This window comes from Solanum dulcamara, chromosome 6, assembly GCF_947179165.1.
Source record: "Solanum dulcamara chromosome 6, daSolDulc1.2, whole genome shotgun sequence".
Classification (NCBI taxonomy): Eukaryota; Viridiplantae; Streptophyta; class Magnoliopsida; order Solanales; family Solanaceae; genus Solanum; species Solanum dulcamara.
Window position 1 is genome coordinate 13,153,412 of NC_077242.1, and position 144,179 is coordinate 13,297,590.

Here is a 144,179-nt window from a genome sequence, read left to right on the forward strand (position 1 = left end):
TGTCAGAAAAGCTTTCAAGAGCTGAAAATGATGTTGACTACTGCTCTAGTTTTTTCCCAATCTGATGGAACATGTGTTTTTTTATTATTGTGATGCATCTAGAGTTGGATTGGTTTATGTATTGATGCATAAGGGGAAAGTTATTACATATTCTTCCAGACAGCTTAAGATTCATGAGAGAAACTACCAGACTCACGATCTTGAGTTGGCAGCCATAGTATTTGCTCTCAAGATTTGGCACCACTATTTCTATAGGGTGCATGTTGATGTGTTTAATGATCACAAGAGCTTTCAGTATGTGTTTAGTCAGAAGGAGTTGAAACTGATAGAAGAGGTGGTGGAATTGCTCAAGGACTATGATATGAGCATTCTCTACCACCCAGGTAAGGCTAATGTTGTTGATGATTTTGTTAGCAGTTTATCTATAATGAGCGTTGCCTATATGAAGAAAGGAAAGAAAGAGTTGGCTAAAGAGGTGCATAGACTTGCACGTTTAGGAGTTCAACTTATTGACTCTAGTGAGGGTGGTGCTATTGTTCAAAATAAGACTGAATCATCTCCAGTTATTGAGGTGAAGAAAAAGCAAGACCAAGATCCCATCCTACTTCAGTTGAAAGATGATGTTCATAAGCATAAGGTCATGGCTTTTGCTAAAGGGGAAGATGGAGTGTTGAGCATCAAAGGTCTTGTGGTGTAGCTCAGAACATTGAGATTCCAGAATAAAAGTGGGAGATTATAAATATGGACTTTATTACAGGCTTACCACGATCTCGTAGGTAGCATGATTCAATTTGGGTGATTATGGATAGAATGATCAAATCAGCTCACTTCTTATCCGTTAAGACTAGAGACTCAGTAGAGGATTATGCAAGGTTGTATATTCGAGAGATAGTCAGATTGCACAGAGTTTCCTTGTCCATCATCTCGGATAGAAGCACCCAATTCCTGTAAAGTTTTGGAGGTCATTTTGGAAAGGTTTCGATTCGAAGGTGAAGCTTAGTACCACTTTTTATCCACAGACAAATAGTCAGGCATAGTGCATTATCCAGAATCTTGAGGACATGTTGAGATTCTATGATTTCAAGGGTAATTGGGATGACCATTTGCCACTCATTGAGTTTGCCGACAATAAGTATTTCCATTCGAGTATTCAGATGGCTCCATGTGAATCTCTTTATGGGATGAGATGTAGATCTCTAATTGGTTGGTTTGAGGTTGGTGAAGTCGAGTTGATTGGGCCATACTTGATTCATCAAGCTAAGGAGAAAGTAAAGATTATTCAACAAAGGTTAAAGACGTCTCAAAGTCGACAAAAATCTTATATAAATATTAGGAGAAGAGACATGGAGTTCGAGGTGAATGATTAGGTGTATCTAAAAGTTTTACCCATGAATGGAGCTATGAGTTTTGTCAAGAAAGGAAAGTTGAGTCCGCGTTACATTGGTCCTTAACAGATTGCGAAGAGAATGAGTAATGTAGCCTATGAGTTGGAGCTACCGCCAGAATTAGATGTTGTCCATCCAGTGTTTCATATATATATGCTTAAGAAGTGCTAGGGAGATCCTTCACTCATTGTGTCAACTGAAATCATTGGGGTGAAAGAGAGTTTGACTTATGAGGAGATTTCTTGTTATACCCCAAAATTTACCAAAATACCGCTAGAGGATAGCGCGCTCGCATAACATATCATTCCTAACTTTTTTTTGTCAATTCGAGGCCATAATATTGATTAGGGGGAAGAATCATGTGGGAAAGTGGTCTCGATTGAATTTTAGGCCAACCGGGTCAAAAGATAATTTTTTAAGGAAAAATTATATTTTCAGAAGGGTGAGTGACCAGTCCGCGTGGCGGACTTGCTCCCCCATAATGCAATTTTTCCCAAAATTTGACCAAAAACCAAATTGGCCATAAATTGCACTTCATGAATGCGTTTTATGTGAATTTTGTTAGCATATTTTTCAATCTCAGTGAGAAACATTCCAGTCTTTTTTCTACCTTTTGCAAACTTAACCCAGGCTATTTTGGGACTAAATTTAACCCTTTATCAGTACCCAAAGGGTTTTTCTTCTCATTCACCCTTAGAAAATTTTGAGAGCGAGGAGAAAAGCTAGTTCTTGCATTTCAAGCGAGATCTTCAATTTTTGAGTAGATAATTGTTGTTCCAGGTTTGTAAGGCTAAGCTAAAGCATGGACCTTGTTCTTTCATGTGCCCCATTATTGTGATATGTTGATTTGTGAATGAATTGATTCCCCATGATTGTGTTTCTTGAGAATTTTCTTAAATTTAACATAATTTACATAATATTGATGATTTCTATAAACTTGTTTCTTGAACAAATAATTTATAATACTTATTTTGTAAACCCTAATAGTATTATAACTAATATTGGATGTATATGCCTAAGAATTGTGTCTAGAGCCTTGAAACTTATGAATGCATGATTGTAATTGGGATGTGAACATGATGATAATCTTATTTATGGTTGTGAAGACCCCACTTCTATAAATGAGGGACTATTGATATTTAAGAAAAGTTTCCTTTTTTTCAAATTCTACATCGTGCAATAGAGTTGTCCCCTAAGAAACTTATCCAGATTCGTGCATTCTCAGATCTAGTCAACTACCCCTCATACTCAATGTGGTTAGAACAGTAACGCTCAGATCCTTATTGATGAGTTACTTTCAGATGAAGTACTCAGAGGTTAAAGAAACTACACCAGGCTTGAGAGGAGTCGATTAGTGTGCACAAGTCTATTTCTTTAAAAGAATGCACCCTCATTCATATGAATCATGCGTTGAGGCAGAGCAAGATGTATTTCTATGCTCTCTTCTCTAAAACCTTACTTCAGATGTTATCCTCGAGAGAAAAGTTATATCTCTAAATGATTAGTGTCATCATCCGATGGAATATGATTTAAGGCTGGGTAAGCTATGATTCGTAGAATAATCCTAGAGCAAAAAAGATGGAATTAGAGGAGTAGAAACCAAAAAGTGGGAATAGTGGTTGATTTAGGCATGTAGGTATATGTTATGTATCTAAAAGCTAAGTAATTGGGTGGTAGATCAAGTCCCTTTTTGGTTTTTGTCAAAGAGTAGTAAGTATTGTCTAGCTTTCATCATAAAAGGTAGAGAAAGAGTTACTAGTTAGGATGAGTTAGAATACACTCGAACCAAGAGATGAGTTTTATGTTGAGGTGTCTTTGTGTTAGTAAAGGCATAGTACATGTATTAAACAAAAAGGCAGAGTAGCCATGAGTTGATAGATATAAATTAGTCTTATGATTTTGAAGGGAGAGCCCTAGGATATTCATAGAGTTATAAGTTTATCTAAGCAATGAGGTGTAATAAATGGGTAAATAGTACTTAGGATTGTGAAAGGAGATATGGTGATAGATTGTTATTAAACAGATAGTGAGATGAGGATTGATTACTTTTCATGAGGTTTTAAGTGGTTTAATGTTTCATAATCTTATCTAGTAGTCATAAGTGAGTATAGTATACAAGAAGTGGGTTGATGTGCATGTTGTCACTAGACTCTAAGATTGAATTTCAGACGAGCATTGTGGACACGGGATAGTATTATGAGATTGACAGTGTTGGTTTTGAAATTTACTCTAGTAGGATTGACATAGCGTATGCAAGACGTTAAGATATTAACATGCAAGAAGTGTGATGCTACAAGTATGGTATATGTGACCTTTAGAGGGAAATAATGAATTGAGGCTAAGTCATTAGGTAAGAAAAGGCCTAAGATGTGTATCCAAGATAGTATATAGTGGTATGAGGCTTTAAATTTATGATTTTCTATGGGTACTTAAATAGTATAACTGAGTTTTCAATATAGAGTAGGTTGATGTAAGCATTTCTTACCATCTTTAAGAGTTGGGTTGAAGGGGATTATGTATAGATGATGATGAGTCACTTGTTATAATTTAAGTTTTCCTTAGTCAGATGTATGAGAGCCTAGAAGTTGAGTGTTGAAGACTACAAGAAGAGTTTAGATCATAAGAGTTATAGAAAGCGGCTGTGTATGACAATAAGAGCAACAAGTATAGAAAGATGCCTATAAAGGTAGAAGGAAGCTAAGAGTGTTATCTCAGAAGATAGTCCTAGTAGCGGTTTCATATCTTTGAGTATAGTGTAATAGGAGAGTTTAAGTTTTCTTATGATAGTGATGCCCCAACCTTTTGGAGAGTAGTGTACTTATAGCTAAGTGTAGAAAATTAGTCCACAGGCTCAGAGTAGTGACCTTCGAGCTAAGGGGGAGATGATAAGGTAATGAACCAAAGTGGGTTTTGAGTTTTAAAAAGTGATGAGTTGAGTTGACCAGAATGAGACATCAATTTATTTCCATCTCTTACATTCTTAATACTTCAGTCGAGGTGATACTCTATTCTAGCAGTGTGTATGAGCACCATAACCATGGCCTAGACTCATGCACCCCTATATAGATGCATATCCATGCTGAGTTCGATGATGAGAATTGATAATTTCATTCAGCAATCGTGATCTTGTCTCATAAGTCTAAGAGTTTTCAGCCCTATGATACATGAGACATGACTTGAGTTTCACAATATGTAAAGTTCCATGAACTCATGATAGGCCCTGAAAGACTAGATAGATCATATTAGTTATGGATGTTCCTAGATCAGACTTTCTTGAATAAATCATTCTTATGACATTTTGCTCTAAACTCTTTCGGTGATTCTTTCTTTTCAGTCTTAATAGTGATGTTGATGATAGTAGATGAGTGGTGAAAGATGGAAGAGAGTGGGATTTCCTTATTGTGATAGTTGTGGTGTGCTTATTCCATTTAATGTTAAATACATAGAAGAAGAGCAAGATGGGATCGTGTTGTGTGAAATAGATAAGTAAGAGTATTTTGGTGTACCTCTTGGTAAATGTTAATGCAATTATCAGTGTAGAGATTCTAAGATTGGCATGAGAATTCTTAAGAGATGTTGACTTCAAAGAATCCATAAAGTGGTTAGAATGATAGGCTTGCATGTGTGGTGGTTGTTATGTGAGTGATTGCAGTAGGCTATTGATGAAATCTTGTTGAGGGTTTCAAGTAAGGGTATTGGGATGGTTATAGAACTAGGCTTGAAGGTGGTATTTATGGCATGTGGATGAATGCACAATGCATTAGATGTTTTTTGATTTGGACTCGAGGTTGGTTGAATATAATGGAAAGAAGTAGTACTCTTGAGATGAGGTTCTCTATATAGGTATAGAACATGAAGCTTATGGTCTAGATTAGCATAATTATATTATATGTAGTACCATGTGACTTAGCATTAGGCTTGAACATAATAAGAGCATGCAATTAGACTTGGAGTCCTAGGCCTTGGTAAAGGTAGTCATATGTATCCTTGTGGGAGTTACGAGTTGCAGCTGAGAAAGAGTTGTATGTAGACAGAGAGTGTTTAAGCTCGAAAGCTATCGGTCATGTCGCTTAATTCATAGTGTCATACTCTTATATCAGGCTCATAAGCCTCTTTCTCGAAGTTATGAGAAGTTTTGATGGAAACGTTGGAGATTATAGCCCTTCTCTCATTTTTGCTTTAGTATCGATGTTGAAGGTAATGTTCCTATTCCTATCTCTGAGATAATACCTTCTTGAGTTTGAGTAATTGAGTGAGTTATTCACGAGCTTGAGTCTCTGAGTTCTTGTATTACATTCGTGCCTTTCAATGATGATAATGATGGTAATATTCATTTTTCCTCTCTTAGAGTTGATGTTCATTTCGAGTTTAAGTATATGATGAGTATTCTTGAGTCCAAGTAATGATGGGTTGATTTTTTGAGTGTTTGAGTATCTGAGTTCTTGAATTGCGCTCATGCCTTGTGCAATTTCCTAGATTAGTCATCATTCGATTGAATAATCCCAAGGGGGAGATATTGTTTTACCCCAAAAATTACCAAAATACTCCTGAGCATAGCAAACTCTCATAACGTATCATCCCTAACTTTTTAGCCCAATCTGAGGCCAAAATATTGTTCAGGAGGAAGAATCATGTGGGAAAGTGATCTCGATTGAATTTTAGGCCAACCAGGTCAAAAGTTAATTTTTTGGGGCAAAGTTGCATTTCCAGAAAGGTGCGTGACCAGTTCGCGTCGCAAACTTGCTTTCCCACGGTGCAATTTTCCCGAAATCAGACCAAAAACCAAATTGTCCATAAATCACACTTATGAACGGGCTTTATGTATATTTTGTTCGCATATTTTTTAGTTTCAGTGTGAGGCATTCCAGTCTTTTCCCCACCTTTTTCAAACTTAACCCATGCCATTTTGGGACTAAATTTAACTTTTTATCAGTACCCAAGGGGTTTTCTTCTCATTCACCCTTTGAAATTTTTGAGAGCAAGGAGTAGAGTAGAAGAAAAGAGCTAGGGTTCTTGAATTTCATGCGAGGTCTTCAATTTTTGAGTAGATAATCATTATTTCAGGTTTATAAGTCTAAAATAAAGCATTGACCTTGTTCTTCCATGTGCCCCATGATTGTGATAGTTTGATTTGTGAATGAATTGAGTCCCCATAATTGTGTTTCTTGAGAATTTCCTTAAATTAAACATAATTTATATAATATTGCGTAATTGATATTTTTTACGAACTTGTTTCTTGAACAAATGATTTAAACTACTTATTTCATAAATCCTAATAGTATTTTGACTAATATTAAATATATATGCCTAAGGATTGAGTCTAGAGACTTGAAACTTCTGAATGTATGATTGTAATTGGGATGTGAGCATGATGATAGTCATGATGAAACTTGATAGTCCCTTATATCTTCATAATTGAACCCAAGTGAATGGTCTCAACTGAATGTTGTTATAAATTATTTCAATCTACTCTTAAACAAATGATTGGGAATGATTGGATAATTGATTGATCGAAAAGATTGATTAGATAGAACTGATGAACTAATAAGAGTCCATATGATACTTATTGATTGGTTTGATTGGGATTGATTGTCTTATGAGAATTGAGTCTTGGGAGAAGTATCGACCACCGAATTGGTTAAAAGGAAGTAGCAACTCGAACTCAATAACTACATAGCCAAACGTAGGAGAAGATTGAATCGTTAAGTCAAATATTTCCTTATTTTACGGTCCTGACATGATAGGACTTGATTGATTGTTTGATCCATGATTAGTTGACTTGTTATTTACCCTGACAAAGTATTAAAAGGATGTGGCAACAACGTCACCTTTTTGTACTATCACTAGCTCATAAGTAATGGTTGTCGGATAAGAGAAACTCTCATATATGTCTTGATAGTACTCAAATTGGATTGTATTAGATTGGATTGAATTGTATATTATTGGTCTCTGTCTTAACCTTAATCTTGATTTAGACTTATGACATCCTGATTGAGTTCCTTCTTTAGACTTATGACATCCTGATTAAGTTCCTTACTCTTGATTGAGTACTTGAGTTGATATTATTCTACCATATACATGTTTCATTCTGCCATATTACATACTTGTACATTCCACATACTAACGTCCATTTAGGCTTGCATCTTTTAATGATGCAGAGACATGTATTAATGATCTTCAACAAGTGCACTGTTGAAGATCTTTTCCAGATTCCAGCTGATTGGTGAGTCCTCCCCACTTTTGGAGGATACCACTCTTTTATCATCTAGCTTTAGAGTTTAAACTTTTACTTTTATTTTGATTAAGGTAGTCATGAACCTGTAATTGGCACCACTTAGACAGTTGATAGAGGCTTCATATACTAGATTGTTGATGTGTTGATTGGATATTATATTTTGGCTAGTCTCATTCATACTAGTCTTGTTGATTAGATTAGATAGATTATTGGCCTTTAGTCTTATTCTACAAGTTATCAATTTGATTATCATGTTGAGTTATTTTCTTGACGAGTTAAGTCTTTCGTTGATAGAATATTGATTAAATGAATGTGTGAACAGGACAAGTGGTTCGCTTGGGGACTACCAATAGTCTCTGAGTGTTGGCCACGCCTAGGATACCCTCCCGGAGTGTGACATTCCAGTTCAGATTCTTGATGGTCAGGTTCGCAAGTTGAGAACCAAAGAAGTCATTTCAATCAAGGTTTTATGGTAAAACCAGTTTGTTGAGGAAGCTACATGGGAGGCTAAAAAAGATGTGAAGTCTAAATACCCTCATCTATTCGTTCCTTTTAATGATAACGCTAATGGTAATGTTCTTTTTTCCTATCTTTTAGTTGATGTTCATTTTGAATTTGAGTATATGATATGTATTCTTGAGTCCGAGTAGTGATTGTGTGATTGTTTGAGTGTTTGATTATTTGAGTTCTTGTTTTGTATTCGTACCTTGAGTGGGTTCTTATCTTGGTCATCATTCGGGAACGAATGATCTCAAAGGGGGAGATATTGTAACACTCCTGAAGTCCCTAGTCGATACTAACTCTAAATGATCTAGAAAGTTGCATCTGAGGCTGACCACAAGGCCTTTCATGGGCCGTATTGAGCTTCACGGCTCGTGAAGAGGCCTGGCCTTAGGGAAAAAATAAGGAAAGGGACCACGGAGAGCTCTACAGCCCGTGGTGCTTATCAGGAACCCTGAAGCCATCCGTGATCCTTACCCCCAGGACCCTGAAGCATGCAAGGACCACAAGAGAGGACCATGACCCATGGTGGTCTCCGTGGTGGCCACCTCTCCCAACCCAGCCCAAGTACCGGTCTACGCCCCTCACCACGACACATAGTGAGCTTCACGGGCCATGGTGGCTTTCTGTGAAGGGTGCCTAACACGGTTTATTAAAGGGCATTTCAACCTTTTCCCACCTTTTATCCACTAAACTCTACATGTTTCGGGACCAAAATCAGTCCTTTAACATACCCAATAGGGTTTTTCTCTCATTCACACTTGTATTTTCTTGAGAGAAATGATTGAAGAGAATAAAGAAAGCTAGGGTTCAAGGTTTTCAAGTCATTTCTTCGAGTTTTGATTGTCCTTTTGATTTTCAGGTATGTAAGGCTAATCATAATGCTAGAATGAGTTTGTTCTCGTGTCGTATATATTTATTTCATCAGGATTGAGATTGAGTTTGAGTTCGAATCCTATTTGATTGAGTTCTTTGGTTATCTATGTATCTCCTTATTGAGTTCTTTATATATATATATATATCATGTCAATTCTTATGAATTGAGTTCTTAATTGGTTATTCATGAATTACTTCCCATAAACCCCAGTTGAGTTGATGATTGTTGCATTATGTGCATTTATTTTGAGATGAGAAGAATTATTTTCTTGCATTTAATGAATTATGATTTTAAACTGAGTTTATGCATGCTTGATTGAGTTTTAAAAGAGCATGATTATTGAGTATAAATAAATTGAGTATTACGTTAAATAATTGGTTTGAGATAGAGTCTTGCGAAGTTATGAATGAGTCGAAAGCTTGTTTTAAATGAAAGAGTTTGATGATTGAGATGAGTTGAGTTTGATGAGATTCCAATGAGACTAAATGAGTTGGTTTAATTATAATAATTGATTGAGTATATGAGCATATTGAGTCTTTTGGGAGTAGTATTGAGCACCGATTTGGGTAAGAGTAAATGACAACTCAAACTCCATAAACTACGTAGCCAGTGTAGGACAGAGTTCATGCCTCTTAAGTCCCAAAACGATGGACTTTAATTGATTATGGAACCATTAAGGTTGATCGTCCCTTACCCTGGCAAGGTATTGGACAGCTGCGGCAACGGCAGTGCAAAGTGTTGTATCATCACTAGCTCATAAGTGATGGTTGTTGGTTAGAGAAACTCCCTTAAAATGATTGGTTTTCTTTGGTCGAGTTGCATATTTTTTAGTTTCCTATCAAGTATTACTTAACTATAAACTTGCATATTATTTAAGTTGGTCTGGGTTACCGTTGAGTTGACTCTTTTGAGTTGACTTTCAATGATGTTAAGTTATTGAACTGTGTTTCCTTTAACTATTTTACATGCTCGTACATTTCATGTACTAATAATGTTCGGTCTGCATCATTTTATGATGCAGATACAGGTGCTAGAGATCATCATCATCCACTCCATTGAAGATCTATTCCCTTCCTAATAATGGTGAGACCTCCTTGCTTTAGGAGGAATCATCTTTATTTTATTCATTGCTTTGAGTAGTTTCTTTTGAGATAGTTATGGGCTTGTCTCAGCACCTTTTTGACAGATGATAGAGGCTTCATAGACATAAATTGAGTAGATTGGAGTTAATGTCCCTTTTAAGTCTGTTTTGCAAAAACTATTGCTTATGGGGTTTGAGTTGACTTTTAACATTGTTTATTTAAAACTATTCCTGCATTGACTATCGATTGTTAGCCCACTTGAGTATTTTCTTTGAATTATTTTAAGTCTTCTGTTGATATGATCGAATAAGTGATTGGTCTATGTGGTTCGCTTGGGGCCAGCAGTGGTCTCCGAGTGTCGGTCACGCCTAGGGTACCCTCTCGGATGTGATAATAATTACCCTCTAGATAACTACTTTGCTAGTTTTAACATTACTAGTATCAACACAAACGTTATATAGTAACTGATGATTTATCACCAAAGGGGAATACAAACAAATATTTTATAGCCTGTACAAAGATTCTAAAGAGATGAAGATGAAATTACCTTTTCGAAAGCAGAAATTAGGACAACGAACTTAAGACGGTGATTCTACACTCCGACTAGTGAGCTCCGACAAAAACCTTCGGGGAACGATGGATAAAACAAGAGAGAAAACCAAGTTTAGACTTAAGACTTCATTTTTTAGACTCAATCTGTAAAAGCTCTTTTTCTCGCTTAGAATCCTACTCTCTCAAAAACAAAACCGAAAACCAGAACCCTTTTCAACAGTGAATAAGGGGGTTTCAATAGAAAAGAATTAGGAAAAATTGGGGGTAAACGATAGAAATTAGAGGTTTTTGGATGAAATTCTCAAATTTAAAATTCAAATTCCTCTCTTTGGATATGGAATATGCCATATTCCTCCCAAAATTCCAATTCTTCAACAGATTTTGACGAATATGAAGTGAGGTGGACGGCGAGGATTCAATAGAACCCCCTCGAAGCCCTACGTGACTCAATTTCATGAGCCAAGGATGAATTTTTGGGGTGTAGAATGACTAGGTTGTACTGTTGTCGGGGTTGTTTGCAGAAGAAGAAGTATGGGAATTGAAGGGTGGGCTGGTGGGCTGGGTCAGTGTGTTGTATAGGGAATTTTTTTCAGAAAATGGATCAGTTGGGTATGATGTATTATTGGTATATATGGGTCGGTTTGGTTATTGGTGTTGTATATTGTTGTGTATATGTATTATTGTTGGGTTGGGTCACTGGTAAAGGGATTGGGTTGGGAAACAGGAAATTACACAGGGTATCCCCAAATGTAGTGGTCTTGATTTTTTGTCCCCCCGTAAGAGAAGTTTTACAAAAATACCCTTTCTTCCATTTTAAGTTAGAGTGAAAATACATTTTTACCATCTACACTTTAAATATTTTTTAAACCTCTCCATACTCAATTGTCTCTCAACCTTTTTTTTTTCATTTTTCTCTTTTTTTATTTTCCTTTTATTTATTATTTTTTCCTCTTGTCTTTTATTTCTTTTTCTTTTTTTTGTTGTTTTTTTGGTTATTTTTTTGTTTTCTTAACTTCTAATTTTTTTTCTTTTATTTATTGTTTTTTCTTTTCTCTTTTTTTTTAATTTTTTTTAATTCTATTTTTGTCTTTTTCTAATTGCTTCTAAAACAAAAGTAATTGTGTTCCTCATAAGTTTGACTTAGTGAAAATGATAGAAATTATTGTCCATGAGGCGAAACTTGTTATTTGAAAGTCATTTGGCTAGAGCTGTCAAAATGGACTGGCCCAACCCAACCAAACCCAACTCTAAAGGGCTAGTGAGTTAATAGGTTAGGATGGCTGACCCTTTTAACTAAAAGGCCTAAATAAATAGCAGCCAACTCAGCCCTAAGTGGGCTACGGGTTGAGACAAGTTGGCCCTTCAATCAAAAAATGGACAACATTGCCCTCTTAGAAAGACTATTGAATATTGATTAACATAATACCAATACGTCAAAAATTCACATATCCATGAGTTCCACACATTTTAGTGGAATACTTACAAAATAATAGAACGTGCAAGATACAACAGTCAACAATTATAAGATTCATCATAACAACAAACATTACATGATCATTTTTTCATAAACTAGAAAGAAAGGAGAAAAGAGAAATTAAGCATAAACACAAAAGTAAAAGAGGTCAAAGATTCATAGTTATAATAACTTAAATTGCCTAGTTGTTGAAGATTTGGCAAAATAATACACTACTTACAATATATATAATAAATATTTTTAAAATTCATGACCCACAGGCTGACCTTTGAGGCTCGTGGGTTGAGCCAATGAGGTTGTCGGGCCAAATGAAGCTGGGCTAAAAAGGCCCATTCCCAAATGGGCTGAAAAAATTTAGCCTAACCCCACTTAATTCAAGGGTTGGGTTGGGCCAAACCCATTTTGACAGCTCTACATTTGGCTAAGTCTTGTCTCTAAGGCGAGAGTTGTAGAGCATCTCATAAATCAAGACACGATATGGTATTATCAAGTTTTGTCCATAAGGAGTAACTTGTTATTTTAAAGTTCTTGGTCTAAGTTTTTTCACTAAGACAAGAGTTATAGAGTATCTCATAAGTTAGACATAGTGAAATAGTATAAATTACTGCTCATAAGGCATATGTTATTTTTTTTAACACTTGAGTTATGTTCTACCTCTATGCAAAAATTATTGTGTTCCCCATAAGTTAGACTTAGTAAAAATAGGGTAAAATATTGCTCATTAAGCGCAACTTGTTCTTTAAAATCCTTGGGCTAAGTCTTGCCTCTAAGGCAGGAGTTGTAGAGCATCTAACAAATCAATACATAATGTAGTAGTGTCAAATCTTGCCCATGGGGCTTAATTACTTGTTTGAAAGTCCTTTGACTAACAAGTCTTGTCTTTAGGACAATAGTTATAAAGTATCTCATAAATTAAAATACAATGTGATATTAGCAAGTCTTGCCCATGGGATTTAACTTGTTGTTTGGAAGTCCTTGGCCTAAGAGACAAGTGTTATAGAGCATATGATAAATCAAGAGACAATGCAGCAGTATCAAGTCTTGCCCATGGGGCGTAACTTGTGAAGTTCTTTGTCTAAGTCTTGTCTTATAGGCAAGAGTTATAGAGCATCGCATCAATCAATAGATAATGTAGTAGTGTCAAGTCTTGCCCATGAAGCTTAACTTTTGTTTGGAAATCCTCAGACAAACAAGTCTTACCTCCAAGACAATAGTTATAGAGTATTTCATAAATATTCAAAACATAATGTGATATTGTCAAGTCTTACACATGGGGGTTTAATTAACTTGTTGTTTGAAAGTCATTGGGATAAGATGCAAGATTTATAGAGCATATGATAAATCAAGACACAATGTAGTAATGTCAAGTCTTTCCCATGGGGCATAACTTGTAAAGTTCTTGATCTAAGTCTTGCCTCTGAGTTATAGAGCATCTAATAAATCAATACATAATGTGGTGGTGTCAAGTCTTTCCCATGGAACTTAACTTCTTGTTTGGTAGTCCTTGGACTAACAAGTCTTACCTCTATAGCAATAGTTATAGAGTATCTCATCAATTAAAACACAATGTGATATTGTTAAGTTTTGTCCATATGGCTTAACTTATTGTTTGGAAGTACTTGGGCTAAGAGACAGAAGTTATAAAACATATAATAAATCAAGATACAATGTAGTAGTGTCCAGTTTTGCCCATGGGGCGTAACTTGTGAGGTTCTTGGTCTAAGTCTTGCCTCTAAATCAAGGGTTATAGAGCATTTCATAAATCAAGACACAAAAAGATTGTATATTAGTGTATACAGCATTGTTTTCTTGCATATCAAACTATGTTCTTATTGTATATCAGTGTATATGAACCTGTTTTCCACCTGTATTCCATGTATACAGTCCAATATCAAAATTCAAATCATGAATATTTCCTTCCTTTCCATGTATCAACTTTCCAGAAATTTGAGAAAGATGATGAGAGACTCAGAACTCAACAATATGCAAAGATGGACTCGAATTGATATCACATGCACCAAAATAGAATTACATAAGCATTTACTTATTTTAAGCTAAACCAAGGAACATATTATGATATTTTAAGTTATCAAATTGATGAGCATCCTAGAAGTGACTAACAATATGCATATGTGTGGACAAAGGAAAGGAAAGAAGAAATATATTCAAGTAACTAAAGAATACGGATTTAATATATACGTTATACTAGCTCAAATTTTAAAGAAATAATTAAATCAATTAGGTCATGAAAGTTCTAATTGAATAATAACTTTAAGCATATTTTTGTTAGCTAAATCATGTTAAAAGAAAAAATTAAAAACATAAAAATCTATATTATCAAAGGAAACTATTTGGAAAAAAAATGAACAAAACTAAGATCTTTCATAAAATAATCCTAACACATGATAGCTAATTAATTCTAACAAATGCTAACTATTAAAAAAATTATCATTAATCTAATTATTCTTAATACATGCTAACTAAAAAAAATAAGACTACGAATTAACTAAATATAAAACATGAAATAATTAAATAAAATAAAGCTAAAAAAAAGATTTTACCTCTTTCTGGGCAACAAGATTGAAGACGATGAGCGGAAGACAAGTTCACCACCACCCAAGAGCTTGATGGAACTCCAATCTACAAAAAAATAGATTAAAAATTTAGACTCAAAGGTTCGATATTATAAGAACACTGTTCTTAGCCTAAATTTGGACTTCAATCTCCTATTTTCCTTGAAGAAAAATATAGATTGAAAGCTAAACAATTTCACAACTTTTAGGTTCGGGACAAGAGTCCAAAATCCTAGACAAGTTAAGAAAAATTCTAACTTTGTGGTGGCTAAAAAACCTCCCCTTCTTCCCTCTTCTTAATAAGAATATGAGCCTTTATATAGGCTCCAAAAATTTTAAATTTTCATACAATTTTCGATGTGGGAGATTGGAGATTTTTTTTTATAGACAAAACTAAATTTTTTTTAATACAAACTATAATTAAACTAACCTAACTAAAATTGTATTTAGTTAAATATAAAATCTTTTTGAGATAATTTTTGAATAACTATATAAATAGTAATCAAAGATATAGTTATATAAAAATATGTATATTATACTAAAATTTATAAAAAAAATAGTTAAGAATAACATGAAAATATCTTTATTTTTTATAAAAGCTAATTATTTCAAAAATGTTCGAAATTCAAAGAAACTCGATAGTTAATTTGCGTTGTGGAGGGTTAAAATTGGGTGTCAACAATTGTCCCTTTCTTTGGATATGATCGATAAAAGAGATCCTAGACAAAGAAAATTGACAAATCTCATTTTGATCGACTCCATCTTCATCTTTCTGAAAAGGGGTTGGTATGGATTTTTGAATTATGGTTGGACCCCAAAATAACCACATGCTTTCCGATAAGAATGTGGTTTACTGTGGTGGAAGTCGTTCCTCAGCTCGTGTCCTATGAGTTCTATATTTCTTTTTGGACTGTGTCCCAGTTCGCTGCTAAGAAAAGATTCCACGTTGTGCTGCATCTTCTTTGATGTCATTCACAATTTCTTTCTTCTTTACATATTGAAAATATCCATTGGTAGGATAATGTTGCTCTATTGGTAGGATGGTGATCCATTGATAGGATACGTGGCAAAATAATTGTCTGTCCATCAGTAAAACAAATGGAGACCCATTGGTAGGATATAAATGTGTGTCCATCGATAGGATGAATGAAAATCCATTGGTAGGATATGTTGGTCCATCAATAGGACGAATGATGATCCATTGTAGGACGAGTAAATGTGATCCATTGGTAGGATATTTTGGCAAAATAATTGTCTGTCCATCGATAGGACGAATGAAGATCCATTGATAGGATATAAATGTGTGTCCATCGATAGGACGAATGAAGATGATCCATCAGCAGGATATGTTGCATGTCCATTGGTAGGACGAATAAAGGTGATCCACCGATAGGATATTTTGGCAAAATAATTGTATGTCCATTGGTAGGACGAATGAAGATCCATTGATAGGATATAAATGCGTGTCCATCGGTAGGACGAATGAAAATCCATTGGTAGGATAATGTTGCATGTCCATCGATAGGACGAATGAAGGTGATCCATCGGCAGGATATGATGCATGTCCATTGATAGGATAATGATCCATTGGCAAGTTGCACTTCAAATCTTCTCTGATATTTGATGCGCCTTACGTAGCCCTTTAGGTGTTTATAACGCTGGAAAATGCTGATGTTTCTCTTTGATGAGATCGATATACTATAGCCCTCTCGGTAATAAAATTACCACTTCTGGTAATATAATATGAATGATCCTCTTGTCAATAATATGCAATGTTATCCTCTTGGATGATTTGAATGATGCATGACCGTCTTGGTAATGTAATAAAAATGAAATGGCCCTCTTGGCAATAATATGCAATGTCATCCTCTTAGATGATTTGAATGATGCATAACCCTCTTGGTGATGCAATGAAAATTAAATGACCCTCTTGGCAAATGAATATGCAAATGTCATCCTCTTGGATGATTTGAATGATACACGACCCTCTTGGCAATGTAATGTAATGAAATGGCCCTCTTGACAAATGAATATGCAATGTCATCCTCTTGGATGATTTGAATGATGCATGACCTTCTTGGTAATGTAATGAAAATGAAATGGCCCTCTTGGCAAATGAATATGCAATGGTCCTCTTGGCAAATGAAAATGCAAATGTCATCTTCTTGGATAATTTAAATGATGCATTACCCTCTTGGTAATGCAATGAAAATGAAATGGTCCTCTTGGCAAATGAATATGCAATAGCCCTCTATGCAAAGAAAATGCAATGACCCTCTTGGCAAATGAAAATGCAATGGCCCTCTTGGCAAATGAAAATGCAATGGCCCTCTTGGCAAATAAATATGCAATGGCCCTCTTGGCAAATAAATATGCAATGATCCTCTTGGAAAATGAAAATGTAATGACCCTCTTGGCAAATAAATATGCAATGGCCCTCTTGGTAAATAAATATGCAATGGCCCTCTTGGCAATGAATATGCAATGTCTCTCTTGGCAATTGAAAATACAATGACCCTCTTGGTAAATAAATATGCAATGGCCCTCTTGACAAATAAATATGCAATGACCCTCTTGGCAAATGAAAATGCAATGGTCCTCTTTGCAAATGAAAATGCAATGGCCCTCTTGGCAAATAAATATGCAATGAACCTCTTGGCAATGAATATGCAATGACCCTCTTGGCAAATGAAAATGCAATGGCCCTCTTTGCAAATGAAAATGCAAATATCATCCTCTTGGATGATTTGACATGTTATCATTTTTTATTATTATTTATTTATTTATTTTGAACAATTTGTGTTCGTTGGGACTCATGTCTTTGATAGAAGTTTATACGAGGCCTTAGTGGCTCGCATCTTGAATTTATGTTCGCTCCATTATAGCAATGTTGGAGATTATTTGAAGTTGACTTCGAACTTCTAACAATTCTTGACAGAATTTTTGAGATCTTCCACAAAAATTCTATCCCAGTTAGATCTCTTGACAAATGTCGAGCTGCTGAAAAAAAATTTGACATTCTGGTGAAATTTTTGAGATCTTCTCAAAAATTCTGTCTCAGTTGCATATATTAACATGATCTCCAATCTTGACTTGCTGGAGATAGTATCTTCTTGTGAATTTTTGAGATCTTCTCAAAAATTCTGTCCAGTTTTCATTGTAAGGGAGAAATAAAAATCTTACGGGGAACATAATCGAGCTATTATGGCGCCTACATATCTTGTTGGTGCAGGAATCAGGTCAAATGTAGTCTCAATCCTGTGGATGATGAGTATTGTAAAATCTGAGACAAGATAATCAGTAGTCACATGTGTAATATGAGCATAATAATATGAAAAACTGTATTACTTGTAATATTTACAATTTATAAACAAGAGATATGCCGCCCATTTGAGATAGACGATCCAATGAAGTAAAATAGGCATCTCACACTGATGGGATTCGCCTAATGTCACATTATTTAGAGCAAACCATCAAATTTCAAAGGACAAATGCAATTATTATTTTTTGAGAATGTAAAGAGATAATCAAATTTTGACTACAATTGATACCAACAGTTAGGATTGCATAGAACTATTTCTCAATTTCTTTCTTATACCTTAGATTGACTTCAAGGTAATTCCTATAACTTCAAGTAGTACCTCAAACATACTTAAGTGTCGACAAGATTTTTTCCATATTGCTTCAAAACAAGGTTTAGAATTATACTAATCCTCCTGTTTCAAGTGCCCTCACAATAAAGAAAGTCCTACTTCGCATATATTTGAAGTGTTTGATTTGAGGACATTTTGCAAAGTGCACTCACACTCTCAAGAAAGTTCAACGCATGCAACTGTGATACCATATGCTTGGCCTGCATGTAATTCTCCACTAATGTGAGAATATTTGGAATGAGATCATGTAGGGCTTGTTTATTGGCTTTTAATGTAGGCTTAGAGACGGGTAGGATATTTATTTGGGATAAAAGTGACTTAATCTCTCCTTGCGTCACACTGAATTTGTGTTTTTGATGATTGTTACGCCTTTTGGCGTTTGATCCTCTTTGTTTTCTCCTTCTTATATTTTGACTTCTTTTTGAGTCTTTATTATTTGAGCTTTTTCTCTTTTCACCCCTTCCTTTTGAGGTTTTTCCTCTTTTGTTAGAGTAGTTTTCTTTTTATCTTACATCGATCTTGTAGGATTTTTTTTTGAAAGTCGTCTTTGTTTTCTTGACTTTGGAGACTTTACGTCTTTTGTCTTAGACAATTTCAAAGTTGGATCTTCTTTTATAATTTGTACGTCTACGGTGCGCTCAAGGAGATTGGGCCAAGAGAGGAATAGTGCATGTAAGCACTCAAAAGGGAAAAGGCTAAGATGTGGTAGTCCAAAGAAAAGGCTTTAGGCTCAAAGTGGGAAAACTAGGGATTAATGTTATTTGGTAGGCTTTGAAAGGCACAATCGCGTCAAAAAAGGCCTACAATCCTTTCTCAAACCAAACATAACTCAGGATTTCGCTTCAACAAACATTCAGGCCAAGTTCTAGATCAACAGTGCGATGCAATTGAATTTTAATCTAAAGCTCACCACACAATGTACATGAAGTCATGAGGTTGGTTTTATTCTTACCTTGAATGCCTGTAAGAGAATTTTCAAGCATCACAAAAGTACAAATGAAAGATACCAACAGAAGCTATGATTTACCACAAACCCAATCATTTTCATCATATTGAATATTTCGTATGCTTCTAAATATATTCGTCTCAATCAAGAAGATATGACTCTTAAAATATGTACACAATTTATAATTTTTTTTATTTTTTTATTATTATATTTTATTATTATTATTTTAGTATAGATTTCTAAAGTGCTTACTTTATTGATTTGTAGTCCATTATGTCTTTTTTTTCTAATTCAATATGACAGATCTTTTGATTGACCTTATGTTGCATTATGGGGGTAAATGGATTACAAAACCACAACTAGAATATGACGAAAAGTATGTTGCTACTAGGAGAGATACTGATTCACATCACATAGAATATGATAAGATAGTGGAAGAGTACACAAGTAACTTTGAATTTCTGCTTGTGAAACAACTATTTGTGAAATTGCCTTCTAAAAAATTTTACTTGATTGAAGGGACTGAAGGTGTTAGGATACTCCAAAGCTTATTGAATGAACAATTTAAGGTGATTCATTTCTTTGCTGTTGATGATTTTGAACAAACTGTTTCAGCCCCAAATATTATTCACCATAGTGAAATACATTTGGTTGAATGTGAATATGGAACTGATGCTGAATCAAAAAGTTGTTTTAGTGATATTGGTAAGTCAAATGATGATGAATATAACTTTGAAGAGTTAGAGCTAATTAAGATGCAAAAGACTAGAAAAGTAAATGAGAAGCTCAGTCATTACAAAGAACTTTATCTCTCTATAACCTTCAAGGACTTGAATGAGGCAAGAAAAATTGTGAATTTGTATGCCCTTGCAAATGCTAAACCTATAATAATGGAAAAAAGTAACATAACAAGATTAAGGTATAAATGCATAATTGGTTGTCCATTTGCCCTTCTTATTTCACAAGATGGTAAGGGTCCAGGTTTTAAGGTTAAAACATTGAAGACATACCACAATTGTGAGAATGCATTTAAAAATTCTAGAGCTTGCACAACTATTTTAGCACAATTTTTCAAGAGTAAAGGTGCAAAATAATCCTTAGTACAAGCTTAAATATATGAGACAAGACTTGAAGGATCAATCCAACTTGAATGCTAATCTCATAAAGTTGAAAAGGACCAAGAAGATGGCCCTACAAAAAAATACAGGGCAGTTTCTTAGATGATTACAACAAAATAGTGGCTTATGCAAATAAGATTAGGTTGAGCAATCCTGGTAGTGATGTTGTGATCAATTTATCAAAGGATGGGTTGGAACAAGGTAAAAGAAAGTTTCTCAGAATGTACATTTGCTTCAATGCACTGAAGTTAGGATGGAAGGAAGGTTTGAGACCCTTTATTAGACTAGATGAGACCTTCTTGAAGGGTCAATGCAAGAGACAACTATTGGTGGCTATGGCACAAGATTGTGAGAATTGTGTCTACCCATTGGCATGGGCTGTAGTGGATAAAAATACAACTAGGACATGGACATAGTTTCTACAACTTCTGAACAATTCATTGAATCTAAAAGAAGGTGAAAGTGTTACTTTATGTCTGATATGAAGAAGGTAACTAATTTCTTATATTTATTTGAATAAATTTGTCCTCTTTTTATAACAATTTATAATTATGTATTTACGTATTTGACATGTACAGGGACTATTAGAAGCAGTGAATAATGTCCTTCCTTTGTCTCATCATAGGTTCTTTAAGATGCTTTGATTATTTTTTTCCTCTTTGAGTTAGTTAACTAACTGTTCACTTTAATTGGTTATAGGTACTGTGTTAGGTATATTGAAGCCAACTGGATGAAAAGATTTAGGTCAGGGAAGATGAAGAAACTACTTTGGTGGGCTACTTGGAGTACTTATGAGGAAGGTTTTAAGGACTAGTTAAGTGCACTTGGTGCATTGTCAACAAGTGTTGCAAAAGATTTGGTAAAATATCCACCCCAAAGATGGTGCAAGGCATATATGGATACTATATGCAAAAATCAAATGGTGGATAATAATTTCACAAAATCCTTCAACTCTTGGATCCGTAAAGCAAGAGGTAAGCCAATCTTAAAAATGCTTAAAGATATAAGAATTAAAATAATGAATAGGTTAAGAGTGACGGAAAGGAATGCAAGCAAATGGACTACTAATTATAGTCCTAGGTGCATGAAATTGTTCACTGCCTATATGAAAATAGCCCAGTTATGTAATGTTGATTTTAATGGTGATCTTGGGTATGAAGTGTCTAAGGGTGAAGATAGGCATATAGTGAACTTGGTTGAGAAAAAATGCACATGTAGGTCATGGCAGTTGACTGGCATTCCTTGCCCCCATGCCATCAAGGCTATGTTGTACCAGAAGATAGAACCAATGACTGAAATTAATTGGTGGTACAGTAAGGAAGCTTACTTGACGACATATAGGGCCAAGTTGATGCCTGTAAGAGGTGAAATTCTGGAATGTACTGCCAGAACATGCAATGGACCCACCTGATCTTGTGAAAACTGTTGGAAGACTAAAGAGATCAAAAGAACTAGAGAAAAGGATGCATCAACTAAAAGAACAGGAGAGTGGGCTCACTCAAGAAAATTAACTAAAATGACATGTAGTAAGTGTGGTTTATCAACTCACAATGAAAGGACATGCAAGGTAAGAACCTTTCTTACTTATATATCTCACTGTACCCCTAAGTTCTTAACACATAAACATTTTCTTTTCAGCTTGGTGAAGAACAACAAAGGGCTACATTGAAGAAAATAAGGGTCAGAACTGAAGAAGATGAAGAAGAAGTTGAAGAAGAAGTTCACGAACATCTTTATGATGTTAACAGTTCAGCCCCTAGACCAACACAAGAGGAAGAATACCATTTTATGCCTACACCTACATTATCACAACAACAGTATGAACCATTTAGTCCTACTAGAGAGCCTGAAAGTGATCCAGATATAAGGCCTCAAGTCATATCTGAACATCTCACAAAATTGAAGATGAGGATGAATCAAAAAAGAGCCTCTAGAAATAGAGTGATATCTTTTAAAGGTGATCATGCTGGAATTAGTGAGCCTACAGATTTGCCTTACTCACCCACTAAGCTCACTTGAAAAAGAAAAGAATCTTTCACTACGAACCAGTTGAAAAGAGAAAAAGAGAAGAAGGTGGGCAAGTTGAAGACAAGAAAAGCTAATGGGAGATCTCAGATTTAGTATGTTCTGAATGATGCAAAGAAATTGACAGCCTTTACCTATTTTTTCTTGAAGTTCGTAGATGCAAAACAACGAATGTTTGTGTTTTATTTTGGGTTAATTTGGTAGATGCAAAAGAATGAATGCTTATGTTTGTTTTTGGTTTGAAGTTGGTATTAAGTTATGAAGTTTGGTGAAGCATTAATGTTTGAGTTTTGTCCAAATTTTTATTTTTGAGAAATTCTAGCAGGGTTACTAAATTTATGTGATTTAATTGGTTCGCACTAACTGTTGGAAGAACCTCTGATTATATTGGCCGACGTTACGCTATAGTTATAGCTTCCTTAATTTTCTTATATGAATCTGTTCTAATGGGATACGGTCCAAGTTATGGGGTTTTATTAGTAGGCCGATATATTGTTGGAGTTGGTATTTATTTTGCACTTATGATTGCAAGTTCATTTATGATAGGATTCATTGTATCTTATGGTTTCATTTTTTAGCTTCAATGGTGAAATGTGAGTTATTTTGAAGAAGGTCCAAAATCAACATACATTGTCTTTTTGAAATCAAATAGTAAACACATTTTAGCTAGCATTTGGCCATAAATTTATCGTCAAATATTTGTTTGATTGTGAAATTAATCAGAATATTTTCATGTTTCCAAAATTTGGCTCAAAACTAATTTTTGGATTTTGAGACTTTTAGTCACAACCTCAATTTTTTCCAAGTAAAATAAATATATGTACAAACACAATTTCAAAAACTCAAACTTTAAGTTTCAACTTCAAAATCTACGGCTATACGGGAGTGCTTAAGAAGTGTGTCATTCCCTTGTTCCATCTGTATCTATGAAAAAGCAGTTTGGGGGAAAACAGTGGCTATGATGATTCCTTTGCACATTCAAGAAGAGAAATTGGTTTCACATTAACTTGCAGGTAATTCCAAACTTGCATCTACCCTATAGCCAATTGAACAATTTTAAAGAATGCTCTTCACGGGTCAAAGCAAATTGAGATTCTGTGTAAGCCTCTTAGATGCCAGTCTGTGGAAAAAAGTGCATGCCCATGTAGTTAAACAAAATAAAATACTCATTTCAACATAACTTCATAAGTACTAAATTTCATTATAACCAAATAAAATACTCATTTCAACATAACTTCATAAGTACTATAACATGAACAAACATTCAATTCATACATTGAGTCCTAAACGTTCACTTAATGAAGAACATACACTCACTTCATGATCCCTACAACAAACACAATGAACAAAAGCACATGAAATGAAAATGATAGTTTTTAAATTTTTGATTTTCTTCTCCAGAATCATAACTTCTCCAGTCTCTTGAGCTGAAATAAATTTCATTTCTTCAATATTCTCCTCTAAAATACAAATTTTGGCAGCCTCTGGGAGATTAGCAAAATTCAGTTCTTCAATTTTTTCTCCAGATTGTCCCTTTCGGCCTCTTCCATTTCATCGACAATCCTTTTCAATCTATTTCTTTTAACCTTCATAACATCCAATTTGTTGACACCCAATTTTGGCTCTCTGTGCTAAAAATTAACGTCTTCAGACTTTTTGATCAAAATATAATTTTTTACACATTTTTTAAGTTTTTTTTAAAAATTAATAATTATCCTTATTTTAGAATTTTCATGAATTTATTCTTATTTTTTTCTTTTAATAATTTATGGCTAAGCATTCTTAGTTTCGTAAATAATAGGATTCTTATCCATGTTGACACCCAATTTTGATCATTTACAACGTAAATTAATAATCGAGTTTCTTCAATTTTAAAATAATTTTTAGCATTTTTATAAAAAAAAAATTGAACGATATGTACATTTTTATATAATTACTTTTATGGTTATTCAAAAATTGTCAAAAAAAGATTTTGTTTTTAAGTAAATATTTTGTTAAATAGTTCGACTTAATTAATAGATTTATATTTTTTTTTATTAACTACTTTAAAATTAAGTTAATTATCTTACTATGTCAAAATTAAGAAAATTATTAATTAATTGATATTAATTCATCCTATTTTAATTTTAGCCGATTTCCCTAATTAATTTCAATTTGACTAAATTTCTTAATTTATTTTGGTTAAATTCATAAGTCAATTGACTATAATCGAAATAATATGATCATGTTTAAATTGCAATTCTAGCCAATTTTCAACCCAATTCTATGATTTCCTACACTTTAACACTACAAACCACCACCCATTCCACTCCTTTTACACATGTCCCCATCACACCACCTCAATTTCCACTATCCAATTCCTAACAAATCTTCCACATTATAATACCAACATATACCGACACCAAAATCCCAATTCCAGCAAATGAACATATACTCCTGCCAATCACAATAACACGCGGCCCACCTACTTTTTTCCATCAACATATTCTTACAATTGAAACCACAACAATACATAAACAATTTCCTTTTTTTGTCATACCAGCAAAACAATGCCTAATATTCTATTCTCATGCCCATTACAATTTCCTATATACCCATAATATACTCCACCGCCCCATTCCCCAGAACAACAATATACTATATTAAACAAACCCCTTAATCCTGATCCTCGTCATTCTCTTCTCTTTTTCTCCCTCACAAACACACTACCCTCTTCCTTCTCTTCTATTTTTCTCCCTCACAGTGTCTAGGAAGCTGGCCATTTCAGCTAGAACAAAGCAACCCCTCTCTTGTGGTAAGTAAACTGAATTCGATTTTGAAACTGTGTAGCTGTTAGTAATTTTGGCATATTTCATTGTATAGAGCTTTGTTTTTAGTAAATAAATATGTTTTGCAAAGATAAAACACGTATCTACAACTCTTATGTTTATGTTGGAGCCTAGATCTGATGTTTTTGAGTAAAAAAATAGGACGAAACATAAGACAAGTTTTGTCCTCATTTTTTAATTAAAACTCCCACATGTATAATTGTTAGTGTTTTGATCATATCTTTTTGTACAAAATATATTTTACGGTGATTCTTATTTATTTGCAAGATTAAGACATATATCTACAACTTTCATGAAGGACATAAAGTCTAGTTTTGCCGTTTGAATTTTCAAAATTTAGGTACAACTTGAGGTACTTGGTTGGCCGGATTTACTGTTTTGATAGCCTTAAATGGTAATATGAAATCTTACTTCAAATAGTACAAGTTGAATATGGCCAATGAAAAAAAAAATCGTCGGTTTTTGAGGTTTTTCTAATTTAAAAGACAAAAATTTTAGTTTAAGTTTACGTTAGACTTTATATTTTGCAAGTTAAAATATAAAGTCTAATAATATTAAATCAATAACCTTCGGGGTGGCTCAATCTCCGGTAAACAATAAGTCGCTATCACAATGACAAATCCGGTAAGATCCTGACCGTAACTCAACTATGTCCACTATTTATTCCTTTTTTATATATTATTGTTATTTCATAAAAATATGCTTTACTTTTACTTTGTCATGATTATAGTGGTTGTTGTACTATTATTCTTTATTTCATCATGTAATGGGTATTTATGCGTGTTTTTTTACTAAATGTTTTGATAATGAAAAGTACAGATTTGGTGGAAAACACCTGTAAACACTATTTTATTTTTTACACTATTTTATTTTCTTTTGTTGATATCGTTATATTGTGTTTTTGCCACTATTCACGGCTTTATACTGTTATTTTATCATTTTTTTATATTATTAAATATATTACAATTTGATATGACCGATGAAGAAATTATCGTCGATTTTCAAGGCCTCCCATATTTATAAGACGAATTTGATTTTAGTTGTTATTATTATTATTTATCCCTTACTAACTCTTTTATTAAGTGTTTTTCCAGGTACTCAGAATTCTTTTCCGAGGAAGCTATTCGAATTAAGTTCGAACAATATTTTTAATTTATTATTGTGTGTATTATTGACGTTAGACAAATATTAGGCCGTTCCTTATATATTTCATTTAGTTTACTCTTTTTTGTAATTATATTTGTGTAATATTTTTATATCCTTAATTTAAAAAATGAGTTCATCACGGACTCACATTTGTGGATTCTGAACGGGCTAATACCTTCCCTTCGGAATCACTTGACCCCTTACTTAGAATCTATTGGTTTCGTAGATATTTTTTTAAATAATTAATTAGTTTCTAATTATGCTAAAATTATGGTGACTCCTTAAATTAAACTATTTTCTTTTGAAATATTTTTTAAAGAATTGAATTAAGTCATCACGACGTTGCTCCTTATTTGCAAAAAAAAATAGGGATGTAACACTTATTACAGTTACACATCTGAGCCCACTATATAATAGAATTTTATTTTTTATAGTATATATACAGACACATATATTTTTAAATTATTTTGATAATTGTTTTTTCTTTACTAATATTTTACCAAGCGTTTGTATAGGTATTCAGAGATATCTTTCGAAAATAATATTCAAAAGTATTTTTTTTCATATAGTAAAAGAGTTCTTTTTTTAAAGAGCAAATCTTTTAATATTGCATAAAAACTATTTTTTCTTATATACATTTACATTGTCTTTCTCATATTTTTATACATATAATTGACAATAGTAAACATTATTTACTTGATACATATTTTTTTATACATATATTTTATATGATTTTAATATGAATTTTTTTACATATATATGTGTTATACTTGCAAATAATAATTTTATCCCCTCCCTTATTGATAAATTAAGTCTAGCCGGGTACCACATTTTGAAGATTTTGAAGGGTGCCCAACACCTTCCCTTTGGAATAATATAAACATTTTTCTAGAATCTAAACTGGTTTTTCGCAGATTGAAACGTGAGTCATACATGTCATGCATCAAATAGATTTTCTTATTTTCCTTAATAAATTAGGTGACGACTCTATATAATAATTAATCATTTTAGAGTTTATATATTATACTTTATCTGACCTCAATAAAAATGGCATAACACAATTTATCCTTTAGGTCCATTATGACAGTTAACACTCTTGGCGGGAGTTGTTGTTTGTCTTGCCATTCCCAATATCCACATGAAGTGACCTACATGTAGTGTACAAATTCGGTCATCACATTTACATAATAATTTGCAGAAATACTTATTGTTAATTTGACCAAACAAAGTTTGTATACAAACATCCAATTCTCAAATTAATTTACAACTTAATTTGGGTCTTGGACATTTGTAGAACCTTGCATTCAAATCAGTCCAAGCCGTCAAATTTGGCGCATTGAGACCACAATGACATCTTCTTACATACGGTGCTTTAAGTGAATTGATAGAGGATTCTAACATTGCTTTGAAATCTAGAGTTGAAGAAAACTTCTACTTAGCCTATGCACGAATGAATAAGATACGAAACCACATGCATACTACTATTTTAACTCAAACAAATAAATAATTTTTCCCAAGTCTAACATAATAGAAAATGACCACCATATACAAGACAAAATTCTCAAAAGATTACAAAAATCCTAACCCATCCCAATGCACAAATCAATCAGACCCAAAATCACATGAATACTACTATTTGAACTTAAATAAGCAAGTAATTGATTCACTAATCTAACATACCGAAAGATTACGTAAATCTTAAATCCTAACAATGTTGCTTTGAAATCGTAAAATCTGAAAATGCTTCAAAATGTAGAGATGAAGAGAGTTATCTGAAGAATTTGTGGGGTCTTTTAATGGGTTGGGTCTTTTTAATGGGTGATTTGGGTCTTTTAATTGGGGTGGGGTGGGTTACTTATATGGACAGGTGGGGTGTGGTGTTTACGTGAACATCCTATATGGCGTAAATTAATATATATAGGATGTCACATTTCATTCCGTCAAACGAAAAAGTAAAACTGACCCAATAGTATAACAAGAGACATAGTTTTAAGTCCAAAAATAGTTAAATGATATATTTGACCTATTTCAAATAGTTAAAGGATATTTTTGGCCTTTTTCTTCTGTTTGATGTTTTTGAAAGCTTTCCAAAATAATAAAATACATGCAACTCGTGTTTGAACATGACCCGAGTTCCTTTTTTTCTTTTCTTGGGTAATTGACGACCCGAGAATACTACTTGCGGGTTCGTCTATAAACATCGCAATGCTTTGGAAAACTCAATTGCCCCTCCTCCGTCTGTCATTGAATGAATGCAGAAAGGGAGGGACTTCATCAAAGCAATTCGTAGAAGCTTCTTCACTCTCCATAGTAACTCTCCCATTTCTCAGGTAACAAAACACTTTCTCTCTCTGCCCTAATCACACTGTTTCAACAGCTAATGGTGACATTTTGTAACTGTTCATTCACGTACAGATGGATCAATCAACGCGTTACTGTTACAGCCCAACTTTGAAATGGAACCCTAAGGTTGAAGAATACTTCATCAAAGCTTACGGAGCTGATCATTTCTCTCGGATTTCTTCTGCTCTCACGTATGCTATTTGCCTCATCTACCTTATACGTATCACTACCAATTTGCAATCTGTCATTTCAAATTTACACTTTTTCTATTGTTATGTATCTGTTAGATAACTTATGGTTTAACTTGAGTAGTTGAGTTCTATGTTGAATTGATTAAAAGTTCTTAAATTTGATGAATATAGTTGAGCTCAATCTACGTGTTTGTAGGTCCTGGTATTCAGTACTACAAATCTTATGCTAAGCAATTTAGGCAAAAATGAGGTTGAGAAAAATAAGAGACTAACAATAAAGGACTATTAGTAATTAAATTCATTATTAATGTAGCTTCGCTTCGAAGGAAAGTTGGAGAGTATAACTGTTGTTGAATTCAAATTTATGAAAAATTCATTGTATTAGCATAAAGGGAGTTTGCTACTTCGTTGTCTGACGTTATAGACTTGTTACAATCTTTCACTATGTGGTATATACAAGTCCAGACTATTTTACCTTTGTCAGTATCATTTTAGTATGGAAAGTTGAAAGAATAATTTCTATTACGGTTAACAAAATAAGTACTCCCCCTTCTGTTACGACTTTTATGATTTCTTCTTGTTTCCAACTGTGTGTACAAACATATTTCTTTGCTTTGTTTGTGATATTTGAATGCCTTGACTGCAGGCACAAAAAGTGTCAATGATATTTCCTTTACGTATAGATGTTTCCTTAATGTGGGATTTCAATGGGTATGCTGTTGTTGTAGATGTTCCCATCTAACGTTCAAATGTTAATGCTTTTCTTAGGCGCCCATCATGTTACTCTTGTATCCGGGTGAATACGCTCAAATCAACAAGTGATGCTGTTATCGAGAAGCTTTTGGAAATTTTTAAGGAAAGAGGAATGCACGATATCGCAGTTCAAGAATCTGCTACTACATGGGAGACAGATAATTGTTGTAAGGCAACCTTAGAATGCACTGGAAGTGCAGAATCTCTTAAGGCCATCAAAATTATCTCAAAGTGTCAATTTCCTGGCTTGGATTATGTAGTTTTTGTTAAAGGTTCAGGACCGCATGCTATTCATTATGGGGACAATGAAGGCAAACCTCTTAAGGAGGTAATTGTGAGCCGAAAGTGTGCAGAGGCAGTTCTTCGTGGTGCCCAAGTGAGTGAGTTATTCAGCACTTATATAAACCCGGTCAGCTATAGGAATTCATTTTGAGTTTAATTGGAGAAGTTCATTGTCTTTCCCCCGAGTCAATGTGGATAGTAGGTATATCTCAACCTGTACATACAAGGATGGAAAAATGGCAAATCATAATGGCATTTCTAACTTTTACCAAGTGATGTATTGTGTGTTTAAGTTATCTATGTTGCTGCTTAAGTACGTGCATGCAAATGCATGATACTGTTCTTGATATATGAGATTGTCTAAGAGTTGTACATTCTTACCTATTATCTTCTCTATTATATTAAAACACTTGACTGTTTTCCCGACAACATACATACCTTTGTTTTCAGCAACATTATTGCCTAAAACCTGTGCTAATAAGACAAAGAAATTGAGAGTCTAAAGCCTATGGCTTGAATGAGTCAGTAACAACGGATTAGTGGAATGAGGGATTAAGAGACGGATAGGGAGGGAGTGATCCATCAATCATTAGTTGGCCTTCTCGTTGAACCAGTGATGGTGCTTTCCGCGGAGTTGTTTAAGTTTTTGAATTCCATTTCTAGTTCTATTTGGAAGTATTTTCAGAAAGTACACTGAAAAAGACTTACAAAGAAAAAGGAAAAAAAGAAAAAAATCATAATTGAAGAAGGAACTGTACTGTTGCATAAACTGGAAGACTTTTTAGAATTAAGGTCATGCAATCATGTGAGTATCATATTCGGCAATTTATTCTTTTCTTCTTTCTTTTCTTAATTTATCATGTCTTATTCAGGGGTGTAAATTTTGACTGGTACTTCAAGTAGTACTTACCCTTCTTCTCCATATATGCCTGTTTTATCTGAAGCTATGTGATAGGCTCATACCTTTGTCAGGACTAGTGACATCTTGACCTTCAATATCACTTGATGTTATGCATTAGTTTTTTGTCTATAGGGGCACAAATATACCAACAGGAGACACGTTCCTGCAAGTTGGCAATATTACCAAAACAATGGCATTGGAGCACCGGAAGAGCTTTCTTCTTTGATTTGCTAGAATCTTTTTGTAAAGAGTGCATGCACTTTAGTTAAATTACAAATTAGTACCCGACACATTAATCTTACCATTTACTTGTCATATTTCCCAGGTTTATGTGCCTGGTGTTTTGGCATGCAGTGCTCATGTTGAAAGAGGTGATGCAGTTGCAGTTTCAGTTGCTGTGGAACAGTCTGGTCCAGATGGTGGATGGGGTATTGCAATGACACGCGGGACTGTTCTACAAGGATCACAAGAAGGTAAACTAACTTCTTGTTTGCACCTTTTCATATCTAATAAAGTGTCCTTTCTGAATTCTTACACTGATTTGACCCCAAAGGCATTAATGCGTTTCTGTGTGAAAAAGTTTGCTGAGGAACTTACTATTTCTTTGACATAAACTTGATATGTGCGTGTAATTGCAGTATACATTTTGGTCTTGCTTTTGGCGTTTCCTCATTTTCACTTTTGCCCAAATATGACTGGGCATCAGTAAATTAATGATTTTGTATCGGTAACAATTAACACCTGCCTCAGCTAGTAGTTAGAGCTGGGGGTAAGCCCGTTGGTTTCGATGTAGAAAAGGTTTTATTTGCTGGGGTGATGGTATGCACTTAATGCACAGAATTCAGATATTTATTTCTCAATGAATGAGAATTTCCTTAATGTGAGAGTTATTTTGACTCCTTATTTTGGCGAATTTCTTGCAAAATGAAAAGCTAGTTTTGCAGTAAGATATTTGATAATTTATTTGAACCGTTGGCTTCATTTCACATTACTCTGAACGGATTTTAATCTTTTCAGAAATATCCTCCTTCTCACATGATTATGGTGGGATATACTGCATTTTTATGGTTAAATACCAAGATGATTTTTCATCTAGTCTGGTTTTGTGGATACAATTTTGTTATAGTCTTTTTTCTTTATTACTTGTAAAAAAAAGGTCCAGACTCTACTTAATGGGATTTCACTGGGTATGTTGTTGTACTTGTAAAAAAGGTATGCTATGATCGTTCTGAAATATACACTAGATCTGCTTGATTTGTTGAAATATTGTCTTCTCTCTTACACAATCAAATTTTGCAGTATATAAAATTTATGTCATTTTTTATTATTTTTAAGTTGTATGACATTCTTCGAGCCAATAGAGTGACCAATCTCAGTTTTGATTAGATCCTTATTATTTTGAAAGAGATGGCTTCTACATTGGCCAAGCAACAGCAATGATGTCCAGAGCTGGGATGTTTCGTGTTACTGAAGGAGTTGCAGTGAATATGAAGGAAAGAGTATTTAGACTACCCTCCTTTTATGGTATAAGTTTCTCGCCATTTCCAGTATTATTGAAATCATTTACAGGATATTATGTGCATACAGTTTTATGGCGTACTCTGGTTTGTCCCACCTGATGATGAGAATCTGCTTCAATTTAATAAATGTTGTTACTATCTAGTTTTAAAGAATATTTACAGTCTAGCATTTTTAAATTGCTACTTAATTCTTGTCTGATAGGGGTATCTCTGCCTTTTTATATATAGGATTTTCCCCCATTATGAATGAAATTATTTCTTACTTGATAAAAAAGTGTCTCTTCCTTTTTTCTTTTGGTATCTGTATCAATTTCGATTCTGTTTCTCATCCCTGTTGAGAATTACTGTGGCACATTTACACTATTAGCTGATATTTTAAGTCTAAGTCATGGTTATGAACTGGAAATGAGGAACTTTAACATACTCAAGTTCACAACGACAGAAGTGATGTAAGATGTCTGTGAGAATCAGAAGTATAGTATGCTAATATAGTGTTTGTTCGTTTGGTGCATAGATTTTAGAGTATAGTAACAGTTGATGCACTCCTTTGTGATGACTGATTAGATGTCATCCATTTATCAAGAGGAGTAGAAAAGAGAGTTTATTTCCGTGTGATTTTACTAATTTTGTGTTAGAAGCTTTAGTTTTTTGCCTTTCTAAATTGCAGTGATTAGAATGTGGAGAAATTTTCTGGCCATTTTGGAAGGCAAATTAAAACCAAATTTCTGGTTAGACCCAGGATCGATTCAACATGAATGATATTTTGCCATTAGAGACCCTTCCAAGCTCTCTCTAAATATGTTTATCATGATAGTCAGTTGCCTATTCGTGTTCCTGAGAATGGACAAGGGGAGAATCGGTCCCATTAGTGGTCAAAAAGCAGTGTACATGATGATTCTGGTCACAGTCACTAAACAATATAAGTTTCCATTTCTAGACAGAGACATTAACGGCTTTTGTCACTTTTCGAAGGTAAGGCTCTTTGGAGGGATGCTATATTTGCAAATTTTCAACATAGTTGGTTAGAGTCCAACAATATTGCAAATCATTATCTTCCTGAAGGTAGCGCTTGGGTAGATGCTATTGCCACTTCCGTTGTATAAAGAAAATGGAATGTCTTAGTAGTCCAGAACTGTTAGTGATGCAGAAGGAATGGGGGAGTCCGTTAAGTTGAACTTTTGTTGTTATCAGTGTACTCAGCAGTTCTTCTCTGATTGTTAAAAGTATCTTTATTAATGAAAAAGGAAACACTTCGTACACTTGTCCTCTCCATGAGTGATTTTGTCAGTGTTGCCTATTGTCTTTTTGCACAGTGGTTTTCTGAATATGAAAGAAAGAACAAAAAGGAAACATTATACACAAGAATATACTTCCAAGTGATTTTGGATTGTCTGTAAATAGCAACTTCTTTTCGAAGTTGTGAGATTGATTATAATATCTTGCTTTCAGATTTGCTTGAGGGCGAGATTTTTCTTCAGAACCTGCCAAGCATAATAACTGCACATGCCTTAGGTATGTCCATAATTTCTCACATTGTTTTAACGGTGAGTCTATACCATTACATTATATGCACACTATATATTCTTACGGTAACTCATGCATTTTGAACTTGTTTCTTGTTTCCTTACTATATGCTGCAAGTTTGAAGTATTCGTATTGTAAGAACAATGAGTTCGCATTAGTTTTAAGTGCCAGTTTAAATTTGAAGAGGAATGGTAAACAGTTAATTTGGTTGATCATTATGCTTTAAGATCAAATGATGTAACTTGTAAATTGATTAAATGGATTATGCTGTTTCCAGTATTCTCTGAAAGATGAACTCTGGGATTAATTTCTCTGAGAATAAGATATAATCCTCTGAAAGTATAGCAAATTGAAGAAGTCTTCCTATAATTTATATATCTCAACTCAGATCCACAGTGGTGCTGCATCAGTTTATCTTCTTGACTTGATACTTGCTTTCTTTGATTCTGATATCAGTAGTATGCCCTAACAAGCTTCACCATCCCTTGTATTAACCTGTTTTTTACTCTTGTAAATTCTACTATACATGGCTATCGTTGATCTAGAGAGATGCTGTCCAACTTGAACATCAGCTTTAACAAGGCCACTCTGAGATTAACTCCTGAATGTCGATAAAGTGTTGCATTTGCAGGCACTTGCTAACAAATGCACATTATGTCCTGACTATGGTGATTAAGCTATTGTTTTTACTGGATATCTCAGTCTATAGCCTAATACATTTTATAGTGTGGAAAATGGAATTTTGGTTTTGTAATAAGGTACCTTGCTCTACATCCTGCTTTTGTGACAACTTGCAGATGTATTCCCCTTTCTTTCTATGCATGAAGTTTCTTCTTCTTTTGTCTTTCCTCAACACTCTAATACTACCTATCACGTAACTTCTGCAAAAAATAGCTTGGTTAAGTGAGTAGTTATCTCATCTCCAATGACATGTTTCTTCTTCCTACAACAAATTGTTCTAGATCCTCAACCGGGAGAGAGAATATTGGACATGTGTGCAGCTCCAGGGGGGAAAACCACAGCCATAGCAAGCCTAATGAAGGACAAAGGGGAGGTTGTTGCTGTTGACAGATCTCATAATAAGGTGCACCTTCTGAACTTGACAGGTGATTATAAGTGTATTATTATCTTTAATATTTGGCCCATCTTTAACTTCACAATATTTTGGATTCCTTGGTGCTTACTGAAATGATTTTACATGGAAGGTTAAGGTGTCCTTAAATTGCTGAGACTTGCACCATGGCAGTCTGATCCTTTCATTGATAGTATTTGCTTAAGAATGGTATAGCATTTTGTGTTGAGTAATAAAAACAATGACAGTAAGCTGACATATCCCTTACTTGAGGCAAATTTATTCAATTACATACACCTTAATAGATGACAGTTGTTCAGGTGCTACTTTGGCGACTTAGAGAAATCCAGGTATCACTAGCCTATGATTGCTAGTGGAAGAATTAGCGTTTATGGAGCGATTTAGGTGCATATTTTATAAGTCTGTGGAGATGTCAGCTTACTTGCCCCATAATGAAGGAATTCAGTATATTCCCCTTCAGATAAAGAAAGCCCCTGATTACCTGCAGTGGCAGTTTGAGCAACATGAACACTTTTGGATGTCGACAATCTAAAGTATATCATAGTTCACGAATGTGTCCAGTCCTCTTAAAAGAACTACACTTGGGGTTGAGATATTAAAAATGACTCCTCTTCAATTCTGCATAGTCTGAGATACCAGAATAGAGGAGTCAATGGTTGGTGATGAGATCACTTTGTGACTAGATAGTGACAAGGCGAAGTAATAGAGAGAATTCATCCATGGTAGGAACAATATGAGGTCATAAGGAAGTCCTATAAGTGTAAGAACTAGAAACATTTTCCTTTGTTATTCATGTTGTTTTTCAACACTAGTATTGACTAATATCAACTTCTTAAATTTCCCATTGTTCTCGGGCCTTCTCATCACCCTGGCTTCCCTTTTTTGGTTTAGTGATCTTGGACACTGTGACCTTGCACTACAACTCAATAAGGAAGCCCAAATTAAATAGATAGAACTTCCCATTGAGGGTTCCAAAGTAATCATAAAACTTTGATTTGCAATCCCATGTATTTGGAACTAAAACATGAAACCTGAAAAACATGGTTATTGAAGAGAGTTCTGGGAAAACAAAATAGTAAACAATCAAGATTCAGGAAGGGAACAGTATCAGTTCTGCCTAAAAAACCGTCGAAGAGTTGCTGCAAAAGTGACCTGAAATAAAATCTGGAGAGTATAGACTGTTCAGGCAGAACACGCAGTAAAAGGAGAAACCAGAGAAGCCGATGGAACTGGAGAACAAATTGTTTGGAAAGTGAAAATATGACCAGATCTGTAAATCTAGTTATTGGAACTGTTGGAAATGGGTGGGCTTAGTTCAGAATCACCAGTCGTCCCCCAAGGACCTTAGATCAGCGGTGGAGGTTACCGGAAAAGAAGTCTCGGTGACTGTCCCAGATGTTGCTGATTACCGCACAATGAGGGGTCGTTTGGTTTGAAGACAAGTTATGATGGGATTAGTTAAGATGAGATAAGTTATGCTGGGATTAGTTATGATAGGATAAGTTATGCTGGTATTATTTCTTATTGATTGTTTGGTTTGTTGTATTCAAAATAATATGCATTGAATAAATTTTAAGAACAAGTTGTTTGTTTACAAAAATACCCTTCACTTTATTTAGTTTTTTATATTTTCTTTGCAAGCTTTAGTTATTCATTCTTAAAAATAAAATTTTCATCTTATTTATCTTAAATATTTTTGTGTGTGCATTCCTATGATGGTACCATATGTATTTAAAAATAAAATATTCATCTTATTTAGCTTAAAAATAGAGCTTTCATCTTAAATTTGTTTAAGTAAAAGATGATTTATTATTTATATCACTTCATTTAAACACATATTACTCTTAAATTGTAAAATACTAAAGTTTTAATTTTAGTTGATATATAAAAATACAAGCTTTCAAGTTACTAAAAAAATATATAATTAAAAATATATAATTTAGTAGTAGAGAAATCAAAACATAAATAAACATAAGAATTAGTTAAATAAATTAATAAATAAAAATTATATTTGTATAGTCTAATTTTTTAATTAAAAGAATTATCATAAAAATAAGGAGCAGTGAAGATTGTAAATGTTAATATACATGGTATTAAAAATAATGTGAATATACATAAATGTGAAAAGTGATGTATAAAAAGGGTTCAAAGGGATATTTTTGTCATGTTCTCTATTTTATCCTGAGATTACTATAACACCCAAGAGGAGGGATAACTTATTCCGGTACTAATTATTAATCCCGAGATAAGTTATCCCGGACTTGCCAACCAAACAACAAATTAAGTGGCACTATAATTTAATTCCGAGACTATTTGATGTTATTCTTCACACTAAACGACCCCTGAGTGTTTCTCCCCAAAGATCTGATACCATGTGAGGAATAAAGGCATAGGAGAAAATATTATTGAGGTTTTTTCAAGTGATTTACTCATCATTGTTTGGATGATGAGTTTGTTTTTGTGAATGTACAATTACCTTTATCTCAAAAAAAAGTAAAGGCATGAGAAAAAATATAATTAAGATGTGTGTTGCTAATTGCTTACAGTGAACCTTTTTTATATCCATACTTACACATTACATAATACATGGTTTCCAATGTCGCCGGAAAGAACTCTCTCAAGCAAAACTCCCAAGACTCCCTCTCTCCTACTTCCTAGCAGAGAGGAAACCCCTTGCCGGAAACACCTTTTTCTTTCTATTCCAAGCTATCACACTCTGACAGCTTACACCACCTTTCTTTCTCCTTTCCCAATAGCCTGAGCAGTTCCATTTCAGATTACTGATGGAGGAAAACAGGATATATTTCAACGGAGTTTTCAAATCTTTTGACATCATCAGATGGGTAGTGGGAAGAGATACATGGTTTGAATGGGTGGAGAGAAGTCGTAACATGATGAGAAGATCAACTATGAGTGTAAGAACTACGAAATGGCTGTGCACCATTCTTAAAGAGGCATCCAAGGATAAAGAAAAAGTGATCAGGAGATGGAGGAACACGGAGAAACTTACATAGACTTTCTGTACAAGGAAGGTGATGACCATGGCAGATATATAAGCATTCTCTCTCTACATGGTATGGAAAGATCAGTTATAATAATCCCTGAGCTAGCTTTAAATGCAGGGTGGAATGACATAGCTTTTAAGATAGAGAGGCTCATTCAATGCTCTCACCAACCAAAGTTTGCAGAACAACCCAGACTATTTAAGGAAGACCTCTCCTATGCCCAAGCAACAGGGGAAAGCAAATGGCATTCAAATACACTTTGCGAGACGACAGGGGAAAGCAAATGGCATTCAAATACACTTTGCGAGACGACAGGGGGAAAGAAAATGGCATTCAAATACACTTTGCGAGACGACACTCTCCTACAATGAAGGTGATCTCCATATCACAGAACCCCATGAAGAGAGAGACACCGGCCTTTTCAAGAGATGCATAGTGGGTTCGTTTAAAGAGGGAGAAACAAAACTACTTTCTTTATAAGACATCAGGAGATGGAGTGCAATTTCTTGGAAAGCAGTATTTGGAATAAGCATATATGAGATGGCAAACAACTCATTTTTGTTCGAGTTTTCGAACCGAAACATGACCGAACAAATTATCCAGAAGGAGTGGAGATGGGGAAAATCAAAATCTATTTACATTGGTGGAACCCAGTAATAGGATGCAAAAATTCAAACCAGAAATCTAAAACCACTTGGATTCGAGCTTTGGGGATTCCATTACAACTCCGGTCACAATGGATTTTCACAGAAATTGAGAATATTTGCGGTGGTTGGAATTGGATCGCAACAGAAGAGCAGACAAGTCTGAAAAACCATTTGAAGTGGGCAAGAGTCAAAATCAAAGGAGATGGTCAAAGTTGCCCTAACAAGGTATCAATTGAAAGAGATGGAATTAAGTTTTTCATCCCCATCTAGGTGGTGTAGAAAGTCCGATTCCAAATGGCGTCGCTGAAATTGGGAGACAATTCCCAGAAGATACTGCCGGAGATGGGAGAATGTAGCACTGGACTCCAAAGGTCCCTCTTTGTCAAAGGACCAACATGCAATATCTTTGTCCATAGCAGGAAAAGGACAAAGTTTCATACCTACAACTGTTGGAATTCAGCAAAAACACGTGGGGTATGCAGAGACAACTGAGGTAATTTTTAAATGTAAGTTGAAGGTCACGTGAGAAGAAGGTGGAGACCCAAGCGTTTCCTAGACACCACTTGGGCCAGTTCTCCAAGAAAAATAAAATTGGGCCTGATAGAGCCAATGTCATTTTTAAGGATCAAACCCATTAATGAAGGTTTTTTCGATCCTCTTTCTTCAAAAGTGAGAGGCGAAGTCTCAGTTCCAAAGCATGACCATTTGGAACTGGAAATCGCGATAGAGGGAGCACATGCATATAATGGAAAAATTTCCTCAGACATATGAGATACAGGAAATTATCTGGAGTGCATTCCAGATGCCACAACAAAGGAGGTTAATAGCAACAAAGCAGATTTGGCTTCGGAAATCTCAAAGGACCAAAGCACCATAGTTACCATGCAGAATGACACATAAATTGAAGAATGGATGGCGGTAGATGTAAAACCAATTCAACAGGATCAGAGTCTTATTATTCAGAAGGAGAAGGAGACATCTGCATGGGTAAGACAAAATATGATTAAGCTGGGAAAATGTTTGGGGTTGATTTCGAGGGAGATGAAGAGGAGTCGCTGGAGTTACTTGTGCAAATAGATAGCTACAGGCATGCTAGAAAGATGGAAAATGATTTCATCATTAAGAGGCCTAGATTCAAGGGGGTTCAGGAGCTTAGAAGGCTCGCATCTTTCGACATCAAAGTAAAACTGTGTCCTAGAATGTAAGATGGCTTAATAGTGGGGATAAAAGAAGATTGGTGAAAAGCTTAATTTTCAACTGGAATGCAGACATAGTCTGTCTACAGGAATCTAAGCTAGAGGGGGAGATTAAAGATATGATAAAAGAATTATGGGGTGGAAGATGAGTCAAATATGCTTGTCTTCAAGCTAGTGGCACAAGAGGGGGAATTCTGATGTTATGGGATAGAGGATCGTGGAGAGTGGAAGTTCTGGAAATTGGCTCTTACACTCTTACATGTAAATTTGAGGCTCTGTTGGAGGATTATAAGTGTCATAATACAGGAGTATATGCTCCGAATTGCAGATTTGAAAGAGAACATGTATGAGAGGAAATAGGGGCTGTCAGGAGTTTGTTTGAAGGGACATGGGTAGTGTGTGGTGACTTCAATGTCACACAATTTCTATCTGAGAAGAAAAATTGCAGGAGGAGAACACCAACAATGGTAGATTTTTCAGACTTCATTGCAGACATGGATATTTTGGATTTACAACTAGAAGGGGGGAGCTTTACCTGGTTCAAAGGAGACAACAACAATGCTGCTTCTAGAATTGATAGGATTCTGATATCGAAGGAATGGGATGACAGTTTCAGCAATTAAACAGGTTGTGTTGCAGAGATCATGCTCAGATCATAATCCAATTACACTACAATGTGGAGCCTGGATCAAAACAAATCCTATTTCAAATTTGATAACTGGTGGTTGAATATGGAGGGTTTTGTGGAAAGAGTCAGATGGTGGTGGGAGTCTCTTGTTTTTATTGGAAAGCCTGATTACATCCTGGGATGTTAATTAAAGACTTTTAAAAGGCAAACTGAAGGAGTGGAGCAATACGAGCTTTGGAAATCTAAGAATGCAGAAAGTCCAAATTCTGAGGTAGTTGGCCATTCTAGATACAGTAATGGAGAACAGGACTTTAACAGAATCAGATGCATCTTTGTAGGCATCTCTTCTAATGGATTATGAAGAGCACTTAAAAAGTGAAGAGATAGCATGGAGATAAAGATTAAGGGCACTTTGGCTGAAAGAGGGGACAAAAATACCAAATATTTCACAAAGTGGCCAATGCACATAAAAGAAGCAATAATATTGACCAACTGATGATTGAAGATGAATTTGTGATGGATCCGGTGAGAATCAGAGGGGAAACTATTGGGTTCTATCAGAAGTTATATTAAGAAAACACAGGTTGGAGACCTTCAATTAATTTGATCAATTGTTCGGTGATCATTGAAGAGGAAAGAGAAGCTCTACCAGAAGTGTTTTCACGTTTGAAGATGTGTGCAATGGACAAAGCTCCTTGTCCAGATGGCTTCACAATGGGGCTCTACATCAAATGCTGGGATGTAGTAAAAAAAGGATATCATGGAAACTTTCAAGAACTTCCATTCTCATGGTGTATTTGAGAAAAGTTTCAATGCCACATACGTTGCTTTGATTCCAAAGAAGCATGGAGCCAAGGAACTGAGAGATTTCAGACCTATCAGTCTCATAGGTAGTGTCTACAAGCTGCTATCAAAGGTGCTGACAGAAAGATTGAAGAAAGTTGTTGACAAGCTGGTAGATGTTCAACAGTTGGCTTTCATTAAGAACAAACAAATAATGGATGCTATCCTAATTGCAAATAAGGTGGTAGATTCCAAAATTACTCAAGGAAAGATAAGAATTTTGTGCAAATTGGATATTGAGAAGGCATATGACCATGTAAACTGGGAATTTTTGCTGAAAATGCCCTCATGTATGGGTTTTGGAAGCAAGTGGATTCACTGGGTAAGATATTGCATCTCCACTTGTATGATTTTCAGTTCTTATCAATGGAACACCTGAAGGGGGAGAAAAGCTCCTTTGTCTCCTTTTCTCTTTATCATAGTCATGGAGGGTCTAAGTTACATGATAAAGGTGACTAGGAATAATGAATGTCTAAGAGGTTTTGAGGCAATCGCAAACCAAACCCCAAGTTCAAATGCCAATGTGGAAGTCAACCACCTCCAGTATGTTGATGATCCCTTAATCCTTTGTAATGCTGAGGAAGGGCAATTACTGATCCTGAGATCAATTTTAGTGCTTTTTGAGGGAGTTTCTGCACATGTGGCTAAAAAACCTCCCCTTCTTCCCTCTTCTTAATAAGAATATGAGCCTTTATATAGGCTCCAAAAATTTTAAATTTTCATACAATTTTCGATGTGGGAGATTGGAGATTTTTTTTTATAGACAAAACTAAATTTTTTTTAATACAAACTATAATTAAACTAACCTAACTAAAATTGTATTTAGTTAAATATAAAATCTTTTTGAGATAATTTTTGAATAACTATATAAATAGTAATCAAAGATATAGTTATATAAAAATATGTATATTATACTAAAATTTATAAAAAAAATAGTTAAGAATAACATGAAAATATCTTTATTTTTTATAAAAGCTAATTATTTCAAAAATGTTCGAAATTCAAAGAAACTCGATAGTTAATTTGCGTTGTGGAGGGTTAAAATTGGGTGTCAACAATTGTCCCTTTCTTTGGATATGATCGATAAAAGAGATCCTAGACAAAGAAAATTGACAAATCTCATTTTGATCGACTCCATCTTCATCTTTCTGAAAAGGGGTTGGTATGGATTTTTGAATTATGGTTGGACCCCAAAATAACCACATGCTTTCCGATAAGAATGTGGTTTACTGTGGTGGAAGTCGTTCCTCAGCTCGTGTCCTATGAGTTCTATATTTCTTTTTGGACTGTGTCCCAGTTCGCTGCTAAGAAAAGATTCCACGTTGTGCTGCATCTTCTTTGATGTCATTCACAATTTCTTTCTTCTTTACATATTGAAAATATCCATTGGTAGGATAATGTTGCTCTATTGGTAGGATGGTGATCCATTGATAGGATACGTGGCAAAATAATTGTCTGTCCATCAGTAAAACAAATGGAGACCCATTGGTAGGATATAAATGTGTGTCCATCGATAGGATGAATGAAAATCCATTGGTAGGATATGTTGGTCCATCAATAGGACGAATGATGATCCATTGTAGGACGAGTAAATGTGATCCATTGGTAGGATATTTTGGCAAAATAATTGTCTGTCCATCGATAGGACGAATGAAGATCCATTGATAGGATATAAATGTGTGTCCATTGATAGGACGAATGAAGATGATCCATCAGCATGATATGTTGCATGTCCATTGGTAGGACGAATAAAGGTGATCCACCGATAGGATATTTTGGCAAAATAATTGTATGTCCATTGGTAGGACGAATGAAGATCCATTGATAGGATATAAATGCGTGTCCATCGGTAGGACGAATGAAAATCCATTGGTAGGATAATGTTGCATGTCCATCGATAGGACGAATGAAGGTGATCCATCGGCAGGATATGATGCATGTCCATTGATAGGATAATGATCCATTGGCAAGTTGCACTTCAAATCTTCTCTGATATTTGATGCGCCTTACGTAGCCCTTTAGGTGTTTATAACGCTGGAAAATGCTGATGTTTCTCTTTGATGAGATCGATATACTATAGCCCTCTCGGTAATAAAATTACCACTTCTGGTAATATAATATGAATGATCCTCTTGTCAATAATATGCAATGTTATCCTCTTGGATGATTTGAATGATGCATGACCGTCTTGGTAATGTAATAAAAATAAAATGGCCCTCTTGGCAATAATATGCAATGTCATCCTCTTAGATGATTTGAATGATGCATAACCCTCTTGGTGATGCAATGAAAATTAAATGACCCTCTTGGCAAATGAATATGCAAATGTCATCCTCTTGGATGATTTGAATGATACACGACCCTCTTGGCAATGTAATGTAATGAAATGGCCCTCTTGACAAATGAATATGCAATGTCATCCTCTTGGATGATTTGAATGATGCATGACCTTCTTGGTAATGTAATGAAAATGAAATGGCCCTCTTGGCAAATGAATATGCAATGGTCCTCTTGGCAAATGAAAATGCAAATGTCATCTTCTTGGATAATTTAAATGATGCATTACCCTCTTGGTAATGCAATGAAAATGAAATGGTCCTCTTGGCAAATGAATATGCAATAGCCCTCTATGCAAAGAAAATGCAATGACCCTCTTGGCAAATGAAAATGCAATGGCCCTCTTGGCAAATGAAAATGCAATGGCCCTCTTGGCAAATAAATATGCAATGGCCCTCTTGGCAAATAAATATGCAATGATCCTCTTGGAAAATGAAAATGTAATGACCCTCTTGGCAAATAAATATGCAATGGCCCTCTTGGTAAATAAATATGCAATGGCCCTCTTGGCAATGAATATGCAATGTCTCTCTTGGCAATTGAAAATACAATGACCCTCTTGGTAAATAAATATGCAATGGCCCTCTTGACAAATAAATATGCAATGACCCTCTTGGCAAATGAAAATGCAATGGTCCTCTTTGCAAATGAAAATGCAATGGCCCTCTTGGCAAATAAATATGCAATGAACCTCTTGGCAATGAATATGCAATGACCCTCTTGGCAAATGAAAATGCAATGGCCCTCTTTGCAAATGAAAATGCAAATATCATCCTCTTGGATGATTTGACATGTTATCATTTTTTATTATTATTTATTTATTTATTTTGAACAATTTGTGTTCGTTGGGACTCATGTCTTTGATAGAAGTTTATACGAGGCCTTAGTGGCTCGCATCTTGAATTTATGTTCGCTCCATTATAGCAATGTTGGAGATTATTTGAAGTTGACTTCGAACTTCTAACAATTCTTGACAGAATTTTTGAGATCTTCCACAAAAATTCTATCCCAGTTAGATCTCTTGACAAATGTCGAGCTGCTGAAAAAAAATTTGACATTCTGGTGAAATTTTTGAGATCTTCTCAAAAATTCTGTCTCAGTTGCATATATTAACATGATCTCCAATCTTGACTTGCTGGAGATAGTATCTTCTTGTGAATTTTTGAGATCTTCTCAAAAATTCTGTCCAGTTTTCATTGTAAGGGAGAAATAAAAATCTTACGGGGAACATAATCGAGCTATTATGGCGCCTACATATCTTGTTGGTGCAGGAATCAGGTCAAATGTAGTCTCAATCCTGTGGATGATGAGTATTGTAAAATCTGAGACAAGATAATCAGTAGTCACATGTGTAATATGAGCATAATAATATGAAAAACTGTATTACTTGTAATATTTACAATTTATAAACAAGAGATATGCCGCCCATTTGAGATAGACGATCCAATGAAGTAAAATAGGCATCTCACACTGATGGGATTCGCCTAATGTCACATTATTTAGAGCAAACCATCAAATTTCAAAGGACAAATGCAATTATTATTTTTTGAGAATGTAAAGAGATAATCAAATTTTGACTACAATTGATACCAACAGTTAGGATTGCATAGAACTATTTCTCAATTTCTTTCTTATACCTTAGATTGACTTCAAGGTAATTCCTATAACTTCAAGTAGTACCTCAAACATACTTAAGTGTCGACAAGATTTTTTCCATATTGCTTCAAAACAAGGTTTAGAATTATACTAATCCTCCTGTTTCAAGTGCCCTCACAATAAAGAAAGTCCTACTTCGCATATATTTGAAGTGTTTGATTTGAGGACATTTTGCAAAGTGCACTCACACTCTCAAGAAAGTTCAACGCATGCAACTGTGATACCATATGCTTGGCCTGCATGTAATTCTCCACTAATGTGAGAATATTTGGAATGAGATCATGTAGGGCTTGTTTATTGGCTTTTAATGTAGGCTTAGAGACGGGTAGGATATTTATTTGGGATAAAAGTGACTTAATCTCTCCTTGCGTCACACTGAATTTGTGTTTTTGATGATTGTTACGACTTTTGGCGTTTGATCCTCTTTGTTTTCTCCTTCTTATATTTTGACTTCTTTTTGAGTCTTTATTATTTGAGCTTTTTCTCTTTTCACCCCTTCCTTTTGAGGTTTTTCCTCTTTTGTTAGAGTAGTTTTCTTTTTATCTTACATCGATCTTGTAGGATTTTTTTTTGAAAGTCGTCTTTGTTTTCTTGACTTTGGAGACTTTACGTCTTTTGTCTTAGACAATTTCAAAGTTGGATCTTCTTTTATAATTTGTACGTCTACGGTGCGCTCAAGGAGATTGGGCCAAGAGAGGAATAGTGCATGTAAGCACTCAAAAGGGAAAAGGCTAAGATGTGGTAGTCCAAAGAAAAGGCTTTAGGCTCAAAGTGGGAAAACTAGGGATTAATGTTATTTGGTAGGCTTTGAAAGGCACAATCGCGTCAAAAAAGGCCTACAATCCTTTCTCAAACCAAACATAACTCAGGATTTCGCTTCAACAAACATTCAGGCCAAGTTCTAGATCAACAGTGCGATGCAATTGAATTTTAATCTAAAGCTCACCACACAATGTACATGAAGTCATGAGGTTGGTTTTATTCTTACCTTGAATGCCTGTAAGAGAATTTTCAAGCATCACAAAAGTACAAATGAAAGATACCAACAGAAGCTATGATTTACCACAAACCCAATCATTTTCATCATATTGAATATTTCGTATGCTTCTAAATATATTCGTCTCAATCAAGAAGATATGACTCTTAAAATATGTACACAATTTATAATTTTTTTTATTTTTTTATTATTATATTTTATTATTATTATTTTAGTATAGATTTCTAAAGTGCTTACTTTATTGATTTGTAGTCCATTATGTCTTTTTTTTCTAATTCAATATGACAGATCTTTTGATTGACCTTATGTTGCATTATGGGGGTAAATGGATTACAAAACCACAACTAGAATATGACGAAAAGTATGTTGCTACTAGGAGAGATACTGATTCACATCACATAGAATATGATAAGATAGTGGAAGAGTACACAAGTAACTTTGAATTTCTGCTTGTGAAACAACTATTTGTGAAATTGCCTTCTAAAAAATTTTACTTGATTGAAGGGACTGAAGGTGTTAGGATACTCCAAAGCTTATTGAATGAACAATTTAAGGTGATTCATTTCTTTGCTGTTGATGATTTTGAACAAACTGTTTCAGCCCCAAATATTATTCACCATAGTGAAATACATTTGGTTGAATGTGAATATGGAACTGATGCTGAATCAAAAAGTTGTTTTAGTGATATTGGTAAGTCAAATGATGATGAATATAACTTTGAAGAGTTAGAGCTAATTAAGATGCAAAAGACTAGAAAAGTAAATGAGAAGCTCAGTCATTACAAAGAACTTTATCTCTCTATAACCTTCAAGGACTTGAATGAGGCAAGAAAAATTGTGAATTTGTATGCCCTTGCAAATGCTAAACCTATAATAATGGAAAAAAGTAACATAACAAGATTAAGGTATAAATGCATAATTGGTTGTCCATTTGCCCTTCTTATTTCACAAGATGGTAAGGGTCCAGGTTTTAAGGTTAAAACATTGAAGACATACCACAATTGTGAGAATGCATTTAAAAATTCTAGAGCTTGCACAACTATTTTAGCACAATTTTTCAAGAGTAAAGGTGCAAAATAATCCTTAGTACAAGCTTAAATATATGAGACAAGACTTGAAGGATCAATCCAACTTGAATGCTAATCTCATAAAGTTGAAAAGGACCAAGAAGATGGCCCTACAAAAAAATACAGGGCAGTTTCTTAGATGATTACAACAAAATAGTGGCTTATGCAAATAAGATTAGGTTGAGCAATCCTGGTAGTGATGTTGTGATCAATTTATCAAAGGATGGGTTGGAACAAGGTAAAAGAAAGTTTCTCAGAATGTACATTTGCTTCAATGCACTGAAGTTAGGATGGAAGGAAGGTTTGAGACCCTTTATTAGACTAGATGAGACCTTCTTGAAGGGTCAATGCAAGAGACAACTATTGGTGGCTATGGCACAAGATTGTGAGAATTGTGTCTACCCATTGGCATGGGCTGTAGTGGATAAAAATACAACTAGGACATGGACATAGTTTCTACAACTTCTGAACAATTCATTGAATCTAAAAGAAGGTGAAAGTGTTACTTTATGTCTGATATGAAGAAGGTAACTAATTTCTTATATTTATTTGAATAAATTTGTCCTCTTTTTATAACAATTTATAATTATGTATTTACGTATTTGACATGTACAGGGACTATTAGAAGCAGTGAATAATGTCCTTCCTTTGTCTCATCATAGGTTCTTTAAGATGCTTTGATTATTTTTTTCCTCTTTGAGTTAGTTAACTAACTGTTCACTTTAATTGGTTATAGGTACTGTGTTAGGCATATTGAAGCCAACTGGATGAAAAGATTTAGGTCAGGGAAGATGAAGAAACTACTTTGGTGGGCTACTTGGAGTACTTATGAGGAAGGTTTTAAGGACTAGTTAAGTGCACTTGGTGCATTGTCAACAAGTGTTGCAAAAGATTTGGTAAAATATCCACCCCAAAGATGGTGCAAGGCATATATGGATACTATATGCAAAAATCAAATGGTGGATAATAATTTCACAAAATCCTTCAACTCTTGGATCCGTAAAGCAAGAGGTAAGCCAATCTTAAAAATGCTTAAAGATATAAGAATTAAAATAATGAATAGGTTAAGAGTGACGGAAAGGAATGCAAGCAAATGGACTACTAATTATAGTCCTAGGTGCATGAAATTGTTCACTGCCTATATGAAAATAGCCCAGTTATGTAATGTTGATTTTAATGGTGATCTTGGGTATGAAGTGTCTAAGGGTGAAGATAGGCATATAGTGAACTTGGTTGAGAAAAAATGCACATGTAGGTCATGGCAGTTGACTGGCATTCCTTGCCCCCATGCCATCAAGGCTATGTTGTACCAGAAGATAGAACCAATGACTGAAATTAATTGGTGGTACAGTAAGGAAGCTTACTTGACGACATATAGGGCCAAGTTGATGCCTGTAAGAGGTGAAATTCTGGAATGTACTGCCAGAACATGCAATGGACCCACCTGATCTTGTGAAAACTGTTGGAAGACTAAAGAGATCAAAAGAACTAGAGAAAAGGATGCATCAACTAAAAGAACAGGAGAGTGGGCTCACTCAAGAAAATTAACTAAAATGACATGTAGTAAGTGTGGTTTATCAACTCACAATGAAAGGACATGCAAGGTAAGAACCTTTCTTACTTATATATCTCACTGTACCCCTAAGTTCTTAACACATAAACATTTTCTTTTCAGCTTGGTGAAGAACAACAAAGGGCTACATTGAAGAAAATAAGGGTCAGAACTGAAGAAGATGAAGAAGAAGTTGAAGAAGAAGTTCACGAACATCTTTATGATGTTAACAGTTCAGCCCCTAGACCAACACAAGAGGAAGAATACCATTTTATGCCTACACCTACATTATCACAACAACAGTATGAACCATTTAGTCCTACTAGAGAGCCTGAAAGTGATCCAGATATAAGGCCTCAAGTCATATCTGAACATCTCACAAAATTGAAGATGAGGATGAATCAAAAAAGAGCCTCTAGAAATAGAGTGATATCTTTTAAAGGTGATCATGCTGGAATTAGTGAGCCTACAGATTTGCCTTACTCACCCACTAAGCTCACTTGAAAAAGAAAAGAATCTTTCACTACGAACCAGTTGAAAAGAGAAAAAGAGAAGAAGGTGGGCAAGTTGAAGACAAGAAAAGCTAATGGGAGATCTCAGATTTAGTATGTTCTGAATGATGCAAAGAAATTGACAGCCTTTACCTATTTTTTCTTGAAGTTCGTAGATGCAAAACAACGAATGTTTGTGTTTTATTTTGGGTTAATTTGGTAGATGCAAAAGAATGAATGCTTATGTTTGTTTTTGGTTTGAAGTTGGTATTAAGTTATGAAGTTTGGTGAAGCATTAATGTTTGAGTTTTGTCCAAATTTTTATTTTTGAGAAATTCTAGCAGGGTTACTAAATTTATGTGATTTAATTGGTTCGCACTAACTGTTGGAAGAACCTCTGATTATATTGGCCGACGTTACGCTATAGTTATAGCTTCCTTAATTTTCTTATATGAATCTGTTCTAATGGGATACGGTCCAAGTTATGGGGTTTTATTAGTAGGCCGATATATTGTTGGAGTTGGTATTTATTTTGCACTTATGATTGCAAGTTCATTTATGATAGGATTCATTGTATCTTATGGTTTCATTTTTTAGCTTCAATGGTGAAATGTGAGTTATTTTGAAGAAGGTCCAAAATCAACATACATTGTCTTTTTGAAATCAAATAGTAAACACATTTTAGCTAGCATTTGGCCATAAATTTATCGTCAAATATTTGTTTGATTGTGAAATTAATCAGAATATTTTCATGTTTCCAAAATTTGGCTCAAAACTAATTTTTGGATTTTGAGACTTTTAGTCACAACCTCAATTTTTTCCAAGTAAAATAAATATATGTACAAACACAATTTCAAAAACTCAAACTTTAAGTTTCAACTTCAAAATCTACGGCTATACGGGAGTGCTTAAGAAGTGTGTCATTCCCTTGTTCCATCTGTATCTATGAAAAAGCAGTTTGGGGGAAAACAGTGGCTATGATGATTCCTTTGCACATTCAAGAAGAGAAATTGGTTTCACATTAACTTGCAGGTAATTCCAAACTTGCATCTACCCTATAGCCAATTGAACAATTTTAAAGAATGCTCTTCACGGGTCAAAGCAAATTGAGATTCTGTGTAAGCCTCTTAGATGCCAGTCTGTGGAAAAAAGTGCATGCCCATGTAGTTAAACAAAATAAAATACTCATTTCAACATAACTTCATAAGTACTAAATTTCATTATAACCAAATAAAATACTCATTTCAACATAACTTCATAAGTACTATAACATGAACAAACATTCAATTCATACATTGAGTCCTAAACGTTCACTTAATGAAGAACATACACTCACTTCATGATCCCTACAACAAACACAATGAACAAAAGCACATGAAATGAAAATGATAGTTTTTAAATTTTTGATTTTCTTCTCCAGAATCATAACTTCTCCAGTCTCTTGAGCTGAAATAAATTTCATTTCTTCAATATTCTCCTCTAAAATACAAATTTTGGCAGCCTCTGGGAGATTAGCAAAATTCAGTTCTTCAATTTTTTCTCCAGATTGTCCCTTTCGGCCTCTTCCATTTCATCGACAATCCTTTTCAATCTATTTCTTTTAACCTTCATAACATCCAATTTGTTGACACCCAATTTTGGCTCTCTGTGCTAAAAATTAACGTCTTCAGACTTTTTGATCAAAATATAATTTTTTACACATTTTTTAAGTTTTTTTTAAAAATTAATAATTATCCTTATTTTAGAATTTTCATGAATTTATTCTTATTTTTTTCTTTTAATAATTTATGGCTAAGCATTCTTAGTTTCGTAAATAATAGGATTCTTATCCATGTTGACACCCAATTTTGATCATTTACAACGTAAATTAATAATCGAGTTTCTTCAATTTTAAAATAATTTTTAGCATTTTTATAAAAAAAAAATTGAACGATATGTACATTTTTATATAATTACTTTTATGGTTATTCAAAAATTGTCAAAAAAAGATTTTGTTTTTAAGTAAATATTTTGTTAAATAGTTCGACTTAATTAATAGATTTATATTTTTTTTTATTAACTACTTTAAAATTAAGTTAATTATCTTACTATGTCAAAATTAAGAAAATTATTAATTAATTGATATTAATTCATCCTATTTTAATTTTAGCCGATTTCCCTAATTAATTTCAATTTGACTAAATTTCTTAATTTATTTTGGTTAAATTCATAAGTCAATTGACTATAATCGAAATAATATGATCATGTTTAAATTGCAATTCTAGCCAATTTTCAACCCAATTCTATGATTTCCTACACTTTAACACTACAAACCACCACCCATTCCACTCCTTTTACACATGTCCCCATCACACCACCTCAATTTCCACTATCCAATTCCTAACAAATCTTCCACATTATAATACCAACATATACCGACACCAAAATCCCAATTCCAGCAAATGAACATATACTCCTGCCAATCACAATAACACGCGGCCCACCTACTTTTTTCCATCAACATATTCTTACAATTGAAACCACAACAATACATAAACAATTTCCTTTTTTTGTCATACCAGCAAAACAATGCCTAATATTCTATTCTCATGCCCATTACAATTTCCTATATACCCATAATATACTCCACCGCCCCATTCCCCAGAACAACAATATACTATATTAAACAAACCCCTTAATCCTGATCCTCGTCATTCTCTTCTCTTTTTCTCCCTCACAAACACACTACCCTCTTCCTTCTCTTCTATTTTTCTCCCTCACAGTGTCTAGGAAGCTGGCCATTTCAGCTAGAACAAAGCAACCCCTCTCTTGTGGTAAGTAAACTGAATTCGATTTTGAAACTGTGTAGCTGTTAGTAATTTTGGCATATTTCATTGTATAGAGCTTTGTTTTTAGTAAATAAATATGTTTTGCAAAGATAAAACACGTATCTACAACTCTTATGTTTATGTTGGAGCCTAGATCTGATGTTTTTGAGTAAAAAAATAGGACGCAACATAAGACAAGTTTTGTCCTCATTTTTTAATTAAAACTCCCACATGTATAATTGTTAGTGTTTTGATCATATCTTTTTGTACAAAATATATTTTACGGTGATTCTTATTTATTTGCAAGATTAAGACATATATCTACAACTTTCATGAAGGACATAAAGTCTAGTTTTGCCGTTTGAATTTTCAAAATTTAGGTACAACTTGAGGTACTTGGTTGGCCGGATTTACTGTTTTGATAGCCTTAAATGGTAATATGAAATCTTACTTCAAATAGTACAAGTTGAATATGGCCAATGAAAAAAAAAATCGTCGGTTTTTGAGGTTTTTCTAATTTAAAAGACAAAAATTTTAGTTTAAGTTTACGTTAGACTTTATATTTTGCAAGTTAAAATATAAAGTCTAATAATATTAAATCAATAACCTTCGGGGTGGCTCAATCTCCGGTAAACAATAAGTCGCTATCACAATGACAAATCCGGTAAGATCCTGACCGTAACTCAACTATGTCCACTATTTATTCCTTTTTTATATATTATTGTTATTTCATAAAAATATGCTTTACTTTTACTTTGTCATGATTATAGTGGTTGTTGTACTATTATTCTTTATTTCATCATGTAATGGGTATTTATGCGTGTTTTTTTACTAAATGTTTTGATAATGAAAAGTACAGATTTGGTGGAAAACACCTGTAAACACTATTTTATTTTTTACACTATTTTATTTTCTTTTGTTGATATCGTTATATTGTGTTTTTGCCACTATTCACGGCTTTATACTGTTATTTTATCATTTTTTTATATTATTAAATATATTACAATTTGATATGACCGATGAAGAAATTATCGTCGATTTTCAAGGCCTCCCATATTTATAAGACGAATTTGATTTTAGTTGTTATTATTATTATTTATCCCTTACTAACTCTTTTATTAAGTGTTTTTCCAGGTACTCAGAATTCTTTTCCGAGGAAGCTATTCGAATTAAGTTCGAACAATATTTTTAATTTATTATTGTGTGTATTATTGACGTTAGACAAATATTAGGCCGTTCCTTATATATTTCATTTAGTTTACTCTTTTTTGTAATTATATTTGTGTAATATTTTTATATCCTTAATTTAAAAAATGAGTTCATCACGGACTCACATTTGTGGATTCTGAACGGGCTAATACCTTCCCTTCGGAATCACTTGACCCCTTACTTAGAATCTATTGGTTTCGTAGATATTTTTTAAATAATTAATTAGTTTCTAATTATCCTAAAATTATGGTGACTCCTTAAATTAAACTATTTTCTTTTGAAATATTTTTTAAAGAATTGAATTAAGTCATCACGACGTTGCTCCTTATTTGCAAAAAAAAATAGGGATGTAACACTTATTACAGTTACACATCTGAGCCCACTATATAATAGAATTTTATTTTTTATAGTATATATACAGACACATATATTTTTAAATTATTTTGATAATTGTTTTTTCTTTACTAATATTTTACCAAGCGTTTGTATAGGTATTCAGAGATATCTTTCGAAAATAATATTCAAAAGTATTTTTTTTCATATAGTAAAAGAGTTCTTTTTTTAAAGAGCAAATCTTTTAATATTGCATAAAAACTATTTTTTCTTATATACATTTACATTGTCTTTCTCATATTTTTATACATATAATTGACAATAGTAAACATTATTTACTTGATACATATTTTTTTATACATATATTTTATATGATTTTAATATGAATTTTTTTACATATATATGTGTTATACTTGCAAATAATAATTTTATCCCCTCCCTTATTGATAAATTAAGTCTAGCCGGGTACCACATTTTGAAGATTTTGAAGGGTGCCCAACACCTTCCCTTTGGAATAATATAAACATTTTTCTAGAATCTAAACTGGTTTTTCGCAGATTGAAACGTGAGTCATACATGTCATGCATCAAATAGATTTTCTTATTTTCCTTAATAAATTAGGTGACGACTCTATATAATAATTAATCATTTTAGAGTTTATATATTATACTTTATCTGACCTCAATAAAAATGGCATAACACAATTTATCCTTTAGGTCCATTATGACAGTTAACACTCTTGGCGGGAGTTGTTGTTTGTCTTGCCATTCCCAATATCCACATGAAGTGACCTACATGTAGTGTACAAATTCGGTCATCACATTTACATAATAATTTGCAGAAATACTTATTGTTAATTTGACCAAACAAAGTTTGTATACAAACATCCAATTCTCAAATTAATTTACAACTTAATTTGGGTCTTGGACATTTGTAGAACCTTGCATTCAAATCAGTCCAAGCCGTCAAATTTGGCGCATTGAGACCACAATGACATCTTCTTACATACGGTGCTTTAAGTGAATTGATAGAGGATTCTAACATTGCTTTGAAATCTAGAGTTGAAGAAAACTTCTACTTAGCCTATGCACGAATGAATAAGATACGAAACCACATGCATACTACTATTTTAACTCAAACAAATAAATAATTTTTCCCAAGTCTAACATAATAGAAAATGACCACCATATACAAGACAAAATTCTCAAAAGATTACAAAAATCCTAACCCATCCCAATGCACAAATCAATCAGACCCAAAATCACATGAATACTACTATTTGAACTTAAATAAGCAAGTAATTGATTCACTAATCTAACATACCGAAAGATTACGTAAATCTTAAATCCTAACAATGTTGCTTTGAAATCGTAAAATCTGAAAATGCTTCAAAATGTAGAGATGAAGAGAGTTATCTGAAGAATTTGTGGGGTCTTTTAATGGGTTGGGTCTTTTTAATGGGTGATTTGGGTCTTTTAATTGGGGTGGGGTGGGTTACTTATATGGACAGGTGGGGTGTGGTGTTTACGTGAACATCCTATATGGCGTAAATTAATATATATAGGATGTCACATTTCATTCCGTCAAACGAAAAAGTAAAACTGACCCAATAGTATAACAAGAGACATAGTTTTAAGTCCAAAAATAGTTAAATGATATATTTGACCTATTTCAAATAGTTAAAGGATATTTTTGGCCTTTTTCTTCTGTTTGATGTTTTTGAAAGCTTTCCAAAATAATAAAATACATGCAACTCGTGTTTGAACATGACCCGAGTTCCTTTTTTTCTTTTCTTGGGTAATTGACGACCCGAGAATACTACTTGCGGGTTCGTCTATAAACATCGCAATGCTTTGGAAAACTCAATTGCCCCTCCTCCGTCTGTCATTGAATGAATGCAGAAAGGGAGGGACTTCATCAAAGCAATTCGTAGAAGCTTCTTCACTCTCCATAGTAACTCTCCCATTTCTCAGGTAACAAAACACTTTCTCTCTCTGCCCTAATCACACTGTTTCAACAGCTAATGGTGACATTTTGTAACTGTTCATTCACGTACAGATGGATCAATCAACGCGTTACTGTTACAGCCCAACTTTGAAATGGAACCCTAAGGTTGAAGAATACTTCATCAAAGCTTACGGAGCTGATCATTTCTCTCGGATTTCTTCTGCTCTCACGTATGCTATTTGCCTCATCTACCTTATACGTATCACTACCAATTTGCAATCTGTCATTTCAAATTTACACTTTTTCTATTGTTATGTATCTGTTAGATAACTTATGGTTTAACTTGAGTAGTTGAGTTCTATGTTGAATTGATTAAAAGTTCTTAAATTTGATGAATATAGTTGAGCTCAATCTACGTGTTTGTAGGTCCTGGTATTCAGTACTACAAATCTTATGCTAAGCAATTTAGGCAAAAATGAGGTTGAGAAAAATAAGAGACTAACAATAAAGGACTATTAGTAATTAAATTCATTATTAATGTAGCTTCGCTTCGAAGGAAAGTTGGAGAGTATAACTGTTGTTGAATTCAAATTTATGAAAAATTCATTGTATTAGCATAAAGGGAGTTTGCTACTTCGTTGTCTGACGTTATAGACTTGTTACAATCTTTCACTATGTGGTATATACAAGTCCAGACTATTTTACCTTTGTCAGTATCATTTTAGTATGGAAAGTTGAAAGAATAATTTCTATTACGGTTAACAAAATAAGTACTCCCCCTTCTGTTACGACTTTTATGATTTCTTCTTGTTTCCAACTGTGTGTACAAACATATTTCTTTGCTTTGTTTGTGATATTTGAATGCCTTGACTGCAGGCACAAAAAGTGTCAATGATATTTCCTTTACGTATAGATGTTTCCTTAATGTGGGATTTCAATGGGTATGCTGTTGTTGTAGATGTTCCCATCTAACGTTCAAATGTTAATGCTTTTCTTAGGCGCCCATCATGTTACTCTTGTATCCGGGTGAATACGCTCAAATCAACAAGTGATGCTGTTATCGAGAAGCTTTTGGAAATTTTTAAGGAAAGAGGAATGCACGATATCGCAGTTCAAGAATCTGCTACTACATGGGAGACAGATAATTGTTGTAAGGCAACCTTAGAATGCACTGGAAGTGCAGAATCTCTTAAGGCCATCAAAATTATCTCAAAGTGTCAATTTCCTGGCTTGGATTATGTAGTTTTTGTTAAAGGTTCAGGACCGCATGCTATTCATTATGGGGACAATGAAGGCAAACCTCTTAAGGAGGTAATTGTGAGCCGAAAGTGTGCAGAGGCAGTTCTTCGTGGTGCCCAAGTGAGTGAGTTATTCAGCACTTATATAAACCCGGTCAGCTATAGGAATTCATTTTGAGTTTAATTGGAGAAGTTCATTGTCTTTCCCCCGAGTCAATGTGGATAGTAGGTATATCTCAACCTGTACATACAAGGATGGAAAAATGGCAAATCATAATGGCATTTCTAACTTTTACCAAGTGATGTATTGTGTGTTTAAGTTATCTATGTTGCTGCTTAAGTACGTGCATGCAAATGCATGATACTGTTCTTGATATATGAGATTGTCTAAGAGTTGTACATTCTTACCTATTATCTTCTCTATTATATTAAAACACTTGACTGTTTTCCCGACAACATACATACCTTTGTTTTCAGCAACATTATTGCCTAAAACCTGTGCTAATAAGACAAAGAAATTGAGAGTCTAAAGCCTATGGCTTGAATGAGTCAGTAACAACGGATTAGTGGAATGAGGGATTAAGAGACGGATAGGGAGGGAGTGATCCATCAATCATTAGTTGGCCTTCTCGTTGAACCAGTGATGGTGCTTTCCGCGGAGTTGTTTAAGTTTTTGAATTCCATTTCTAGTTCTATTTGGAAGTATTTTCAGAAAGTACACTGAAAAAGACTTACAAAGAAAAAGGAAAAAAAGAAAAAAATCATAATTGAAGAAGGAACTGTACTGTTGCATAAACTGGAAGACTTTTTAGAATTAAGGTCATGCAATCATGTGAGTATCATATTCGGCAATTTATTCTTTTCTTCTTTCTTTTCTTAATTTATCATGTCTTATTCAGGGGTGTAAATTTTGACTGGTACTTCAAGTAGTACTTACCCTTCTTCTCCATATATGCCTGTTTTATCTGAAGCTATGTGATAGGCTCATACCTTTGTCAGGACTAGTGACATCTTGACCTTCAATATCACTTGATGTTATGCATTAGTTTTTTGTCTATAGGGGCACAAATATACCAACAGGAGACACGTTCCTGCAAGTTGGCAATATTACCAAAACAATGGCATTGGAGCACCGGAAGAGCTTTCTTCTTTGATTTGCTAGAATCTTTTTGTAAAGAGTGCATGCACTTTAGTTAAATTACAAATTAGTACCCGACACATTAATCTTACCATTTACTTGTCATATTTCCCAGGTTTATGTGCCTGGTGTTTTGGCATGCAGTGCTCATGTTGAAAGAGGTGATGCAGTTGCAGTTTCAGTTGCTGTGGAACAGTCTGGTCCAGATGGTGGATGGGGTATTGCAATGACACGCGGGACTGTTCTACAAGGATCACAAGAAGGTAAACTAACTTCTTGTTTGCACCTTTTCATATCTAATAAAGTGTCCTTTCTGAATTCTTACACTGATTTGACCCCAAAGGCATTAATGCGTTTCTGTGTGAAAAAGTTTGCTGAGGAACTTACTATTTCTTTGACATAAACTTGATATGTGCGTGTAATTGCAGTATACATTTTGGTCTTGCTTTTGGCGTTTCCTCATTTTCACTTTTGCCCAAATATGACTGGGCATCAGTAAATTAATGATTTTGTATCGGTAACAATTAACACCTGCCTCAGCTAGTAGTTAGAGCTGGGGGTAAGCCCGTTGGTTTCGATGTAGAAAAGGTTTTATTTGCTGGGGTGATGGTATGCACTTAATGCACAGAATTCAGATATTTATTTCTCAATGAATGAGAATTTCCTTAATGTGAGAGTTATTTTGACTCCTTATTTTGGCGAATTTCTTGCAAAATGAAAAGCTAGTTTTGCAGTAAGATATTTGATAATTTATTTGAACCGTTGGCTTCATTTCACATTACTCTGAACGGATTTTAATCTTTTCAGAAATATCCTCCTTCTCACATGATTATGGTGGGATATACTGCATTTTTATGGTTAAATACCAAGATGATTTTTCATCTAGTCTGGTTTTGTGGATACAATTTTGTTATAGTCTTTTTTCTTTATTACTTGTAAAAAAAAGGTCCAGACTCTACTTAATGGGATTTCACTGGGTATGTTGTTGTACTTGTAAAAAAGGTATGCTATGATCGTTCTGAAATATACACTAGATCTGCTTGATTTGTTGAAATATTGTCTTCTCTCTTACACAATCAAATTTTGCAGTATATAAAATTTATGTCATTTTTTATTATTTTTAAGTTGTATGACATTCTTCGAGCCAATAGAGTGACCAATCTCAGTTTTGATTAGATCCTTATTATTTTGAAAGAGATGGCTTCTACATTGGCCAAGCAACAGCAATGATGTCCAGAGCTGGGATGTTTCGTGTTACTGAAGGAGTTGCAGTGAATATGAAGGAAAGAGTATTTAGACTACCCTCCTTTTATGGTATAAGTTTCTCGCCATTTCCAGTATTATTGAAATCATTTACAGGATATTATGTGCATACAGTTTTATGGCGTACTCTGGTTTGTCCCACCTGATGATGAGAATCTGCTTCAATTTAATAAATGTTGTTACTATCTAGTTTTAAAGAATATTTACAGTCTAGCATTTTTAAATTGCTACTTAATTCTTGTCTGATAGGGGTATCTCTGCCTTTTTATATATAGGATTTTCCCCCATTATGAATGAAATTATTTCTTACTTGATAAAAAAGTGTCTCTTCCTTTTTTCTTTTGGTATCTGTATCAATTTCGATTCTGTTTCTCATCCCTGTTGAGAATTACTGTGGCACATTTACACTATTAGCTGATATTTTAAGTCTAAGTCATGGTTATGAACTGGAAATGAGGAACTTTAACATACTCAAGTTCACAACGACAGAAGTGATGTAAGATGTCTGTGAGAATCAGAAGTATAGTATGCTAATATAGTGTTTGTTCGTTTGGTGCATAGATTTTAGAGTATAGTAACAGTTGATGCACTCCTTTGTGATGACTGATTAGATGTCATCCATTTATCAAGAGGAGTAGAAAAGAGAGTTTATTTCCGTGTGATTTTACTAATTTTGTGTTAGAAGCTTTAGTTTTTTGCCTTTCTAAATTGCAGTGATTAGAATGTGGAGAAATTTTCTGGCCATTTTGGAAGGCAAATTAAAACCAAATTTCTGGTTAGACCCAGGATCGATTCAACATGAATGATATTTTGCCATTAGAGACCCTTCCAAGCTCTCTCTAAATATGTTTATCATGATAGTCAGTTGCCTATTCGTGTTCCTGAGAATGGACAAGGGGAGAATCGGTCCCATTAGTGGTCAAAAAGCAGTGTACATGATGATTCTGGTCACAGTCACTAAACAATATAAGTTTCCATTTCTAGACAGAGACATTAACGGCTTTTGTCACTTTTCGAAGGTAAGGCTCTTTGGAGGGATGCTATATTTGCAAATTTTCAACATAGTTGGTTAGAGTCCAACAATATTGCAAATCATTATCTTCCTGAAGGTAGCGCTTGGGTAGATGCTATTGCCACTTCCGTTGTATAAAGAAAATGGAATGTCTTAGTAGTCCAGAACTGTTAGTGATGCAGAAGGAATGGGGGAGTCCGTTAAGTTGAACTTTTGTTGTTATCAGTGTACTCAGCAGTTCTTCTCTGATTGTTAAAAGTATCTTTATTAATGAAAAAGGAAACACTTCGTACACTTGTCCTCTCCATGAGTGATTTTGTCAGTGTTGCCTATTGTCTTTTTGCACAGTGGTTTTCTGAATATGAAAGAAAGAACAAAAAGGAAACATTATACACAAGAATATACTTCCAAGTGATTTTGGATTGTCTGTAAATAGCAACTTCTTTTCGAAGTTGTGAGATTGATTATAATATCTTGCTTTCAGATTTGCTTGAGGGCGAGATTTTTCTTCAGAACCTGCCAAGCATAATAACTGCACATGCCTTAGGTATGTCCATAATTTCTCACATTGTTTTAACGGTGAGTCTATACCATTACATTATATGCACACTATATATTCTTACGGTAACTCATGCATTTTGAACTTGTTTCTTGTTTCCTTACTATATGCTGCAAGTTTGAAGTATTCGTATTGTAAGAACAATGAGTTCGCATTAGTTTTAAGTGCCAGTTTAAATTTGAAGAGGAATGGTAAACAGTTAATTTGGTTGATCATTATGCTTTAAGATCAAATGATGTAACTTGTAAATTGATTAAATGGATTATGCTGTTTCCAGTATTCTCTGAAAGATGAACTCTGGGATTAATTTCTCTGAGAATAAGATATAATCCTCTGAAAGTATAGCAAATTGAAGAAGTCTTCCTATAATTTATATATCTCAACTCAGATCCACAGTGGTGCTGCATCAGTTTATCTTCTTGACTTGATACTTGCTTTCTTTGATTCTGATATCAGTAGTATGCCCTAACAAGCTTCACCATCCCTTGTATTAACCTGTTTTTTACTCTTGTAAATTCTACTATACATGGCTATCGTTGATCTAGAGAGATGCTGTCCAACTTGAACATCAGCTTTAACAAGGCCACTCTGAGATTAACTCCTGAATGTCGATAAAGTGTTGCATTTGCAGGCACTTGCTAACAAATGCACATTATGTCCTGACTATGGTGATTAAGCTATTGTTTTTACTGGATATCTCAGTCTATAGCCTAATACATTTTATAGTGTGGAAAATGGAATTTTGGTTTTGTAATAAGGTACCTTGCTCTACATCCTGCTTTTGTGACAACTTGCAGATGTATTCCCCTTTCTTTCTATGCATGAAGTTTCTTCTTCTTTTGTCTTTCCTCAACACTCTAATACTACCTATCACGTAACTTCTGCAAAAAATAGCTTGGTTAAGTGAGTAGTTATCTCATCTCCAATGACATGTTTCTTCTTCCTACAACAAATTGTTCTAGATCCTCAACCGGGAGAGAGAATATTGGACATGTGTGCAGCTCCAGGGGGGAAAACCACAGCCATAGCAAGCCTAATGAAGGACAAAGGGGAGGTTGTTGCTGTTGACAGATCTCATAATAAGGTGCACCTTCTGAACTTGACAGGTGATTATAAGTGTATTATTATCTTTAATATTTGGCCCATCTTTAACTTCACAATATTTTGGATTCCTTGGTGCTTACTGAAATGATTTTACATGGAAGGTTAAGGTGTCCTTAAATTGCTGAGACTTGCACCATGGCAGTCTGATCCTTTCATTGATAGTATTTGCTTAAGAATGGTATAGCATTTTGTGTTGAGTAATAAAAACAATGACAGTAAGCTGACATATCCCTTACTTGAGGCAAATTTATTCAATTACATACACCTTAATAGATGACAGTTGTTCAGGTGCTACTTTGGCGACTTAGAGAAATCCAGGTATCACTAGCCTATGATTGCTAGTGGAAGAATTAGCGTTTATGGAGCGATTTAGGTGCATATTTTATAAGTCTGTGGAGATGTCAGCTTACTTGCCCCATAATGAAGGAATTCAGTATATTCCCCTTCAGATAAAGAAAGCCCCTGATTACCTGCAGTGGCAGTTTGAGCAACATGAACACTTTTGGATGTCGACAATCTAAAGTATATCATAGTTCACGAATGTGTCCAGTCCTCTTAAAAGAACTACACTTGGGGTTGAGATATTAAAAATGACTCCTCTTCAATTCTGCATAGTCTGAGATACCAGAATAGAGGAGTCAATGGTTGGTGATGAGATCACTTTGTGACTAGATAGTGACAAGGCGAAGTAATAGAGAGAATTCATCCATGGTAGGAACAATATGAGGTCATAAGGAAGTCCTATAAGTGTAAGAACTAGAAACATTTTCCTTTGTTATTCATGTTGTTTTTCAACACTAGTATTGACTAATATCAACTTCTTAAATTTCCCATTGTTCTCGGGCCTTCTCATCACCCTGGCTTCCCTTTTTTGGTTTAGTGATCTTGGACACTGTGACCTTGCACTACAACTCAATAAGGAAGCCCAAATTAAATAGATAGAACTTCCCATTGAGGGTTCCAAAGTAATCATAAAACTTTGATTTGCAATCCCATGTATTTGGAACTAAAACATGAAACCTGAAAAACATGGTTATTGAAGAGAGTTCTGGGAAAACAAAATAGTAAACAATCAAGATTCAGGAAGGGAACAGTATCAGTTCTGCCTAAAAAACCGTCGAAGAGTTGCTGCAAAAGTGACCTGAAATAAAATCTGGAGAGTATAGACTGTTCAGGCAGAACACGCAGTAAAAGGAGAAACCAGAGAAGCCGATGGAACTGGAGAACAAATTGTTTGGAAAGTGAAAATATGACCAGATCTGTAAATCTAGTTATTGGAACTGTTGGAAATGGGTGGGCTTAGTTCAGAATCACCAGTCGTCCCCCAAGGACCTTAGATCAGCGGTGGAGGTTACCGGAAAAGAAGTCTCGGTGACTGTCCCAGATGTTGCTGATTACCGCACAATGAGGGGTCGTTTGGTTTGAAGACAAGTTATGATGGGATTAGTTAAGATGAGATAAGTTATGCTGGGATTAGTTATGATAGGATAAGTTATGCTGGTATTATTTCTTATTGATTGTTTGGTTTGTTGTATTCAAAATAATATGCATTGAATAAATTTTAAGAACAAGTTGTTTGTTTACAAAAATACCCTTCACTTTATTTAGTTTTTTATATTTTCTTTGCAAGCTTTAGTTATTCATTCTTAAAAATAAAATTTTCATCTTATTTATCTTAAATATTTTTGTGTGTGCATTCCTATGATGGTACCATATGTATTTAAAAATAAAATATTCATCTTATTTAGCTTAAAAATAGAGCTTTCATCTTAAATTTGTTTAAGTAAAAGATGATTTATTATTTATATCACTTCATTTAAACACATATTACTCTTAAATTGTAAAATACTAAAGTTTTAATTTTAGTTGATATATAAAAATACAAGCTTTCAAGTTACTAAAAAAATATATAATTAAAAATATATAATTTAGTAGTAGAGAAATCAAAACATAAATAAACATAAGAATTAGTTAAATAAATTAATAAATAAAAATTATATTTGTATAGTCTAATTTTTTAATTAAAAGAATTATCATAAAAATAAGGAGCAGTGAAGATTGTAAATGTTAATATACATGGTATTAAAAATAATGTGAATATACATAAATGTGAAAAGTGATGTATAAAAAGGGTTCAAAGGGATATTTTTGTCATGTTCTCTATTTTATCCTGAGATTACTATAACACCCAAGAGGAGGGATAACTTATTCCGGTACTAATTATTAATCCCGAGATAAGTTATCCCGGACTTGCCAACCAAACAACAAATTAAGTGGCACTATAATTTAATTCCGAGACTATTTGATGTTATTCTTCACACTAAACGACCCCTGAGTGTTTCTCCCCAAAGATCTGATACCATGTGAGGAATAAAGGCATAGGAGAAAATATTATTGAGGTTTTTTCAAGTGATTTACTCATCATTGTTTGGATGATGAGTTTGTTTTTGTGAATGTACAATTACCTTTATCTCAAAAAAAAGTAAAGGCATGAGAAAAAATATAATTAAGATGTGTGTTGCTAATTGCTTACAGTGAACCTTTTTTATATCCATACTTACACATTACATAATACATGGTTTCCAATGTCGCCGGAAAGAACTCTCTCAAGCAAAACTCCCAAGACTCCCTCTCTCCTACTTCCTAGCAGAGAGGAAACCCCTTGCCGGAAACACCTTTTTCTTTCTATTCCAAGCTATCACACTCTGACAGCTTACACCACCTTTCTTTCTCCTTTCCCAATAGCCTGAGCAGTTCCATTTCAGATTACTGATGGAGGAAAACAGGATATATTTCAACGGAGTTTTCAAATCTTTTGACATCATCAGATGGGTAGTGGGAAGAGATACATGGTTTGAATGGGTGGAGAGAAGTCGTAACATGATGAGAAGATCAACTATGAGTGTAAGAACTACGAAATGGCTGTGCACCATTCTTAAAGAGGCATCCAAGGATAAAGAAAAAGTGATCAGGAGATGGAGGAACACGGAGAAACTTACATAGACTTTCTGTACAAGGAAGGTGATGACCATGGCAGATATATAAGCATTCTCTCTCTACATGGTATGGAAAGATCAGTTATAATAATCCCTGAGCTAGCTTTAAATGCAGGGTGGAATGACATAGCTTTTAAGATAGAGAGGCTCATTCAATGCTCTCACCAACCAAAGTTTGCAGAACAACCCAGACTATTTAAGGAAGACCTCTCCTATGCCCAAGCAACAGGGGAAAGCAAATGGCATTCAAATACACTTTGCGAGACGACAGGGGAAAGCAAATGGCATTCAAATACACTTTGCGAGACGACAAGGGGAAAGAAAATGGCATTCAAATACACTTTGCGAGACGACACTCTCCTACAATGAAGGTGATCTCCATATCACAGAACCCCATGAAGAGAGAGACACCGGCCTTTTCAAGAGATGCATAGTGGGTTCGTTTAAAGAGGGAGAAACAAAACTACTTTCTTTATAAGACATCAGGAGATGGAGTGCAATTTCTTGGAAAGCAGTATTTGGAATAAGCATATATGAGATGGCAAACAACTCATTTTTGTTCGAGTTTTCGAACCGAAACATGACCGAACAAATTATCCAGAAGGAGTGGAGATGGGGAAAATCAAAATCTATTTACATTGGTGGAACCCAGTAATAGGATGCAAAAATTCAAACCAGAAATCTAAAACCACTTGGATTCGAGCTTTGGGGATTCCATTACAACTCCGGTCACAATGGATTTTCACAGAAATTGAGAATATTTGCGGTGGTTGGAATTGGATCGCAACAGAAGAGCAGACAAGTCTGAAAAACCATTTGAAGTGGGCAAGAGTCAAAATCAAAGGAGATGGTCAAAGTTGCCCTAACAAGGTATCAATTGAAAGAGATGGAATTAAGTTTTTCATCCCCATCTAGGTGGTGTAGAAAGTCCGATTCCAAATGGCGTCGCTGAAATTGGGAGACAATTCCCAGAAGATACTGCCGGAGATGGGAGAATGTAGCACTGGACTCCAAAGGTCCCTCTTTGTCAAAGGACCAACATGCAATATCTTTGTCCATAGCAGGAAAAGGACAAAGTTTCATACCTACAACTGTTGGAATTCAGCAAAAACACGTGGGGTATGCAGAGACAACTGAGGTAATTTTTAAATGTAAGTTGAAGGTCACGTGAGAAGAAGGTGGAGACCCAAGCGTTTCCTAGACACCACTTGGGCCAGTTCTCCAAGAAAAATAAAATTGGGCCTGATAGAGCCAATGTCATTTTTAAGGATCAAACCCATTAATGAAGGTTTTTTCGATCCTCTTTCTTCAAAAGTGAGAGGCGAAGTCTCAGTTCCAAAGCATGACCATTTGGAACTGGAAATCGCGATAGAGGGAGCACATGCATATAATGGAAAAATTTCCTCAGACATATGAGATACAGGAAATTATCTGGAGTGCATTCCAGATGCCACAACAAAGGAGGTTAATAGCAACAAAGCAGATTTGGCTTCGGAAATCTCAAAGGACCAAAGCACCATAGTTACCATGCAGAATGACACATAAATTGAAGAATGGATGGCGGTAGATGTAAAACCAATTCAACAGGATCAGAGTCTTATTATTCAGAAGGAGAAGGAGACATCTGCATGGGTAAGACAAAATATGATTAAGCTGGGAAAATGTTTGGGGTTGATTTCGAGGGAGATGAAGAGGAGTCGCTGGAGTTACTTGTGCAAATAGATAGCTACAGGCATGCTAGAAAGATGGAAAATGATTTCATCATTAAGAGGCCTAGATTCAAGGGGGTTCAGGAGCTTAGAAGGCTCGCATCTTTCGACATCAAAGTAAAACTGTGTCCTAGAATGTAAGATGGCTTAATAGTGGGGATAAAAGAAGATTGGTGAAAAGCTTAATTTTCAACTGGAATGCAGACATAGTCTGTCTACAGGAATCTAAGCTAGAGGGGGAGATTAAAGATATGATAAAAGAATTATGGGGTGGAAGATGAGTCAAATATGCTTGTCTTCAAGCTAGTGGCACAAGAGGGGGAATTCTGATGTTATGGGATAGAGGATCGTGGAGAGTGGAAGTTCTGGAAATTGGCTCTTACACTCTTACATGTAAATTTGAGGCTCTGTTGGAGGATTATAAGTGTCATAATACAGGAGTATATGCTCCGAATTGCAGATTTGAAAGAGAACATGTATGAGAGGAAATAGGGGCTGTCAGGAGTTTGTTTGAAGGGACATGGGTAGTGTGTGGTGACTTCAATGTCACACAATTTCTATCTGAGAAGAAAAATTGCAGGAGGAGAACACCAACAATGGTAGATTTTTCAGACTTCATTGCAGACATGGATATTTTGGATTTACAACTAGAAGGGGGGAGCTTTACCTGGTTCAAAGGAGACAACAACAATGCTGCTTCTAGAATTGATAGGATTCTGATATCGAAGGAGTGGGATGACAGTTTCAGCAATTAAACAGGTTGTGTTGCAGAGATCATGCTCAGATCATAATCCAATTACACTACAATGTGGAGCCTGGATCAAAACAAATCCTATTTCAAATTTGATAACTGGTGGTTGAATATGGAGGGTTTTGTGGAAAGAGTCAGATGGTGGTGGGAGTCTCTTGTTTTTATTGGAAAGCCTGATTACATCCTGGGATGTTAATTAAAGACTTTTAAAAGGCAAACTGAAGGAGTGGAGCAATACGAGCTTTGGAAATCTAAGAATGCAGAAAGTCCAAATTCTGAGGTAGTTGGCCATTCTAGATACAGTAATGGAGAACAGGACTTTAACAGAATCAGATGCATCTTTGTAGGCATCTCTTCTAATGGATTATGAAGAGCACTTAAAAAGTGAAGAGATAGCATGGAGATAAAGATTAAGGGCACTTTGGCTGAAAGAGGGGACAAAAATACCAAATATTTCACAAAGTGGCCAATGCACATAAAAGAAGCAATAATATTGACCAACTGATGATTGAAGATGAATTTGTGATGGATCCGGTGAGAATCAGAGGGGAAACTATTGGGTTCTATCAGAAGTTATATTAAGAAAACACAGGTTGGAGACCTTCAATTAATTTGATCAATTGTTCGGTGATCATTGAAGAGGAAAGAGAAGCTCTACCAGAAGTGTTTTCACGTTTGAAGATGTGTGCAATGGACAAAGCTCCTTGTCCAGATGGCTTCACAATGGGGCTCTACATCAAATGCTGGGATGTAGTAAAAAAAGGATATCATGGAAACTTTCAAGAACTTCCATTCTCATGGTGTATTTGAGAAAAGTTTCAATGCCACATACGTTGCTTTGATTCCAAAGAAGCATGGAGCCAAGGAACTGAGAGATTTCAGACCTATCAGTCTCATAGGTAGTGTCTACAAGCTGCTATCAAAGGTGCTGACAGAAAGATTGAAGAAAGTTGTTGACAAGCTGGTAGATGTTCAACAGTTGGCTTTCATTAAGAACAAACAAATAATGGATGCTATCCTAATTGCAAATAAGGTGGTAGATTCCAAAATTACTCAAGGAAAGATAAGAATTTTGTGCAAATTGGATATTGAGAAGGCATATGACCATGTAAACTGGGAATTTTTGCTGAAAATGCCCTCATGTATGGGTTTTGGAAGCAAGTGGATTCACTGGGTAAGATATTGCATCTCCACTTGTATGATTTTCAGTTCTTATCAATGGAACACCTGAAGGGGGAGAAAAGCTCCTTTGTCTCCTTTTCTCTTTATCATAGTCATGGAGGGTCTAAGTTACATGATAAAGGTGACTAGGAATAATGAATGTCTAAGAGGTTTTGAGGCAATCGCAAACCAAACCCCAAGTTCAAATGCCAATGTGGAAGTCAACCACCTCCAGTATGTTGATGATCCCTTAATCCTTTGTAATGCTGAGGAAGGGCAATTACTGATCCTGAGATCAATTTTAGTGCTTTTTGAGGGAGTTTCTGCACATGTGGCTAAAAAACCTCCCCTTCTTCCCTCTTCTTAATAAGAATATGAGCCTTTATATAGGCTCCAAAAATTTTAAATTTTCATACAATTTTCGATGTGGGAGATTGGAGATTTTTTTTTATAGACAAAACTAAATTTTTTTTAATACAAACTATAATTAAACTAACCTAACTAAAATTGTATTTAGTTAAATATAAAATCTTTTTGAGATAATTTTTGAATAACTATATAAATAGTAATCAAAGATATAGTTATATAAAAATATGTATATTATACTAAAATTTATAAAAAAAATAGTTAAGAATAACATGAAAATATCTTTATTTTTTATAAAAGCTAATTATTTCAAAAATGTTCGAAATTCAAAGAAACTCGATAGTTAATTTGCGTTGTGGAGGGTTAAAATTGGGTGTCAACAATTGTCCCTTTCTTTGGATATGATCGATAAAAGAGATCCTAGACAAAGAAAATTGACAAATCTCATTTTGATCGACTCCATCTTCATCTTTCTGAAAAGGGGTTGGTATGGATTTTTGAATTATGGTTGGACCCCAAAATAACCACATGCTTTCCGATAAGAATGTGGTTTACTGTGGTGGAAGTCGTTCCTCAGCTCGTGTCCTATGAGTTCTATATTTCTTTTTGGACTGTGTCCCAGTTCGCTGCTAAGAAAAGATTCCACGTTGTGCTGCATCTTCTTTGATGTCATTCACAATTTCTTTCTTCTTTACATATTGAAAATATCCATTGGTAGGATAATGTTGCTCTATTGGTAGGATGGTGATCCATTGATAGGATACGTGGCAAAATAATTGTCTGTCCATCAGTAAAACAAATGGAGACCCATTGGTAGGATATAAATGTGTGTCCATCGATAGGATGAATGAAAATCCATTGGTAGGATATGTTGGTCCATCAATAGGACGAATGATGATCCATTGTAGGACGAGTAAATGTGATCCATTGGTAGGATATTTTGGCAAAATAATTGTCTGTCCATCGGTAGGACGAATGAAGATCCATTGATAGGATATAAATGTGTGTCCATCGATAGGACAAATGAAGATGATCCATCAGCAGGATATGATACATGTCCATTGGTAGGACGAATAAAGGTGATCTGCCGATAGGATATTTTGGCAAAATAATTGTCTGTCCATTGGTAGGACGAATGAAGATCCATTGGTAGGATATAAATGCGTGTCCATCGGTAGGACGAATGAAAATCCATTGGTAGGATAATGTTGCATGTCCATCGATAGGACGAATGAAGGTGATCCATCGGCAGGATATGATGCATGTCCATTGATAGGATAATGATCCATTGGCAAGTTGCACTTCAAATCTTCTCTGATATTTGATGCGCCTTACGTAGCCCTTTAGGTGTTTATAACGCTGGAAAATGCTGATGTTTCTCTTTGATGAGATCGATATACTATAGCCCTCTCGGTAATAAAATTACCACTTCTGGTAATATAATATGAATGATCCTCTTGTCAATAATATGCAATGTTATCCTCTTGGATGATTTGAATGATGCATGACCGTCTTGGTAATGTAATAAAAATAAAATGGCCCTCTTGGCAATAATATGCAATGTCATCCTCTTAGATGATTTGAATGATGCATAACCCTCTTGGTGATGCAATGAAAATTAAATGACCCTCTTGGCAAATGAATATGCAAATGTCATCCTCTTGGATGATTTGAATGATACACGACCCTCTTGGCAATGTAATGTAATGAAATGGCCCTCTTGACAAATGAATATGCAATGTCATCCTCTTGGATGATTTGAATGATGCATGACCTTCTTGGTAATGTAATGAAAATGAAATGGCCCTCTTGGCAAATGAATATGCAATGGTCCTCTTGGCAAATGAAAATGCAAATGTCATCTTCTTGGATAATTTAAATGATGCATTACCCTCTTGGTAATGCAATGAAAATGAAATGGTCCTCTTGGCAAATGAATATGCAATAGCCCTCTATGCAAAGAAAATGCAATGACCCTCTTGGCAAATGAAAATGCAATGGCCCTCTTGGCAAATGAAAATGCAATGGCCCTCTTGGCAAATAAATATGCAATGGCCCTCTTGGCAAATAAATATGCAATGATCCTCTTGGAAAATGAAAATGTAATGACCCTCTTGGCAAATAAATATGCAATGGCCCTCTTGGTAAATAAATATGCAATGGCCCTCTTGGCAATGAATATGCAATGTCTCTCTTGGCAATTGAAAATACAATGACCCTCTTGGTAAATAAATATGCAATGGCCCTCTTGACAAATAAATATGCAATGACCCTCTTGGCAAATGAAAATGCAATGGTCCTCTTTGCAAATGAAAATGCAATGGCCCTCTTGGCAAATAAATATGCAATGAACCTCTTGGCAATGAATATGCAATGACCCTCTTGGCAAATGAAAATGCAATGGCCCTCTTTGCAAATGAAAATGCAAATATCATCCTCTTGGATGATTTGACATGTTATCATTTTTTATTATTATTTATTTATTTATTTTGAACAATTTGTGTTCGTTGGGACTCATGTCTTTGATAGAAGTTTATACGAGGCCTTAGTGGCTCGCATCTTGAATTTATGTTCGCTCCATTATAGCAATGTTGGAGATTATTTGAAGTTGACTTCGAACTTCTAACAATTCTTGACAGAATTTTTGAGATCTTCCACAAAAATTCTATCCCAGTTAGATCTCTTGACAAATGTCGAGCTGCTGAAAAAAAATTTGACATTCTGGTGAAATTTTTGAGATCTTCTCAAAAATTCTGTCTCAGTTGCATATATTAACATGATCTCCAATCTTGACTTGCTGGAGATAGTATCTTCTTGTGAATTTTTGAGATCTTCTCAAAAATTCTGTCCAGTTTTCATTGTAAGGGAGAAATAAAAATCTTACGGGGAACATAATCGAGCTATTATGGCGCCTACATATCTTGTTGGTGCAGGAATCAGGTCAAATGTAGTCTCAATCCTGTGGATGATGAGTATTGTAAAATCTGAGACAAGATAATCAGTAGTCACATGTGTAATATGAGCATAATAATATGAAAAACTGTATTACTTGTAATATTTACAATTTATAAACAAGAGATATGCCGCCCATTTGAGATAGACGATCCAATGAAGTAAAATAGGCATCTCACACTGATGGGATTCGCCTAATGTCACATTATTTAGAGCAAACCATCAAATTTCAAAGGACAAATGCAATTATTATTTTTTGAGAATGTAAAGAGATAATCAAATTTTGACTACAATTGATACCAACAGTTAGGATTGCATAGAACTATTTCTCAATTTCTTTCTTATACCTTAGATTGACTTCAAGGTAATTCCTATAACTTCAAGTAGTACCTCAAACATACTTAAGTGTCGACAAGATTTTTTCCATATTGCTTCAAAACAAGGTTTAGAATTATACTAATCCTCCTGTTTCAAGTGCCCTCACAATAAAGAAAGTCCTACTTCGCATATATTTGAAGTGTTTGATTTGAGGACATTTTGCAAAGTGCACTCACACTCTCAAGAAAGTTCAACGCATGCAACTGTGATACCATATGCTTGGCCTGCATGTAATTCTCCACTAATGTGAGAATATTTGGAATGAGATCATGTAGGGCTTGTTTATTGGCTTTTAATGTAGGCTTAGAGACGGGTAGGATATTTATTTGGGATAAAAGTGACTTAATCTCTCCTTGCGTCACACTGAATTTGTGTTTTTGATGATTGTTACGCCTTTTGGCGTTTGATCCTCTTTGTTTTCTCCTTCTTATATTTTGACTTCTTTTTGAGTCTTTATTATTTGAGCTTTTTCTCTTTTCACCCCTTCCTTTTGAGGTTTTTCCTCTTTTGTTAGAGTAGTTTTCTTTTTATCTTACATCGATCTTGTAGGATTTTTTTTTGAAAGTCGTCTTTGTTTTCTTGACTTTGGAGACTTTACGTCTTTTGTCTTAGACAATTTCAAAGTTGGATCTTCTTTTATAATTTGTACGTCTACGGTGCGCTCAAGGAGATTGGGCCAAGAGAGGAATAGTGCATGTAAGCACTCAAAAGGGAAAAGGCTAAGATGTGGTAGTCCAAAGAAAAGGCTTTAGGCTCAAAGTGGGAAAACTAGGGATTAATGTTATTTGGTAGGCTTTGAAAGGCACAATCGCGTCAAAAAAGGCCTACAATCCTTTCTCAAACCAAACATAACTCAGGATTTCGCTTCAACAAACATTCAGGCCAAGTTCTAGATCAACAGTGCGATGCAATTGAATTTTAATCTAAAGCTCACCACACAATGTACATGAAGTCATGAGGTTGGTTTTATTCTTACCTTGAATGCCTGTAAGAGAATTTTCAAGCATCACAAAAGTACAAATGAAAGATACCAACAGAAGCTATGATTTACCACAAACCCAATCATTTTCATCATATTGAATATTTCGTATGCTTCTAAATATATTCGTCTCAATCAAGAAGATATGACTCTTAAAATATGTACACAATTTATAATTTTTTTTATTTTTTTATTATTATATTTTATTATTATTATTTTAGTATAGATTTCTAAAGTGCTTACTTTATTGATTTGTAGTCCATTATGTCTTTTTTTTCTAATTCAATATGACAGATCTTTTGATTGACCTTATGTTGCATTATGGGGGTAAATGGATTACAAAACCACAACTAGAATATGACGAAAAGTATGTTGCTACTAGGAGAGATACTGATTCACATCACATAGAATATGATAAGATAGTGGAAGAGTACACAAGTAACTTTGAATTTCTGCTTGTGAAACAACTATTTGTGAAATTGCCTTCTAAAAAATTTTACTTGATTGAAGGGACTGAAGGTGTTAGGATACTCCAAAGCTTATTGAATGAACAATTTAAGGTGATTCATTTCTTTGCTGTTGATGATTTTGAACAAACTGTTTCAGCCCCAAATATTATTCACCATAGTGAAATACATTTGGTTGAATGTGAATATGGAACTGATGCTGAATCAAAAAGTTGTTTTAGTGATATTGGTAAGTCAAATGATGATGAATATAACTTTGAAGAGTTAGAGCTAATTAAGATGCAAAAGACTAGAAAAGTAAATGAGAAGCTCAGTCATTACAAAGAACTTTATCTCTCTATAACCTTCAAGGACTTGAATGAGGCAAGAAAAATTGTGAATTTGTATGCCCTTGCAAATGCTAAACCTATAATAATGGAAAAAAGTAACATAACAAGATTAAGGTATAAATGCATAATTGGTTGTCCATTTGCCCTTCTTATTTCACAAGATGGTAAGGGTCCAGGTTTTAAGGTTAAAACATTGAAGACATACCACAATTGTGAGAATGCATTTAAAAATTCTAGAGCTTGCACAACTATTTTAGCACAATTTTTCAAGAGTAAAGGTGCAAAATAATCCTTAGTACAAGCTTAAATATATGAGACAAGACTTGAAGGATCAATCCAACTTGAATGCTAATCTCATAAAGTTGAAAAGGACCAAGAAGATGGCCCTACAAAAAAATACAGGGCAGTTTCTTAGATGATTACAACAAAATAGTGGCTTATGCAAATAAGATTAGGTTGAGCAATCCTGGTAGTGATGTTGTGATCAATTTATCAAAGGATGGGTTGGAACAAGGTAAAAGAAAGTTTCTCAGAATGTACATTTGCTTCAATGCACTGAAGTTAGGATGGAAGGAAGGTTTGAGACCCTTTATTAGACTAGATGAGACCTTCTTGAAGGGTCAATGCAAGAGACAACTATTGGTGGCTATGGCACAAGATTGTGAGAATTGTGTCTACCCATTGGCATGGGCTGTAGTGGATAAAAATACAACTAGGACATGGACATAGTTTCTACAACTTCTGAACAATTCATTGAATCTAAAAGAAGGTGAAAGTGTTACTTTATGTCTGATATGAAGAAGGTAACTAATTTCTTATATTTATTTGAATAAATTTGTCCTCTTTTTATAACAATTTATAATTATGTATTTACGTATTTGACATGTACAGGGACTATTAGAAGCAGTGAATAATGTCCTTCCTTTGTCTCATCATAGGTTCTTTAAGATGCTTTGATTATTTTTTTCCTCTTTGAGTTAGTTAACTAACTGTTCACTTTAATTGGTTATAGGTACTGTGTTAGGCATATTGAAGCCAACTGGATGAAAAGATTTAGGTCAGGGAAGATGAAGAAACTACTTTGGTGGGCTACTTGGAGTACTTATGAGGAAGGTTTTAAGGACTAGTTAAGTGCACTTGGTGCATTGTCAACAAGTGTTGCAAAAGATTTGGTAAAATATCCACCCCAAAGATGGTGCAAGGCATATATGGATACTATATGCAAAAATCAAATGGTGGATAATAATTTCACAAAATCCTTCAACTCTTGGATCCGTAAAGCAAGAGGTAAGCCAATCTTAAAAATGCTTAAAGATATAAGAATTAAAATAATGAATAGGTTAAGAGTGACGGAAAGGAATGCAAGCAAATGGACTACTAATTATAGTCCTAGGTGCATGAAATTGTTCACTGCCTATATGAAAATAGCCCAGTTATGTAATGTTGATTTTAATGGTGATCTTGGGTATGAAGTGTCTAAGGGTGAAGATAGGCATATAGTGAACTTGGTTGAGAAAAAATGCACATGTAGGTCATGGCAGTTGACTGGCATTCCTTGCCCCCATGCCATCAAGGCTATGTTGTACCAGAAGATAGAACCAATGACTGAAATTAATTGGTGGTACAGTAAGGAAGCTTACTTGACGACATATAGGGCCAAGTTGATGCCTGTAAGAGGTGAAATTCTGGAATGTACTGCCAGAACATGCAATGGACCCACCTGATCTTGTGAAAACTGTTGGAAGACTAAAGAGATCAAAAGAACTAGAGAAAAGGATGCATCAACTAAAAGAACAGGAGAGTGGGCTCACTCAAGAAAATTAACTAAAATGACATGTAGTAAGTGTGGTTTATCAACTCACAATGAAAGGACATGCAAGGTAAGAACCTTTCTTACTTATATATCTCACTGTACCCCTAAGTTCTTAACACATAAACATTTTCTTTTCAGCTTGGTGAAGAACAACAAAGGGCTACATTGAAGAAAATAAGGGTCAGAACTGAAGAAGATGAAGAAGAAGTTGAAGAAGAAGTTCACGAACATCTTTATGATGTTAACAGTTCAGCCCCTAGACCAACACAAGAGGAAGAATACCATTTTATGCCTACACCTACATTATCACAACAACAGTATGAACCATTTAGTCCTACTAGAGAGCCTGAAAGTGATCCAGATATAAGGCCTCAAGTCATATCTGAACATCTCACAAAATTGAAGATGAGGATGAATCAAAAAAGAGCCTCTAGAAATAGAGTGATATCTTTTAAAGGTGATCATGCTGGAATTAGTGAGCCTACAGATTTGCCTTACTCACCCACTAAGCTCACTTGAAAAAGAAAAGAATCTTTCACTACGAACCAGTTGAAAAGAGAAAAAGAGAAGAAGGTGGGCAAGTTGAAGACAAGAAAAGCTAATGGGAGATCTCAGATTTAGTATGTTCTGAATGATGCAAAGAAATTGACAGCCTTTACCTATTTTTTCTTGAAGTTCGTAGATGCAAAACAACGAATGTTTGTGTTTTATTTTGGGTTAATTTGGTAGATGCAAAAGAATGAATGCTTATGTTTGTTTTTGGTTTGAAGTTGGTATTAAGTTATGAAGTTTGGTGAAGCATTAATGTTTGAGTTTTGTCCAAATTTTTATTTTTGAGAAATTCTAGCAGGGTTACTAAATTTATGTGATTTAATTGGTTCGCACTGTTGGAAGAACCTCTGATTATATTGGCCGACGTTACGCTATAGTTATAGCTTCCTTAATTTTCTTATATGAATCTGTTCTAATGGGATACGGTCCAAGTTATGGGGTTTTATTAGTAGGCCGATATATTGTTGGAGTTGGTATTTATTTTGCACTTATGATTGCAAGTTCATTTATGATAGGATTCATTGTATCTTATGGTTTCATTTTTTAGCTTCAATGGTGAAATGTGAGTTATTTTGAAGAAGGTCCAAAATCAACATACATTGTCTTTTTGAAATCAAATAGTAAACACATTTTAGCTAGCATTTGGCCATAAATTTATCGTCAAATATTTGTTTGATTGTGAAATTAATCAGAATATTTTCATGTTTCCAAAATTTGGCTCAAAACTAATTTTTGGATTTTGAGACTTTTAGTCACAACCTCAATTTTTTCCAAGTAAAATAAATATATGTACAAACACAATTTCAAAAACTCAAACTTTAAGTTTCAACTTCAAAATCTACGGCTATACGGGAGTGCTTAAGAAGTGTGTCATTCCCTTGTTCCATCTGTATCTATGAAAAAGCAGTTTGGGGGAAAACAGTGGCTATGATGATTCCTTTGCACATTCAAGAAGAGAAATTGGTTTCACATTAACTTGCAGGTAATTCCAAACTTGCATCTACCCTATAGCCAATTGAACAATTTTAAAGAATGCTCTTCACGGGTCAAAGCAAATTGAGATTCTGTGTAAGCCTCTTAGATGCCAGTCTGTGGAAAAAAGTGCATGCCCATGTAGTTAAACAAAATAAAATACTCATTTCAACATAACTTCATAAGTACTAAATTTCATTATAACCAAATAAAATACTCATTTCAACATAACTTCATAAGTACTATAACATGAACAAACATTCAATTCATACATTGAGTCCTAAACGTTCACTTAATGAAGAACATACACTCACTTCATGATCCCTACAACAAACACAATGAACAAAAGCACATGAAATGAAAATGATAGTTTTTAAATTTTTGATTTTCTTCTCCAGAATCATAACTTCTCCAGTCTCTTGAGCTGAAATAAATTTCATTTCTTCAATATTCTCCTCTAAAATACAAATTTTGGCAGCCTCTGGGAGATTAGCAAAATTCAGTTCTTCAATTTTTTCTCCAGATTGTCCCTTTCGGCCTCTTCCATTTCATCGACAATCCTTTTCAATCTATTTCTTTTAACCTTCATAACATCCAATTTGTTGACACCCAATTTTGGCTCTCTGTGCTAAAAATTAACGTCTTCAGACTTTTTGATCAAAATATAATTTTTTACACATTTTTTAAGTTTTTTTTAAAAATTAATAATTATCCTTATTTTAGAATTTTCATGAATTTATTCTTATTTTTTTCTTTTAATAATTTATGGATAAGCATTCTTAGTTTCGTAAATAATAGGATTCTTATCCATGTTGACACCCAATTTTGATCATTTACAACGTAAATTAATAATCGAGTTTCTTCAATTTTAAAATAATTTTTAGCATTTTTATAAAAAAAAAATTGAACGATATGTACATTTTTATATAATTACTTTTATGGTTATTCAAAAATTGTCAAAAAAAGATTTTGTTTTTAAGTAAATATTTTGTTAAATAGTTCGACTTAATTAATAGATTTATATTTTTTTTTATTAACTACTTTAAAATTAAGTTAATTATCTTACTATGTCAAAATTAAGAAAATTATTAATTAATTGATATTAATTCATCCTATTTTAATTTTAGCCGATTTCCCTAATTAATTTCAATTTGACTAAATTTCTTAATTTATTTTGGTTAAATTCATAAGTCAATTGACTATAATCGAAATAATATGATCATGTTTAAATTGCAATTCTAGCCAATTTTCAACCCAATTCTATGATTTCCTACACTTTAACACTACAAACCACCACCCATTCCACTCCTTTTACACATGTCCCCATCACACCACCTCAATTTCCACTATCCAATTCCTAACAAATCTTCCACATTATAATACCAACATATACCGACACCAAAATCCCAATTCCAGCAAATGAACATATACTCCTGCCAATCACAATAACACGCGGCCCACCTACTTTTTTCCATCAACATATTCTTACAATTGAAACCACAACAATACATAAACAATTTCCTTTTTTTGTCATACCAGCAAAACAATGCCTAATATTCTATTCTCATGCCCATTACAATTTCCTATATACCCATAATATACTCCACCGCCCCATTCCCCAGAACAACAATATACTATATTAAACAAACCCCTTAATCCTGATCCTCGTCATTCTCTTCTCTTTTTCTCCCTCACAAACACACTACCCTCTTCCTTCTCTTCTATTTTTCTCCCTCACAGTGTCTAGGAAGCTGGCCATTTCAGCTAGAACAAAGCAACCCCTCTCTTGTGGTAAGTAAACTGAATTCGATTTTGAAACTGTGTAGCTGTTAGTAATTTTGGCATATTTCATTGTATAGAGCTTTGTTTTTAGTAAATAAATATGTTTTGCAAAGATAAAACACGTATCTACAACTCTTATGTTTATGTTGGAGCCTAGATCTGATGTTTTTGAGTAAAAAAATAGGACGCAACATAAGACAAGTTTTGTCCTCATTTTTTAATTAAAACTCCCACATGTATAATTGTTAGTGTTTTGATCATATCTTTTTGTACAAAATATATTTTACGGTGATTCTTATTTATTTGCAAGATTAAGACATATATCTACAACTTTCATGAAGGACATAAAGTCTAGTTTTGCCGTTTGAATTTTCAAAATTTAGGTACAACTTGAGGTACTTGGTTGGCCGGATTTACTGTTTTGATAGCCTTAAATGGTAATATGAAATCTTACTTCAAATAGTACAAGTTGAATATGGCCAATGAAAAAAAAAATCGTCGGTTTTTGAGGTTTTTCTAATTTAAAAGACAAAAATTTTAGTTTAAGTTTACGTTAGACTTTATATTTTGCAAGTTAAAATATAAAGTCTAATAATATTAAATCAATAACCTTCGGGGTGGCTCAATCTCCGGTAAACAATAAGTCGCTATCACAATGACAAATCCGGTAAGATCCTGACCGTAACTCAACTATGTCCACTATTTATTCCTTTTTTATATATTATTGTTATTTCATAAAAATATGCTTTACTTTTACTTTGTCATGATTATAGTGGTTGTTGTACTATTATTCTTTATTTCATCATGTAATGGGTATTTATGCGTGTTTTTTTACTAAATGTTTTGATAATGAAAAGTACAGATTTGGTGGAAAACACCTGTAAACACTATTTTATTTTTTACACTATTTTATTTTCTTTTGTTGATATCGTTATATTGTGTTTTTGCCACTATTCACGGCTTTATACTGTTATTTTATCATTTTTTTATATTATTAAATATATTACAATTTGATATGACCGATGAAGAAATTATCGTCGATTTTCAAGGCCTCCCATATTTATAAGACGAATTTGATTTTAGTTGTTATTATTATTATTTATCCCTTACTAACTCTTTTATTAAGTGTTTTTCCAGGTACTCAGAATTCTTTTCCGAGGAAGCTATTCGAATTAAGTTCGAACAATATTTTTAATTTATTATTGTGTGTATTATTGACGTTAGACAAATATTAGGCCGTTCCTTATATATTTCATTTAGTTTACTCTTTTTTGTAATTATATTTGTGTAATATTTTTATATCCTTAATTTAAAAAATGAGTTCATCACGGACTCACATTTGTGGATTCTGAACGGGCTAATACCTTCCCTTCGGAATCACTTGACCCCTTACTTAGAATCTATTGGTTTCGTAGATATTTTTTAAATAATTAATTAGTTTCTAATTATCCTAAAATTATGGTGACTCCTTAAATTAAACTATTTTCTTTTGAAATATTTTTTAAAGAATTGAATTAAGTCATCACGACGTTGCTCCTTATTTGCAAAAAAAAATAGGGATGTAACACTTATTACAGTTACACATCTGAGCCCACTATATAATAGAATTTTATTTTTTATAGTATATATACAGACACATATATTTTTAAATTATTTTGATAATTGTTTTTTCTTTACTAATATTTTACCAAGCGTTTGTATAGGTATTCAGAGATATCTTTCGAAAATAATATTCAAAAGTATTTTTTTTCATATAGTAAAAGAGTTCTTTTTTTAAAGAGCAAATCTTTTAATATTGCATAAAAACTATTTTTTCTTATATACATTTACATTGTCTTTCTCATATTTTTATACATATAATTGACAATAGTAAACATTATTTACTTGATACATATTTTTTTATACATATATTTTATATGATTTTAATATGAATTTTTTTACATATATATGTGTTATACTTGCAAATAATAATTTTATCCCCTCCCTTATTGATAAATTAAGTCTAGCCGGGTACCACATTTTGAAGATTTTGAAGGGTGCCCAACACCTTCCCTTTGGAATAATATAAACATTTTTCTAGAATCTAAACTGGTTTTTCGCAGATTGAAACGTGAGTCATACATGTCATGCATCAAATAGATTTTCTTATTTTCCTTAATAAATTAGGTGACGACTCTATATAATAATTAATCATTTTAGAGTTTATATATTATACTTTATCTGACCTCAATAAAAATGGCATAACACAATTTATCCTTTAGGTCCATTATGACAGTTAACACTCTTGGCGGGAGTTGTTGTTTGTCTTGCCATTCCCAATATCCACATGAAGTGACCTACATGTAGTGTACAAATTCGGTCATCACATTTACATAATAATTTGCAGAAATACTTATTGTTAATTTGACCAAACAAAGTTTGTATACAAACATCCAATTCTCAAATTAATTTACAACTTAATTTGGGTCTTGGACATTTGTAGAACCTTGCATTCAAATCAGTCCAAGCCGTCAAATTTGGCGCATTGAGACCACAATGACATCTTCTTACATACGGTGCTTTAAGTGAATTGATAGAGGATTCTAACATTGCTTTGAAATCTAGAGTTGAAGAAAACTTCTACTTAGCCTATGCACGAATGAATAAGATACGAAACCACATGCATACTACTATTTTAACTCAAACAAATAAATAATTTTTCCCAAGTCTAACATAATAGAAAATGACCACCATATACAAGACAAAATTCTCAAAAGATTACAAAAATCCTAACCCATCCCAATGCACAAATCAATCAGACCCAAAATCACATGAATACTACTATTTGAACTTAAATAAGCAAGTAATTGATTCACTAATCTAACATACCGAAAGATTACGTAAATCTTAAATCCTAACAATGTTGCTTTGAAATCGTAAAATCTGAAAATGCTTCAAAATGTAGAGATGAAGAGAGTTATCTGAAGAATTTGTGGGGTCTTTTAATGGGTTGGGTCTTTTTAATGGGTGATTTGGGTCTTTTAATTGGGGTGGGGTGGGTTACTTATATGGACAGGTGGGGTGTGGTGTTTACGTGAACATCCTATATGGCGTAAATTAATATATATAGGATGTCACATTTCATTCCGTCAAACGAAAAAGTAAAACTGACCCAATAGTATAACAAGAGACATAGTTTTAAGTCCAAAAATAGTTAAATGATATATTTGACCTATTTCAAATAGTTAAAGGATATTTTTGGCCTTTTTCTTCTGTTTGATGTTTTTGAAAGCTTTCCAAAATAATAAAATACATGCAACTCGTGTTTGAACATGACCCGAGTTCCTTTTTTTCTTTTCTTGGGTAATTGACGACCCGAGAATACTACTTGCGGGTTCGTCTATAAACATCGCAATGCTTTGGAAAACTCAATTGCCCCTCCTCCGTCTGTCATTGAATGAATGCAGAAAGGGAGGGACTTCATCAAAGCAATTCGTAGAAGCTTCTTCACTCTCCATAGTAACTCTCCCATTTCTCAGGTAACAAAACACTTTCTCTCTCTGCCCTAATCACACTGTTTCAACAGCTAATGGTGACATTTTGTAACTGTTCATTCACGTACAGATGGATCAATCAACGCGTTACTGTTACAGCCCAACTTTGAAATGGAACCCTAAGGTTGAAGAATACTTCATCAAAGCTTACGGAGCTGATCATTTCTCTCGGATTTCTTCTGCTCTCACGTATGCTATTTGCCTCATCTACCTTATACGTATCACTACCAATTTGCAATCTGTCATTTCAAATTTACACTTTTTCTATTGTTATGTATCTGTTAGATAACTTATGGTTTAACTTGAGTAGTTGAGTTCTATGTTGAATTGATTAAAAGTTCTTAAATTTGATGAATATAGTTGAGCTCAATCTACGTGTTTGTAGGTCCTGGTATTCAGTACTACAAATCTTATGCTAAGCAATTTAGGCAAAAATGAGGTTGAGAAAAATAAGAGACTAACAATAAAGGACTATTAGTAATTAAATTCATTATTAATGTAGCTTCGCTTCGAAGGAAAGTTGGAGAGTATAACTGTTGTTGAATTCAAATTTATGAAAAATTCATTGTATTAGCATAAAGGGAGTTTGCTACTTCGTTGTCTGACGTTATAGACTTGTTACAATCTTTCACTATGTGGTATATACAAGTCCAGACTATTTTACCTTTGTCAGTATCATTTTAGTATGGAAAGTTGAAAGAATAATTTCTATTACGGTTAACAAAATAAGTACTCCCCCTTCTGTTACGACTTTTATGATTTCTTCTTGTTTCCAACTGTGTGTACAAACATATTTCTTTGCTTTGTTTGTGATATTTGAATGCCTTGACTGCAGGCACAAAAAGTGTCAATGATATTTCCTTTACGTATAGATGTTTCCTTAATGTGGGATTTCAATGGGTATGCTGTTGTTGTAGATGTTCCCATCTAACGTTCAAATGTTAATGCTTTTCTTAGGCGCCCATCATGTTACTCTTGTATCCGGGTGAATACGCTCAAATCAACAAGTGATGCTGTTATCGAGAAGCTTTTGGAAATTTTTAAGGAAAGAGGAATGCACGATATCGCAGTTCAAGAATCTGCTACTACATGGGAGACAGATAATTGTTGTAAGGCAACCTTAGAATGCACTGGAAGTGCAGAATCTCTTAAGGCCATCAAAATTATCTCAAAGTGTCAATTTCCTGGCTTGGATTATGTAGTTTTTGTTAAAGGTTCAGGACCGCATGCTATTCATTATGGGGACAATGAAGGCAAACCTCTTAAGGAGGTAATTGTGAGCCGAAAGTGTGCAGAGGCAGTTCTTCGTGGTGCCCAAGTGAGTGAGTTATTCAGCACTTATATAAACCCGGTCAGCTATAGGAATTCATTTTGAGTTTAATTGGAGAAGTTCATTGTCTTTCCCCCGAGTCAATGTGGATAGTAGGTATATCTCAACCTGTACATACAAGGATGGAAAAATGGCAAATCATAATGGCATTTCTAACTTTTACCAAGTGATGTATTGTGTGTTTAAGTTATCTATGTTGCTGCTTAAGTACGTGCATGCAAATGCATGATACTGTTCTTGATATATGAGATTGTCTAAGAGTTGTACATTCTTACCTATTATCTTCTCTATTATATTAAAACACTTGACTGTTTTCCCGACAACATACATACCTTTGTTTTCAGCAACATTATTGCCTAAAACCTGTGCTAATAAGACAAAGAAATTGAGAGTCTAAAGCCTATGGCTTGAATGAGTCAGTAACAACGGATTAGTGGAATGAGGGATTAAGAGACGGATAGGGAGGGAGTGATCCATCAATCATTAGTTGGCCTTCTCGTTGAACCAGTGATGGTGCTTTCCGCGGAGTTGTTTAAGTTTTTGAATTCCATTTCTAGTTCTATTTGGAAGTATTTTCAGAAAGTACACTGAAAAAGACTTACAAAGAAAAAGGAAAAAAAGAAAAAAATCATAATTGAAGAAGGAACTGTACTGTTGCATAAACTGGAAGACTTTTTAGAATTAAGGTCATGCAATCATGTGAGTATCATATTCGGCAATTTATTCTTTTCTTCTTTCTTTTCTTAATTTATCATGTCTTATTCAGGGGTGTAAATTTTGACTGGTACTTCAAGTAGTACTTACCCTTCTTCTCCATATATGCCTGTTTTATCTGAAGCTATGTGATAGGCTCATACCTTTGTCAGGACTAGTGACATCTTGACCTTCAATATCACTTGATGTTATGCATTAGTTTTTTGTCTATAGGGGCACAAATATACCAACAGGAGACACGTTCCTGCAAGTTGGCAATATTACCAAAACAATGGCATTGGAGCACCGGAAGAGCTTTCTTCTTTGATTTGCTAGAATCTTTTTGTAAAGAGTGCATGCACTTTAGTTAAATTACAAATTAGTACCCGACACATTAATCTTACCATTTACTTGTCATATTTCCCAGGTTTATGTGCCTGGTGTTTTGGCATGCAGTGCTCATGTTGAAAGAGGTGATGCAGTTGCAGTTTCAGTTGCTGTGGAACAGTCTGGTCCAGATGGTGGATGGGGTATTGCAATGACACGCGGGACTGTTCTACAAGGATCACAAGAAGGTAAACTAACTTCTTGTTTGCACCTTTTCATATCTAATAAAGTGTCCTTTCTGAATTCTTACACTGATTTGACCCCAAAGGCATTAATGCGTTTCTGTGTGAAAAAGTTTGCTGAGGAACTTACTATTTCTTTGACATAAACTTGATATGTGCGTGTAATTGCAGTATACATTTTGGTCTTGCTTTTGGCGTTTCCTCATTTTCACTTTTGCCCAAATATGACTGGGCATCAGTAAATTAATGATTTTGTATCGGTAACAATTAACACCTGCCTCAGCTAGTAGTTAGAGCTGGGGGTAAGCCCGTTGGTTTCGATGTAGAAAAGGTTTTATTTGCTGGGGTGATGGTATGCACTTAATGCACAGAATTCAGATATTTATTTCTCAATGAATGAGAATTTCCTTAATGTGAGAGTTATTTTGACTCCTTATTTTGGCGAATTTCTTGCAAAATGAAAAGCTAGTTTTGCAGTAAGATATTTGATAATTTATTTGAACCGTTGGCTTCATTTCACATTACTCTGAACGGATTTTAATCTTTTCAGAAATATCCTCCTTCTCACATGATTATGGTGGGATATACTGCATTTTTATGGTTAAATACCAAGATGATTTTTCATCTAGTCTGGTTTTGTGGATACAATTTTGTTATAGTCTTTTTTCTTTATTACTTGTAAAAAAAAGGTCCAGACTCTACTTAATGGGATTTCACTGGGTATGTTGTTGTACTTGTAAAAAAGGTATGCTATGATCGTTCTGAAATATACACTAGATCTGCTTGATTTGTTGAAATATTGTCTTCTCTCTTACACAATCAAATTTTGCAGTATATAAAATTTATGTCATTTTTTATTATTTTTAAGTTGTATGACATTCTTCGAGCCAATAGAGTGACCAATCTCAGTTTTGATTAGATCCTTATTATTTTGAAAGAGATGGCTTCTACATTGGCCAAGCAACAGCAATGATGTCCAGAGCTGGGATGTTTCGTGTTACTGAAGGAGTTGCAGTGAATATGAAGGAAAGAGTATTTAGACTACCCTCCTTTTATGGTATAAGTTTCTCGCCATTTCCAGTATTATTGAAATCATTTACAGGATATTATGTGCATACAGTTTTATGGCGTACTCTGGTTTGTCCCACCTGATGATGAGAATCTGCTTCAATTTAATAAATGTTGTTACTATCTAGTTTTAAAGAATATTTACAGTCTAGCATTTTTAAATTGCTACTTAATTCTTGTCTGATAGGGGTATCTCTGCCTTTTTATATATAGGATTTTCCCCCATTATGAATGAAATTATTTCTTACTTGATAAAAAAGTGTCTCTTCCTTTTTTCTTTTGGTATCTGTATCAATTTCGATTCTGTTTCTCATCCCTGTTGAGAATTACTGTGGCACATTTACACTATTAGCTGATATTTTAAGTCTAAGTCATGGTTATGAACTGGAAATGAGGAACTTTAACATACTCAAGTTCACAACGACAGAAGTGATGTAAGATGTCTGTGAGAATCAGAAGTATAGTATGCTAATATAGTGTTTGTTCGTTTGGTGCATAGATTTTAGAGTATAGTAACAGTTGATGCACTCCTTTGTGATGACTGATTAGATGTCATCCATTTATCAAGAGGAGTAGAAAAGAGAGTTTATTTCCGTGTGATTTTACTAATTTTGTGTTAGAAGCTTTAGTTTTTTGCCTTTCTAAATTGCAGTGATTAGAATGTGGAGAAATTTTCTGGCCATTTTGGAAGGCAAATTAAAACCAAATTTCTGGTTAGACCCAGGATCGATTCAACATGAATGATATTTTGCCATTAGAGACCCTTCCAAGCTCTCTCTAAATATGTTTATCATGATAGTCAGTTGCCTATTCGTGTTCCTGAGAATGGACAAGGGGAGAATCGGTCCCATTAGTGGTCAAAAAGCAGTGTACATGATGATTCTGGTCACAGTCACTAAACAATATAAGTTTCCATTTCTAGACAGAGACATTAACGGCTTTTGTCACTTTTCGAAGGTAAGGCTCTTTGGAGGGATGCTATATTTGCAAATTTTCAACATAGTTGGTTAGAGTCCAACAATATTGCAAATCATTATCTTCCTGAAGGTAGCGCTTGGGTAGATGCTATTGCCACTTCCGTTGTATAAAGAAAATGGAATGTCTTAGTAGTCCAGAACTGTTAGTGATGCAGAAGGAATGGGGGAGTCCGTTAAGTTGAACTTTTGTTGTTATCAGTGTACTCAGCAGTTCTTCTCTGATTGTTAAAAGTATCTTTATTAATGAAAAAGGAAACACTTCGTACACTTGTCCTCTCCATGAGTGATTTTGTCAGTGTTGCCTATTGTCTTTTTGCACAGTGGTTTTCTGAATATGAAAGAAAGAACAAAAAGGAAACATTATACACAAGAATATACTTCCAAGTGATTTTGGATTGTCTGTAAATAGCAACTTCTTTTCGAAGTTGTGAGATTGATTATAATATCTTGCTTTCAGATTTGCTTGAGGGCGAGATTTTTCTTCAGAACCTGCCAAGCATAATAACTGCACATGCCTTAGGTATGTCCATAATTTCTCACATTGTTTTAACGGTGAGTCTATACCATTACATTATATGCACACTATATATTCTTACGGTAACTCATGCATTTTGAACTTGTTTCTTGTTTCCTTACTATATGCTGCAAGTTTGAAGTATTCGTATTGTAAGAACAATGAGTTCGCATTAGTTTTAAGTGCCAGTTTAAATTTGAAGAGGAATGGTAAACAGTTAATTTGGTTGATCATTATGCTTTAAGATCAAATGATGTAACTTGTAAATTGATTAAATGGATTATGCTGTTTCCAGTATTCTCTGAAAGATGAACTCTGGGATTAATTTCTCTGAGAATAAGATATAATCCTCTGAAAGTATAGCAAATTGAAGAAGTCTTCCTATAATTTATATATCTCAACTCAGATCCACAGTGGTGCTGCATCAGTTTATCTTCTTGACTTGATACTTGCTTTCTTTGATTCTGATATCAGTAGTATGCCCTAACAAGCTTCACCATCCCTTGTATTAACCTGTTTTTTACTCTTGTAAATTCTACTATACATGGCTATCGTTGATCTAGAGAGATGCTGTCCAACTTGAACATCAGCTTTAACAAGGCCACTCTGAGATTAACTCCTGAATGTCGATAAAGTGTTGCATTTGCAGGCACTTGCTAACAAATGCACATTATGTCCTGACTATGGTGATTAAGCTATTGTTTTTACTGGATATCTCAGTCTATAGCCTAATACATTTTATAGTGTGGAAAATGGAATTTTGGTTTTGTAATAAGGTACCTTGCTCTACATCCTGCTTTTGTGACAACTTGCAGATGTATTCCCCTTTCTTTCTATGCATGAAGTTTCTTCTTCTTTTGTCTTTCCTCAACACTCTAATACTACCTATCACGTAACTTCTGCAAAAAATAGCTTGGTTAAGTGAGTAGTTATCTCATCTCCAATGACATGTTTCTTCTTCCTACAACAAATTGTTCTAGATCCTCAACCGGGAGAGAGAATATTGGACATGTGTGCAGCTCCAGGGGGGAAAACCACAGCCATAGCAAGCCTAATGAAGGACAAAGGGGAGGTTGTTGCTGTTGACAGATCTCATAATAAGGTGCACCTTCTGAACTTGACAGGTGATTATAAGTGTATTATTATCTTTAATATTTGGCCCATCTTTAACTTCACAATATTTTGGATTCCTTGGTGCTTACTGAAATGATTTTACATGGAAGGTTAAGGTGTCCTTAAATTGCTGAGACTTGCACCATGGCAGTCTGATCCTTTCATTGATAGTATTTGCTTAAGAATGGTATAGCATTTTGTGTTGAGTAATAAAAACAATGACAGTAAGCTGACATATCCCTTACTTGAGGCAAATTTATTCAATTACATACACCTTAATAGATGACAGTTGTTCAGGTGCTACTTTGGCGACTTAGAGAAATCCAGGTATCACTAGCCTATGATTGCTAGTGGAAGAATTAGCGTTTATGGAGCGATTTAGGTGCATATTTTATAAGTCTGTGGAGATGTCAGCTTACTTGCCCCATAATGAAGGAATTCAGTATATTCCCCTTCAGATAAAGAAAGCCCCTGATTACCTGCAGTGGCAGTTTGAGCAACATGAACACTTTTGGATGTCGACAATCTAAAGTATATCATAGTTCACGAATGTGTCCAGTCCTCTTAAAAGAACTACACTTGGGGTTGAGATATTAAAAATGACTCCTCTTCAATTCTGCATAGTCTGAGATACCAGAATAGAGGAGTCAATGGTTGGTGATGAGATCACTTTGTGACTAGATAGTGACAAGGCGAAGTAATAGAGAGAATTCATCCATGGTAGGAACAATATGAGGTCATAAGGAAGTCCTATAAGTGTAAGAACTAGAAACATTTTCCTTTGTTATTCATGTTGTTTTTCAACACTAGTATTGACTAATATCAACTTCTTAAATTTCCCATTGTTCTCGGGCCTTCTCATCACCCTGGCTTCCCTTTTTTGGTTTAGTGATCTTGGACACTGTGACCTTGCACTACAACTCAATAAGGAAGCCCAAATTAAATAGATAGAACTTCCCATTGAGGGTTCCAAAGTAATCATAAAACTTTGATTTGCAATCCCATGTATTTGGAACTAAAACATGAAACCTGAAAAACATGGTTATTGAAGAGAGTTCTGGGAAAACAAAATAGTAAACAATCAAGATTCAGGAAGGGAACAGTATCAGTTCTGCCTAAAAAACCGTCGAAGAGTTGCTGCAAAAGTGACCTGAAATAAAATCTGGAGAGTATAGACTGTTCAGGCAGAACACGCAGTAAAAGGAGAAACCAGAGAAGCCGATGGAACTGGAGAACAAATTGTTTGGAAAGTGAAAATATGACCAGATCTGTAAATCTAGTTATTGGAACTGTTGGAAATGGGTGGGCTTAGTTCAGAATCACCAGTCGTCCCCCAAGGACCTTAGATCAGCGGTGGAGGTTACCGGAAAAGAAGTCTCGGTGACTGTCCCAGATGTTGCTGATTACCGCACAATGAGGGGTCGTTTGGTTTGAAGACAAGTTATGATGGGATTAGTTAAGATGAGATAAGTTATGCTGGGATTAGTTATGATAGGATAAGTTATGCTGGTATTATTTCTTATTGATTGTTTGGTTTGTTGTATTCAAAATAATATGCATTGAATAAATTTTAAGAACAAGTTGTTTGTTTACAAAAATACCCTTCACTTTATTTAGTTTTTTATATTTTCTTTGCAAGCTTTAGTTATTCATTCTTAAAAATAAAATTTTCATCTTATTTATCTTAAATATTTTTGTGTGTGCATTCCTATGATGGTACCATATGTATTTAAAAATAAAATATTCATCTTATTTAGCTTAAAAATAGAGCTTTCATCTTAAATTTGTTTAAGTAAAAGATGATTTATTATTTATATCACTTCATTTAAACACATATTACTCTTAAATTGTAAAATACTAAAGTTTTAATTTTAGTTGATATATAAAAATACAAGCTTTCAAGTTACTAAAAAAATATATAATTAAAAATATATAATTTAGTAGTAGAGAAATCAAAACATAAATAAACATAAGAATTAGTTAAATAAATTAATAAATAAAAATTATATTTGTATAGTCTAATTTTTTAATTAAAAGAATTATCATAAAAATAAGGAGCAGTGAAGATTGTAAATGTTAATATACATGGTATTAAAAATAATGTGAATATACATAAATGTGAAAAGTGATGTATAAAAAGGGTTCAAAGGGATATTTTTGTCATGTTCTCTATTTTATCCTGAGATTACTATAACACCCAAGAGGAGGGATAACTTATTCCGGTACTAATTATTAATCCCGAGATAAGTTATCCCGGACTTGCCAACCAAACAACAAATTAAGTGGCACTATAATTTAATTCCGAGACTATTTGATGTTATTCTTCACACTAAACGACCCCTGAGTGTTTCTCCCCAAAGATCTGATACCATGTGAGGAATAAAGGCATAGGAGAAAATATTATTGAGGTTTTTTCAAGTGATTTACTCATCATTGTTTGGATGATGAGTTTGTTTTTGTGAATGTACAATTACCTTTATCTCAAAAAAAAGTAAAGGCATGAGAAAAAATATAATTAAGATGTGTGTTGCTAATTGCTTACAGTGAACCTTTTTTATATCCATACTTACACATTACATAATACATGGTTTCCAATGTCGCCGGAAAGAACTCTCTCAAGCAAAACTCCCAAGACTCCCTCTCTCCTACTTCCTAGCAGAGAGGAAACCCCTTGCCGGAAACACCTTTTTCTTTCTATTCCAAGCTATCACACTCTGACAGCTTACACCACCTTTCTTTCTCCTTTCCCAATAGCCTGAGCAGTTCCATTTCAGATTACTGATGGAGGAAAACAGGATATATTTCAACGGAGTTTTCAAATCTTTTGACATCATCAGATGGGTAGTGGGAAGAGATACATGGTTTGAATGGGTGGAGAGAAGTCGTAACATGATGAGAAGATCAACTATGAGTGTAAGAACTACGAAATGGCTGTGCACCATTCTTAAAGAGGCATCCAAGGATAAAGAAAAAGTGATCAGGAGATGGAGGAACACGGAGAAACTTACATAGACTTTCTGTACAAGGAAGGTGATGACCATGGCAGATATATAAGCATTCTCTCTCTACATGGTATGGAAAGATCAGTTATAATAATCCCTGAGCTAGCTTTAAATGCAGGGTGGAATGACATAGCTTTTAAGATAGAGAGGCTCATTCAATGCTCTCACCAACCAAAGTTTGCAGAACAACCCAGACTATTTAAGGAAGACCTCTCCTATGCCCAAGCAACAGGGGAAAGCAAATGGCATTCAAATACACTTTGCGAGACGACAGGGGAAAGCAAATGGCATTCAAATACACTTTGCGAGACGACAGGGGGAAAGAAAATGGCATTCAAATACACTTTGCGAGACGACACTCTCCTACAATGAAGGTGATCTCCATATCACAGAACCCCATGAAGAGAGAGACACCGGCCTTTTCAAGAGATGCATAGTGGGTTCGTTTAAAGAGGGAGAAACAAAACTACTTTCTTTATAAGACATCAGGAGATGGAGTGCAATTTCTTGGAAAGCAGTATTTGGAATAAGCATATATGAGATGGCAAACAACTCATTTTTGTTCGAGTTTTCGAACCGAAACATGACCGAACAAATTATCCAGAAGGAGTGGAGATGGGGAAAATCAAAATCTATTTACATTGGTGGAACCCAGTAATAGGATGCAAAAATTCAAACCAGAAATCTAAAACCACTTGGATTCGAGCTTTGGGGATTCCATTACAACTCCGGTCACAATGGATTTTCACAGAAATTGAGAATATTTGCGGTGGTTGGAATTGGATCGCAACAGAAGAGCAGACAAGTCTGAAAAACCATTTGAAGTGGGCAAGAGTCAAAATCAAAGGAGATGGTCAAAGTTGCCCTAACAAGGTATCAATTGAAAGAGATGGAATTAAGTTTTTCATCCCCATCTAGGTGGTGTAGAAAGTCCGATTCCAAATGGCGTCGCTGAAATTGGGAGACAATTCCCAGAAGATACTGCCGGAGATGGGAGAATGTAGCACTGGACTCCAAAGGTCCCTCTTTGTCAAAGGACCAACATGCAATATCTTTGTCCATAGCAGGAAAAGGACAAAGTTTCATACCTACAACTGTTGGAATTCAGCAAAAACACGTGGGGTATGCAGAGACAACTGAGGTAATTTTTAAATGTAAGTTGAAGGTCACGTGAGAAGAAGGTGGAGACCCAAGCGTTTCCTAGACACCACTTGGGCCAGTTCTCCAAGAAAAATAAAATTGGGCCTGATAGAGCCAATGTCATTTTTAAGGATCAAACCCATTAATGAAGGTTTTTTCGATCCTCTTTCTTCAAAAGTGAGAGGCGAAGTCTCAGTTCCAAAGCATGACCATTTGGAACTGGAAATCGCGATAGAGGGAGCACATGCATATAATGGAAAAATTTCCTCAGACATATGAGATACAGGAAATTATCTGGAGTGCATTCCAGATGCCACAACAAAGGAGGTTAATAGCAACAAAGCAGATTTGGCTTCGGAAATCTCAAAGGACCAAAGCACCATAGTTACCATGCAGAATGACACATAAATTGAAGAATGGATGGCGGTAGATGTAAAACCAATTCAACAGGATCAGAGTCTTATTATTCAGAAGGAGAAGGAGACATCTGCATGGGTAAGACAAAATATGATTAAGCTGGGAAAATGTTTGGGGTTGATTTCGAGGGAGATGAAGAGGAGTCGCTGGAGTTACTTGTGCAAATAGATAGCTACAGGCATGCTAGAAAGATGGAAAATGATTTCATCATTAAGAGGCCTAGATTCAAGGGGGTTCAGGAGCTTAGAAGGCTCGCATCTTTCGACATCAAAGTAAAACTGTGTCCTAGAATGTAAGATGGCTTAATAGTGGGGATAAAAGAAGATTGGTGAAAAGCTTAATTTTCAACTGGAATGCAGACATAGTCTGTCTACAGGAATCTAAGCTAGAGGGGGAGATTAAAGATATGATAAAAGAATTATGGGGTGGAAGATGAGTCAAATATGCTTGTCTTCAAGCTAGTGGCACAAGAGGGGGAATTCTGATGTTATGGGATAGAGGATCGTGGAGAGTGGAAGTTCTGGAAATTGGCTCTTACACTCTTACATGTAAATTTGAGGCTCTGTTGGAGGATTATAAGTGTCATAATACAGGAGTATATGCTCCGAATTGCAGATTTGAAAGAGAACATGTATGAGAGGAAATAGGGGCTGTCAGGAGTTTGTTTGAAGGGACATGGGTAGTGTGTGGTGACTTCAATGTCACACAATTTCTATCTGAGAAGAAAAATTGCAGGAGGAGAACACCAACAATGGTAGATTTTTCAGACTTCATTGCAGACATGGATATTTTGGATTTACAACTAGAAGGGGGGAGCTTTACCTGGTTCAAAGGAGACAACAACAATGCTGCTTCTAGAATTGATAGGATTCTGATATCGAAGGAGTGGGATGACAGTTTCAGCAATTAAACAGGTTGTGTTGCAGAGATCATGCTCAGATCATAATCCAATTACACTACAATGTGGAGCCTGGATCAAAACAAATCCTATTTCAAATTTGATAACTGGTGGTTGAATATGGAGGGTTTTGTGGAAAGAGTCAGATGGTGGTGGGAGTCTCTTGTTTTTATTGGAAAGCCTGATTACATCCTGGGATGTTAATTAAAGACTTTTAAAAGGCAAACTGAAGGAGTGGAGCAATACGAGCTTTGGAAATCTAAGAATGCAGAAAGTCCAAATTCTGAGGTAGTTGGCCATTCTAGATACAGTAATGGAGAACAGGACTTTAACAGAATCAGATGCATCTTTGTAGGCATCTCTTCTAATGGATTATGAAGAGCACTTAAAAAGTGAAGAGATAGCATGGAGATAAAGATTAAGGGCACTTTGGCTGAAAGAGGGGACAAAAATACCAAATATTTCACAAAGTGGCCAATGCACATAAAAGAAGCAATAATATTGACCAACTGATGATTGAAGATGAATTTGTGATGGATCCGGTGAGAATCAGAGGGGAAACTATTGGGTTCTATCAGAAGTTATATTAAGAAAACACAGGTTGGAGACCTTCAATTAATTTGATCAATTGTTCGGTGATCATTGAAGAGGAAAGAGAAGCTCTACCAGAAGTGTTTTCACGTTTGAAGATGTGTGCAATGGACAAAGCTCCTTGTCCAGATGGCTTCACAATGGGGCTCTACATCAAATGCTGGGATGTAGTAAAAAAAGGATATCATGGAAACTTTCAAGAACTTCCATTCTCATGGTGTATTTGAGAAAAGTTTCAATGCCACATACGTTGCTTTGATTCCAAAGAAGCATGGAGCCAAGGAACTGAGAGATTTCAGACCTATCAGTCTCATAGGTAGTGTCTACAAGCTGCTATCAAAGGTGCTGACAGAAAGATTGAAGAAAGTTGTTGACAAGCTGGTAGATGTTCAACAGTTGGCTTTCATTAAGAACAAACAAATAATGGATGCTATCCTAATTGCAAATAAGGTGGTAGATTCCAAAATTACTCAAGGAAAGATAAGAATTTTGTGCAAATTGGATATTGAGAAGGCATATGACCATGTAAACTGGGAATTTTTGCTGAAAATGCCCTCATGTATGGGTTTTGGAAGCAAGTGGATTCACTGGGTAAGATATTGCATCTCCACTTGTATGATTTTCAGTTCTTATCAATGGAACACCTGAAGGGGGAGAAAAGCTCCTTTGTCTCCTTTTCTCTTTATCATAGTCATGGAGGGTCTAAGTTACATGATAAAGGTGACTAGGAATAATGAATGTCTAAGAGGTTTTGAGGCAATCGCAAACCAAACCCCAAGTTCAAATGCCAATGTGGAAGTCAACCACCTCCAGTATGTTGATGATCCCTTAATCCTTTGTAATGCTGAGGAAGGGCAATTACTGATCCTGAGATCAATTTTAGTGCTTTTTGAGGGAGTTTCTGCACATCATATCAACTATAGGAAAAGCCAGTTGTTCCTAATCAATGAAGTCCCTAATATGTTGGAGTTGCCTGGGATTTTGGGTGGGAAAGTAGGCTCCTTGCCTACTATGTACCTGAGTATGCCTCTAGGGGCCAAGTCAAAGGCCATGAGTATTTGGAACTAGTGATTGAAAAGTGTGAGAAGAATTTAACTAGATGGAAATTTCAGTACATCTCCTTAGGTGGTAGGGTCACTTTCATCAATTCTGTTTTAGATGCTCTCCCAACCTACATGATGTCTATCTTTCCCAGTCCTGATGAAGTGATAGAAAGTTTAGACAAGATTAGGAGAGATTTTCTTTGGAAAGGAATTAAGAAAGTGATTCTACTGTTCAACACTTGGTCAAATAAGGTACTTTGGGGAAAAAAGCAAGGGGGCTTCGGAGTAAGAAATCTAAAAATGCAAAACAAGGCACTCAAACTGAAGTGGTTATGGAGATATTCACAAGAGCCTCAAGCACATTGGGGCAAAGTAATTAAAGCTAAATATGGAGAGGAGAACAAATGGATGACAAATGAGGTATCTACACCCTACGCTGTAAGTCTATGGAGGTCAATCAGAATCTTTTGGCCTTTTTTGAGAAATAACACAACTGTGAGGGTAGGGAGGACAAATAGCTGGGACATGCTAGTTTAAAAAAACTTTTCCCTGAGATGTATGTTTTGACAGTACATCAACAAATGAGTTTAGCTGGCTTCTAGCAAGATTTTATGGGATCGTGCTGTATCTGCTTTTGCTAGGTGGATGTATGATGCAGGGTTGCCTTTCAATTGTGTTAACTGCACTGAAAGTTTTGGTGAATTCATTGAGGCAGTAGGCCAATATGGCCCTGGAATGAAGCCCCCCACCTATCATGAGGTAAGAGTTCCTTGTTTAAAAAAAGAGGTGGAAAAAACAAACAAAATTGTAGAAGATCATAAGGTTCAATGGAAAATGTATGGTTATTCCATTATGATGGATAAATGGACAGCAAGGAATGGGCAAATGATCATCAATGTTTTGGTGAATTCTCCAAAAGGGAGTGTGTTCCTTGAATCTCATGATGCTAGTGACTCTTCTACTGATTCTAATAAGATGTTTAACTTGTTTGAGAAGACCATCTTGAAAATAGGCAAGGAAAATGTGGTACAAGTTGTGACTGATAATGCAAGTGAGAACAAAAAAGTGGGTGACATGTTGAAGGGAGTGTTCCCGCATATTTTTTGGATTGCTTGTGCTGCTCACTGTATCAACTTGATGTTTGGTGACATTTTCAAAGAGGCCCCGTATTCTACAGGTGAACTTGAGTCTTGATATTTAATGTTCTTTTTTAATCTTCATGTTAGTTTTCTTTACTTATTAACTATTAAATTTTTTGAATCGTTTTTGGTAAGGCTGTTAAGATACATTCTTATATCAGTCAAAAGACACTGTTGTTGAATATGATGAGGAGATACACAAAGCAAAGAAATTTGGTAAAACCTGCTAAGACAAGATTCGCAACAACTTTTTTGACATTGCATAGTTTTTATATGCAAAAGAAAAATCTGAGAACCTTGTTTATGTCCACTAAATGGAATGAGAGTGTCTATGCAAAGGAAACTCTTGGGAAAGAAGTTGCGAGACACATCATTGGTCTATATTTTTGGAATGACACTGTTCAAACACTTAGAGTTGGTGGTCCTTTAGTTAATGTACTTCGTATGGTGGATGGGGAGAAAAAACCACCAATGAGCTACATTTATGAAGCCATGGATGGGGCCAAAGAAAGTATTGAAAAGACATTCAATTATGATGACAGGAAATATATGAATGTTTTCAAAATCATTGATGCAAGGTGGATGGATCAACTTTATCAACCTTTACATGCAGCTGGATATATTTTGAACCCGTGGCTCTAATATAAAAATAAGGAGATGAAGACTTTAACCGAAGAAGTGTGGTTGGGATATCATGCATGTGTTGAGAGGATGATCCTAGATAAAACTTTGCAAGACAAAATAGGGGATGAGCTTGGTGTGTACATGAAAGCTGATGGGCTACTTGGAATTGAGTCGGCCATTAGAGCTAGAACCTTAAGGTCACCAGGTGAGCATTTCAACATTTAACTGTTAGAGCTTTAACTTATAAGTTATTACATATTAACTTTTAAAATAATTCTTCTACAGTTGAATGGTGGATGCAATATGGTCATAATGTCCCAAACTTGCAACAAATTGCTATTAGAGTGCAAAGTTTAACTTGTAGCTCATCCGGCTGCGAGAGAAATTGGAGCGTGTATGAACATGGGAGAACCTATATTACGTTATTACTAAATTAAATGGTATCTTAATTGTCCAAAGTCCTCCCATTAATTACTTTCTACGAATTCTATGCAGATTCATACTAAAAAGAGAAACAGGCTTGAGTTAAAACGCCTGAATGATCTAGTGTTCATCAAATATAATAGAACATTGGTGCGTCACTACAATGCTCGCAATACCATTGATCCAATTTTGTTGGATAATATTGATGATGCAAATGAATGGTTAACTGGAGCACCCCAAAATCATGAAGATGAAGAAGTATATGAAGGAGAAGGTCTCACTTATGGTGATGTTGCTACGGCTAGTGGTGTGGAGGAGAATATTTATGATTTTAGGGGGAGCACTTTAAGGGGCAAGGAAAAAAGAGTAGCTACAGGTTCAAGTTCAAGTTCAAATAGAAGTAGAATTCTTGTTGATGAGTCCTCCGATGAGGAAGAAGATGAACCCTTGTTGATGGCACTTCAAGAGTTTGAGGATCTTGTTGAAGAATAGGATTTTGCTCTCTTTGTGTTTTGGTTATGCATTTGCTTTATATGTTGTTACTTATGAGGATTATTGATTATCAATTTACTTTTTAATCTAAGTCTTTTGAGTTTTTGATTATTTATCTATGCATATTTTATATTTTTTTTATTTTTATACTAAATAGCGTTCTTTCTGAAAAAAGCATGCGCTTCGCTTCACTCTTCTCGCTTCTGTGAAGCGAGCCCCCATCGCTTTTTTCTGCTTCTCGCTTCTCAAAACATTGTGATACTGAGTCAATTATTGAGATCCTTGGCTCTTGTTAGATTTTAGATTCAGCTGTCTTGTTTTGTTGATAGGTTGTAATTATGGTTTTAAGTCCAACCCATGTACTGGTTTAAATCAATACATACAAATTTTACCCCTCTCTCTCTCTATATATATAAATATAAAACTCTTATTGCCAAAGTCTTCCAGCCTTGATAGGAAAGCCTACCTAATACTTATATTTGATTTTAAAAGCACATTCATTTGAGGCTAAACGCCTTCTGCTCCAAATACTCATACCTCATCATATCATAATTAGTAAATAAAGAACTCTTGAAGTTCATAAAAAGAAATTCCTGTGTCTAAGAAGAAACTTTAAATTTTTGCACTTTTCCAGTTCAGAATTCAAACTTCTTTCCAATTTTTAAATTGTACAGAAGAGGACCAAATTTTGCTGGTCCACTTCTTTGAAGAGATCTAATTGTGTTACAATTATACAGGTGCTTGGAATTCAGAAATTAGCGGCTGAGATGGGTTTAAGCTGTATAACTACATATAAGCTTGACGCACTGAAGTCTGTTTGCCATGGAGCTGAATCTGATAGTTTGCCTAACACATGCAGTGTTGAGGATGTTCAAAACACGCGAAGAACAGATTTGTTATCCACTGGTATAGATGGATTTGATGCAAAGTTGCTATTCGAAAAAAATTGTGAGTAGTTCGAAAGCTTCCAATTTGATCATGATATTTTTCCAGTTTGGTGATGTGTTAGTAATGTTGTATTCTGTTTGTTGTATATCTGTTTAAAAAGAGCGGTCTTTGGTGTTTCTTTTAGCTTGTCAAGAGGTTTTGGCCTCTCTTTGTTGTTTATTTTTTGGGATCTCATGAAACAAGGAGCGTCCCTACTAGTGATTCCACTTGATTGATGTGCGTTGACCTATGTTGCTCTGATATGGGTGCAAATATCAGATACGAGTGTGGATCTAGATGTCACATTCGCGATCACATGAATTTTGTGATTTTGGGGTATGGATCCGAGAGCGGATACGGGTGTTGTGTTATCACTAATAAATATAAGAATAATATGTATGACAATGAATTATTTAAGATTGTTGAAAATAACTTATTTTTTATTTACAGGTGATTTAAATCAATTACTATTAATTAATGTGTGTGGGTGTGGGTTAGTGCTGGATTTGGTCAATATATATTTTTTGATTAAGAGGTTAATGTCGTATATTTGTTCACATACAACACTAAAACCCTTTGCTATTTATGAGATAACTTACAAATAAAATAGTATTAAGTAGGCGTTTGACCATGCAATTTGGAGCTCAAATATGAAGTTTTGATTTGAAATCAGTGTTTGCTTATGACATTTGAACAAAACTTTAACTTCAATTTGAAATTTTGATTTTAAATCCCAAATCCTACTTAAAGGTAGGATATCAGTTCCAAGTTTGTGATTTCAATTTTTTTTAAAAAATTATAATTTGACCCATAAGCTCATATTTTGCAAAAAAAAGGCTCGTAATTTTAATTCTTGCAAAAAGGACCCATGCTCGACATGAAAAGATTGTCCATACCATGTGGAAGAATTATATTGAAGAATAACTAGTTACTACTATTGTTGATTTATTGGACCAATGGATCTTTATAAAATTACTAGTTTTCGTGCACGTGTATCCCATGTCAATAAGTACAAACTATCCCATGTCAACAAGTACAATATTTTGAGCAGTATAAATGTTTTGAAACATAAATACTATTAGATATTGGTTAAGATAGAAATACTAATATTTAGTTAGGGAGGTGCAAACTACAATGAGATCTATTGTGATGCTATTAGGTGCAAAAATAAGAGATCTATTTGATGTTATTAGGTACAAGTTAATAATGTGATATGACAATAGAGCCCATCTAACAAATATGTGGAATGTAAAGGCTAGTACAGGAAAAACAAACTTAAGTTTCCAATTTGTGTAGGCGAATGTGTGTTAAATCACTGAATGTCGAACTATATTGCAGGTTGCATTAGATAATGCCTTGCACATTTTATTGGAGACTACATTGCATGTCCCACCAAAGCATGCAACGACACAGAAGAAGAGCAATAAGGAGAAATATTTTTTAGTGAAAATAAAAATGAAAATGAAAAAAGAAGATGGGAAAGAGCGTCAAAGAGTGATTTATTTAGAAAATGTGTTGGTTTTTTAAAAAGATGGGGCAACAAAAAAAGGGGTTAAAATGACTCTTTGAATTGAAATGGCTTTCAACTGCTTTTCAATATTTTTCTTAAGCATAGGAGGGCTTTAAATAGCCAACTTAAAACAAAAATCTGCGTAATTTAAATTTCAAAATAAACTAAAATATCTCAACAAACTAATCTATCTAACAGAAATTTAAAATTCAAATTATCTAAACTTAAGCAACTTATTAAACTGAAAATTACTGCAGTAACTAAAGTAAAATTCAACACTCCTCCTTTGCTTTAGTTACTGCAATTTAAAAAAGTTGCTCTTTCTCGATTTCTGCTTCTGCTGCTTGTGTTTAAAGATTGTTTTTAAGCTTGCACACTTTTGTAACATGGCCTGCTTGTTTGCAATTTCCACATATTGCATCAGGTCTCGACCACCAACAAAATTTTTCCGAGTGTGTTTTTCTTTTGCAGTATTTGCAAAGAGGATACTTGCCTTTTTCTTTTCTGTTTTGTGCATAAAGAGCACCCTCAATAATATTGTCTTTTTTGAATGCTCTTCTTTGCTCTTGTGCTTGAAGAACACTTATTAGTTCTTCGACTGAGATGGTAGATAGATCTTTAGACTCTTCTAGAGATGAAATTTTAAACTCGAATCTCTCTGGAATTGTCACAAGAATTTTTTCTACTATTCTGTCATCTTTGAAATCCTCGCCAAGCAACCTAATTTTAGTAACAATAAAAGAAATCTTGTTAGAATACTTAACAATAGTTTCATCCTCTTGCATCCTAAGAGATTCAAAATCCCTTTTCAAATTCAAAATTTGCATTTGTCTAACTCGAACACTTCCTTGGTATTTTTTTTTAGTTTTTCCCAAGCTTCATTTGCTGTCTTACAAGAAATGATTTTAGAAAAAATCGAATCCGCAACTGAATTTTGAATTACAATTTTGGCTTTGAATTTTTGGTTTTTTCATTCGAGTGAGATTTAATCTGAGCAAGAGTAGGATTTGCAGGGAGAGGTTGTAAGGGTATATCTTCCGTCACAACTTCCCACAGATCATAGGCTTCAAGATAAGATTTCATTTTTACTGACCAAATCTAATAGTTTTCGCCAGTGAAATTTTTTGGGACATTAAAGGAGAGACTGTTGCTTGCCATTTTTTAGGTTAAAAATTGTCTGTGCATTGAAAAAAGTACGGGTTGAAAATGGTAGCCTTGACCGGTTAAAATAGGTAGCCCTGACGGGTTAAAAAGGTATGATAGTTCTTTGAATGAACTCACAGATCCCGTAAGATCAATAAAGCTCTTGATACCACTGTTGGTTTTTTAAAAAGATGGGGCAATAAAAAAGGGGGTTAAAATAACTCTCTTTGGATTGAAATGACTTTCAATTGCTTTTCAATATTTTTATGAAGCATAGAAGGGCTTTAAATAGCCAACTTAAAACAAAAATCTGCATAATTTAAATTTCAAAATAACCTAAAATATATCTACAAACTAATCTATCTAACAGAAATTTAAAATTCCAATTATCTAAACTTAAGCAACTTATTAAACTGAAAATTATTGCACTAACTAAAGTAAAATTCAACAAAATGTAACAAGAAAGCACATAGGGAAATACAAAAAGAGAACAAAATCATACTTATGAGAGAAAAAGTTTGGGATATATTCCTTATATAGCAATAGCCAATATGTGAAATGAGAATAAGAGGCTTTTCGTTGTTACTTGGGAATGAAAAGATTAGGAAAATTTCATAATTAGAGAATAATCACACGTCATTAAAAGGGATAAGATAAAATTATTGATTCATGCACCGAAGGATCATCTCATCTTAAATAATTAACACTGAGCAAGTTTTAACTCTTGGCTTGTTTGTTCAATAACTTTTCCAAATTAAAGACGTAATTATTAGATAGGGAAAGGGGAAAAGAACTAAAATGTTGAAATGCATTTAAACACATTTTGAGATTCAATTTGCTTGTCCAAACAAAACTTCAACTTCAAAACAACCTGATTTCAAATCATGATTTGAGATCATGGCCAAACAGCCCAGTGTTTGCATAAAATTTAATTTATACTGGCTTTAGTTTAATAACTTCCAGTTAATTGTTGAAATTTGCACTTGTATATGTTTGTTATATACATTTATTGGTGGTGTCTTAACATTCGTAGCCATACTCCTATCTGTATCCACCAATCCTAAGAGTTACATGATAATGAATCTGACTACTAGATATGCACCCGAGTCGATTATGGCAGGCCATAAAGTATTACAAGAATGGAACTTATCCTTGGGCATCTGGTGAGTCAGTTTTGGGCATATACACGGATTATTTTGGGATAGTGTACAATGATGGGTTTATTTGGGTATTAGCCTAAATCAGCCGATCAATGAAATATTTCATGCCCAACCCATTATCTTGTGGACGGGTTATAAGATTATGGTGGTCAGTTTTGCCACCTCTACATCTACATATGTGTGTAATAAACAGCAGATATTTATTTGGTTAAATTTTGTAATATAAGTTGCTTGATCAGACTGGTTTGATAGCCTTTTGAAGAATGCTAGCTCATGATGCTCTTAATTCAAGGACTTTTTTACAAGATCATATTCTGTAAATTCAGTTTAAAAATGTTTACTGAAAGTTCCAGTTAACTAGAGGAACTAATCAAATCTCTCAGTCAATGATTTGCAGCTGAAGGATGGTCAGTATCCTAGTAAAGCTGAACTACGGAAACGTATTAGGCAACTAAAAAATGGGCCAGGAAGGAATCACACTGCAGGTGGGAGGGTTGATAAGTCTAAAGGGTTTTCTCCCAATAGCTTTGATCGTGTGCTGCTTGATGCTCCTTGCTCTGCATTAGGTTTAAGACCTCGTCTCTTTGCTGGAGAGGTAAGATAGTTGCTGAATTGTTTCATTTCCAAGTATTCTTGCTTCTCTTTTTCTTTTCTGAAACTAGTATTCTTGCTCTTTTTACTATGCTAAAAGTTTCTCCACCATTTATTTGATTGGATATGGATGAAATAGCATGTTCTTCTTATGTAGGAATGGTCACAAGGTGCATGGAGATAGTCATATAAAAGTAGACTGAAAAAAAGAAGATCAAAGTGGATGTGTTATCTTCCCTCGGAGTCTTTTTTTCGACTATTGTATGATATATAGAGCAAAAAATGGTTTAGGCTATTCTCTCTTAGTGGGTGTTTGGATTAACTTATTTTTAGTGGCTTTTGGCTTTTAAGCTCTTTTTTAGTTTTGGAAGTGTTTGGGTAACTCAAAAAGTGCTTTTAAGCACTTCTTTTCGGATGAAAAAGTAACAAAAAAAAAGCCAAAAGCCATAAGTTGGGTGTTCCCAACTTATGGCTTTTAGCTTTTAACTTAGGCCACTTAAAAAAGCCAATCAAAACACCCCTTAATATAGACAAGCACAATTACTTGTGTTTAGTAATTGAGAATGGGTGTTATTGTAGAAGACGTTATGAAAGGAAGTGGGAGATGATTAGAAACCACCAGATGGTTGTGGAGATGAGCAAAGAAACAAGATTTGTTAATGATATTTTGTATGGGGAAGTTTTCAAAAGGATACAACCCAACATAAAATGTTTCACCATGTAGCCCAATATATAATATTATACAACATTATACCTAGGAAAGCATCTTGCCTTTTTCTTAGAGTGGATTGAGGAAGAAGTGGAACTCAGATGAGAACGTAGCATGATTTGGCCCATCTTTCTTTCCTCCATGAGAAAACACTGCTCAGTGAAAGCACTCGCGGACGCGTCTTTGGTAACTGGGAACTTATACATAATATATCAACCTTATATAGAAGTGTGTAATAGTGTATGAAAGGTGTTTATAACAAATATGGGCTAAACCGAGTAACAAACTAAAAATATGGGCTACATGGCATAAATATTTTCTTCTAGTAGACATCAACAACATACCCGGTGTAGTCCCATAAAGTGGGGTCTGGGGAGGGTAGAGTCTACGTAGGCCGGCTATTTTCTCGGCTCAAGGAAAAATAGTCCAAAGCAGTTCAAAAAAGGAAGTAACGGAAGTACAAGAATCAACAAATAATAACAAAGCAACAACTAGTAGCTGCACAAAAACTACAAAAAACAATACGATAATCGAGGTAGAAGAATCATGAGATAGTAACAGAAATCGAAGGACAAGAAACTACATTGTAGTAAGGCTACTGGTAAGAACGGACAACAAGACAACACACTACTATCCTAATTCGAGTCCTCCACACCCTTCTATCTATGGTCATGTCCTCGGTAAACTGCAATTGCGCCATGTTTCCTCTAATCACCTCACCCCAATATTTCGTAGGTTTACCTCTATCTCTCCTGAAATCATCCAGAGTCAGCCTCTCACACCTCCGTATTGGGGCATCCATGCATCTCCTCTTCACATGCCCAAACCATCTCAGCCAACTTTCCACATCTTGTCCTCAATGGAAACCACTCCCACTTTGCCCCATATATCTTCATTTCTAATCCTATCTTTCCTAATATATCCACATCTATTGCAACAACCTCATTTCCGCAACTTCCATTGCAAAATCCTCTTCTCCCAATGGACATAGAGTGTAATTTTACCTCTTGTATATGCCTGACATATCAAATTTTTGATTCCGTATGCCTTGTTTTATTATAAATTTACATTTTCTCGATAAGGAAAAAGGTCGAATTTTATCAAAGAACAATAAGGCATACCCAGTAAAAAGATGACTTGGTTATAGTAACCCAAATCAAATGATGCATTCCATAAATTTTATCAAGGGTGGATTAGTACCTTTTAATTCCCTTCTTTCCTTTCATATTCCATGTCTATCTGAATAATTAGTAGTAAAAGATGAGCAACTCTCAAGTAATAGCTGGTCAAACCTTTTATCTTCTTGGGATGGTGATATCATGTCAAGCAATTTTATTTTTTCCATGAAAGTGGATCACTGATACTTTCTTGAGGTAAAAATTCATCAACCCAATGCCATGCAGACATTCTTTGACATCCTATTTTCTATTTGACAATGAAATTGAAAATTTCTTTCTTGTCCATAGGTTTCTGATGGGTTGGGGGCGAGGTTCTGATCATCTACACCAATTTTGATCAAAACAAGTTTATTCCTATTTCATGCTTCATATTTCAACACAACTACTCTAAAGTGTATCCCCTTGCATTGTAAATTTGAGAAGAGAATTCCATTGTTATATGCAGGACAACTAATTCATAAAATGTTTCTCTTTGTTATATCCAGGACACAATTGATTCCTTGAGGAGTCATGCCAAATATCAGAGACGAATGTTTGACCAAGCTGTTCAGCTTGTTCGCCCAGGGGGAGTCATTGTCTATTCCACGTAAGTACAAACATGCATCTAGACTTTCTTTAATTAAGACTTGAGACTGATTTCATTATTGAGATTATTATAGCATATTTCATCACTGCTTTTGTTGAGTCATAATTATCATTCCATCTGTCCTTTTTCTTACTGACTGACCTATATACCAGCTGTACATCTCTTTATCTTAATCTTAACTTCTTTCCTTTTGGATCGTTCAAATGTCTAACTTCCTATTTTGCAGTCTTCTATACATTGTTCCTTTGTTCCCATGAATGACTTAGCAGCAGCTCCTAATTCTTTTCTTGTTGGAGGCTGGCTGTGTAAAGTATTGATGTGGGCTGAGATCCAAATGCATATTCATAACAAGATTCTTAGTTTTCCTTTACTTTAGATATGGTTGTTTGTACAAAATCCATGTGGGAGTTGTTGCACGAAATCCCCTTCCAAAATGTGGACTCATGTCCTAATGTTCAAATGCAGAGCACATGCCAAATTTCAATGAGGCATTACTTATGTCCTAGTGTTAAATACATGAACACAGACTAGATTTCAATGAGACATTGAAGTGTAGAATACTTCATAGGACAGAATAAGTTATAATATAATAAAATTAAATTCACAGATATTCTGAATGTGATGCATGAATCTAATACAAAATTTTCGCTCTTGTTTCTGAATCCTGCATGGAGGAGATTGAAAGAACGTCTAGTTGTGCGATAGTCATCCCATGGATTATTCACCAGAAGCTAAATTCTCCGTGAATAGAACATGCAGATCGTAAAGCTACTGAATTTTCCCCTCCGGAGAAAATTTGGTGGGTTCGTGTGCACTTGCTATACCTCCATCCCCAAAAGAGAAGACTCTTTTTAGCTAGAGAAATCTGAGTGTGGTAGTGCATGTATTAGTGAATGGAGTTCTTAGTTTTTGACAGTAGTACCTCCTTATTCCTCCTAAATATTTTGCACATTAAGTGTTGTCAAAGGCTCATTTTAGGCGCGCTTAAGCCCTGAAGCTCAGGCTAGGCGCGCTTAAGCCCTGAAGCTCAGGCTAGGCGCTTCGCTTCACTTAAGCTGCGGTTCAGTGTAAGGCACTAAGGTGTGCACCTCATTGCGCGTAAGTTCTATCTTGAATAGAGTGATACTAAACAATAAATATTATTAGCAGAAAGATATATTAATTGTTAAGGAACCGTTATGAATAAAATTGTTACTTTTTTCTTGCACTACATATATATTTTTATTTTTTTCTTTGTTGTACCTTTTCTTTACAAATGCCTACATTTCCATTGCACTTAAAGCCCAATGGGCCTGGAACACTTTTTAATGTTTTCACCTTTGACAACACTGTATTCAAGACAAGCATTTAATGTCATGCGTTTTAATTATGTTAAACTTTTTGGAGTGTGTTGACACATAATATAATTAAGTTAATAAAATTGTACTATTTCCTACAACTCAAATTTTTAGATGAGATTGTCACACACTTTAGCAGATTGGCCGACTGATTCTTCCAATACTTAATCATATGTTTAATAGCATGGACAACTGATGTTACTTGCTCCAACTTCAATACTTTGTCATGTTTAATAGCATGAACAACTGATGGTACTGGTTCCAACTTCAGATGTACGATAAACCCTGGTGAAAATGAAGCATTGGTTCGATATGCATTGGGCAAATATGAGTTTCTCTCGTTGGCATCTCAGGTTAGCTTAAAAGCTTGCATATTCATGTAAAAGAATAACTTTTTCTAGCTTACCATTGGTCTTACATATTTTTCTAACTCTTGCATGTCTTTCAGCATCCAAAAATTGGAGGACCCGGCCTTACTGGTAGTTGTCAATTGCCTGATGGATTTGTTGAGTAAGCATCTTGCCATTTCATAGTATTTACTTTGCAAGACTTATTTGTCAATTGTGTGTTGAAAAGCTGTATAAATAGTTTATACCCGTGATAGGTGCTTTAGCTATGTTAAGCTTATTTTTTTCGTTCTGCAATTTTTTTCATCTGTTCTTTTAAGATGCACGTGTTAGTGTCTATTGAGTAATTTCTAAAATAAATATGGTGAAGCTTAAAGGTCAGTCTCTTTGAACTTGTCCCGTTAATGGAGAAAAATGTGTCTTGGTTCTCTGACCAAGGCACTTGTTCCTCTGCTTGATGATATATGATGAGTTATGGTTCAAATTTTTGGATAGTAATAGGAGAGTGTCTAATTGTTTCTTGATTTCGTACAGTTTCTATTTGTCAATATTAGTCTGCATACTTCCCATCTGTCCTACCTTTGGTAGACATAGTTACTTGGTACCTGTTGTTGGTGGGAGGTGGTAGGTATCCCGTGGAATTGGTCAAGCTGCGCACAAAGTGGCCCTAGATACCATGGTTATCAAAAAAATAAAGTGTGTGCATACCCAAAAAAGCTAACAACAAAAAGATCAAGAAAGAACCTTTGAGTTGTCTCTATTATTCTAAATTTTAACTGTAAAGGCTTGTGGAAGAAGGAGATTAAATTTAGAAAAAGAAATTTGGCAAAGGATGTACATTTATTTTAAAGGTAGTATATTTTCATCTTCATTCTAAGAACTGCTTCCTATAAACATCATGGTCAGATGTTGTTTCCTGTACGGAAACACATTATTATAGCGTTGCATTAAATCACTAGTGGTGGTATTGACACCTCTTGCTTCTAAATTCTCCAGGGAATGGTTAAAGCCCGGTGAAGAAAACCTTGTTCAGAGATTTGATCCGTCATCTGACCTAGATACAATAGGATTTTTCATAGCCAAATTCAGTGTTGGACCCAAAAACATCTGAGTTGAATGTGACGCAATTCAGGGAACAGGTGATTTGGCAATGAAATTTAATGAACATCGATGATGCAAGTTCAGGCCTACCAGTTCCTTTGTGGTGTAGCAGCTTATTAGATTGGTGCTCTCTTGGTGTACCCCTCCTTGTTGATAATCACATACTGGAATATGGGTTGCAGAATCAGTTAATTTAACTGTGAATGCCAGATAGACTAGGTAGGATACCACTACTAATCCTGTAAGGGATAACCGACAATCTTATATTCAGTTGGTAGTTAAACTCTTCTATTGCCAAATTCTGCAATCTCTCCAATGATTAAAGATATTTCAACCTTGCATATTGGTCATGAAAACTTTGTTTATGATTCTCATGCAGTTGGTCAATGCACATGACCAATTTATGGGACTTAGCCCACTTTTATCTATGGATGCAACGTGATGGAAGAACATTAAACATTGGTTATTTTCTCATGTCTACGCTCTCATCTTATTGTCCCTCAGTATCTTAGGTAATTCGATCACCTTCTTGCTCAACTTTCATAGTTTAACCTTTTACATGGAATATTATATTATACTAGTTAATTTAGGAACGGAAAAGGGTCGAATATACCCCTATACTATTAGAAATAGTTTAAATATACACCTTGTTATATTTTCGGTTCAAATATACCTTTTCAGTTATACTTTCGGTTCAAATCTACCCCTATCATTATAATTTGGCACAAATTTACCCTTAATTTTGACGGAATAACATGTGTTAAGCTCAAATTCAAAGAAACAGTTAATTCAATTCACATATGTAAATATACTACATTTGCTAGTAGAAATTAGCAATAAACTGCTCAGCCTTCATATAGGGCGATAGATCTTTAAAGAAAACTCACAATGAAACTAAACCATATCTATATCCATATTAATGGGTATGACGGATGGAGATCAAATTGGTTCCCAGCATTTTACTGATTTCTTCTTTTGCAAATTGTTTGCTTTTCAGTGGAAAACAAATGCAGGTCTAATTTTTAATCGAAAGTGTAACCATATTTTCTTAGGATCAACGAGCATGCACCAATTAATAATCAAAGGCATGTGAGAGTGATGAGTAGTGTTTTAGTTTGGACTGAGGTTGTTGAATTTTTTCAACACATTGACAACTATATTTGGATTAGTGCTAGATTATCATATCTAATGTGTACGCTTTCGAGCAAATCACATTTGTTTTCTTCATACATAATGAAGAATTTCGAGCAAATCAATCCATTTTGTTTGAAGAGAAACTCATACTTGGACTTAGAAAAAGATGATGAAAAGAAAAGACAATGGGGCAGGTCGAGCCAGTTTAAACAATATTTAAAATTGGGATTGGGTCATTTGATTCTTAGCTTGACATGTGTCCCTCCGTCAAAATTAAGGACAAATTTATGTCAAATTATAATGGTAAGGGTATATTTGAACCGAAAATATAGCGGGAAGAGTATATTTGGACCAAAAATATAACGAGGGTATATTTAAACTATTTCTATTAGTACATGGGTATATTTGACCCTTCTCTGATTTAGGAAATATATTATACTACTAGTTAATTTAGAAAAGAAACCTCTCTATCTTCACAAGGTGAGGATAAGGTCTGTATATATACCATCTTCTTCAGGTTTTATTTTTGAGATTAATTATACTGAATATATTATTATTGTTATTATATATATATATATATATATATATATATATGTATATATATATTTCATAAAAATACAGTTAATTGCCTGAATGGTTATTAGGGCCGGCTCTAAAGGGTAGAAAATAAGCTAGGTGCCTTGGGTTTCCAAATTCCGATTTCTTTTTAGCAAGAATAGAATTATAGATTTGGGTATTGTTTGTAGAAATAATAAACTTTTTTAGATTGGAAATAAACTACTATTTGACCTGCTTAATATTTGAGGAGCCTCAGCCGATTTTATTTTTTTTTTCAAAATTAAAATTGATAACATCTAATCTAAGATCAACAATATCTTAAATTGATTAGCTAAATTATCAACCGTAGAAAAAATATTAGATTAATTCGATTATAAAAAAATTTATTAAAAATTTTACATTTCAGAAAGTCAGAAGAATAAATTTCAAATCAAAATTTATATATATATTTTAAAAAAAATTAAGACCCCCCATTAAATTTTGATTTTAGATTAGTAATGTGTTTGAACACTCTAGATGATTACTCAACTTATAATAATTAACCACAAAGTAATTTATCTTGATCTTTATCTTCAAAAAGTCATCTAACTTTGCATGGTTAGTATTTATGGTCATTATACAACTTTCGATACTTATTTAATACCATGGCAATTATAAGTTTTATAAAAAGCTAAAATCAGTACTTGAATTTATTTAGGACAATATATCCTAAACTCAATTCAATTTCTAACCCGACCCACTAGAAAAACTTGGGTGTTCATTTAAAGTTCATGCACGTCATGTCAGTAGTACCGATCCTACGATTTGAATTTAATCTTTGAATCTAAAGTATAAACAATTTGGTAAAATTACCTTACTAGACATACATCCATACCATTTATATGAATTTTACTTATATTTTTAACTAATTACGTATCTTACCACTAATTAAGAATTTTTTACCATATATTGAGGAAGATACACTTAGATACATGCATTTTTGCTACAAGATATACTAAACATAGGGAGAGATGCGAGCGAGATGGGGAGGAAAGTGAGCAAGATAGTCATGCATTCCAGATACATGTGAATCACACTAGATACACACCAGGTATCTGGTGTGACTCTCATGTATTTGGGATACCAGATACTTAGGAGAGTGGCGAGCGAGATGGGAGTGAGGTGAGAGAGATTTGTCTATGTATCTCAGATACATGCGAATTCACTTGGATAAATTGTATCTAGAATAAATTATACCTAATTTTGACCCTATGTATCCCGAGATACATGTATCTAGGTGTATCTGGACGTACTAAAATTTGATAAGATTCATAATATTACAAACTAAAGTGTATCTAGATAATTAACTCTTAAACTAGTGAGATTTCTGTAAGTTTCCCAAACAATTTCCATATGACATCCCAATGGATTGCAAATAATTTAACCAATTTTAGAGCCGATCCAACTTGGAAGAGCCGGATGGGGTTGGGTCAGTGATTGTCTCGGTTTAATGGTGGTTTGGATCCTAAATAAATTCAAATATTAATTTTTAACTTTTATTTTTTTCCTTAAAAATTACGGCCTCAATGTCATTAAATAGGTATTTCCAGCTAAAATGACGATAGAAACTAACTAGGCAAAGTTAATTGACTTTTTGGAAGACAAACAAAAGATAAGTGACTATGGTGATGTCACACTTAGAGCCTACCCCCTGGACATGACCGGCACTCGAAAATCATTGCTGGTCCCAAGTAAACCACTTGACTTGGCTATCTCACTCAACGGAAGACTTATCTCGATAAAAGAGTAACATCAAGTGGGTAGTTTAGAACAATCTCATCAATTTTCAAATAATAACTTAAAGTACTTATATAAAAACGTAAGTCAATATCATAACTCAATAATGAAATTCGTAATTTCAAAACAAACTTTAAAAGACTCAACATGACTCAACTCTACTCAGTCTAAGAAGCCTGTACTAAATACTAGGAAGGTGCCAATACAAACTCACGGCTACCTCAAAGAAATAATGAAATAACATGAAGCTGATAATGAAGGAGCTCCTATGAATGCAAAAATGTCTCACCAAAAACTAGATAAGATAAATCCACAACGATGCGCCTGTATCTGCAACATAAAACGCTGCAGGTCGAATGACGTTAGTATATGAAATGTACGAGTATGTAAAATGGACAAAAGAAAATTTACGTCAAGATACTCAACTCAAGAACTCAACTTTGAAAGTAACTCAACTCGATAAGACATGCCATATAATGAAAGACAATGCTTTAAAAGACACGAGATAATAAATGCAACTTAGTATAAAAAAATATAGTACTTTACTTCTTGGGGAGTTTCTCTAACCGACAATCATCACTTATGAGATAGTGACAATACAACGAAGCGCTGTCGTTGCTACAACCATTCAATACTTTGCCAGAGTAAGGGACGTCATATCATCTCTGGATTCATATAAAAGTTCTCTTTTGTGACTATGAGAAGTCGCCTAAATGAACAACATGATCCTATCCTACGCTGGCTACGTAGTTTTTGGGGGTTGACTTATTTAAACTCTTTCCCAAGTCGGTGCTCAATATTACTCTCAAAACATTATTATGCTCATATACATCAAGTGAGTGAAAACTCAAAATACATCTCATCTAGTCTCATTGGACTTTTACATTGATTTATATCATCTTCTCTTATCATCATCTTTTCTCTTAAATATAAGTAACATCTCATCTCAATAATGGATTTAAAACACTTTATCTTCTCAACAAAATATGACATTTAAAATGTGTTAATAATCATTCTTGAAAATAGATATCAAAAAACTCGTTCAAACTCAATATCATACTCAATTCATCATTTATTTAATATGGACAATCATCACTCTTTTAACATCAATAATGCATAAAATATTTTAATGCAAAACTTAACTAAACATCTCAAGGATTCAACTCATGTAAATCATCAACGTATATTTATATATATACACAATAACTCAATAAAATTTATATAGATAACTCAAGAATTCACTTTAATGAAATTGAAAACTCGAACTCATAACTCAATTTGACTTTATGAACATGTAGGGCATGATGATGAACTTAGTCCAACGTTCTGATAGCCTTACATACCTGAAATAAAAATTATCTAAGCAAAATTTGAAGACTTGACTTGATACCCTTGAACCCTAGCTCTTCTCCTTCTCTCCAATTCTTGCTCTCACAAGATTTTGAGTGTTAATGAGAGAAACCCCCCCATTGGAAGTACTTATACGGGGCTAATTTTAGTCCCAAAATGGCTTGGGTTAAGCTTGAAAAAGAGTAAAAAAAAAATCAAAATATCCCTTATAAAAAAATAGTGTATGTCTACGGGCCCTTTTTCGGGCCGTAGAGTATTCTACAAACTGTAGAATTCCAATCATAGAAGCTAAGTCCAAAAATCTGGACATTCTATGTTTGGGATCGAGGGGTCTACGACCACTATTCTATGGGTTGTGAAAGTGAATCGTCAAATTCCACTAAAGGAAATCAGGGTCAAGGATTGCGGACCATTCTACGATCCGTAGACTTTTCTACGGGTCGTAGACTCGACTCGTGGAAGAGGGTGCACGTTCTAGTAGCTATTGGAATGTGACCTTGGGTCTACGAGAAGACCTTACTGGTCGTGAATCATTCGACGGCTCATACAAGGAATGTGGGAAAGGACTTTGAACTGGGCCTTGGGGATCTCTTTTACGATCGATCTCAACATGTCACAACCCGAGTTAGGCCCTAGGCGTGACACGAATATTAGAAGTCCGAGGGACCCCAACAAGCCTCCTAGCATATCATACATGAGTACATATAAGGTAATAAAGCAATAAGACTAAATCATAAATGCGGAAATAAGTCTCAACATGAATGGTCTCAATAAGGGAGAAAATAACTCCGAAAGAACATGACAACATAAACTCCATGAACATCTAACATGCCTCTACTAGTCTAGATAGGGGCATAAGACAAGCTCTTAGCTCATCTAAATTATGAAAGTAAAAGTCATAAGGAACAATGAAAAGATAAGTGTCTTGTCCTCAAAGCATAAAGACTCACCAAGAATAGAAGTAGTACTAAATCTCTAGCCACAAGTGAGAGGTGCAAGATGATCGTTGGATACTACATTATGATACAATGTAGGCAAAAAATATGCATTAGTACATGAAATGCACTAAGTATGTGAGAAACATGCATGAACAATGATAATAGGACATACACAATATGAACATGGGATGCATGACCAATATCTTGAAAACATGAGTAAAACTTGAAAACTGTCACGACTCGAATTCGGGTGTGATGGCACTTGCCTTAACTCAGAGAGGCGATTCAGCCTATAACCCAACTAGAAGTAAATGCGGAAGAAAATACAATAGTACAAGATATAGTCAAAGCAAAAACTAGTAAACACACTCATAATCTCCCAAGATTGATTGTCACATTTACAAGCCTCTAATAAAAGTGAAAATGAAAGATAAATATAAGTCTCAATGTCTTTGTTTCTCAAATAGAACAAAGCATAAGTAAAAGGGACAAGGGAGATCGTCGAACATCAATCAACTACCTCTCAAGTCTCCTCCAAGCCTCAGATAAGGAAAAAGGAATACAGAATCATGGTCCGGGCTCAAAACCTACACAAATGTAGAAGCAAAGAATAAGTACAAAAAAATACAGTACTCAGCAAGCCAACTAGCAAAACAAGGCAAATCTAATAGAACATTAGAACTCCCTTCATCCCAACCGAACCTTCTCAACTACAAACCTGCATAGATATCAACCCAATCTACAGTACACAGTTCATATGGCACATAAATGAACAATAGCTCATCAACATCACCAAATAAGTCACATCAATATCAAGTATGTCAACCAGAGAGAAGACAAGGGGTATATACACAACTTCACGATGATAGATAAGATGTAATGCAATGCAATACAATGTGATGTTAAGTAAAGTGATGCATGTCTGTTCTAGTGATACACATCCGCTGACTAGTAGGACGGAACCCATGTGGGATGCACAATGTCCATGTATCCGTCAAAACCATTTTCCATTGGCATCGCCGGAACCATTTACCATCGGCATAATCATCAATCGCCGAAACTATTTCCCATTGGATAATCATAAATTGGGTCTCATCACAGTGTTCTAGAACCAATGCAAGTAAGTATGTTCACATAAATAATGAGAGTATAATGGTGTCCACAACCACAACTCTATTCATATCAAGACAATTCATGTCACAATATCACCAGTACATCAACACTAACATTCACATCATTCACATCAATATAAGTCATCAAAATCTCTGTTTTATTACCCCTTCATCACATAATTAGGATCAATAGGCGAGCAAGTAATTTAAGCCAATTTCCACTATCAATAAGGAGAAAATGACAATTTCATTAAGTTCACAACCACATAGCATTTTATCGAATTGACATCAATTTCAAGGATAAGAACTTCATGTTTTCGATCACAACTTTAGCACACATTGTCTTTTTGTTAACCTCGTTCTTTAATTAAGGTTAATTCACATGATTAATGTCCTGTACCTTATTTTTATTACTCTCCAACACACATAGAAAACAAAATTCAAAAATTATATATTACAAAGTTTAGAAGTTCACTTGCCTCAATTCTAGTACAAACTACTCCGAGACTTAGGTCTTCCCCTTTCGCTGAATATCTGAATCAACAAAATCTATTCAAACATGAATTTCCAATAAGAATACGAGCACAATGAAATCCAAATCATCAATTTTGGAATTCGGGCTGAAATCTACCCAAAACTCCAATTTCGAAAACGTAGGGTAAATTTAAATTTTTTTACATAAAAATATTCCTCAAAGTATTAGAAATCCATTAGTGAAAACCATTTCGAAAATGGAGTAGTAAGCAGTACATCATCAATTTTACTAAAATTCATGTTCTTGAGAAAATCCCTAATACCCGGATCCAAAACTCCGACTCAAATATGAAATATTTCTTGAAAAATTGATATATCACTAAAACTTCTTCTGACACATCACTATTTGATTCTCATCACTTGACTTGGTTCCTCACTCATCATCTCCCCCTTAGGTCTGAAGCTGACACTCTAAGGCTATGGATCTATTCCACATTCACCAAATTGGTCTATATTTACTTTACTCTAATACTAAAAACAATGTCAATTTTATTAGAAATCCATTAGTGAAAACCATTTTGAAAACGTAGTAGTAAGCATTACATCATCAATTTTACTAAAATTCATGTTCTTGAAAAATTTTCCAATACATGGATTCAAAACCCCAACTCAAATCTAAAATATTTCTTAAAAAAATATCTTACCCATGATTAGAAAAGTTTAAATATGAAATTTTATCAAAAAATGAGTTAAAATCGACATTGAAATCCTTAATTTATCAAATTTTAACTTTACCAAAAAACTTCAAATTATACGCAGTTAGTATGATGAAATTAATCGATGAATTCACAAGTTATTTTCAAAATCAATTTACCTATAATAAGGATCCTAAATATACCTTTTTCATAAAAAATGGAGTCCAAATCGATGAAACTCCAAATTCTCTCAAAAAATTTACGAATAGAAAAAGAAAATCTGATGAAGAAATCATGAGAAAATATCAAATTGAGGATCAGATATCAACCCCCATATTAAATCGAGAAGAAAGCCTCAAGAATCAGTCCATTCCAAACTTTAGAATTTACGATATGCTCAAAATACCAAATGAACACAGTCTGAAATTTATATACCTGTGTAACAATATGTTGCACCAGAAACCAATAATTTAATTTTTCACTAAAAGAGTCGTAACTTCCTCATACGGTAGCAAAATAACCCGATTCGTTTTTCTAAATGTCTTAAATAATGATATGGACCTGTTCATTCCATCAAAACTCAATTTCGTGCTCATTTGCCTGTCAAATATTATTTTGATCAATAAATAATTATTTCATATTTTGCGATAAAAGTCCAATCTCAACTTTGTGAAAATGCACCAAAATTTACAGATCAGTCCTATAATTCATGCGAAATAATTTTTCGATTCTTAAAACTAAGAATGAACCTTTTAGTTGGCACAATTTGTTGAAACAACGCCAAAACACCCAAAAAGCTTAGAAACTCACCCAAAACTTGTTCGGAACCTCCCGAACATAAGCCAAATATGCTACTAGCTTGGAAATGATATTTTGGACTCAAAGAAACCATGAAAACACCAAAACACAGTCACTTTGATCCAATGTTGAATAATTCATTTTAACTTGAGAATATCTAAATTTTTAAAGAATGTCATGAAACTCATCCAATAGTTTCGAGAACTGAACCAAACCTTCAACTAAACTAAATATCACCATTCACCTAGTGGAATTATCAAAACTCAAAATTGACCTTTCTAGCCTCAAATGTTGACTAAAGTCAAACATTAACTTTAACTTTTTAAGCATCTCGTCTAATGGATCAAAATCAAACCAAAGGATTTGGGACCCAAAACAATAGTCTATATAGACCAAAAACCATATTCTGGAGCTAACGGAATTCTCGAAATTCTATTTTGAGCTTCCTATCATCAAATATTGACTTTGGTCGACTATCTTATGTTTTCAACTTTCAAAACACCAAAATTCTTTCAAAACTCATCTAAATACTTCAAGACCTGAGACAATAGTCCTACTAACCCAAAAGTCACATTCCAAAGCTGATGAAATTGACAGAATTTTAATTCAAACATCCGAACTTCGAATATCGATCAAAGTCAAATTTTAGCCTAAATTCACTTAAACTTCCAACTCAAGGGCTCAACTCCACATATCGACTTCAAAACTGAAACAACAACACTCCTAAGCTAAATTCTGTATTCCAAAACTGATGGAATTGACGGAATTCTATTCTGAAACTTTTAGCTCCGGTTGTTACCAAAAACCACTTTTAACAACTTAAAGTCTTCAAAACTTAAAAAACTTTCAAGAATCACAACTTGTCGATAAAGTTTCAAAATCAACTTCCCAAACTTCCTAAACATGACTTGGGAGCCACCCTGACTTCTCCCCTGCAGTACTTCCTAGTGCACTAACTTATTCTTCAACATGAATGTATCTACTTCATAGTTATATTGTCTTTGAAGAATTCATAGTTAGGGCCACTGTAAAAGGGAGAGTCCCCCTTAGTTCTTGCTCCTCTAGTCTCATAAACTCTAATCTTACATCTAGAATTAGAATAAGCTCCCCTCCCTTTATTTTCTGCCCTGCAGGTATAATCACAGAGCTGCAGCCCCTCCCCTCTATTGGTTGTTGCATCTTGTGCAGGAACATCAGAGACCTGCAAAAACTAACCACCAGTCCCTCATCATCTTCTTTTTCCCAAGAGCTTGCAGAACTGTAGCATAAATCAGCATGCCTCTCTATTGCAGGATACTACAGCTTGCACAAGCATGATATACTAGACAACTGTAACACTTTTAAGCACTCTTGGAGCATCTTTATTGTTTATTTGTTTCTTGTTAAGTTGTTATGTGCAGGCACACTAAAGAAAGGCAACATCTCTTTGAAGTTGAAGCCTCCTTTAGACTTCCTACAATGCAAACAAGTATCAAAGAAACCATCTAGAGCTCCATTACATTTCCTGCTGGCTACTTCAATCACTGCAACACTGGAGTGCACCAACCTGAAAGCTCTCAAGATTATGCACACTGCTGAGCCTCTTGTAACATTGCTACTCAAGCAGCTGCCAATAAACCCCAGATCTTCAGCCTTTGTGCCTCATTGTGCAAGGTTGTTGCATATTTTATTACAGGTGCAGGGATTACAAAGTGCATGGTTGCACTTGGATGGGCAGCCAATAATTCATCCATTCCAGCTACCATGCTACAACACCTGAAGCAGCCCTCCTACATCCAAGCTACTTGGAGCTATTTACTTGCTTATTTGTTTGTGTGCAGGCACATAAGCACCCTCCAAGGTGCAAAGCACCATCAGTTGAACCTTCAAATAGCAGTTCAAGCCACAGCTGCATCACATACAAGCTGTAACTTACAACAATTCAACCCCACATCATCCTCAACAACAACTCCAGCTGCGGCTTGCTATAACTCTAAATATTTTCCCTTTTTTCATCTTCCTTAGCTCTTATAATCATGATCTTGATGTTGATACATCCTTCCATTTGGACTTACTTGGTACGACAAGACTAAAAAGGGCAAAGATGAAAAAAAAATTCTCACCCCATGCGACATAGAAGTTTTGTATACTTGTTCTTCTTCAATTTAGCTATGTATGATACGTAGCGTAGTTGAATAGGACTAGTGTAGGTTACTTTCTTTTTTCTCATAGAAGGGGAGAGTCTCCCTCATTTATGCTTTCTTAGTCGACTTGTACCGGGAGGAGTCCTCCCATAGGTTTATTGCTTTCTAGTTTCTAGATAGTCCTTTTTTGTATTTGGGGATGAGTTAGCTGATCTTAGTAGGTTAGCCGACTTATGAACCAACCTAGGAGCGGAGGTAAGGTTTATGTCCCCCTTCTTGTATTTTTCTATTTGTTATTTATGATAAGGCTTGTGGGTGATGCTCAACCCCTGACTGTGCACGAGAGGTGGGAGCCTCGTGTAGGGTCTGTTTCCATAAAAAAAACATGACTTGGGGCAACTATTAAGAGGGGTAAAATGGTAATTTTTCAAGAATTTCCCATAAATGACCTTCATGTCATTACAAAAACATTTGAAAAATATCATAATCATGTGGTCAATGCATTATAAAATCGTCATGAGAACTTATACCATAGTATATACATATGTGGGATACTGAAGCTTGTTTTGAGAGCCATAATTATTTGTGAGTTATTCCATTAACCGATATAAACTATGTGAGCTATAACATGGATTTCGGTGTTTACCTCACACACCAAAGAGAGAGGGTCCATACTTGCCAAGGTAAGAACCATGATACCTAAGTGGATTCACTAAATACTAAGGAATCAAGCCTCAACTAACGGGTGACCCTTTCTAAGGAATCAAGCCTCTACTAACGGGTGATCCTTCTTCCTACGGTGGCACGTAGTTATCAGACAATAAAATTTCTACTAATGATCTTATGCCTCTGCTAATGGGTGAGCCTCTATCCTAAGGTCCACTCGATGCTAGGTCAACTCTCAATGGAATATCATACAAAATATATCATAAGCTTTGAAGATGGTAAGAATCTAGTAATATCAAGTTCATTATAAATACTTGAAAATCATAAGAATAGCTCCTTCAACATATCATGACATCATAACATATTCATAAAGATAGTTATCTAAAGCATCAAGATCATGACAAGCTTATTTTTACACAATCATGGAAAACCTTCATGATAGTATACTTTACTTTGAAGTAACCTTTTTCTTCATTGAAAATCCATAAATCATACTTCATGAATAAACATCATTAAAAATTATAGTTCATAAGCTCACGATGCATGCATAATCTTAAATCATAAATTGGTAATCATAATGTGTGGATCATCATAAAATAACTTGAAAACATGCAATTGAATTAAAATCATCTATGAATGGACCATTAACATTGAATAATAACATAATTGAATTGACCCATATGCACTATGATCAGAAACTAGAGTTTGTGAGAAATTCATAGAATAAGAGAATTGAGAAAACCTTGGGACTTAGATGGAAGGATCCATGGATGAATTTCCATATACATTGATAATTAAAGTTCATAAATACAAGCTTCTAGCAATGAAGACTTGGTCTTGACCTTGGAGCCCTAACTTGACATGAGGAAGAAGAAAGATCTTTGGGAGAGAAATTCCAAAACGATGAATTTTGTTTTGGGAGTAGTTGAGGGAATAAGGGATTTAAGAGAGTTTTGGGTATTTATAGTTTATGGGGAAAAGGGCATATAAACGTCCAACAATTAAATATAAAAGAGTGGGTAATAACCAAAACACCTCCAGAAAAAATAACTGAAACGACCCCCTGCACGGACCCCTATACGGTCCGTACAACATACCACAGACCGTATATGGGAGAGGAAACTTACTTCTGGAAGTGGAATTCTATGGGCTACTCTTCTGTACAAACCTTCTGTATGACTTCCTTTGAACCATTTTTTCCTAGGAGTGGTCTACGGATGGGTCTATGGGTTGTATAGATCACCACGGGCCGTACAATGGCTTATGAACATTGACTCCAATTTTTCATTTTCCCGAAGTCCTTTCATGGGTGGTCTCCACAAACCATGGAGATTTATACGGTCCATGAAGGACCTCGTGGAAGACCAAAAACTGAAATTTTCTGAGATTTCTTTGAAACTAAACTTTCCAACTTTCGAGATGTTACACTACGGGTCGTACACCACCTTATGGACTGTAAAGATGGTCGTAGAGGTGGGTCCTCACAAATGAAATTGACCAAGTATACAAGGGTTCCACGAGCCCCTTCTACGGCTCGTAGAACACTTTACGGGCCATAGAGTGGTCGTAGACCATACTGCCAGGTCATTTCGTTAAGTTTTCTCTAGTTTTCTCAGAATTTATCTAAGTGGTTGTTAAAATATCTCCCCCTTGGGATCATTCATCCTCGCATAATGACCAAGCTAAGAATTTTCTCAAGGCATGAATACAATGCAAGAATTCAAAGACTCAAACTCAAGAATAACTCACTCAATTACTCAAACTCAAGAAGGTGCTAACTCAGAGATAGGAATAGGGGTATTAACTTCAACATCGATAATGGGAGGAACGAATTAATACTGAATCTGAATGAGAGAAGGGTTATAATCTCAAATGCTTTCATCAAGATTCTCCAAAATTTTCTGGATAGGGCTACTATGCATTAGGCGATAAGACTGATTGCTTTTAAGCCATGCAACACTTCTCGACTACACTCTTCTTTCTTCATTCAACACATTATTAGTTGCAACTCATAGTTCGCACAAGGCTACATAAGACAGCTTCCACCAAGGTCTAGGACTTTAAGTCTGCATGCTCTTACTATGTTCAAGCCTAATGATAAGTCAAAGGGTATTACACATAAGATGATTATGCTAATCTAAAACACAAGCCTCATATTTTGTACCTCTACAGGGAGTTTCATCCCAAGAGTACTACTCCTTACCATCACATTCAACCAACTTCAAGTCCAAATCAAGAAACACCTAATGCCTCGTGCATTTATCCACATGCCGCCAATACCACATTCAAGCCTAGTACTATAACCATTTCAATACACTTACTTAAAAACCTTAACAAGAGGACGTCAATAGCCTAATGCAATAATTCACGTAACAACAACCACTCATTCAAGCTTATTATTCTAATCACTTTATGGCTTCTTTGATGTTAAGGTCTCTTAAGAATTTTCATACCAACCTTAGCATCTCTACACCTGCAATTCCATCAATTTCTACTTAGAGGTACACCAAATGTACTCTTACCTATCTGTTGCACATAACAAAATCTCATCTCGCTTCTTCTTTACTAAACCTTACATGGAAATAACACACCACAACAATCACAATAAAGAACACTTACTCTCTCCCATCTGCCAAACTCAACTACTACCATCAATATCTCCATTAATACTGAAAAGAAAGGATCACTAGAAATGAAGTAGAGTAGAAGATCATAAGCACGATATTCAAGATTTTTGATCTGAGAATATTCCTAACTTAATATTACTTTACGAGCCATTGAGGTTAAATAAAAAATCCTTGAGACTGAACGTACTATGAGACCCGAGTACTTATATGAACATATTCATATCCTGAGGCTGATACTCAGAACCTTATAGAGTAAGATTGAGATCAATGGGCCATAGTCTCCTTACTTATTCTGTGAACTGCGCATAGATGTGAATGTGTCTGAAGTGTGTGAGCAGTCATGAACATACTGCTGATATACGGAACATCAATAGGGTGTTATAATGATTGAAATTTGAGGAATACTCTAGAGTAGGAGTGGGCTGATATATCACCAAAACTTCTTCTGGCACATCACTATTTGATTCTCATCACTTGACTTGGTTCCTCACTCATCATCTCCCTCTTAGGTCTGAGTCTGACACTCTAAGGCTATAGACCTATTCCACATTCTCCAAATTGGCCTATATTTACTTTACTCTAATACTCAGAAAAATGTCAATCTCATGCATACTGAACTCTTTTAGTGTAGGTACTAAGATTCCTTCTAGGGCTTCTTTCTTAGATGCTACTCTTAACTTCATCCTTCTTCTATAGAAGTATTTCTATAATCATTACCCACATCACCTTATAAAGCTACATTACTCAACTCTTAATAGTCTCACTTCTTGTAACATCCCGTTAGGTGGTTTGCAATACTAGAGGTTCTTCTTTTAAAAAAGTCTCATCTAAATTTTAGGTGAAATTTTGGACTATTCGATAATTACAGTTATTTAATTGATGGGTAACTTTATATAATTAATTTAATTGATGGGCTAAATTGATAATTTATTTAATACCCTAAACACTTGTCCCATATTTATTAAAATAAGTTAGTAGGGTTTGTTACTTTTATTACATAATTATTTTATTTAGAAAATAAGGGCAAGAAACTTACCTAGGCATCGAACGAAGAGGAACGAACGCCTTCAGGTAAACCACGTCTCAATATGTGTAATTGTATGTGTTGGTAGATGTCATATTATTATTAATATTATTGTTATTACTAAAATAATGGCTTGTGAAAGAGAAATGAGGAAATTTGAATTTTGCAAAGTTAAAATGTGCAAATTTCCATGTACTGTAGCATTTTGGATTTGGGAAGAAAGGATTGTGGCCAATGATTAGCTAATGATTGAGGCAATGATTGGTGTGTTTGGAATTGATATATATATATATCAAACACAAATAATTCCCATAAGACACACCGATACTACTTCAATAAATACATACATCATATACAGACACACACAGACAGCACACAAAACCTCCATGCTCACGCAAATACGAGAGAAACGGTAGCTCATGAGGAAAAAAGAAATCAGCCACATTGCAAGGCCATTGTTTGTCCTCACCATTGTTGTAATGACCCTGGAGGTCATTTTGATATTTTCGATAAAATTATCATTTTACCCCTCTTGTCAGTTATCTCTAGTCTTTTTAGATTGGGTTTGAAAGTTGGTTTTTAGAAATCTTGTGAAAATTTGAGGTTTTGCTAGAGAAATGAGTTTTAAAGGCTTAAGTTGTCAAATTTTGAGTTTCGTAGTCATCTAGAATTTCGAGTCTCGAAATGGAATTCCATTGATTTCACTAGTTCCAGAAAATGGAAATTGGTCTAGGAGAGTTATCGGAATCAGATTTGGAGTTGAAACGTGGAATTTAGGTCCGAAGTTGGAAATTGAGTTAAAGTTTGATCCAAGTTTGACTTTGATCAACATTTGGGGTTCAGATACTTGTATTGGATTTCTGATAATTCCAATGATTTCGTGAGGTGATTCTAATGCTATAAAAGGGATTCGTAGTAATTTTTGGAAGTCCTGAGCTCATTTTGATATTTTGAAGGCCTAAGTTAGTTTGTTTGCGACTTTTTGAATTTTTGGTCAAGAAGACCCCGAATTCGAATTCCGTTGGTGCAATTGAGTCTGAAATATTATTTTCAAGCTAGTAGCATATATTTTTTGTGTTCGAAAAGTTCCGGACAAAGTTTGGGTGAGTTTTTAAGTTTCTTGAGTGCTTTGACGTTGTTTTAGCAAATTATGACAACTAAAAGGTTCATTATTAGTTTTAAAGATCAAAAAATTATTTTGAAACTTCTAGAATTTTGAGCATGAATTATAAGACTTATTTGCAATGTTTGGTGCATTTTACTAAGCCGAGATTGGACATTTATTAAAAAATAAGAAATAATTATTTATGAATCAGATATGATATTTGAATAGGCAAACGAGTTCAAAACTGAGTTTCAATTGAAGGATAAGGTCCATATCATTATTTAAGATATTTTAAAAAAGAATCGAGTTATTTCGCTATCGTATGAGGGATTTACAACTCTTTTAGTGAAAATATAAGTTACAGATTTTCTTGTGCAAATAGAGTTGTACAAGTATTAAAATTTCAGACTATATTCATTTGGTATTTTGAGTATATCGGGATTTATAGAGCTCGGAATGGAGTGATTCTTGCGTATTTTTTCTCGATATAATATGGGGGTTAGTATACAATCTTTAATTCGACATTTTCTCATAATTTCTTCATCTGGTTTTCTTTTGTAATCCGTTATTTCTTGGAAAAAATTAGAATTTTATTGATTTGGACTCCGTTTTTGATGAAACAGATATATTTAGGATCCTTGTATTATGGGTAAAATGATTTTGGCATAAACTTATTGATCCATCAATTATTTTCGTCATATTAACCGCGTATAGTTTAGATTTTCCCAATAAAGTTAATTTTGCTAAAGTGAGGATTTCAAGGTCGATTTTAACTCTATTTAGATAAAGAAATTTATTTAAACTTTCCTAAACATGAGTAAGATATTTTTCAAGAAATATTTTAGATTTGAGTCGGGGTTTCAGATCCGAATATTGGCGATTTTCTCAAAAACATAAATTTTAGTAAAATTGGTGTTTGAGGGCTGATTTCAACTCCAAATTCAATTTGGTTTTAAACATTAGTTTCTAATTACTAAAAGGTTCATTTTCATATAAATTTTTTTGGATTTTCTATTTGTTTACAAAATTGGGTGTTTTAGGTCAAATTCGGCTCGGTTTTCATAAATGTCAATTTGAGTATCGTTAGACTCGTGTTCTTATTGGGATTGCATGTTTAAATAGATTATATTGATTCAGAGCATCAACATAAGGGCAAGGCTCAAGTGTTGGACTAATGGGATCGAATTTGAAGCAAGTGAATTTCTAAACCTATTCTTAAGCTTGTAGGATCATGTATTTCTGTCTTATGTGTTGAAGATTGATAGAAAGTTTTTAAGAACTATTAAGATTCAAATGAACTTGATGATAAAGAGTGGTGTAATAAATGGAAAATTGAGATGAGATAACATATTGTGTTTGTTGTGATAGAACGTTGGGCTTGTTGTGGATATTTGGATATACTTATATGTTGTTATGATATTGAATAATTGGGTGATTATGGACTATATGTGAATATTCATTCTATATTCACTCATTACTTATTCATATACTTATCTTTGATGGCTAAAAAAGTGATATGAGTGAGATACTGGATATTGAGATTGAGGTTGTATCGGTCGAGGTGATTTACCGAGGTCTTTTCTGGTGGATATTATGGCCGAGGTCTTTTTTGATAGATGTTATAACCGAAGTCTCTTCTGACAGATACATAGTCCATATGAGGCTCCCATGGGTTCCAATCTTAGGTGATCAGGGATGTGTATCATTAGGGCAGACATGCATCACAATATGTGATATTGCATTGCATTTCATTGCATCATACATCTTTGGTCATTGTGGATTGCTTTACCCCTAATAATCTCTTGATCTGTATTATTGATTGTGTTGATTTGCTTGCGAATTGAATTGTACTGTTATTGAGGTATATGATTATTGTGCTACTCGAATTGTTAGACTGGGATAATTTTTGTGCAGGTTGTAGTTTGGGGGTTGGATGGTGTGGTAGGAGTATGCGTATTTTACTAGCTTTGCTTAGTCTTAGTTGTTTACTTGCTGGGTACCGCATTGTTGGTACTCACTCTTTGATAACTACATTTGTGTAGGTTCTGAGACAGTGACCCAGCTTTTCTTATTTTTATCCGAGGCTTTCTGAGGTGATTTGAGAGGTAGTTGTTGACGCCGACCATCTTTCCTACTCCTCTTTACTTATTACTTTGTTATATTCGAGAGACAAAGATTAAAACTTGTATTTATTTCATATCTTATAATTAGAAGGTTTGTACATGTGACAACCAATTTGTGGGGGATTTTGTAGTTAATGAAATTACCATTTTATCTATATTTATTTATCTAAACTATCTTCCGCTTTTACCTTCCACATTTAGTTGATTTAGGCTGATTTGTCCGGTGGGAAAGTACAAGTGTCATCAGCCTGGTTTTCGGGTCGTGACAATTATCACCACATAAACTCCATGAAATAACCACGAAAACACCAATCGAACACCATGAACATCATCTTTTATTCAATTTTGAATAAAGTTTAGTACTCTATTGAGTTCCTTTATCACCTTTTATTCAATTTTTATGGATCTATTGTAGTTGTTTTCAGGGTTATTGTATACTCTTTCTCATGTGCTTGTTTTAGCTAGTTTTAATTTTTAAAGATTCATTCTTTAATTACAAGTTCTTATTTTGTTTTTTATGTCTGTACTTTTTAATTTTTTTTGTTTGTTTGTTTGGAATTTTGCAAGTAATTGGTAATGCTTGAATCAGTAGTGTATTTTTATGGCCTAGATCATTTTTTATGGTTTAATCATTTGACATGAGAAGAGTGAGATGGATTACTAATTTATTCAAGACTTGTTGTAATCGATAAAAAAAGAGTAAAAGAGCAATAAAATCATATGTTCTGACTTAATAGAATAAATGCTCCCAATATTAAGCTCTACTGAGAGCTGTTATAACATACCGTCTAACTGAGGTCATAAGTTTGCCCTAGGTTCGTAGGTCTCACGTGTACAAGCTGAGTCTAAGTAGACTCTCAAGGATCGATACGAAGACGTCTGTATTTATCTTCAAGAGGCTATGAAGGATATTAGGAAAGACCTTCATTTCTTGAGTCTCTATTGTGCTTTTTTGATCCGATCTAATTCCTATCATTTCATCCTTCATCTATCTTATAGCGATGATTCATGCCTGGTCCTGCATGTGAGCAATTGAGGTGTAGTTGCTTGGTGTTAGTGTCATATCTGGCATTGAGGCGAAAGTGATATAAATATGGGAATGATGTGTAGTCAGACTTGGAATGCTCTGCGACTCGAAAAGGATGACTAATGTTGTGGTTCAATGATATATTTCCTGGTTATGGTATTGAAAGATGAACAATTATTAAGAGACTTCATGAACATCTCATCCTGTCTGATTAGTTATTCAATAATGAAAAACAGTATTGGTGTGGCTTATTCAATATCTGAAGTGGTTTGACAATGAAGAATGGTATAATTAGGAGAATAAGTATGCGGTGAGCACTGTGACTTTGGGGACTACAAAATTTGTATTTCATCATAAAGGAATGTGTTGTATATTGTATTATGATAATAATATTACGCCAATCGAGATCAAAATTTCTACGATGATTTATGGAGTGGGCATATATCAGGAAGGGTTATGATACGTCTATTACTGCGATACCTGTGTTTACTTGGGTGAGGTTATGGGTTGTGTTGCTTTTGCTATCGACCTGGCCTACGAAAAGGTGCATATCATTTTCGGCTGGAGACTGAAATATTTTGTTAATGTATGACAGCTACGTAATGGGTAAAAAGATGTAGACCATCTGGGAATGATCTTCCTGAGGGGTATGATGTACTTTAGTGATGGATTTGTCAGGCTCTCATGGTATGGTACTAGTGATATATGGGAATGGAGATATCGGTTGGCAAGCGCGAATACTAGCTATTGAGGTGTTATTAGTTGTTTCACCTATTCGGGCAATGAAGTTTGATGTTGCTTTCACATTTGAGAAACCAACTTGTTGTTACTAAGGATATTGGAGTTAGGCATGGTTTATAAGGAAAATTATAGTGGTGGATCTTTGGTGGGGAATTAAGGTATTTGAACGGTGACGTGTATTTTGAGGATCTAATTGGGGATTGATGAGTTCTTTATGTGCCAAAAGGAGTGGATTGACATTGAAAGGATAAGCTGATAGGTGAAGGCAAGTGAGTGTACCAGCAAGAAAATACATATAGGAATTGGTTAATTCATGGGATTAGATAGTATAACAAGTTTGAGATATCATGTGGATGATAAGGTTAACTCCATGATGATGTCAAGGGTGGCTAAGCATGGTAATAGTAGTTCGGGATAGACTCTGATTAGGATGCAACTATATATTGATGGCTTTCGATTAAGGGGATTAAGTATGATAATGATGACTTGCGAGTTTCTACCACTTAATGAGTAGTGTAGTTATGTGGAAAGTTGGGTTCAGGAATGCGTGGTTTCGTTCTTCTTGTTTTGGTTATGGGAATAGTATTTTGTGTTCATCAATTGGGTTGAGCATGCTTTGAGAGTGGAGTCTATGGAAATTCAGCTCTAGTATTATGTTAAGTTCTATAGTGGTCTCGAGTCTGACAATTGGCACAATTTGGGTTCCTAATGAGTGAAAGGGTAAGATTGACGTATAAGTGTCTAATGATAAGCTAAGGTATGCAATTGCATAAAATCTTCAAGGTATGGGCTAATGTTGATTGATAAGGGGATTTCTTTATACGATTTGAATCAAAATTTTTAAGTTTTGCATCGTAAATCTACATTCGTGATGGTTGTTGTTTGTCAAGGTATGAATTGACAAGGTAAGGAATGATTGGTTGTGTCGATTGTTGAGCATTCGGAAGAACATGTCCATGGTTTGAGTTGTGGAGTGTATTACTTTCGATTGTAAAAGAGTTCAATGAAGTTTTCATTTGAGAAGGTTGATTTAAGTTAAAAGGTAATATTTTGTGGATGCTTGACCAAGAAAATAATGATGATAAATGAGTTAAGAAAAGGAACACGAGTCTGGTGCATAAAAGAGTTCAAACATTTGGTATTGGGTAGTGTGCTCATAGTATACAAAATTATTAGGGTAAGGAAGGGTTCTTCTAAGTGTGGTATGATGTATATGATGGTTGAATAGTAGTTGAAATTAGGTAAGTGTATGATTGCGTGGAATTGATATTGATCGTAATTGAATAATTTTATCTTAATGGAAAAGTACTATGAGATTCAAAATTTGGAGTTTTAACAATTAGTTGAGACCCTACCTGTCTTGGGATGGTAAAATGGGAAGAGAGAGGTCAATAGTTTGAAATATTGGGAACAACAAGGTGTTGCTAAGAAAATATTGATGCTAGTGGCGGTCTGAGAGTAAAGTAACTGACCGGTGTGACTATGATGTTTTGGTAGTATTGGTAGTGCTAGCTTCACTAGAGTATTGTAGAGAGTATGAGAAAGTTGATAAATAGAGTGTGTCTACGATTGTTATGAGACCAGGATGGCTGATTGTGGAGTCAGAAGAATGAAATCATGTGTTATGTACACTATGGAGGGAATATCTTGTAATATTAGACTTCAGTTTCGTATATTCTTATGTGACCACCTACCTTGTTTCAGACAAGATTTAGTGTATGATTATCTGTCTATGATTCATGGCGTGTTTTCACTTTGATGGATGAATTCCTAGTGGTGGATCAGATGTACCGATCCATGCCCTTTTGGGTCGGGTAAGATGCTGACGCAAGTTTGGTTATTTCAGATGAGGCGGATTTGGTGTTTCCTTATGGCAGTTGAAGGTTTTAAAAATTGTACAAGTGTCATCTTGCTTAAGAGAACTTATAAAAGATCTACCTTATATATTGCAGTTTCTTGACAGTCTTGGTTTTTATCTTGTCATTGGGGACATGTTCATAGAGATGTGATTTGATACTTGTAGGACCATTGGGCCTAGTTCTTCCGTTTGGGAATTGACTACAATCATAACTATTGTTCCAGTTTTTCGGCGGCATTATTAGAGGTTTTATATTCTTGGATGTACTGTTCATCAGGTGGTCACTTGATCATCTCCTTCTTTGGATCAAATTAGTTGGGTTCTCCCTTGATGAGTATGTATTGTCTAAAGATCATGTGTTTGCAACTAAAGCTCATTAAAGGATTATGTTAAGAAAAGGAAATTTAACTAAGATTAGTGATAGGTGTGTGCATTATGCATGTTTGGTGGTTGGTTTTGGATTCATTTTGGGTTTTAGCAGGTAGTAGTTACGAATCTTCTCATGGTTATTTGAGAAAAAGGTTCATTCCGATGGTTGTGCTTTGATTTAGAGAGTTTCAGTTCAGGTTTGGTTCTTTAACACCCCCTAAAAATGTTATATATGGTGTTCCAATTATTGACGAAAATGATACTTTTTCTGTATTTTGGGCATACCCTTTCATAGTATGGTCTAAATTAGGTGATTCCAATTTCATAGTAACCCCAACATCATTACCTACAACTTTTGTGAGACTATATTTTAAGATTCGGAGGCTAAGTAGGTCAAATAAATTAATCTTTGCAAGACCTGGTGCTTTGACGAAATGGAGTATTTGTAGAAGAAACATCATATCTCACTTTAGGATGCTCCAAAGCTTTTGATTCTTAAACGACATGAAAGGAGACTTCTAGAGCTACAATTCATATGAGACACCAAATCATAATTAGGAAGTTATCTTGTTCAAACATATCTTCGAGAAAGGGTATTCCGTAAAAAGAAGATTCATCTCACCAATCATAGAAGATCTAAATCCATTTTACATCACTAATGACATCAATAGTCCTCCATTTGACATCACCCATGACATCATAATCCTTCATTAAATTTTCATATTTTTCTTTGCAATTATTTTAATTATTGTCAGGTTCCTCCTTCACACCTATAAATACCCACCTTATTTTATCATTTTGTTCATCAATCTTTCTCAAACAACTCTTCTATCTATACGCTTCTTTACTCATTCTCAAAATATAGTTTTAGCTTTCAGTAGTGTAGAAATACTATTCCGGTGATTCATATACTCTGGATAGTACATAAAACGCTCTGGCGAGGAGAAAAGGCTAGGATTCAAGAGTTTTTATTAAGTCCTTCGATTCTGAGTAAAGCATCGGATCTAATGTATGTGGGTAATGATTCATTGATCCTTTCATCTATGAAGCCCAAATGAATTATCAAAGTAAAACAACAAAAATAACAATAACAACCCAGTAAAATCCCACAACGTGGGGTCTAGGAAGGATAAAGTATGCGCAGACCTGACTCCCACCAAGGTAGGACGACTATTTTTGAAAGACCCTCAATTCAATAAAAGCATAAAAGCATAAAAGAGGTTAGATAAGGCATATATGAGAAAGAAAATAACGAGAACGATAGGGATAAAATAGAGTAATCAAAGTACAAAAAGTAATATATAATAATAAAAATCAGAGCACAAGAAATTATAGTGTGCTAATGCACCTACTAATAAGGAGGAATAACGAGACTATGTACCTGCCTTCTATCCTAATATGGATCCTCCACACTCTTCTATCTAGGGTCATGTCCTTGATAAGCTGTAATCGCGCCATGTCCTGTCTAATCACCTTTCCCTAATATTTCTTCGGCCTACTCCCACCTCTCCTGAAACTATCCATTGCCAACCTCTCACACCTCCGCACTGGGGCATCTGTGTCTCTCCTCTTCACATACCCAAACCATCTCAGTCGCATTTCCCGTATCTTGTCTTCCACCAAGGCCACTCCTATCTTGTCCCGAATAGCCTAGTTTTTAATCCTGTCGCTCCTGGTATGCCTACACATCTATCTCAACATTCTTATTTCGACAACTTTCATTTTTTAAACATGAGAGACCTTAACCGGCCAATACTCTGCCCCATATAATATAGCTGGTCTAACCACCACTTTGTAGAACTTGCCCTTAAGTTATGGTGGCACCTTCTTGTCACATAGCACACCAAAAGCGAGCTTCCATTTCATCCACCCTGTCCCAATATGGTGTGTGACATCATCGTCAATCTCCCCGCTGCCTTGCATGATAGACCTAAGGTACTTGAAACTACTTTTCTTTTGGATGGCCTAGTCACCATGCCTAACTTCTGCGCCAACCTCCTAATGTGTCTCACTGAATTTGCACTCTAAGTACTCGATCTTGGTTCTACTTAGCTTAAACCCTTTAGACTCCAAGGTATGTCTCCAATCCTCCAACTTAGTGTTAAGTCCACTATGAGTCTCATCAATCAGGACTATATTATCCATGAAAAGCATACGCCATGGCACCTCACCTTGAATTTGTCGCATCAATACATCCATCACCAAGGCAAATAAAAATAGATTGAGAGTTGATCCTTTATGCAACCCTATCTCGATAGGAAAGTGCTCTGAGTCCCCTCCTATTTTCCTTACCCTGGTTTTGGCACTCTCATATATGTCCTTGATCACCCTAATATATGCCATAGGTACACTTTTAGCCTCCAGACATCTCTATAGTATCTCTCATGGGACTTTATTGTAAGCTTTTTCTAGGTCGATGAATACCATATATAAGTCCCTCTTCCTCTCCCTATACTACTTCACCAGTCTCCTCATAAGATGGATGGTTTCTGTAGTTGATCATCCTGGCATAAATCCGAACTGGTTCTCTGAAATAGACACGCCTCTCCTGACCCTCATCTCCACCACTCTTTCGTATACTTTCATAGTGTGACTTAGAAGCTTGATACCTCTATAGTTGTTGCAGCTCTGGATATCCCCCTTATTTTTGCATAGAGGAATTACTACACTCGACCTCCATTCTTCGGGCATCGTTTCCATCTCAAAGATGATATTAAATAACCTAGTCAGCTACTCCAAACCTACCAAGCTCGCGCTCTTCCAAAATTCCCCAAGAATCTCTTCAGGTCCGGTCGCTCTTCCCCAACGCAACCTACAAACAACACCCTTAACCTTCTCGACCATAATACTTCTGCAACATCCAAAATCGTGATGCCTCCCTGTATGTTCCAAATCTCCCAACACAATCAAATGAATTATCAAAGTCTTCTATTTAATTCAAGTATAAAACTTTATAGGTTTTCATATCATGATCCCAATGCATAGATTATTAAGTAATTTAAGTTTAATTACCTATTTTATATTAGCGTATGTAACGCTTCAATGAGAGTTTTGCTTCCACTCCCATGCCTAAAGTATTTTGATTATATGATAAATTATGTTTATTTACCAATTCTTTCCAAGTTTTACTCTAAGATATGTGGGTATTGATTCATGGATCCTTTCATTCATGAAGCCCAAATGAATTATCAAACTCTTCTATTTAATTCAAGTATGAAAGTTTATGGGTTTTTATATCATGATTCCAAATGCATAGATTATTAAGTATTTGAAGTTTAATTACCTATCTTATATTAGCGTATGTAAGGCTTAAATGAGAGTATTTCTTCCACTCTAATGACTAAAATATTTTAATTATATGATAAATTATGTTTATTTACCCAATTCTTTTCAAGTTTTACTCTAAGTTATGTGGGTATTAATTCATGGATTCTTTAATTCATGAAGCCCAAATAAATTATCAAAGTCTTCTATTTAATTCAAGTATGAAACTTTATGGGTTTTTATATCATGATTCCAAATACATAGCTTATTAAGTATTTAAAGCTTAATTACCTACCTTATATTAGCGTATGTAAGGCTTTAATGAGAGTATTCCTTTCACTCTCATGCTTAAAGTATTTTAATTATATGACAAATTATGTTTATATACCTAATTATCTTCAAGCTTTACTCTAAGGTAAGTGAGTGTTTATCCATGTGTTCTTCCAACCATGTAGTCCAAAACTCTTTCAACTAAATCTCTTGATTTCAAGTAAGATTTTTTATGGGTAATTCTTATTTCTACTTAATAGCATGAATCATAGTTAAACTAGTTATTATTGATGGTTTGCAAGTATTTTTTCTACTTAGCTCTTTAAAGGCTCTTGAAATTCATGGTGGGTTGTTTAAAACATGATTTTTAATTACTCAATTTCAAATTATTTATACATAATTTGATTTACATAAATGTTTGAAATTTGAAGTGATTTAAACCCACCTAGTTTTACTATATTTTCAATGAAGTTTTACTTGAAAGCTTTGACTCCAAATAAATATTTATGAAAGCAATGTCTATGATCAAAAGGGAGTCTTATAAAATAAAAGAATGATGAAATGCTATGAATGATGGATTCTTTATGAAATAAGGACAATTCTTGCATATTTGAATCACCAAATGTTTTAATGAGCTATTCCACCAAATATGATGTTTTGAATTCTCAAGCTATATGCTATGAATATTTTGAAGTATTAAACTATTATGTGAGATTGACTTAGCACCGAATGAGGCATTGAGGTGGAATTCGGTAAGGGAATCCTAGTAGCAACCCCTTGTCTCATTAACTATGTACCAACATAGGAGCCCTTGTAGGCTTAGGCTAATGGATCTACAAATAGCCCTTAAAGTTAATGAATGAAGTTGACGGAGTTCTACCCGACAAGTAGTCTCCCCGGCCAATATAGGGAGTTATGTTGAATTTCATGTAATAGCTCACAAGGTCTTAAATGTCGATTATGGTCATCTTCCCATAAAATTAATGTTTTAAAGGATATCTATATGATTGATTATGCATGCATTACATTATATTTCATATTACATAAATGTTTTAATGTTTCCTCAATGTTCATGCATGCCTACATATTTAGTATATTCAAAGTACTAACACATACTCTTTTGCCTACATGATATCACCATGTAGGGATCGGTGCTCCTCCTTATCCTCCTCCACGTGGCTAGTTGAAATTTCGTTTGAAGGCTACTTTTGGTGAGTTCCCATGTTTCGGGAATATTACTCTTTTATCTTTCTAGCTTATGATATGTTGAGATCTCTAGACACTTACTATGATAATTCATTCTATTTTGATTGAGGGTGAGCTAGGGACTTGTCTTAGCCCCCGATAAATCTAAAAGTTAGAGGTATTGTTAGACATATGTAAGTTGAAGATTTATTATTATGGTTTCCACTTCTTTTTTTTTATCATTACCTATGAAAGACTAAATGAATGCTAAGAGGTTTGTTTGAGGTACTTTCTAGTTCCTCATTCGTCGTGTCATATCTAGGCCCTAGGCTTGGGTCGTGACAAGTTCATGGATTAGCTTGTGGCTAAGTAATCACTCCTGGGTTATTGATTTTTTAATTTTGATTCAGAAGTTCAGTTTTGATAGTTGATCCTGATGATACGGTCTAAGGATGGGTTCAATAGGAAAAGACAAATACCGAACATGTAGGTTATGCCTCTGGCTCTTGGTAGCATCGAGTATCCTTTTTTCTTTTACTTTATGTTCGAGGACGAACATAGGTTTTAATGATGGATGATGTAATGATCCTACAGGTTATTTTCAATATTTTCGATAAAATTACCATTTTACCTCTCCTGCCAGTTGTCCCGAGTCATTTTAGATTGGATTTGAAAGTTGATTTTTGGAAATCTTGTGAAAAATTGAGATTTTTCTAGAAAATGAGTTTTAAAGGCTTAAGTTGTCAAATTTTGAGTTTCAGAGTCATTTGGAGTTTCGAGTCTCGAAATAGAATTCCATCGATTCCATCAGTTGAATGTGGAAATTGGTCTGGGAGTGTTGTCATAATCATATTTAGAGTTGAAAAGTAGAATTTAGGTCCAAAGTTGGAAATTGAGTTAAAGTTTGATTCAAGTTTGAATTTGGTCAACATTTGGGGTTCGAGTACTCGGATTGGATTTCTAATAGTTCCAATGGTTTCTTGAGGTGATTCTAACACTAGATAGGACTTCTTCGTAATTTTTGAAAGCCCCGAGTTTATTTTGGTATTTTGGAGGCCTAAGTTATTTTTGTTGTGACTTTTCAAATTTTGGATCAAGGAAACCTTGAATTCAAATTCCATCGGTTCTATTGTGTCCGAAATACCATTCCAAGCTAGTAATGTTACACCCTGTACCTTTGTACCTTGGAACGCGTTCTTAAATTTCTTAAGCTTCTTAAGTTTCTTAAGCTTCTTAAGTTTCTTGGAAGGTTCATAAGCTTCTTAGAAGGTACCATGTGAGACGGATAATCTATAACGCTGCTAAATGACTCTAAGGAAGGGAGGGATGTTATATCCCGCACTATTGGGCATTCGGAAAGAAAGAAATTTTGATTTGCAAGGAATGACGTTTTGATTTATTTTGTTTATTCTATGATGTACCGGTGTGCTGTTCATGAAAAAGATTGATGTGGAAATGCAGAGGAAGGTCGAGGGCAAAATTGGGAATTTTGGAGAGTAGTTTGTGAATTGCAAAAAGAGAGAAGACTTGTAGCTTTTGGGATTAAATAATAATAATTGCAATAAGTAGTTTGGGCTCTCATAATAATAATAGTAATATTGAGGCCCAACAAAAGAAAAGGCCCAAGTCTTGGAAAGTTAGCCCATTAATTAAGTGGCCTATATATATGTTGTATGGCTTTTAGTCTCATCTTATCCTTTAGTTCATTCTTATCAAAGAAATTTCAAGAAATTTCTATAGAAGAGGAGAAAAGAAAACTCTAGCTAGAGAGAAGAAGAGAGCTCGGATTTGGGAGAAAAAAAGGTGAGTTCTCCGATTTCGCTCTGTGAATTAATTATCTAGAGTATACCATGATGATATGTAGGTATTGATAGTATAAAATCATGGCTTGGTGCAGCCCAAAACGGACAGCAAGCAGTCCACGCAATTTCAGCACGTCTAGAGAAGTTCCGAGGCGAGTTTTAGCGAGTTTTGGCCAATTTCGGGAAAGGTAAGGTCTTTACTTTCAATTTGAAGTTTATGGTGTTGTTATAGGGTGTATTACACATCTTTTATGCTGCTGGAAGTGGAAAACGTCGTAGAAATGCTCGACGGTAGAAACAATCTAAATTGAAATCGTTATAGTTGAATTGTAGTCGAAATGAGGCGTTGTGCGGGTGGGGGCTGCTGCTGGTCGTGTGTTGGGGTATTTCAGGGCCTAAAAGTGTTCTAAAGGAGGTGTAGGATCTGCTGTTTGCATCCACACGACCCCCGCTTCGTATGGTTAAAGGTTTTGCAAAATGGAAACTAGAAACTCTATTTTTGGTATCGTAGTTTGGAACTAGTTGTTTGGAGCTTGTATTGTGTAAGGTTGAAGTGATTTAATTGTAAATATTCTGCTAGTTGTTGTTTTTGGTATGGTTGTTGATATTGTGGCCGATTTGGAATCTCGGGGATGTTGAAGTTGTAGGGAAAATGTTGCCCGATTTTCTGTAGCATCGTAACTAGTAACAAACTAGTCGGGGGTAATGGATAAGGAAATGAATCCTATTAGTATTTGGTTGTGGAGTGGGCTATTGGAAAGTGAAAGGCTATTAATCTTAGTATTACTTTCATGTCAATAGGTTAAGGAGGTATCAAGGCAATCCGGATTTCAATTAATCCCGAAAAAGGTATGTAAAGCTATCTTCTTTTCTTTTGGCATGTCTTAGCCTTAAGTGATTGATATACGAAATGTGGGGATAATTCCATTCATAGAAATCCAAGTATGACTCATAAGTCTTATTCACTTCTCGATGGTAGAATTCCTATACTAGTTGAGTTATTGCCTCTCAAGGCTTCTATACGATGGAGAGTAGTAAGTATGTAAAGCTATCTTCTTTTCTCTTGGCATGTTTTTGGCATAAGTAAGTAAAGATACCCTTCTTCTCTCTTGATATGTCTTTGACATAAGTTATGATGTTATGATAAAATATTTATGGTACCGAGTCCCGTGATGGGCCAAGTATGATATATGTTATTATCTAAGGATCGGGCCGTACGTTCCACGACACATATGTATATGATGACTCCATAAGGGAAAATAAGAGAGTATGTAAAGTCGTCCCTTCTTTCTTTTGGCATGGCTTAGTATTAAGTAAGGATTAATATGAGCCTTGAGGATGATTCATGATTTCTCTTCTAAAAGATTCTCTGGTAGTTAATGTCCTTGACTTTTATAAGTTATTTTGTATCGTCTTGATTCATGCTTCTGGTTTCTAAGGCTCTTTTGATATGATCAATAGTAATATTTGAGGAATGAGTGATATGACTATCGTCTTGATTTTCAAATGACAATTCATCGTTACTACTTCATTGAGTCTTGGACAATGTTTTAAATTGCATATGGTTACTCACTACTCTACTTGTGTATACTGTAACCCTTCTATCACCGAGTCCCGGGCCGGGTATGTAATCGTGCTCAGTTCACTCTATTATCCATCAAGTCCCTCACTAAAGGGCCGGGTACGCTATATGAGGAAATGATAATGCAATGACATGAATAACTCACTGAGTCCCTCACTAGAGGGCCAGGTACATATGTATATATATATATGATGATGATGTGATGTGATAAGGTGATGATGACGCCAGACCCTATGATGGTCCTACAGTTATAATTCATCGAGCCCCTGAAAGGGCCGGCTATATTGTATAGTATAAGCATGCATGTTCTTATGTTTCACAAGGTATAGGTACAATGTTTTCTTACATGACGTATTTACCCCCCTGGCTTTTTTTTTTTTTATCTCAGATATGCTTCCAGTTATGCTTTATATACTCAATACATATGTTGTACTGACCCCCCTTTCTTTGGGGGGGCTGTGTTCATGCCCGCAGGTATAGATACACACTCGGGGAATCCGTCAGCGTAGCAGTTCCACTCAGCAGTCTAGAAGCGCTCCAATGTGTCGGAGCCTAGTTTTGATATTAACCCTTGATGTATACATTTATTTATTCATGGGTACGGCAGGGGCCCTGTCCCGCCTTATGTTACTGTTCTTACTCTTAGAGGTCTGTAGACATGTATGTGGGTTGTATATGTATGCATGTAAGGTTGTGCCTATATGTTACGATAGCCTTGTCGGCTTATATATTGTCTTGCCTGTTGGTACGCTATGACTCAAATAGGAGACACGTTTACTTATAGTTAGCAGGGGTATACGCGAGTATCCAGTTCGGGCACCCATCGTGGCCTATAGGTTGGGTCGTGACAAGTAACATATTTAGTTTGTGTTCGGGATGTTCAGGATGAGTTTTGGGTGAGTGTTTAAGCTTCTTGGGTGCTTTGATGCTGTTTCAACAAATTGTGGCAATTAAAAGGTTTATTATTAGTTTTAAAGATCGAAAATTATTCTCATGAATTATAGCAAAGTTTGGTGCATTTTCACTAAACTGAGATTGGACTTTTATTGCAAAATAAGAATTAATTATTTACCGAGTAGAAATGATATTTGACTGGGCAAACGATTTCAAAATTGAGTTTCGATTAAAGAAAAATGTTCGTATCATTATTTAAGATGTTTAGGAAAAAGAATTGGGTCATTTTGCTATCGTATGAGGGATTTACGGCTCTTTTAATAAAAATATAAGTTGCAAATTTTCTAGTGCAAATAGAGTTGTACAAGTATATAAATTTCAGATTGTGTTCATTTGGTATTTTGAGCATATCGGGAGTTCTATTGATCAAAATGGAGTGATTCTTGCAGATTTATTCTATATATAATATGGGGTTAGTATACAATCCTTAATTTGACATTTTCTCATCATTCTTTCATCTGGTTTTTCTTTCTTTATTTGTAAATTTTTGGAAAAAAATGGGATTTTATCGATTTGTGCTCCGTTTTTGATGAAAAAGATATATTTAGGATCCTTGTGTTATGAGTAAACTGATTTTGGCATAAACTTATTGATTCATCAATTATTTTCATCATATTAACAGCGTATAATTTGGATTTTCCCGATAAAGATAAAGTTTGCTAAATTGACAATTTCAAGGTCAATTTTAACTCAATTTTTGATAAAATTTCATAATTGAACTTCTGTAAACACGAGTAAGATATTTTTCAAGAAATATTTCAAATTTGAGTCAAAGTTTCAGATCCGAATAGTGGGGTTTTTCTCAAGAACATGAATTTTAGTAAAATTGGTGTTTGAAGACTAATTTCAACTCCAAATTTAAATTGATTTTCAACGTTAGTTTCTAAATACTTCAAGAATTATTTTCATGTAAAATTTTTGGATTTTCTATTTATTTATGAAATCATGTGTTTTGGTTCAGATTTGGCCCGATTTTCAAAAATGTTGACTTAGGTATTGTTAGACATGTTTTCTTATTGGAATTGCATATTTGAATAGATTATCTTGATTCGGAGCGCTAACGTAAGGGCAAGGATCATGTTTTGAACTAGTGGGATCAGATTCGAGGAAAGTGAATTTCGAAACCTATTCTTAAGCTTGTAGGATCATGTATTCGTGTCTTATGTGTTGAGGATTGATAGAAAGTGGTTTTTAAGAACTATTGACATACAAATGAACTTGATGATAAAGAGTAAGTTAATAAATGGAAAATTGAGATAAGATAACATGTTGCGTTCGATGTGATAGAACCTTGGGCTTGTTGTGGATATTTGGATATACTTATATGTTGTTGTTATGATATTGAATAATTGGGTGATTGTGGACTATATGGAATTATATGTGAATATTCATTCTGTATTCACTCATTACTTGTGCATATACTTATCTGTGATGGCTAAGAAAGTGATATGAGCGAGATACTGGATATTGAGATCGAGGTTTCTACTGGTCAAGGTTATTTGCCAAGGTTTATTTCGGCGGCCAAGGTCTTTTCCGGAAGATGTTATAGCCGAGGTCTCTTCCAACAGTTACATGGTCCATATGAGACCCCCATGGGTTCCAGTCTGAGGTGATCAATGGATGTTTATCATTAGGGAAGACACGCATCACGATATGTAACATTGTATTGCATTTCGTTGCATCATACATCTTTGGCCATTATAGACCATTTTACTTCTAATATCCCCTTGATCTGTATTATTGATTGTACTGATTTGCTTGCAAATTGAATTGTACTATTGTTGAGGTATATGAATACTGTGCTGCTAGAACTGTTAGACTAGGCTGATTTTTGTGCATGTTGTAGTCTGGGGTTGGATGGTGTGGTAAGAGTACGTGTATTTTACTAAATTTTCTTAGTCTTAGTTGTTTACTTGCTGGGTACCGCATTGTTGGTACTCACTCCTTGCTAACTACACTTGTGTAGGTTCTAATCCTGAACAGTGACCCAACTTTTCTGATTTTCATTCGAGGCTTTCTAAGGTAATTCGAGAGGTAGTTGTTGACGCGGACCATCTTTCCTACTCCTCTTTACTTATTACTTTGTTCTATTCGAGAGGCAAAGATTGAGACTTGTATTTATTTCATATCTTATAATTAGAAGGCTTGTACATATGACAACCAATACGTGGGAATTTTATAGTTGACTAAATTACCGCTTTATCTATATTTATTTATCTAAATTGTCTTCCACTTTTACCTTCCACATTTATTAGGCTTAGGCTAACTTTTCTAGTGGAAAAGGACAAGTGCCATCATGCCTGCTTTTTGGATCGTGACAATTTCCACCACATAAACTCCATGAAATAACCATGAAAACACCAATCGAACACCTTGAACATCAACTTTTATTCAATTTTGAAGAAAGTTTAGTACTCCATTGAGTAGGAAAGATGGAGTACAAGCTAGTTTTAATTTTTAAAGATTCATTCTTGAATTACAAGTTCTTATTTTGTTTTGTATGTCTCTGTACTTTTAAAAAAAATTGTTTGTTTGTTTGGAATTTTGCAAGTAATTGGTAATTCTTGAATCGCTAGTATATTTTTACGGCCTAGATCAATTTTTATGGTTTAATCATTTGACGTGAGAAGAGTGAGTTGGATTACTAATTTATTCAAGACCTATTGTAATCGATAAAAGAAAAGAGTGAAATGGCAATACAATTATTTGTTGCGACTTAATAGAATAAATGCTCCCAATGTTAAGCTCTACTTAGATCAGTCATAATATACCGTCTAAACTGAGGTCATAACTTTGTGTCTTAGATAAAGGCAATTAATAAAATGGTGAGGTCGTGTTCACGCATATTGACCCAAATCCCCTTTAAAAAATATAAATATTTAATTCAACGAACAAGTAGACTCAAATTTAGGATGCGATACACAAAGAGAGGTCGTGTTTACGCGTCTTGATAAGTGTATGTCGAAGTTGAGGTTGCAACTTTGCATCTTAGTTAAAACAAATAAAATTCAATAATTCAAGCGAACCATTGGCAATGATTTATCCAAGATTAATTTAAGTCAAGTATAGGTTGATAAAAGTGACCGTGTTAGAATCACAGGACTCAAATGTGCCTCATACTTCCCTTGAGTCAATAAAATTCATTACCCGCTCTTTTGTTTTTGGATCCCAATAAAAAAGTCATTTTCTTTTGATTAGGAATTCGAAAAGGTGACTTAAAATACCATAACTC

At 34.6% G+C, this 144,179-nt stretch overlaps 4 protein-coding genes across 11 annotated transcripts; all 4 read left to right on the forward strand.

Annotated features, from left to right (window-relative positions):
* Positions 1-21,116: 21,116 nt before the first annotated feature.
* On the forward strand, positions 21,117-22,810 carry LOC129893485 (uncharacterized). Of its 2 annotated transcripts, none has more exons than XR_008767472.1 (2): positions 21,117-21,370; positions 22,035-22,810. XR_008767472.1 is itself a non-coding variant. In XM_055969021.1 (2 exons), exons 1-2 carry the CDS (start codon positions 21,913-21,915, stop codon positions 22,413-22,415), a joined length of 432 nt encoding a protein of 143 aa, XP_055824996.1. In that variant the 5' UTR covers positions 21,377-21,912; the 3' UTR covers positions 22,416-22,810. The 2 variants fall into 2 exon arrangements, 1 of the variants encoding a protein (XP_055824996.1); XM_055969021.1 differs by lacking the exon at positions 21,117-21,370 and adding an exon at positions 21,377-21,963.
* A 4,321-nt stretch (positions 22,811-27,131) lies between these two features.
* Positions 27,132-49,785, forward strand: LOC129892117 (rRNA (cytosine-C(5))-methyltransferase NOP2C-like). 4 transcript variants are annotated; one of them, XR_008767272.1, is made up of 9 exons: positions 28,286-28,725; positions 28,811-28,929; positions 29,698-30,058; positions 31,191-31,338; positions 32,252-32,389; positions 33,835-33,897; positions 34,872-35,015; positions 48,114-48,388; positions 49,053-49,785. XR_008767272.1 is itself a non-coding variant. In XM_055967663.1 (8 exons), exons 1-8 carry the CDS (start codon positions 28,648-28,650, stop codon positions 47,388-47,390), a joined length of 1,626 nt encoding a protein of 541 aa, XP_055823638.1. In that variant the 5' UTR covers positions 27,132-28,647; the 3' UTR covers positions 47,391-48,084. The 4 variants fall into 4 exon arrangements, 2 of the variants coding, with proteins under 2 accessions (XP_055823638.1, XP_055823639.1); XR_008767273.1 differs by having other exon boundaries at positions 28,288-28,725; positions 34,872-34,993; XM_055967663.1 differs by lacking the exons at positions 48,114-48,388; positions 49,053-49,785 and adding an exon at positions 46,816-48,084 and having other exon boundaries at positions 27,132-28,725.
* A 4,363-nt stretch (positions 49,786-54,148) lies between these two features.
* LOC129892118 (rRNA (cytosine-C(5))-methyltransferase NOP2C-like) lies at positions 54,149-76,786 on the forward strand. Of its 4 annotated transcripts, none has more exons than XR_008767274.1 (9): positions 55,303-55,742; positions 55,828-55,946; positions 56,715-57,075; positions 58,208-58,355; positions 59,269-59,406; positions 60,852-60,914; positions 61,889-62,032; positions 75,131-75,405; positions 76,070-76,786. XR_008767274.1 is itself a non-coding variant. In XM_055967665.1 (8 exons), the coding sequence occupies exons 1-8, from the start codon at positions 55,665-55,667 to the stop codon at positions 74,405-74,407; spliced, it is 1,626 nt and encodes a 541-aa protein (XP_055823640.1). In that variant the 5' UTR covers positions 54,149-55,664; the 3' UTR covers positions 74,408-75,101. The 4 variants fall into 4 exon arrangements, 2 of the variants coding, with proteins under 2 accessions (XP_055823640.1, XP_055823641.1); XR_008767275.1 differs by having other exon boundaries at positions 55,305-55,742; positions 61,889-62,010; XM_055967665.1 differs by lacking the exons at positions 75,131-75,405; positions 76,070-76,786 and adding an exon at positions 73,833-75,101 and having other exon boundaries at positions 54,149-55,742.
* Positions 76,787-82,319: 5,533 nt separating this feature from the next.
* On the forward strand, positions 82,320-109,816 carry LOC129892119 (rRNA (cytosine-C(5))-methyltransferase NOP2C-like). Its single transcript, XM_055967667.1, has 13 exons — positions 82,320-82,755; positions 82,841-82,959; positions 83,728-84,088; positions 85,221-85,368; positions 86,282-86,419; positions 87,865-87,927; positions 88,902-89,023; positions 99,541-99,751; positions 103,927-104,138; positions 106,507-106,607; positions 108,216-108,297; positions 108,393-108,454; positions 109,288-109,816. Exons 1-13 carry the CDS (start codon positions 82,678-82,680, stop codon positions 109,400-109,402), a joined length of 1,812 nt encoding a protein of 603 aa, XP_055823642.1. The 5' UTR covers positions 82,320-82,677; the 3' UTR covers positions 109,403-109,816.
* The last annotated feature ends 34,363 nt before the right edge of the window (positions 109,817-144,179 follow it).

Coding starts and splice junctions, on each gene's coding strand:
- LOC129893485 (XM_055969021.1), top strand. CDS start 21,913: ATGACATGTAGTAAGTGTGGTTTATCAACTCACAATGAAAGGACATGC. Junction 21,964..22,034: donor ACAATGAAAGGACATGCAAG/GTAAGAACCTTT, acceptor TTTTCTTTTCAG/CTTGGTGAAGAACAACAAAG.
- LOC129892117 (XM_055967663.1), top strand. CDS start 28,648: ATGCAGAAAGGGAGGGACTTCATCAAAGCAATTCGTAGAAGCTTCTTC. Junction 28,930..29,697: donor CGGATTTCTTCTGCTCTCAC/GTATGCTATTTG, acceptor TGCTTTTCTTAG/GCGCCCATCATGTTACTCTT. Junction 31,339..32,251: donor TCTACAAGGATCACAAGAAG/GTAAACTAACTT, acceptor AGTTTTGATTAG/ATCCTTATTATTTTGAAAGA.
- LOC129892118 (XM_055967665.1), top strand. CDS start 55,665: ATGCAGAAAGGGAGGGACTTCATCAAAGCAATTCGTAGAAGCTTCTTC. Junction 55,743..55,827: donor GTAACTCTCCCATTTCTCAG/GTAACAAAACAC, acceptor ATTCACGTACAG/ATGGATCAATCAACGCGTTA. Junction 60,915..61,888: donor AATAACTGCACATGCCTTAG/GTATGTCCATAA, acceptor AAATTGTTCTAG/ATCCTCAACCGGGAGAGAGA.
- LOC129892119 (XM_055967667.1), top strand. CDS start 82,678: ATGCAGAAAGGGAGGGACTTCATCAAAGCAATTCGTAGAAGCTTCTTC. Junction 86,420..87,864: donor TAGACTACCCTCCTTTTATG/GTATAAGTTTCT, acceptor TCTTGCTTTCAG/ATTTGCTTGAGGGCGAGATT. Junction 89,024..99,540: donor TTGACAGATCTCATAATAAG/GTGCACCTTCTG, acceptor ACAATTATACAG/GTGCTTGGAATTCAGAAATT.